The 144179-nt window shown below is 47.1% G+C and overlaps 1 protein-coding gene across 1 annotated transcript; it reads right to left on the bottom strand.

Annotated features, from left to right (window-relative positions):
* Nucleotides 1-42054: 42054 nt before the first annotated feature.
* Nucleotides 42055-135413, bottom strand: LOC101753990 (ubiquinol oxidase 1c, mitochondrial-like). Its single transcript, XM_004954791.1, is given in 7 exon segments — nt 42055-42092; nt 42095-42113; nt 42204-42291; nt 42293-42337; nt 50659-51005; nt 51130-51258; nt 135258-135413. Coding segments are annotated over 7 exon segments (822 nt in total).
* Nucleotides 135414-144179: the final 8766 nt, after the last annotated feature.

The following is a 144179-nucleotide window of genomic DNA, read 5'->3' as shown; positions in this document are numbered from 1 at the left end:
CTTGTGATCTAAAATAGGGTTTTATTCATATACGGTTGAATATTGATCCAAAGCACTAGCTCAAGGTTGATGTGCTCAAATCAAAGAGACAAAGATGGATGCAGCTCTCAAGAAGATATGATTATCAAAGTATGGTATAGTTCATGGTAAAGAAACTCAAAACGATGAATATGGTATTTATATTTTGATCTTGAGTATAGGTGTGCCGTACTATCAAGAGGGATGCATCACATAGTCATTTGACAAAGTCTCAGTGCTCAAGTATCCTTTGTGAGAGATGAGAGATACAGAAAGCCACACGTACACACTAATGGTTCAGGAGGTGGCAAAACAAGAGTTTTTGGAGAAGTTTTCGAAAATTCTAGATTTTTTGGAGAAAGTTCCAGAAACCTCCGAAACTCAACCCCTAATGGCTAGTTGGTTTGAAAAACCGGAGGTTCTGGTTTGGGAAACTGGAAGTTCTAGTTTTGGTTTGACAACTCTAACGACTAGTTTTTGGGGAGTGGAGTATTTATACCCCACGACCCCTCAGTGGCTGGCTGCTATTTTTGCTGTTGCTAGTGTGCTTCTTGCCTATCTAAGCTGAACTAAAGTCAAATAGCTCTCCCCAACCCCACTTTGTGAGGTAGTGTGATCTTTGCTAGATGTTGTGAGTTGGGTAGTAGAGAGGAGTCATTTGAGAACACTAGACAAGCACTCATACGCTTGAGCACTGGTTTGCTTTATCAAGTTTCAAGTGAAGCATTTGTTACTGTTGGAGGTGCTCCTCCTAGACAGCTAGGCGTCACCCAAGAGCTACCAAGGTGTAGTGAACCACGGGACAGTCTGTGCAGGTTAAGATTCACCTCCGAAAGAGAGGAAGCTAACTAGGGAAGTAGGGAAAGGGTTGAGTGCAACCCGGCTTCTTTGGAAGCACCCAACGGAGATGTAGGATTCCCCGAGGGTGAATCTGAGCTTCGGTGAAACAAATCACTATGTCTCCTCACTGGTTTGCTTAGTTTGCATTGCACTTCCATTTCATTGTGATCACATAATTTTGGTTGATCTACTCGGGTGCTAGTGTTTATGAAGTGCAGGAACTTTGTGATCCTACTAAGAAACACTATCTGAGCATCTCTCTAAACCTGATTTGATTTTTACCTTACTTGCAACGCACAAGGTTTGGGGTTTCTCTCTGCCCGAGCCAAAACTAGAAGTTCTTGTTTTGAAACCAGAAGCTCCGATTTTCAGGCAGACTATTCTATTTCACTGTTTAAGGCATATGTTTTCTATCCTCAGAGATTTCGGAGATTTCTTCGGAGATTCCGTAATTTTTGGAATCTCCGGAAGTATTTTCGAAATAATCCGCAAGTTGTTGATAAACTTGTTTTAAGTGCCAACAATTTTAGGTTACGCCTATTCACCCTTCTAGGCGATATCAAGATCCTTTCAATTGGTATCAGAGCCTTGACTCACATTCAAACTTATCCGCCTGAGAAAAGACACCATATGAGGTAACCTTTGACTTTGAGCTACTCGCCTATGACGGCTCCAACTATGACTCTTGGTCTGTTGATGTTCTTGATATCTTTAGGGCCATAGGTCCTCAAATCGAGCAGGTTGAAGTTGTGAGCATTTCTCCTTCAAATATTGATCGGTCAAAATTAACCCAAGAGAAAGAGAAATGCCTACAACTCAACGCTCAAGTATCTTATGTTTTAATTCGTGCTTTGAGTGAAGATGTATTAGATGCTATCATGGATGAGGATGAAGATTATCATAAAAATCATGATGCACATCGTATATGGATCACTCTCAAAGATATGTATGGTGCTTGTGAATACCAAGGTCAAAAGGCAAGTGAGTCAGAACAAAAGACTCAACCAACTGTGGCGGATCCACTTCGGATCTACTTGGTTAAATATGATTTAGCCACATAATACACGACGCTCATGCCTAAACCGAGTAAATACGAAGTGCCGTCGGATTTCTTCCGATTTAACCACTTGAACATGACCATTTAGCAAACCCACACGAAGGTGAGCGGTTCCAGCGAATACAATAAGTCCACCGAGTTAACAACTTAACCATTTAGTTTGGTTATGAAATAAACATCAGAGTTTTACAAGGTTTCAAAGGAAAACAACAGAAGGTAAAACCACTAGCGGAAGCAAAACGTCGGGGTCGGACATCCCTGGTGAGGCCAACCGGGACATCACCGATCCCTCTCCTCGCCGTCCGAGGAGGGATCCCACTCGACCGTCCAACCCGGAGGGAGATGGGGCGGCCAAGTGCCAGCGGCAGAAGGCTCGGGAACAGCAACTTCATCTGAAAAACAGGAGCCACAACAAGGCTGAGCTACTAAGCTCAACAAGACTTAACCGACAGGGAGTAACTACTCCACCACTTCTAGACATGCAAGGCTCTTTGGCTGAGGGGGGTTGTTTGCCAAGAAGCACTAAGTAAAACCCTATTTTCAAGTTTTAGCTCCGGTTTTAAGTTCTGTTGGCGCTAGAAATCGGTCAACCAAATCCCAGCGCCCGACACACGACCCGGGAGAATCTGCTTAACTCCTGTTTGGGTGAATGCCCTGGTGCGGTTCGCGCAGCGTGCCAGCCAATCTGACCTGTTGATTGGCAAGGAAGAATATGTGTCAGGTCCAGAAATCACGATCGGCTAAGTTTCCGATCTCGAGAGAGCTTATCAGCGAATCGGCCGATTTATTGTAATAAAGAAATCGGCTATAAGGCAGCCGATCACTGTAGCCTTGTAGACAGAGAATTACTGGAGTAATCGATACAAAGCTATGATAACAACACTAGGAACAGATCCAATCGGCAATAGATGAATTTTAACAGCAGAAAGTAATGAAGCCGAGACTACCGATTCCTAGCTGGATAACTGGTGATAAAACTAGAACAACAGGAAAAAACCCTACGATTCTAGTAAATATCGATAACTAGTGAATAAATCTAAACGAAACAACAGCGATACGCCCGAAGTTAAAGCTTAGATATTACTCGATAAGCGGAACTTACAGAATTGGCCGGAGATCAAGATGATGCAGCCCTACCAATCCACACGAACTCGTGAAAAAGAGGAAAGTAATGGCGAAGTCGCCTGCTTGAAAGTAAGTACGAGAAAAAAGTAGCTTGTTGTATTGATTTGTTTATGATTACAGATTTACAAAGGTAGCTATTTATAGCCCCGTACAGATAACTTCTTAACCGACTAGAATTCTATCCTAATTCAAATAGAAAACAAATATCTACAAGCACGATTTGTGCTAGGTTGGTTACTCCACGCTTCATGGGCCGATCTCCCCCTCATCCTTCTACTCCTTTCCAAGCCCATACAGGCCCAACTAACCCATCCTCCTAATCGGCCGATTCCTTATCGGCTAAAGGCAACCGATTAGGACTCCAGCACGTCCGTCCCGAAGCGAGACAGAGGTCATCGGCCGATCTCGCACTGTAGCACCATTCGACCGATTCCCAACTGTGCTTTTTGGCGCCGATTTCACTAGTGACGAAATCTAGCGTCAACACATGCCCCCTAGTTTCGGAGTAAAACATAGTCTTTTACTTCAAAATTCTTTATAACCTCCCCTCCGAAACGGCCGCAGTGAAAATATCCTTCCGTTTCGCGGTCTTCCAGCTGATCAGTGCAATTTTTCGAAACGGGCGCCCACGACAGCCACTACTCCCAAAAAACTCGAAACGCCGGCGTGGTGAAAATTCCGTTTTTACCCCCCTTCAGGCATCCTTTAAATAGCGCTTCACCCCGTACTTCATCTTCAAGCTCACGTCTCTTTTCCCAGCGCGCGCGCCTTCTTCTTCCTTCAGCACTTTCCCTTGCCGCCGAAGCTTTCTAGCACCACCTCCTGTTACTTTTTCCTTCTCCCCTCCAATGGCGACTCCTTCCGGCAGCTCTCCCGCGCGCGATGTCCCAGAAGTAGCACCTCCGGCGGTGGTGACGACGGCCGTTGCTCCATCCACAGAAGAAGGAGCTTCATCGGAGATCCCAATGGCGATCCCCATCGTGGCCCCATCGTCCGCATCTGCACCGGCGACCACGCCGATCACTCAGAACTTCATCCCAGAGGTAAATACCGAATCCTTCTTCTATCGGCAATACATTTACCTTAGATCTGTTTCTTACTTTTTACATCCCCCTTTCCTTTTTTAGGCAGTTAGGCATCGCATTACCATTCACCTTACGGGAAATCCTGGCCTTGTTTGTCTCGGACCTATGGGGAACCCAGATCCAATAGAGCTTATTAATTTGGAAACCCACAGGATACCCTTCAAACTGTCTGATATGGACTTAGATCAATGGCTGGGTACTTTTAGATCCTGGCCGAATGAAACCCAAGGTTGGAGGGAGTGGTACCAACGGGTAGCCGCATCAAAGAGTGTCTCATGGGAAGAGCTCAAAATCGGCCAGTGCATCAACCTATCCTTATCCCAGATGGAGAAAAATGAGCCGTTAGTGATGGCGGCTTCTTATTTTTGGTCGGATGCACTTAATGCCTTCTTATTTGGGCACGGACCTATGACTCCGACACTGGCCGATGTGGTCCTGTTGACCGGCCTTGACATATCCTCCCCGGACACACCCTACCACCTTCTAGCCGCAACATCACATCGGCTGGACACAAGGGGAATCGGCGGGTGGAAGGGATTCATCAGAAGTAATAAGAGAACCGGGACTGTTGAGAATAGGGAGCACACGGCCTTCTTGATGATGTGGTTAGAAAAACATTTCTTTTGCGGAAGAGCCGCTGGCCCGTCAACCAATACTCAGGCTTTAGCTGAAGCGCTGTCTAGAGGAAACCATGTCCCTCTTGGGAAACATCTGCTAGGGGCCGCGTACAACATGCTCCATCAAATCGGCATCAGAATATCCAAGGGAGAGCCGATCGGCAATCAAGGCGGGCCTTGGTGGTTCATCAACTTGTGGCTGAACCTTTATATGAGCAAGATCACTCAGCAGCAGGTGGACCGCATGATGTTCCCCAACATCGAATCGGCAGAAGACCCTACCGAACGTCGCCGATGCATGTCCTTTGGTGAAGCGGCATCAGCTTTCCCAGGTTGCACGTATTCTGCTACAAAGGTAGCCGAGTACTTTCGATGCTTCTATAACGGCTTTAATGAAGACGCAACCATTTGGTTTCCTTATCAGCAGGATGACCCGGTCTTTGAACTCCCAACTTGCTTTGATTCGACTACCGGCCGATTTGATGAAGAACTCAATGATGAGTTAATCAAACCAGGACTCCTGCTGGCCAACTTCTTCTCGGGGAAGGATGCCCCTACGTATGAATTTTACAACCCTTCCGTTGCAGCACGTCAGTTTGGCATGGGTCAGCTGCCGATTCAAGTATATTTTGCTGGCCGAATCAAGTTTAGAGATGAGCTCACATCTGGTCTGGATTACAGTCGGTTACGAGACCAAATTCCGGACTCCAGTACCATTGACCTGAACGATTGGCTAGTAGCTCCTTTTGCTGTCCAGCCGTTCAAACTCTGGTGGGCCGATTGGAAGCAATTTCTCTTTTGCAATTCGGCATCGGCATACTGCAACCTTCTGGACCCAACCAACATTGACCCGAACGCCGAGGTACTTTACTTAGCCGATTTTTATTCCTCTTCACGTGACTGAGCACTAATAATTTTACTATTTCTTCAGGCCGAGAATCGAACTCCTCCAACCCATAGCCGCAGCGGACGGCTAATAGAGAATCATCCATACACCATTTATCCGCTTATCGGCTATGATGCTCCGTCCGTTGACGTGATTGTTGGCCGATCGAAACAAGTCCATAAGAGGACCACCAAGAAGACCAGTCGCCGAGTCCGAGCTTGTATAGAATCGGCGGATCCTCCTGTGCTCGTATCGGCAGAGACTCCGGCCGCACCACCTTCTCAGGTTATCCAAGATGCCGATACCCAAGCCGTTGCGCAAGCTGGAGCAGCCGCCGCGTTATTGTTATTGGAGGCCGTTCAGGTAAACCTAAGTTTTATTGCTTCCGATTGTTGTTCTGATATTAACCCTTCTTATCTTTAGACTGCACAGAGCACTCCTATGGAAATACAACAATCGACAGCAACCCAACCGGCTATCGGCGCATCCCCGCTTCCATCCATTGAGGTATAGTACTATTTCACCGATTTCCCTTGGTATTTGCATAATGTACTTATTCGATCCTCTGACACAGGTTATCAGCACACCAAGCGCTCCCCAACCACCGGTCTTTTCTCAGGGAGCTGGCCCAAGCACCGCGCCGATCGTTGTGGAATCTTCTTCATCTGATGAACCCATGGCGCAGGCCCCTGAGCAAGGCGTGACGGCCTTCCAAGTGCAACATGAAGAAATTCGCTTCAAAGCGGTAAGTTATGTTTCGGCTTTCATGCAGCCGATTTGCTTTTACTCCCAGCCGATTTATCCTTCCTTCTTATTATCTCCAGGAACAAGACACCCCTGATAACAGTCTCTTTTCTTTTGCAGTCGCCCTCTCCGACGACGAAGAAGTTGCCTCTCGCCAAGTTGCCTTGAGCTCCGTTCTTGATGACGTCCGAGCCAAACTTTCTAGCATCCGATCCCTCCTTCAAGGGGACATCGGCCGACTAGTAGAAGACGCTTCACCGATTCGGCAGCTCTTCAGTGACGTCAGCGGACGAGTACCAGAGGAGGTGGAGGAGGCCCTGGCGCCGGCGGCCTTCATCGAGTCTATGAGGATCCCGGTCTTCAGAGCCCTTCGTCATATGGCCGATCGCGCCAAGCTGGCCAAGACTCGTGAAGAGGAGGACGCGTTCAAGCGTCAGGCTCAAGAGGTGCATCGGCGTATCCATTTTCTGGAGGACTCCCGCTCGGGGATCATCGGTGAGATAGACCGCCTCACGCGTCGGAGGGCAGAACTCGCCAAGGAGATGGAGCAAGTGACCAAGGCAATCAGTGCCGAAGAGAAAAGGCTCCAAGAACTCCCTTCTGTCATTGCTGATTTGACACGGGAGAGGCAGCGCTTCGCCCATGAGGCCCTAAAGCTCCATCGCAGTGCATCAGAAGTCCCTGGATCGGCGGAAGAAGACCAACGGGTTCTTGACTCTGCCGATCAGATCCGGCGTCGGGCTATCACGGCTATCGATACCCTTCTGGGTAACCTGTAAAACACTGACTATCTTGTACGAACATTTACTATCTACTTTGACCATCCTTCGCGACGCCCTTTCTATTTACTGCCTTTCTTATTTCCGATGGGACGTAGCCTTACCAAATTTCCACGCATCTTTTTCCTATAAATGCCGGCCTAAGCACTTCCTTCCGAACGTACTAGTTCGGCTTTCGTTTTCCATTTCCTTTCTTCTCTCGTCAGTGTGGTTTTCTGTCATGTCTTCATCGGCCTCTTCTTCTTCTGTCAACCAGGTGAAATCTTTTGTCTTGATTTCCCTTTCTCCTTTTAGATCCTAGGAAGAAGATGTCCCTTCTTATTTCTTTTTTGTTTCAGCCTCAGCGTCTTAGCCCGGAGCTCATACGCACCATTGAGCTCCTTCACTCCGAGGACCCATTGATGTCCGAAGATAAGGCGCTGATCATGGCTCATCGTGACGAACTTCGAGACCACGCCACTGCGGAGGCTCGTGTGGTCTTGGACTTCGTGGAGAGTGATAGTAGCCGACGATCTCCAACCGTCAGGAGCCATCGCGGTGTCGAACTTCAAGACGACATCATCACGGCGGCCCGTACAATCTTGGACTTTGTGGAGAGCAACGGTAGCCGGCGACCTCCCACTGATAGGAGCCATCCACTTCCTCCACGAGTCGCTCTCAAAGACGTGGCAGCAGGAACTTCGCGCCCGCCCATGGATCGAAGTCATCCTCTCCCTCGTCAAGTTGAAGCGGAGGCCTCAATGAAGGAAATAGAAGAAGAATACCTTCGCATCATGAATGAGTTGGAACGGAATGGGAGGGAGCGCAAGAAGAAGAATAATTAGTTATTTGTATTTTTTGTTCTAAGGGGGACTAATGTTTTGTCGGCCATGTAACCCATCGCCCGTACCGAATGAATGCAATCGGCCGATTTGGACGACTATGTGTTTGAACCGATTTGTATCGGCTATGTGTTTGAACCGATTTGTATCAGCTACGTGTGGTCGTGTTATGGTTAATTCCTTATGCTCCGACCCATATACTGGGGTAGTATCTTTTTAAGTACCTTCCGTTCAGAGCTCTAGTAAATTCTTCTCCTTCTATTGTTTCCAAAATGTAAGCATTCCCTGGAGCGCATCTGCCGATTTTATACGGCCCTTCCCATGTGGGGGACCATTTTCCGAATTTAGGATCTTTCGACCCAATCGGCAATACTAACTTCCATACCAAGTCCCCAGGGGAGAATTGTTTGACTTTGACCTTCTTATCGTACCACCTGGCTACTTTCTTTTTGTTTTCTTCAATGCTTATCAGAGCTCTCAATCGTTGGCCAGCCAAATCATCAAGCTCCCTTTTCATAAGTGATGAGTAATCATCGGCCGTTAACTGGTCCTGGAGCGAAATACGCCTTGATCCTGCCCTTGATTCCCATGGTAGTACTGCATCGTGACCGTATACCAACTGGTAGGGAGATAACTTGGTAGCCCCATGACAAGCCATCCTGTACGCCCATAGGGCCTCAGTCAAACATAGATGCCACTTCTTCGGCTGTTCCTCAATTTTTCTTTTGATCAACTTGATTATCCCTTTGTTGGAGGACTTTGCCTGACCATTGGCTTGGGCGTAATATGGAGAAGAATTTAACAATTTGATTCCCATATCGGTTGTAAATTCCTCAAATTCCCTCGATGTGAACATTGTTCCTTAATCGGTTGTTATGGTCTGAGGGATGCCGAATCGGTAGACGATGTGATCCCTTACGAAGTCGGCCATGATAGCCGATGTCACGGCTCTTAACGGGATTGCTTCTACCCATTTGGTAAACTAATCGGTAGCCACCAGAATAAACTTGTGCCCCTTGCTTGATGGTGGGTAAATTTGGCCGATAAGGTCTATTCCCCATCCCCTGAACGGCCATGGCTTGATAATGGGATTCATAGCCGATGCGGGTGCACGCTGGACATTCCCGAACTTTTGACAATCCTGGCACCCCTTATAATATTTCAAACAGTCTTCAAGGATAGTTGGCCAGTAGTACCCATTATTCCTGATCATCCACTTCATTTTATGGGCCGATTGGTGAGCTCCACATACCCCTTCATGGATTTCTCCCATTAGAGTCTTGGCCTCCTTTGTTCCAAGGCATTTGAGGAGGACACCATCGATCGTTTGGTAGAACAGGTCGTCTTCGAGCAGTACGTATTTAGTAGCATGAAAACGTACTCGTCGTTCCACCTTTTTAGACGGATCTTTCAGGTAATCGGCAATCTCTTTTCGCCAGTCATCGGCCGTAAGCTCTAGAGCCATAGTGCCTAGAATTGGCCGATATCCAGACGCGTGCTGGGTGAGCTTGTTGGCACCCTCGTTGTGACCCCTTGGGATGTGCTCGATTACCGCCGATCTAAACTCTTTTAAGAGCTGTAAACAATCTTCGTAATAAATTCTTAACACGTCATCCTTGCATTCAGATCTTCCGGTCAGCTGATCTACTATAAGCATGGAATCCCCGTAGACTTCAACAGACTCGGCCTTGATCTCTCTTAATAGTTGTAAGCCCTTCAATACAGCTCGGTACTCTGCTTGATTGTTAGTGGCAGTAGCTTCTATCGGCAGAGAGAAATCATAGCTTGCCCCCCGAGGCGATATGAGAATGATGCCGATTCCTGATCCGACCCCACATGACGACCCATCAAAATATAAAGTCCAAGGTGCCGGCTCTACGAGGGCAATCTCTGGTCCGCAGTGCTGGGCGACGAAATCGGCCATGACCTGGCCCTTGACGTCTTTTGCCGATTCATACCGCAGGTCAAACTCTGACAATGCTAAGATCCATTTGCCGATTCGTCCTTTCAAGATCGGTAGTGATAACATGTATTTCACTACATCCTCTTTGCATACGACCACGCATTCTGCCGATAGCAAATAGTGCCTGAGTTTAGTGCATGAGAAATAAAGACATAGGCACAACCGCTCCACTGGAGGATATCTTGTTTCAGCGTCCAGAATTCTTCTACTAACATAATAAATTACCCGCTCCTTGCCTTCGAACTCTTGGACTAGAGCCGACCCAATAGCTTTTTCATCGGCTGATAAGTATAGCTTGAACGGCTTACCAGTCTGAGGAGGAACCAATACTGGTGGCGAGACCAAGTATCGCTTGATATCTTCCAGTGCTTTGCGCTGCTCTTCCCCCCATATAAATTCCTGGTCAGGCTTTAACTTCAACAGTGGTGTGAACGCCTGAATCCGCCCAGATAGATTGGATATGAATCTTCTGATGAAATTCACTTTGCCGATTAGAGATTGCAATTCAGTTTTGTTCTATGGGGCCACGACTTTGTTGATAGCCGCTATGGTCTTCCGATTGATTTCAATCCCTCGCTCGTGCACCATGAATCCTAAGAACTGTCCGGCGGATACGCCGAAAGCACATTTATTGGGGTTCATCTTAAGCCCGTGTTTCTTGGTGCACTCTAGTACTTTTCGCAAATCGGCCAAATGCTCTTCATGCCCTTTGGACTTGACTACGACGTCATCGATGTAGATCTCCACCAGAATGCCAATGAGCTTGTGAAATATGTAATTCATGGCTCTCTGATAGGTAGCACCAGCGTTCTTGAAGCCAAAAGTCATTACCACCCACTCGAACAAGCCAAGGTGACCTGGACATCTGAAAGCCGTTTTGGGTATGTCCTCTTCGGCCATAAGTATTTGATTGTACCCAGCGTTGCCGTCCATGAAGCTAATAATCTTGTGCCCCACGGCAGCGTCGATCAGTACATCGGCCGTCGGCATGGGGTAACCGTCCATCGGTGTGGCCTGATTAAGATTCCTGAAATCAACGCAAACGCGTAGCTTTCCATTCTTCTTGTATACTGGTACAATGTTGGAGATCCACTCGGCATAACGGCATTGCCGAATAAATTTCGCTTCGATTAGCCGAGTTATTTCAGCTTTTATGTCTGGTAGAATCTTGGGATTGCAGCGCCGTGCGGGCTGTTGGTACGGCCGATACCCTGGTTTTATGGGTAGCCGATGTTCAACAATAGATCGGTCTAAGCCGGGCATCTCATGATACTCCCAAGCAAAACAATCCTTAAATTCCTTTAACAAATTTGTCAATTTACACTTGTATTCTGGGTCTAAATTTGCACTAATATAAGTCGGCCTTGGTTTGGTACCATCGCCTAAATCTATCATTTCTAATGAATCGGCCGACGTGAACCCGTGTCCTAGCTTCCCCTCTTCTCGGGCGAACTGATCCATCTATTCTGAGTCTTCGGAGCCGACTGCTCGGATCGGCTGTAGGCCAAAATCGGTGACCTTCAGGAAATCGGTCTCCCACACTCTGCCGGATATGCACCTGACGGTTTCGCAACTCCACTGCTACGTGTCGGCTGTCGCGATGCTGTATGCGGAATCGGCTTTGACTACCTCGATGTTATCACCGACCCACTGCACGAGACATTGATGCATTGTAGACGGAATACAACAATTTGCATGTATCCAATCCCGGCCGAGTAGCATGTTGTAGGATCCCTTGCCATTAATGATAAAGAAGGTGGTAGGAAGGGTCTTACTGCCGATGGTGAGGTCGACGCAGAGAGCGCCGCGAGCAGTTGACACGTTGCCCTCAAAGTCCTTGAGCATCATGTCTGTCTTGGTCAAGTCGTCGTCGCTTTTTCAAGCTTCCGGAGCACGGCGTATGGCATGATGTTGACTGCAGCTCCTCCATCCACCATCAATCTAGTGAGGGGGCGGCCGTCGACATGCCCTTTAAGGAACAGCGCCTTCATGTGTTGCCGTTCGTCGTCTTCGGGCTTCTCGAACGTGGCCATCATTGGCTCTAAAGCCAATTGTGCCGTCTGTTCTTCTATCGCCGATACGTCTTGCTGATCGGTGGGAGTCATGAATTCCATCGGCAGTATGAAAACCATGCTGATCTCAGCTGCCGATTCGTCACCCACCGATTCGTCGTTTCTTTTGGGGCGCCACACCCGAGGCCTTCCTTCCTTCTTGTCCGTCATGCTCTGTTGTTCCTCTTCTTGCTGTTCCCATTGGCGGAGACGTTGGATTCTCCGTTTTTGAGACTTGGTCAATCCATCAGGGCACCACCTGGGATTTATTGGTCTTCCCCCTGATTTGGCGCGTTCCCACTCCGGTTCGCGTCCTAACAGGTTTTCATCTGTCACCCGAGCATCGGCCATCTCTTCGAGCCAGCTGTGAACGTTGGCCTTGTTCTCTGACCGGTCATGCCGATCAGTCCTGCCCCCCTGCCTGTCATGGCGTCTATCTTCTGACCGATCATACCGGTCACCTCTGCCCCCCAGCCGATCACGCACGGGAGGGCGCTGATCATCTTGACTGCGCCAATTCCTGCTGATCGGTTCTGGTCTTCCGTCTCTGGAGCGAGACCTGTTGAACGGTCGATTGCCACGATATGGTCCATTGCATTCTGGGCAATTATCGGCCGAAGGCAGCCTGAGGTTGTTTTCCCAACAGTGGATGAAAAATGGGCACCTCCAGTGATCTTCGTGCCGTCGCATTGCTTCTTCTCTGGATCTTGAGCGTTCATGCTGACGTTGGTACTTTCGGAGCAGGAACTGGGAAGTAATGCGCGGTTCTTCTGAGTCGCCATCGTCGTCCTCCATTCGCCGCTTCCCCTTGACATCTTCAGGCGTAACTTGATTTCTAGGGTCAACGGCACCACTCTTTTTGGCCGATTCGGACGTCAGCACTTTTGTTTGGAGTGAATTCTTTCCTGTGTCGACCATGTTGGTGGGGAAGGGGTGCTGGTCGATCTTCATTGGCTTTGCCGATTTTGTCGGCACTTCGAATTTAAGTCTGCCCTGCTCAATGGCCGACTGTATCTGCTGCCTAAAGATTTTGCACTCATTAGTATCATGGGATGTGGCGTTGTGCCACTTGCAATACTTCATCTTTTTTAGCTGTTCGGCAGAAGGTATGGTATGATATGGCGAGAGTTTAATCTGTCCTTCTTGGAGGAGAAGGTCGAAGATTTTATCGGCCTTAGTCGTGTCAAAACCGAACACCTCCGGCTCCTTTTTGCCGAATGGGCATGATATCGGCTTCTTCCCCTTGATCCACTCTGCAAGTCCGACTTCAACATCTTCCTCATCCTCTAACTCCTCCAGGAACGCCACCTTCTTCTGGAAATTCCTCCGTGGATCGAAGGAACGTACCTCCTGTCCAGACAATCGGTGGACAATCTGGCTCAAACTCTCGAACTCCTGTGAGGCGTATCTTTCTTTGATGTGGGGCAGAAGGCCTTGAAAAGCTATATCGGCCAGCTGCGCATCGTTTAAAGCCAGGGAGTAGCACTTGTTTCTAATTTCCCAAAACCTCTGTATATACGAGGATATCGGCTCGTCACTTCTTTGCCTGAGGCTGGTTAAATCGGACAGCTTCATCTCATGCACCCCGGTGTAGAAGTATTTGTGGAACTGTCTTTCTAAATTGGCCCATGTGATAATCGAGTTTGGCGGCAATGTCGTGAACCACTGAAAGGCCGAACCAGACAGAGATGAAGAGAACAACCGTACCCGTAGAGCATCCTGCGTAGCTGCCTCCCCGCATTGGATGATGAATCTGTTCACGTGTTCCACGGTGGAAGTGTCATCCATCCCCGAAAACTTAGTGAAGTCAGGCACTTTATACCGATGGGAAATGGCAACAGGTCATACGTAGATGGGTATGGTGTTCTGTATGTGTAAGTCTGTACCTTCAGCTTTAAGCCAAATTGTTCTTGCATCACCTCCGCAATACGTGCCGACCAGTCTGGCTGTTGCTGGTGAACTGTTGGCTGAGATATTGGCACGTGCTGGTAAACCGGAGGCGGAATAAACGGAGGCTGATTAAAAGCGGGTGGTATCTGAGTGAAAGCCGGCTATGTAGTAAAGGTCGGCTGTCTGAATGAACCACTCGTTTCATCATACAGCATGAGCTCTGCTGTCTTGTTGACCTCCGGAGCGACAGGCTGGTATGGCGGTACGGTCGGCCGAGTGGCCGTTTGGAAAGACGCCTGGAATGGAGGGTTTCCCTGACTGGCCGATTGATTATGACCGGCCGTGGCTGAAGGTGCCCCCCAAGGTGATGGGCTGACTGGAGGGAACGGTGCAGAAGACAATTGGATGGAGGTATATCCCATAGGAGCTGATGATGAGGAAGCACCTGAACCCCGACAGAAAATTGGATCGGCTGTGAAGCCGAATTCGAATAGTTCTGGTTTGGTGGACTCGGCTGAAAATATGTCGGTCCCCTGTATCCTTGAGGTATCCCACCAGCGAAGGAGTTGACAACGGCGTTGTGCACCATGTTTGAAAGTACCGGGGACTGATCAATGAAGGCGTGATGAATGGACTGTTGAATCATATCGGCCATTTTGTCCGAGTCCTCAGAAATTGTGATATGACGGGAAGCAGGGAATGGAGTCTTCTTGATAGTCTCCCCGCTTCTGGAGCGACTGAAAGACTTCAGGCAAGCTTTCCGGAATTGTGCTGTATACTTGTCCAGCTCTTCCTTCTGGTCGTCCTTCAGATCTGCTTCCGTCACCTCGATGACGTTATCTTTGGAGACTTCAGCAGCTTTCGACATGATGGCGGTTGTATTGGTCCCACCGGGTGTGCCAAAAGTGTGTTGGCGCTAGAAATCGGTCAACCGAATCCCAGCGTCCGACACACGACCCGGGAGAATCTGCTTAACTCCTGTTCGGGTGAATGCCATGGTGCGGTTCGCACGGCGTGCCAGCCAATCTGACCTGTTGATTGGCAAGGAAGAATACGTGTCAGGTCCAGAAATCATGATCGGCTAAGTTTCCGATCTCGAGAGAGCTTATCAGCGAATCGGCCGATTTATTGTAATAAAGAAATCGGCTATAAGGCAGCCGATCACTGTAGCCTTGTAGACAGAGAATTACTGGAGTAATCGATACAAAGCTATGATAACAACACTAGGAACAGATCCAATCGGCAATAGATGAATTTTAACAGCAGAAAGTAATGAAGCCAAGACTACCGATTCCTAGCTGGATAACTGGTGATAAAACTAGAACAACAGGAAAAAACCCTACGATTCTAGTAAATATCGATAACTAGTGAATAAATCTAAACGAAACAACAGCGATAAGCCCGAAGTTAAAGCTTAGATATTACTCGATAAGCGGAACTTACAGAATCGGCCGGAGATCAAGATGATACAGCCCTACCAATCCGCACGAACTCGTGAAAAAGAGGAAAGTAATGGCGAAGTCGCCTGCTTGAAAGTAAGTACGAGGAAAAAGTAGCTTGTTGTATTGATTTGTTTATGATTACAGATTTACAAAGGTAGCTATTTATAGCCCCGTACAGATAACTTCTTAACCGACTAGAATTCTATCCTAATTCAAACAGAAAACAAATATCTACAAGCACAATTTGTGCTAGGTTGGTTACTCCACGCTTCATGGGCCGATCTCCCCCTCATCCTTCTACTCCTTTCCAAGCCCATACAGGCCCAACTAACCCATCCTCCTAATCGGCTGATTTCTTATCAGCTAAAGGCAACCGATTAGGACTCCGGCACGTCCGTCCCGAAGCGAGACAGAGGTCATCGGCCGATCTCGCACTGTAGCACCATTCGACCGATTCCCAACTGTGCTTTTTGGCGCCGATTTCACTAGTGACGAAATCTGGCGTCAACAAGTTCATTATCCGGTCTAAGTGTTTGCAACCTATTCTAAGCAATCATAGAACCAACCAAAGGTATATATATATCATCAACAAAACCATGTCATCATCACATTCCTTATTTACTCAGGGTGACATAGCGATCAAGCAGTCTCAAACTGTGAGAGGCAGACGAATCGATTCGAGTTTCTTAACCATGCATGGCGAACCTAATCTCATGACATCCGCGCACCACAAGGGTCGCTTCCTGTGTTGGCCGTCCCCATAAATTCCCAGGCGCGTGTTAGGTCCAAACTTCCCTTGGCATGCAATGCTCCACATTCCCGGCCTCTACCGTACTGTGACAGCATTTGCACCCATATGATGCACCATGGGAACCACTTTCCAGGGATAGCAGGGGTATAAGCCACGCCCTAGTTCAATCAGGTACTAGGCTTCCCCATCCCATACTAGGTATGAGATTAGTACCTTCAAACACTTGATCACGAACACCACCACTGTCGGGCCTTAGCAAGTTTCATAAACAGATGGGGCGATCAACAGACCACCAAAGAGTTACCCAACCCTGCCCCGTCCATCGTCCTTATAGTTGTAACAGAAGGGTAGACATCCAACTCCTACAACTCGCGAGTGACAGGAATCACTCGGCTTTTACCGTTTCCTATTTAAGCAGAGCATCTACTCGGTCCAACAGCTAGTGTTCAGATCATGGGAGCTAAGTCATGCATCTAGGGTTCCAACCAACTCCTATACGTAAATGCACAAGCATGTTTAAGGAAGACATGCGCAAGTTTGTCAAAACAAACATAGGATTTTCATGCAACCGGGGCTTGCCTTCAAGCGAGAAAGGAGGAAGCTGCTCTTCTGCTTGGGCGGCTTCGGCTTCTGGGGGTAGGAGCTCGGCTACACCGTCGTCTTCTGGCGCCGGGTGCAGCTCGTAGCAGCCGTCGACGAGACGCAGATCTACACGAATGCAATGCATTAGTTAGTATAGACGGTTATTTCAACAGCAACACTTGCAAGTATGAGCCCAGAAACTTGCAACAAGTAACAAAAGGGTAGAAAAGTTCAATGGAGTTGATGGAGATCAAGAGGTAAGGGTCGGAGGAAAGGAACTTATGATCTGACCCTTAAACTAGAGGGTTTGGTGTGCTAGGGGTCCTCAGACTCAACGCTGAAAGGTCCCCAAGTTTTACACATACACCCTCGGTTCAAAGAAAAAGAATACAACCGAGTCCTCGGGCGAGGCGGAAAAAGGGTTGGCGGAACAGACAGGGTCGGGCGAGATGGAACCGGGGTCAGGCGGATGAGAGGGGTCGGGCGAAGCGGACAAGGGTCGGACAAACAGAAGGGGTCGGACGAGACGGACAAGGGGTCGGCAGCTTACCTTCGTCTCACAAGGAAAGCTTGGGGTCGGGAAGAAGCAGACTTGGGCGGAGGGACTAAGGCTTTGAACAGCGGCGAGGTCCGGCAGTGCTCCGGCGGCGGCGGTGCTTCTTGTGGATCACAAGTAAGCTCTTACGCAGCACGGAGGAGCAAGCGGCTGGGTGGATTGGGGAAAGCGGTGTGGAGCGGAGAGGAGAGTTCCTTAGGGACTTAGTGTGGTGGCGCTGGGAGCTCGAACAGGGAGCAAGAGAAATGGCGGGAGGGCAGCGATGGCGAAGGGGACTCCGGCGGGGCTCGCGCATTCCCTTTTATAGCGGCGCGGGAGTGAGAAGGGGAGCGGCGCGAAGGCCGGGGAAGAAGCAATGGAGTGCTCTGCCCGGGCGGCGATTGAGCGACGAGGGCGGTGGAGCAGGACTTCGGGGATGACGCCAGCAGTCATTGGGCTCTAGCGTCAGGGCGGCGCAGGCGCGGGTTTGCTGGTGGTTGAGATTTGGCAGAGGCGGGCGTCGTCGTGCGGTGGAGCTGATGGAAGTGACCGGGATAACAGCGCTAGGAACGAGGGCGCACAGGTGAGAAGACAGGCGGCCGCGGGCGCGCGGGCGAGCGCGGAGCAACAGATTGTCGGGCGGCTTTTGACAGGGCGGGAAAATGAGCTCTCGCTGCTGTGGTCGGGGTTGGTGGAGGAGGAATCGTCGGGTAGCGAAGACCAGGTGGCGCGACTGTGTCGAAGTGACAGAAAAGACGGGCGACATCGGGCTCTGCGGTCGGGATCTGGCGATGTGATGATGGGCGCAGGCGGCGAGGTGCTGCAGAAAGGTTGCAAAGGGGCTTCCGCTGCGATTGGGGAGGAGGGCGCGAGAATCCATTCGGTCGCGGGCCGAAGACGAGGCGGAGCGGCGGACGTCGGAGGAGTTGAGCCACGCGGCGGGGGAACTCTGAAGCGGGCATGCAACTCGAGTGCACCTGTCGCGGGGGATCTGGGAGAAAAGATCTCGTGGGCCCACCGGTCAGTTTCGGTGGTCTACTGCTCGAACTGGAGGGCGATGCTGCGGAATGGCTTAGGAAGATCCGACGGTGAGCTGGGGGTCGGCGGGGTCGGAACTGGATGCCAGCGGAGAGGGGTCGGGTCTTAGGGGTCGGGACCGGTCGGGAGGTTGAAGACTTAGGCTTGGAAAACTAAGACAGGTGATTAGGGGCTCAGGTTAAGATTAACTCGAGAGATTTGGGGGTCGGTCGTCACAGCCTACCCCTCTTAAAAAGAATCTCGTCCCGAGATTCAGGTGTAAGAGTAGGGTGTACAGTCCTTACCTCCTTGACAAGACAGAAAACCTGGGAAGTGCTTGTTCAAATACTCTTCTGTTTCCCACGTTGCTTCATCCTCCGTGTGGTTTCTCCAGAGGATCTTGTACATTTTGACCATTTGGCGCCGGGTATGTCTCTCTTTCTGGTCAAGAACTCTGTCTGGGTACTCGACGTAGGTTAGGTCGGGCTCTATCTGAAGCTGCTCTTGCTCTAAGATCTCGGTTGGAACTTGGACATATTTTTTCTTCAGTTGAGACACATGGAAGACGTTGTGTATGGCCGATAGCTATTCTGGGAGTTGGATCCGGTAAGCAACGGGTCCACAGATCTCCACAATCTCATAAGGGCCAATGTAGCGGGCAGCCAACTTTCCTTTCACTCCAAACCGTTGCACTCCTTTGGTCAGGGAGACTCGAAGATACACATGATCACCAATATCAAACTGCAGGGGCCTTCTTCGCCTGTCGGAATAACTCTTCTGTCGAGATTGGGCAGCCTTAAGATTTGCTTGAATCACCTTTACTTGTTCTTCGGCTTCTGCCACTAAGTCAGGGCCATAGATCTGTCTTTCTCCTGCTTGGGACCAGTTCAGTGGTGTCTGACATCTCCGGCCATATAAGGCTTCAAACGGTGCCATCTTCAAACTGGCCTGGTAGCTATTGTTGTAGGAGAACTCCGCCAAGGGCAAGCACTTGTCCCAATTTTTTTCATAGTGGATGACACAAGCTCTTAACATGTCTTCCAAGATTTGATTGACTCTTTCGGTTTGACCATCGGTTTGAGGATGATAGGTTGAGCTACGGATGAGCTTGGTGCCCATGGATGCTTGTAGCTATTCCCAAAAGCGTGCCACAAATTGAACTCCTCGATCAGAGATGATGGTCTTAGGTACCCCGTGTAGGGAAACTATGCGGTTGAGGTACAACTCCGCATACTTTTTGACTGTGTGGGTGGTGCGGACAGGAAGGAAGTGGGCAGACTTGGTCAGGCGGTCCACTATAACCTAGATGGAGTCATGTCGCTGTGATGTAAGGGGCAGTCGAACTATGAAGTCCATGCTGATGTCTTCCCATTTCCAAGAGGGAATAGGTAGGGGCTGCAGGGTACCTGCTACCTTTAGATGACTGGCCTTGACACGCTGGCAAGTGTCGCACTCCGAAATGTACCGGGCAATTTCCGGTTTCATTCCACTCCACCAGAAGGTTTGACGGAGATCATGGTACATCTTATTGCTGCCAGGATGGATTGAGAACTTGGAGAGATGAGCTTCATCTAGGATCTGCTTCTTAAGGTTGGGGTCGGCTGGTACAACCAGTCGGTTTCCATAATATACGCCTCCGGTTTCATCCTACCGAAACTGCTTATATCCTTCATCCTTCAAGGAGATCTTCTTGGTGATCCGCTTTACTTCCCCATCCTCCACTTGTGCTGACCTTATTTGGCCTTCTAAAACAGAGTCAAGGGTGATGTGGCCGAGGGTTCCATGGAGAACAATTTCCAGACTAAGTTTCCCCATCTCATGACACAGAGTCTCGGTGAAAGTCGTTGCCAACAAGCAATTGCAACAGTTCTTGCGACTAAGAGCATCGACCACCACGTTGGCCTTGCCGGGATGATAGTGAACTTCCAATTCATAGTCTTTTATCAACTCTAACCATCTCCTTTGGCGCATGTTGAGGTCGGCTTGAGTGAAGAGGTACTTGAGGCTCTTGTGGTCGGTGTAGATGTTGCAGTGGGTGCCCATCAGGTAGTGTCTCCATATTTTTAAGGCATGAATCACTGCGGCTAACTCAAGATCATGGGTCGGGTAGTTCAGCTCATGAGGTCGTAACGCCCGTGAGGCATAGGCAATGACTCGGTTGTCTTGTTTAAGAACACACCCAAGTCCAGTGCCAGAGGCGTCACAGTATACGTCAAACGGCCTAGAGGGGTCGGGCTGAGCCAAAACTGGGGCTGTGGTCAGCAAGCGCTTCAGGGTCTTGAAGGCTTTTTCACACTTGTCGTCCCACATGAATCTGACCTCTTTCTTCAACAACTCTGTCATCGGCTTAGCTATCTTGGAGAAATCCGGTATGAAACGCCGATAGTAGCCTGCCAGTCCAAGGAAACTTCTGATCTGGTGTACTGAGGCAGGAGGCTTCCAGTCCATGACTTCCTGTACCTTGCTGGGGTCGACGGCTATGCCATCCTTGGAGATAGTGTGTCCCAAAAACTTGACACTATCTAACCAGAACTCACACTTGGAGAACTTGGCATAGAGTTGGTGATCTCTCAGCCGCTGGAGAACTATGCGAAGATGGTTGGCATGTTCTTCTTCGCTCTTCGAGTACACGAGGATGTCATCAATGAACACCACTACAAACTTGTCCAACTCGGGCATGAACACCGAGTTCATGAGGTACATGAAATAGGCGGGTGCATTGGTGAGTCCAAAAGACATGACCAGGTACTCGTAGAGTCCATATCTTGTGGAGAAGGCTGTTTTGGGTATGTCGCAGGGTCGGATCTTGATTTGGTGATAACCCGAACGGAGATCGATCTTGGAGAACACTTTTGCTCAGCTAACTGATCAAACAAGACATCAATGCGTGGCAGTGTGTACTTGTTCTTGACAGTCACCGCATTGAGGGGTCGGTAGTCCACACACATGCGGAGACTCCCATCCTTCTTCTTCACAAACAGGGCGGGGCAACCCCAAGGTGATGTGCTGGGTCAGATGAAGCCTTTTTCCAACAGATCATGCAACTGGGTCTTCAACTCGGCCAACTTAGCAAGCGGCATCCGATAGGGTCTCTTGGATATCGGAGCGGTGCCGGGGATCAACTCTATGGAAAACTCCACATCTCTATCAGGTGGCATGCCAGGCAAGTCTTCTGGGAACACGTCAGGGTACTCACAGACAACAGGGAGGCTTTCTAGTCGGGCTTCCGATAGAGGGTACGCACAAGGAAGTGCGGATTTAGGAGGGTTTAAGAACAGGGTATAACTGCCATAAAAGGGCGAGTTGATATGGAGGGTTCGGGCGGCTAGGTCTAGAACCACTTGGTGTCGAGTCATCCAATCCATTCCAAGGATGATATCTATTCCGTCCAAGTCAAGGATGATAAGATTCTCCTTAAAAAGGTTTTGGCCTAGCTGAATAGGCACATTGACACTTATCCTATCCGATGTGATCACTCCACCTGGGGTGGATATTCTAAAGGACCCTCTGGTTTGGCATTCTTGTAACCCACACTCATCACGGGTCTTTCTCCCGATAAAGCTATGTGAAGCTCCCGAGTCAAACAAAACCAAAGCTGAAAAGCTGTGAATCAGAAAGGTACCCGTCATTATTGGCGCACCTTCGGGAAGCTCTGCTGCGTGGGTAAAGTTCAGTTGTCCTTGGCGAACTTGCACCTTGGGCCTCTTTCCTTGGTTGGGCGCTGCATTGATCTGCCCTGGGCGTGGGCTCTGATTTCTGGGGCAGTCCTTGGCGAAATGTCCTTCATTGCCGCAGGTGAAGCAGCGATTACCAGTTGCAGGGCGAGGTGGTGCGGGTGGGGTCGGCCGGGGCGCCTGTGGTTGGAAACTAGGAGAACGGGGCGCTACTGCTGGTGGGGGTCGGGCAATCCACCTTCCCGACTGCTGGGGTCGGCTGGGCGCTTGGGGAGGAACCATCCTGAATCTTCGAGTTGGCTGGCTCGGAAATACCACGGAGGCCTTCCTCTTCTGGTCGGCTTTGAGAGCCTGCATGCAATCCTCTTGCGAGATGGCCAGGTTGACCAACTCGTTGTAGGTATCCACCTTGATGGGGTTCAACCTCTCTCTGATCTCCAAGCTCAGTCCTCGGCGGAATCTGTCCCGCTTCTTCTCGTCTGTGTCCGCATGATAGCCAGCATAACAGCACAGATCGTTGAAAGCTTGGGCGTAGTGCAGGACATCTCGGTTTCCCTGGGTAAGAGCTAGGAACTCGTTGAGCTTGCGCTCTAGGAGACCTTCTGGGATGTGATGCGCTCTGAACGCGGTCTTGAACTCGTTCCAGCTGACCACATGGCCGGCCGGCAACATAGCATGATGGTGGTCCCACCAGAGCCGGGCGGAACCACGCAGCTGTTGAGCTGCAAACCAGGCCTTGTTATGGTCGGGGCACGGGGCGGTGAGGAGCTCGAACTTGGATTCGATCGTACGAACCCAGGCGTCGGCGTCGAGCGGGTCTTGTGTCTTCTGGAACAAAGGGGGCTGCGTCCCCAAAAAGTCTTCATACCAAGCAACATGAGGTTGCTGCTGAGCTCTTCCGCCATGGGGCGGCTGCTGTTGTTGTTGTCCCTGTACCAGGTGTCTCAGCAGCTCGGTCTGAGCCGCTAAAATTGCCTCTAGTGGAGACGAGGGTGGGGGTGGGGGAAGATCCTATCTCTGCTCGCTGCTGCCGGGCACAGAACCAGATCTGGTGCGATGCGCCATTTGCAAGAGTTAACGTTCCATTAAATTCATAATCTTAGAATTACTCCAACAGATGGAAACGCATAAGTTAAGTTCTCCGATGCAACTCTTGCCGATAATGCAACACACGTCCTCAGAAGGGAGATACACTCTCCTCATTGCCATGTTAGTTAGCATCTATCTTAGCTGTGTACTCGACTTCGAGCGAACCATACCCTACCCAGACTCCTGGAATTCCCTTACATCTGAACTTAAGCCAAGGGGTCGGGCTAGGCAATCATCCCGAGAAAAAGGGGTCGGCAACGGTCCACACTAGAAAAGGGGTCGGGCGAGGCGGAGACTGCCTCGAGGGGTCGGGCGCATCCGATCTCGCGAACCGGGGTCGGCCAAACTTGAACAAACCCATTGAAAACAGCGTGTGTGGTCGCGGCACAACTCACTTAGTCTAACATTCCAACACTTGCAAAGAGTTAAAGGTCAGACTCAGCAATTGATTTCATTGGGATCTTTACAGAGGTGTTCCAACACAGGGAGTACTCGACTCAAGGCTAACCTATTACAAATCTTTCCAAAATTTAGGCTGCCGAGGAGTACAACAAAAGAATGAGTTCCTTGCAACTCTTCGTCTACAAATGAACACTATGAATAGGAGAAGGGGCGCCGTCTTCTTCAATGTCCATATTGGACGCTCCCTCATCCTCCTCGGGGTCCTCTTGAGCTTCTAGTTGCATATGGAGGGCGTGCATATCGTCGAGCTCAGCTTGATGCTTGTCCAGGTGAGCATTGGCGTCCATTTCCATTTCCACCACCAGCTCCATTTCCACTTCCATTTTCTCCTCTGACAGCTCAATCATGCCGTCCACTAGGTCGGCTACTTCTCCTTCGAGCTCGGAGATTCTGTCTTGCATGTCATGTATCTGAACGCCTCGTTGGATAAGCTGGTAGGTTTGGCCTACCAGGTCTCTTCTGGCTGACTGGAGGTGTCCTTGGGCATCCACGGCGGTCTGAGCAAGAATGGTCATGGCTCTTCCTTGGAGCTCGATCAGCCGATAGAGGGCTGACATACACCTGATGTTGGTGGAGATGGTGACCATGGAGTAGGTGGTGGCCAGCACCTCGATATTTCTGACGCGGTCGAGCCACGCCAGATCCAACCGGTTCCTGGCAGGGAACAGGCCGATGGGGTCTAGGGTGACCTCCAGGGGGTGCAGCTGACAAAACTGAGTAAGGAGCTGAAGAGCGGCGGACTCCTAGGTGTCTTCTCGGGCAAGACCATATGCTGATATCCCAAACAAGGGCCAGTCGAGCCGCACAGGAGGAGGAGGTACTACCGCCTGTACGTTGCACGTCTGGACGCCTTGCTCCAGGTACAGTCGTCCCGCATACAACGGTGGGGACTGGTACCCGAACCATTTCAAGGTGTCCCACAAGATCGCGGGAAAGCCCTCGAAGTGTAGACATGTTGAATGGAAGGTGCCATCCGCTCTAAACAGAATGTGTCCGGGGACGGCCATCTGGAACCAAGAAACCAAAACCACGTGAGATAGACTCCAAAGGTCAGGGGTCGGACAGAGAAAATATTCGGTTTTAACCAAGAGCAAGCGGGAAGAACTTAGAAATCCTTAGAACCGAAGAAGAGCTCTCCGAGCAAGGTTGCTTTTGAGGAGGGTGACTTTACAGATTTAGCTTATGTCGCATGCACGGCCTACCTCGTTCTTAACCAAAACAACTGCCAAAACTTGGTCTTATGCGGTCAGTGCCGGTGGCAAGGCAACACGTACGTCTCTCCCTATAATAGCTAGTCGGTTCTAGCAACGTCTCCTAAGCGGACGCGGTTAGTGTACCTGCAGAAAAACACCACCACCCGAACCTTTCGTGCCAGCACCCACGAAAGTGTTCTCAAACATTACCGCTCACTATAGGAACGGCACCCATGCGTTCAAGGCTGCATGGACAGCACTCAACCGTGGAAATAGGTTCCCTTTGAATGGAACCGTATAACCCTTCGCATACTCGCGATGCGGAATCAGCGCATGTGTAATAGATGTGGCGAACAACCGTGCTGATAGGTTCGTTGGAATTGAACCGTACTAACCTTCGTATGGATTACATACGGAACCTGCGCACGTATGATAGAAGTGGGTGAAAACAATCGCGATGATAGGGTCCTTTGAATAGAACTCCCTATCAACCCTCGCATACTCGTGATGCAGAACTCGGCACACATATGATAAGTTGGCGAAGTGCTAGAAGGGTTAGCAAGATAACCAAATAAATATTAGCCACCTAAAACAACCCCAAAATCCCCTAGGGCCTCTCGCACTAAAGTCATCCTTAACGATCGTACGAGATTTTTCAAAGAGTTTCTTGCAACTTTTATCTTTTCAAAGAAGTGTTAGGGCTTGTTGTGTTCTCTGTATTGCTAAACCGGCTCTGATACCAGCTGTGTCGGATCCACTTCGGATCTACTTGGTTAAACATGATTTAGCCGCATAATACGCGACGCTCGTGCCTAAACCGAGTAAATACGAAGTGCCGTCGGATTTCTTCCGATTTAACCACTTGAACAGGACCATTTAGCAAACCCACACGAAGGTGAGCGGTTCCAGCAAATACAACAAGTCTACCGAGTTAACAACTTAACCATTTAGTTTGGTTATGAAATAAACATCAGAGTTTTACAAGGTTTCAAAGGAAAACAACAGAAGGTAAAACCACTAGCGGAAGCAAAATGTCGGGGTCGGACATCCCTGGTGAGGCCAACTGGGACATCACTGATCCCTCTCCTCGCCGTCCGAGGAGGGATCCCACTCGACCGTCCAACCTGGAGGGAGATGGGGCGGCCAAGTGCCAGCAGCAGAAGGCTCGGGAAAGACAACTTCACCTGAAAAATAGGAGCTACAAGAAGGCTGAGCTAGTAAGCTCAACAAGACTTAACCGACAGGGAGTAACTACTCCACCACTTCTAGACATGCAAGGCTCTTTGGCTGAGGGGGGTTGTTTGCCAAGAAGCACTAAGTAAAACCCTATTTTCAAGTTTTAGCTCCGGTTTTAAGTTCATTATCCGGTCTAAGTGTTTGCAACGTATTCTAAGCAATCATAGAACCAACCAAAGGTATATATATATCATCAACAAAACCATGTCATCATCAGAATCCTTATTTACTCAGGGTGACATAGCGATCAAGCAGTCTCAAACTGTGAGAGGCAGACGAATCGATTCGAGTTTCTTAACAATGCATGGAGAACCTAATCTCACGACATCCGCGCACCACAAGGGTCGCTTCCTATGTCGGCCGTCCCCATCAATTCCCAGGCGCGTGTCAGGTCCAAACTTCCCTTGGCATGCAATGCTCCACAGTCCCGGCCTCTACCGTACTGTGACCATACTTGCACCCACATGATGCACCATGGGAACCTCATTCCAGGGACATCAGGGGTATAAGCCATGCCCTAGTTCAATCAGGTACTAGGCTTCCCCATCCCATACTAGGTATGAGATTAGTACCTTCAAACACTTGATCACGAACACCACCACTGTCGGGCCTTAGCAAGTTTCATAAACAGACGGGGCGATCAACCGACCACCAAAGAGTTACCCAACCCTGCCCCGTCCATCGTCCTTATAGTTGTAATAGAAGGGTAGACATCCAACTCCTACAACTCGCGAGTGACAGGAATCACTCGGCTTTTACCATTTCCTATTTAAGCAGAGCATCTACTCAGTCCAACAACTAGTGTTTAGATCATGGGAGCTAAGTCATGCATCTAGGGTTCCAACCAACTCCTATACGTAAATGCACAAGCATGTTTAAGGAAGGCATGCGCAAGTTTGTCAAAACAAACATAGGATTTTCATGCAACCGGGGCTTGCCTTCAAGCAAGAAAGGAGGAAGCTGCTCTTCTGCTTGGGCAGCTTCGGCTTCTGGGGGCAGGAGCTCGGCTACACCGTTGTCTTCTGGCGCCGGGTGCAGCTCGTAGCAGCCATCGGCGAGACGCAGCTCTACACGAATGCAATGCATTAGTTAGTATAGACGGTTATTTCAACAGCAACACTTGCAAGTATGAGCCCAGAAACTTGCAACAAGTAACAAAAGGGTAGAAAAGTTCAATGGAGTTGATGGAGATCAAGAGGTAAGGGTCGGAGGAAAGGAACTTATGATCTGACCCTTAAACTAGAGGGTTTGGTGTGCTAGGGGTCCTCAGACTCAACGCTGAAAGGTCCCCAAGTTTTACACATACACCCTCGGTTCAAAGAAAAAGAATACAACCGAGTCCTTGGGCGAGGCGGAAAAAGGGTCGGCGGAACAGACAGGGTCGGGCGAGACGGAACCGGGGTCGGGCGGATGAGAGGGGTCGGGCGAAGCGGACAAGGGTCGGACGAACAGAAGGGGTCGGATGAGACGGACAAGGGGTCGGCAGCTTACCTTCGTCTCACAAGGAAAGCTTGGGGTCGGGAAGAAGCAGACTTGGGCGGAGGGACTAAGGCTTTGAATAGCGGCGAGGTCCGGCAGTGCTCCGGCGGCGGCGGTGCTTCTTGTGGATCACAAGTAAGCTCTTACGCAGCACGGAGGAGCAAGCGGCTGGGTGGATTGGGGAAAGCGGTGTGGAGCGGAGAGGAGAGTTCCTCAGGGACTTAGTGTGGCAGCGCTGGGAGCTCGAACAGGGAGCAAGAGAAATGGCGGGAGGGCAGCGATGGCGAAGGGGACTCCGGCGGGGCTTGCCATTCCCTTTTATAGCAGCGCGGGAGTGAGAAGGGGAGCGGCGCGAAGGCCGGGGAAGAAGCAATGGAGTGCTCTGCCCGGGCGGCGATTGAGCGACGAGGGCGGTGGAGCAGGACTTCGGGGATGATGCCAGCGGTCATTGGGCTCTGGCGTCAGGGCGGCGCAGGCGCGGGTTTGCCGGTGGTTGAGATTTGGCGGAGGCGGGCGTCGTCGTGCGGTGGAGCTGATGGAAGTGACCGGGATAACGGCGCTAGGAACGAGGGTGCACAGGTGAGAAGACAGGCGGCCGCGGGCGCGCGGGCGAGCGCGGAGCAACAGATTGTCGGGCGGCTTCTGACAGGGCGGGAAAAGGAGCTATCGCTGCCGTGGTCGGGGTTGGCAGAGGAGGAATCGTCGGGTAGCGAAGACCAAGTGGCGCGACTGTGTCGATGTGATGGAAAAGACGGGCGACATCGGGCTCTGCGGTCGGGATCTGGCGATGTGATGATGGGCGCGGGCGGCGAGGTGCTGCAGAAAGGTTGCAGAGGGGCTTCCGCTGCGATTGGGGAGGAGGACGCGAGAATCCATTCGGTCGCGGGCTTTAGACGAGGCGGAGCGGCGGACGTCGGAGGAGTTGAGCCACGCGGCGGGGGAACTCTGAAGCGGGCATGCAACTCGAGTGCGCCTGTCGCGGGGGATCTAGGAGAAAAGATCTCGTGGGCCCACTGGTCAGTTTCGGTGGTCCACTGCTCGAACTGGAGGGCGATGCTGCGGAATGGATTAGGAAGATCTGACGGTGAGCTGGGGGTCGGCGGGGTCGGAACTGGATGCCAGCGGAGAGGGGTCGGGGTCGGGTCTCAGGGGTCGGGACCGGTCAGGAGGTTGAACACTTAGGCTTGGAAAACTAAGACAGGTGATTAGGGGCTCAGGTTAAGATTAACTCGAGAGATTTGGGGGTCGGTCGTCACACCAACTCAACTGAGAGATCACAAGAACTCTCTTGCCTGAAACTGGAGGTTCCCATTTCGGAAACCAGATGCTCCGGTTCTATCAGTGAGCTGGCCAGTGACTGCTCCATTAGTGAAGATCATTCTTGTCATCAGCCTCATGAAGAGTCCATTTCTCCAAGTCACTCGTCTTCACATCAGTACACCCATAAATGCTTCATGGCTATGGGTGATGTGGAAAGTGAAAAGTGAAGATGAAGGGCTTAAGCTTGGTTTTGACAAGATGACTTGGAGAGACAAGAAAGATCTAGAAAAAGGATATGCATATGCTACTCACTCTTTTTCGTATGTAGCACAATTGGAACAAGAAAACAAAAAGCACAAGGCTCAACTTGAAGAACTCGCTAGCAAGTATGTGAATTTGCAAGCTACTCACAAGGAACTAGAGTGTTCTCATGAGAAGCTTGTGGATTCATATACTATGCATAAAATGGCTCATGAGGTTATGATTGCCACAGTAAAATTATTAGAACCTCAATTGCACAAGTGTACATGCTCAATAGCTAGAAATGATATATCTTGTGCTGACCCTTGCGACTCGCAAGCAAAAGTTTATTGGTACGATCAAGTTCTTGTAGAGTCATGTGATGACCTCATTACCCAAGAGAATGATAATTTGAAGCAAGAGGTCGAGAAGCTCAAGATGGACTTGTCTAGGCTAAATGGCAAGGGCGTTGCACAACCTCCTCAAGATAACCATGATTCTACGGTGAAGAAGCTTGACAAGGGATCAACTTTGCAAAGCTCTTGCGATAATGCTGTCAAGTCCACCACAAAGTAGAAGTAAGACAAGAAGAAGAAAAGACTTGATCACATTAAGTGCTTTGAGTGCTCTAAGATAGGACACTTTGCTTCTATGTGTCCAAAGAAGAAAGAAGACAAGCCAGCACTCTCCAAGAGATAAAGAAGCCTATTAAAGAGAAGATGCTTCAATTGTCATGAGAAAGGACACAAGATTACATCAGGTGCAACCAGTGGGCCTCACTCTAGGAAAACCAGAGGTTCTGATTTAGCAAAACTGGAGGTTCTGATTCTGGTAGTAAAACCCCGGATCAAGCTGAACAGAGGCTTCTTGAAAGCTCAAGGTGTTGCTGTCAGAAGACAAGATAAGAAAGCAACAAGCAACATCAAGCACAAAAGTTGCTATGCAGGTCGAAAGAAGGGTCACCTTGGTAAGGATTGCCCAAATGGTAATGCTCCTAAGCTCAAGTCCATTCATAATGATTCTAAGGAGCTTAGGAAGAACTTAAATGACTCTTGTGCTGCCAAAGTGACTCACTCACCTAAGGCTAGCACAAAAGCCATTTGGGCACCTAAGACCTTGTTGACTAACTCTAGTAGACCCAACATGGTTTGGGTACCAAAGTGTGCTTGAAAGTTCTCTACAGGTACTTGTAGGTGCATTGGAACTTGGCATACTTGAGAAGATCTTTATCTTCTATCTTTAGCTCAAGTGGGAACTTCATGTCTATCCAAGAAAAAAAAAGGCCAAGTGGAAACCTATGAACCATTTATTCTTCAATGCATCCTTTGTGACAAGTACCTCGCTCCTGACTCTCTAGTTGGTTGTATATGAATATGCTCATGTGCTAATCATATACAACAACTAGATAGCATTCTTGATCTAGTTAAGTAATATTTATCTCTCATGCCATTAGATGCTCTTGACCACTTCTTCGGAACTCTTGTGATAAATATACCTGCCGATCATAAATGGCAATATTATATTCAAGAAAACAAGTCAAGGATGTTAGCAGAACCTCAACATTGCTTTAGCAAAAATTGGAGGTTCTATTTTCTGAATCCGGTAGGTCCAGTTTCTCTGAAGAGAAAGAATCTGCAGGGATTCCGCAACTTTCTGCGGAAGTTTCTGGAAACTGCGGAAATTCCATAGGTTTCTATGGAGTCCCTAGAAATTCTATCATCATTGATCTTTTTTTGTTGATTGAAGAGGATAAGTTGTCATGTGTGTCACATTTATTCATTCTGTTGGTGTAAGCATCCAAGAAAAGAGACAGTAAGAAATGCCTTGCTAAATTGCATCATGGCATTTTTATGTGACTAAGACAAAGATATGAAATGAGTTTCCCTTTGAGTCTTAACTGAGTCAAGTGCATGTTTCAAGAATTCCATTCTTGATGCACTTATTAAGGGGGAGCTCATCTCATAACTTGTGCTCCTGCTACTAACATCTTCCTCGAAAAGCATTGTGCTTATATGATTACGGGAGAGAAAAGAAGAAAGGAATCACCCAAGAAAACTTACAATATAAAGAGGTTTAGGATAGCTCAATTGAAGTCAATTATTCAAACTGGAGAGGCAAAACCAGCAATTCCAGTTTGGTAAACCGGTGGTTCCGGTTTTGGTAAGTTGGATCTAAATCAAAGGAATAAAGTGCAAGTCAACAAAGGTGACTATATTTTTATGATCAGACCTCATGCTTCACCTCAGGTTACATCACTGTGAGCAATTCTGAACTTAATCCATTTCTTGGCATGGTTCTACTTTTGTGACTCAAAATATGGGTCAACCACCTCTAGTCCCTTAAATGAACTAAAAGTGCATGTCTCAAGATTCAAATCTTTGATGCACATTTAAGGGGGAGCTTGTTTCATATTTTGTGTCCTAACTACTAACTCCATTTTTAAGCTCTCATGTGTGTAGCAAATACTTATGTCATATGCTTAAATATCACATCTTCCCTAAGAAGCAATATTGTATTATATTTGCTATAAACACAATGACAAATAATTCAACTTGAGCGTTTGATGGACATCTAACGGAGCTAGTACTTGGTCTTAAAGAAATGTCTTATGCAAGAAAATGGTGCCATCATTCTTCTATGTGAAGAAGTCTTGTTCTAGGTCTAAGGTATGAAATCTCTCAAACTCCTTATTTTTACCTCATGCATCTAGGCTCATTCATGCTAGTGTGTTTGGCATGCAAAGATTGCTAGACTCACTTTTGTGTGTGCCTTTAAGGTTGTGATGGGTTTTGGATATTTAATTGATGCCTCTCTATCTTTGTTGACTAGAAAAGAGGGCATGAGTTAAACATACCAATTCTTATCTTGTCTATGTGATCATTGTATGCTCTGCATGAGATAGATAAATCTTCAAAAAAAAAACTTAACTAGCTTGATAGGAAGTGTGCTTTTTCCAAAACTATTTGGATCTTGGTCTTTGTGGCCATGTTGACCATTTGTAGTTATGGTTACCCTTGCTTGTTTGCTGGCTAACTACAAATGGTGAAGCTTTCTCAAGTCCATAGGATCTTCTCTAAATCTTATCTCAAGGGCTACATGATTGGATATTCTTTTCAAAACCTCTTATCTCTAAGAAATGTCCTATCTGTGTTCCAAAATCTATCTTCTGAGGGACATAAATACTTAAGGATCTCAATCAAGTCTATCAAATCACAAGCTCCATCTCAAGTGTGACATATCAGATCCTCTCTGTGGGCTAAGTCAAAATCGGAAGTTCCGGTTTCCGTCGGGCCCTCCAACGGTTATATTCCTATGGACCTGTGACTTACCCCTTCTCTCTCCCTTTCATCCCTATCCACTCAGACCGAACTGGTTACAAAAAAGAGAGGCGGAGAGAGGCGACAAAAGGGTGATTCAAGGATATCTGAAGATACAACCAAGAAATCCAAAGTTTGGTGGTTGATTCTTCCGATTCAAGACTGGAGCATCCGTTTCCCCTCCATTTTTCTCCTGCAGATTTTCAAAACCATGTCTCAAGATCCTCCAAAGGGAAGCAAGGATATTGTTTTTCGAAGAAGGGGCAAAGAGAAAGCAAATCCAAGCAATGATCCACCAGTGCAGCCTAGGAGATCTCAGAGGGCCACCGTCACACGGGAACTATCCAGAGGGACTATTCGTATTGAAAATCCTAGCAGTGATGAGAATGACACATCTAATGATGATGAGGAGACCGAGGTTGAGACCTATGTGCAGCCACCTCATGAGATCTTGAAGAGGAAGGGCAAAGCCATAAGAACCAGCATTCATGAGGATAGTCAAGGTACTAGCAGTGGTAACAATGGAGAAGAAGAAGGTGATGATTTTGACATGCCCACATCTCATTTTTCAACCTTCACAAACAGTTATCCTTCAACAAGCAAGGATGAGAGCACCTCAGCCAGCTATTTACAGAGTCAAAGTGAACTACAAGGTTGCGGGAATGATTGAAATTTGCTGAAAAGAAAGGAAAAAGAATCCCCAAAAAATTGAAAAGGCAAATGTGGATTATAGATTCTACATAGATTTCACCAAAACTTCTATGATTGTGCTATTCTTGCTAAAGGTATACCCATTGCTCGCTCTCAATTCAGTGATTGATCTCACTCTGCAAATTTGGGAGACCCCGTGGTGAATTTAGTAATTCAAGCTTGCAAGGACAAAAATATTTATTTCATAATGGGCTTTGAACATAGTTGGAATAGAGAAATCATTTCTCAATTCTATGCCACTTGCCACTTTAATGTGATGAAAGGGGTGAGATGGGTGCATTGGATGATGGAAGGAAATTGGTATGGAATATCCATAAGGGAGTTTGCTAAACTCCTTAGCTTTAGCACGGATGATCTAGACCTTGTGAGGATTCACATTAGTAAAACACTCTCGAAAGGTGAAATGTCCAGAATGTATCTCACACCTCAACCGGTCAACTATGGAGAGACACATAACATGATTCCATTCTATGGCTATCTAAACCGGTTGTTTAGAAACACACTTGCGCCAAGAGAAGGTGATGCTAGCAAGGTAACCTTTTATGGTTGAAATTTGCTTGAGGCCATGTCACCTAGTGCAAGTGATTTTAGTGTGGTGGATTACATTTGGGAGGAGATAAAAGAGATTGCGAGCTCTCCACAAAAGTGTTGTGGATATACTCCTTATCTTATGCATGTGATTGAGCATGTGACACGGCTTTGATTTGAGTATGATCACATCCATAAGCCATATCATTTGAAGAATGACATTGATGGGCCAACACATGAGTAATTTTTCAACCCTCCCAGAGGTGTTTCTAGTCCATCTATTGAGCTGGAGGAACCTTCTCATGCTGCTGCCCCTTCCGGTGCTCCTTCTAGGGCTGCTGCACCATCTAGGGCAGCAAGGACCACATCTACACAAGGTGGTGCTAGTGGCTCTCAAGCAAGGTATAAGCTTCCCTCCCCTCTTCGCAAGATGTTCAACTTCTTCATGGACATGTGCAACTCTATGAACTCCAAGTTGCATAAAGAGAGGCAAAAGAGAAAGAAGGACACTATATGGCGCAAGCAAATGCAAGAGCTCAACATGCTAAACAATCCTCCCTCTCGCATTGGTTCGGATGGTCAAGAAAGTGAGCCAGAAACAATTGAACAGTAGTGGGAGAATGCTCAATCCACTGATTATTTGGGAAGGACATTTGGTTATTATAATCCCACATTTGTTGATATGACAAGTGGTGGTGGTTCTTCTTCCGGTGATCCATTTCTTGGCACCAACACTCCTCAGCCCTCCACTGTTGACCCAAACATCCCTGGAGATGTAGTACAGCAGCAGCTTGCTTCGATGTTCTTTAGATTTCCACAAAATCCTCCTCCTCCTCCTTTTCGTGGCCCGAGTGGCAATGATGGTGATAGGGAGCCCCATGATGATCCAGTTGAAGACTAGAAGCTAAAAAAAGCCCCCAGAAGCCTTTGTGGTGATGGATGATAAAGGGGGAGAAGAAGTTAAGGATTAAAGCTTCGGTCCAAGCTTATGTCAGTAGCTGTCTGGCAAAACTGGAGGTTCCGGTTTTTCAGAACCGGATGTTCCGGTTTCTAGCTGTTGGATGCAACAGGCCCCTTAATATATTCAATCTTAGCTCCTGTGGACTTAAGAATTTATGTAATGTGTACTACTATGTGTGTTGAACCTGTTTAAGCTTTGTTAAACTCATTTGCATGCTAGTGTGGTTTTATTGGTTGATATATGTCTTTGGTTAGTGCTGTCAGGCAGAAAATGGAAGTTCCAGTTTTTCAGAATCGGAGGTTCCAGTTTTGGCCTGGCAGGCAGCACCACTTTCTTTCATTTTATTTGATTGGCGAAATATTTGCTGCATGCATCACGTTATTTGTTCACACACTTGTCTTGCACCGCACAGATGCTGAGATTTAGGGGGAGCTCCTTGTTTGTCTTGAAAATGTGCAAATTGGCATTTTAGGCCAAATTTGATGAAAAAGAATTCTATGCACATATTGAGGGGGAGCTCTATCCAAATCTTAGCACTCAAAAGCTTTATTGATACATCTTTAGTAAGCTTTAATCAAGATTGTCATCAATCACCAAAAAGGGGAAGACTGAAAGAGCATCTAGGCCCCTAGTGGGTTTTGGTGAGTTGAATGACAACGTGATTATAGGTCTAATGAGCTTGTTAAGTCTATGAGCAGGTATAATACTATTGATGAATAATCTTTGTGGGAAAGATTGTATTAAATGGCTCATGTAGTGAAAAGAACAAATATAGTATATGACATTGTTCATCTAAGCAAGCAATGGTGTAAAAGAGAGTTGAGGCTTGGATAGCCTCATATCACAAGATTGCTTGAGTTAAAGATGAATGTCATAATAAGGAATATTATGTGAATCCCATGATACTTATATGTGGTATGTGACAAGCAAATTGAAGTAAAGATAGAGGCATGATGGCATTGGATTATCAGTTGATCTCTAAATAAAATGAGAAGCTTGTTATAAACAAATGGGATATAGAAATCAAAACAAGATATGATCTCAAAAGGATTTCATTCTTGATGGAAAAACAAAGCTAGACTCAATGCAGTAGCGTATTGGATGAAGAAATCAAGCAAGTGATTAGCAACGAGGTACTAGGCAAAGTTTGGTCAAGTAGTGACTTGGGACATGAGCTTTGCTAGGGTGAAGCGGCTAGTGCTTGGAGGATTTTAAGGTATCAAGTCAAGCCTTACCAAGTATATCAATGGGATGCATCAAATGTTCATTGAGTCATATGAAGAAGTGACTTGTGATCTAAAAATAAGGTTTTACTCATATACAGTTGAATATTGATCCAAGTCACTAGCTCAAGGTTGATGTGCTCAAATCAAAGAGACAAAGATGGATGCAGCTCTCAAGAAGATATGATTATCAAAGTATGGCATGGTTCATGGTAAAGAAACTCAAAACGATGAATATGGTATTTATCTTTTGATCTTGAGTATAGGTGTGCTGTACTATCAAGAGGGAGGCATCACATGGCATTTGACAAAGTCTGGGTGCTCAAGTATCCTTTGTGAGGGATGAGAGACACAAAAAGCCACACATACACACTAATGGTTCAGGAGGTGGCAAAACAAGAGTTTCCGGAGAAGTTTTTAGAAATTCCAGATTTTCTGGAGAAAGTTCCGGAAACCTCCGGAACTCAACCCCTAATCGAGAGTTGGTTTGAAAAACCGTAGGTTCCGGTTTTGGGAAACCGGAAGTTCCAGTTTTGGTCTAACAACTCTAACGGCTAGTTTTTGAGGAGGGGAGTATTTATACCCAATGACCCCCTCAATGGTTGGCTGCTATTTTTGCAGTTGCTAGTGTGCTTCTTGCCTATCTAAGCTGAATTAAAGCTAAATAGCTCTCCCCAACCCCTCTTTTTGAGGTATTGTGATCTTTGCTAGATGTTGTGAGTTGGGTAGTAGAGAGGAGTCATTTGAGAACACTAGACGAGCACTCATACACTTGAGCACTGGTTTGCTTTATCAAGTTTCAAGTGAAGCATTTGTTACTGTTGGAGGTGCTCCTCCTAGACGGCTAGGCGTCACCCAAGAGCTACCAAGGTGTAGTGAATCACGGGACAGTCTGTGTAGGTTAAGCTTTGCCTCCGAAAGGGAAGAAGCTAACTAGTGAAGTAGGGAAAGGGTTGAGTGCAACCCGGCTTCTTTGGAAGCACCCAACGAAGATGTAGGATTCCCCCGGGGGTGAATTTGAACTTTGGTGAAACAAATCACTATATCTCCTCACTGGTTTGCTTAGATTTGCATTGCACTTCCATTTCATTGTGATCACATAATTTTGGTTGATGTACTCGGTTGCTTGTGTTTATGAAGTGCAAGAACTTTGTGATCCTACTAAGAAACACCATTTGAGCATCTCTCTAAACCTGGGTTGATTTTTACCTCACTTGCAACGCACAAGGTTTGGGGTTTCTCTCTGCCCGAGCCAAAACCAGAAGTTCTGGTGTTGAAACCGGAAGCTCCGGTTTTCAAGCAGACTATTCTATTCCGCTGTTTAAGGCGTGTGTTTTCTATCCTCGGAGATTTCGGAGATTTCTTCGAAGATTCCGGAGATTCCATCTGAGCAAAACTGGGCAAGCATGTATCTGCTCATATGGCATCTTAAGTGCACGAAGGAGTTTCTGTGCCTAATACATGGTCTTTGGCAAGATGTGATCCTCCGGGAGCAGGCTCCCAAAAACTGTCAACATAATATCGAAGGCATCTCGATTCAAGCTAAACTAGGACTTCACGGCCATTAGACGTGCAATGGCATCCAGTTGAGAAACCTTGGTATGCCCGTGAAGGGGTTGCCGTGCCGCAGACAACATGTCGTAATACGCCTTTGTAGTAGCCTCTAGCTCCTCCTCCCTACGTGCTTCATGATAGTCATCTAACATGTCTCCTACCCCGGCATCATCATCATATTCCTCGATGCGTTGTCTGACAACCTCATCTCTCCCATGATCAGCTTCACCATGGTAGATCCACCAAGTATAGTCTGATGTAAATCCGTGCTTAACAAGATGTTTACCCATGTCCAGCTTGTTTTGCCGACGCATGTTTCCACATTTGCTACATGGACACCAAGTGTATCTTGCTCCTTTGATCCTTGCAAATGCCCGTTCCAAGAAAGCATAGGTCTTGTTAATCCATTCATCAGTCAATGAATTCTGACTAGAGCGGCCCGTGTACATCCACTGACGATCCTCCATCCTCTAGCATATTAGCGAATAATGTAAAAAATCACGTTGCATCTACACGTTCCTATACTGTCTATTAGGTGAAGATAGGTCCTAGGGCTGTCCAAAAAATGTGGACAATTCGAAACAGATACGGTTATACATATGCAAACATCTGCATATTTTCAACCGTATCTTTTTCGAATGGAGATGCCTAACTAGGTTACGTGATATACGAACATCATATAGAAAGAGAGGTGTAGGATGCCTCACCTTGCTATCCTGCAAAGTGACGACTCGAGGACGGTAACGTAGCCTCTCCTGCAAAAAAAGAACATACTATTGTCAATCACTTCCCGCGATCGGGCACTCGGCAGCAAAGTGCGCCTTTGCCGAGTGCCCTCGATGTGGCACTCGCCAAAGTAAAGGTTTAATTTTTTTTGAAAATTTTCAATCGGTACACGCGCCTGTCAGCGGAGCCGTGTACATACTTTGCCGAGTGTCTAGTGAAAGCACTCAGCAAACTATTATCTTTGCTGAGTGTCTTCTGCAAACACTCGACAAAGTACACTTATATTTCATGTATACTTCTTCAATAATGTGTTTTACTAACTTTTTTCCGAGATACTTCGGAAAAACCTTGCCAAATTCACTCAATAATGCATATTTGATTTTTCTACTAATATTATTCCATTATTTCATCGAGTTATAGCTCAAATTGAATTTATATCTATTAAAATTTATAATTGCAGTTAATAAATAAAAATTATCAAACCGATCCGAAAATTTTTCAAAATTTGACATGAACCAATCTATGTTGTATGTTGCCTATACAAAAAGCTTTGAAGTCAAACCCCAATTCAAGTGTCACTTGGACTCCAAATCTTATCAGATCCTTTCTAACTTCTACGAATCTTATCGGGAGATGTGTCGGTTTGTAAGTATCATATGTCAGAAATTGTGCGAAACCTTCTCAATTTTTTACCATAGCCTCCACATATAATATCATGACATCTTGACAAATCTTGTGATTTTCAGACTTCGTTTGCTTTTTCTAGAATTTAAAATCCATTCAACCACACGTTCGTGGTCGTGTTTTCTAAAAACAATGTTCAAAATTTCTTTTCATTTCCTGGTTGAGACCTCAATTCCGATTCAATAACATGAATATGATTTTTTCACTAATTTTATTCCATTATTTCAATCACTTGCAGTTAAAATTTGACTTAAATCAATAAATTCCTATTAATGATATTAATTCATTAAAAATAGCAAACAGACCAAAAAATTGACCAACTTTTAACATGCAGTACCAAATATCGTATGTGGGGAGTAGAAAAAGTGTGGAGGGTAGAGGTGGGAAAACATGTTTTGCCTTTGCCGAGTGCCTACAGAAACACTCGGCAAAACTCTATGTTTGCCGAGTGGCGGCGGGAAACACTCGGCAAAATTCTAAGTTTGCCGAGTGTCTGGACGAAGCACTCGGCAACATCTTACTTTGCCGAGTGTCAGTAACGGACACTCGGCAAAGTACTAACGGGCCGTCACACTGCCCTGACGGACGGCGCACATGCGAGCCACGTGCTAGAGAGTTATTGAGTGTCGTGTCGTTGCCGAGTGTCGTGTGGATTTTTGCCGAGTGTGTTCTCCGCGACACTCGGCAAATGCGTTGTTTGCCGAGTGTATTATGTATGCCGAGTGCCCGACAAAAAGCACTCGGCAAAGATTTTACACTCGGCAACTTTCCTATTTTCGGTAGTGCAAGCGTGCTATGAGAGTATCGTTGGGTCCGTGCCCCAAGTTGTAGACCATGAGTTTCTCATCTTCGAGCACATGGAAGTCTTCTAGGGCATGGCCGCTGTAGTAGAGCACGTCGGCGATCCTAGCGTGTGGCAGCATCTCGACCCAGGCCGCGTTCCTGGATCTCCGCGGGTGTCGACGGTACCCAGTGTTCCATGCCGTTCGCTTTGATGCGCTAGAACGCGATGGTGGACACGGATCCTTCGATGATGGTGGCGAGGTAGCTGACACCTTGAATCCCACATTGTGCATGGTGTGGATGATCATGACATAGTCGCTGGCGCGGTCGGGCGTCCTAAGGATCTCCGGGAGGGGGAGGCACTGCCCGGTATGGTGGTTGTGGACCACGTAACTGCGGGACTATTGGAGCTAGCGTGAGGAAGAGCCAGCCACCGGAGGCGGAGCTGCAGCAGCGCGCACTGCGAACATCAGCTGGAAGGGCAGCGAGGTGGGTGGCCCCATAGTGGAGGTAGAAGAAGCAGGGCTCCTGCGAGTGCGCAGCGAAGGACGGGAGGAGCAGCCATGGGAGCTTCCGCAGGGGCGGGTTTTGCTAACGCGCGGCGGCGAGCCAGGCACTTGGCGCAGATGACAACAAACGCAGCACGAAAGGTGAGGCACGAGAGGCGGCTGATAACGTGGTTGAGGAGGCCCACAGGGAGATCCGCCCAGGTGGCGGCCATTGGTGGTGGGCTGGTGGCAACTAGCAAGCGCGCTTGTAGGGAAATGAGGCAGTGCTGCCCTGCCGCTGGGTGGGAAAGGTACCTCCATTCCAAATTTCTAGAGCGAAAAATTATGTATCTAAAAAAGGTAAAATGACTTACAATTTAAAACAAAGGGAGTATATGGTATTAGAGGAAGACGGTTTAGATTGAGCATTGGTGTATTAACATTTTGGTCCTGGCTCCTTTTTTGTAGTGACGGAATTAAGAACAATATCATCAAGATCGCCTAGGGAAACAGAGAAATTCAAGAAAAATTTGGTTAACCTCGTGACACATCTTTGGCATGAGTGCCCCGCTTGGGCTCGAGAACGCACCGGATAGTGCTCGTGCCCCTTCTGGCTCTGCCATGGATTTGTCGAAGGCAACATAGATTCGGCACGGCACGGTCAGCTTAGGCACAGGCCTCATGATGCAGAATCCATATCAGCATAGAACGTTGAGTGTTCTGTTGATTTCAAAATGTAAGGCTCAATTTTGCGTTGGATGTTTGGAGATAAAAACAATCAAGATGCATGGAAACATCTGGCTTCATTCTTTACTTGATCAAGAAATGCTTTACATTTTTGTTTCTGAAGTTCTGCTTCCTTGTAATACAGAAGTTCGGTGTTTCCTGATCCATTAATAAATTTCTTTTCTCTGATCGAGATGCCAACCAAAATGAATCTTCTACTGAGGTGAGGAGGGCTGCTTGTCTCGATTCTGGGAATTGTTGTTGCTGATATGTGTGTTCTTCTGGAATTTAACATTCTCTTTCTCCCTTGTATAGATGGATACTTCTGCAATCTCTGTTATTGTTGAGTTAGAAATTTCATAATATCAAGGCTAGATTGGGTGGTTGGATGACAAAGAACAAGATGAATGGAAGTACTTGGCTGAAATACAAATTTAGTTTCAAGTTGTGATGCCTGGTAACATAGCATCTCCCAGTTCAGTGTTTCCTGACCAACTACAATGCTAACCCTTGATTATAATACAATGCTAATTCTAGCAAAAATATCAAACTGTATCTTCAAGCTGAACATTGTCATGGTGCAATATGTGTGCTGAGGAATCGATAACTCAAGCCTGATTCATGCTAATTTGTCCTTTTTTTCAAATGTCACATGGATTCGCTGCTATCCAGTTTTCGGATTTACAGCACTGAATAAAAAAAAGACCTCTATTTTATCTTTTTGTTTTTGGTGCGTTGAAGAACGACTTCAACTGGGCCTTGCACTTTTGAGTGTGTTTCTGAATAGTCTATTTAGGAAGTTGTTGCGTGGCGTATCTATTGCTCTGAAATTTAACATTTCATTATTTCTCCCTCCATTGGATGATGTTCTGAAAAATGTGAAATTAATCATCGCTATAGAACATGATTTATGGGAAGCTGGATGATGTAGATTTTCAGTATATCTGCAGATCCTAGTGTTATTGGGATTTCAGAATTTTCCTTAACCAAACAAACTTACAGTCTTAATAGAAAATTTGAATAGAAGCTAATAGAAAATTTGAATAGAAGCTCTCCAGTTATGGAAAAATTTGTTAACGTAAACTGCTCAATTCTTAAGATAAGCTCTTTATTCAGACTAAACAGTCAATTAAACAGTCATTAAATGAGCTAAACGGGTAATTAAAGGGACACGACTAGGCATTGGGTAGTGTTTACATGGTGTGTAAATAGGCTAAACGGCCGGCAAACACTGGATAAAATAGAAAGCTTCACATTTCCAACATGGCTTATACTAAACTCCCAATACATTGATTTAGCTCAAATCGACGTCAAACCAGCAGAATTACGAGCCACAACGAAACGAAGACAAGGGGAATCAAACTCCAAACGAAACTAGTGTGTACACAGGAAAGGAATAGGCAGGTCTTGCACGTAAGCTCTGAAACAGCAACGATCATTGAGTTCATCCGAAATTATTCAGTTTCTGACGTCTGACACCTTCCTGGCCGTTGAACTAGCTCCTGATTCTTCTTTTCTCAGTGGTACCCGATCGACGCGGCCACCTCCCGTAGCCATGCCCCTGGCGATGGATGTCCTGCACACGTTCCCATGCCAAATTCAGAAAAACATCATACACGACGATTAGTTAGCCCGGATGCCGTTGGATGTTTGCTAGCTGGCTCACGGATGCGTAGTGGTTGACGTTGCGGTGGTGCGCCTCGTCGGCTCGAACGGCCTCGACGACGTCCCTGAGCGTGGCGCCGACGGGGAGGGTCGACGGCGATGGAGGGCGCCGGCACGTTCTCGATCTTGCCGGCCACTAGTAGAGAATTGGCCTTTAGTTCCGGTTGGTAGGGTGCATATCTCCTGAAAATCCATCCGGGATAAACCAACGGGATAAAAGGGGGTTTTTAGTCCTGGATCTTTCAACCGGGAGTAAAGGTCACCCTTTAGTTCCGGTTGCACCTGTCACCAACCGGGACTAAAGGGCCTGCCACGTCAGGCGCGGGACAGGCCCTTTACTCCCAGTTGGTAAAAGCAACCGGGAGTAAAGGGTGCCCTTTAGTCCCGGTTGTGTTTCCCAACCGAGAGTAAAGGGTTACCCTTTAGTCCCAGTTGGATTTCCCGACCGAGACTAAATGGTGCCCTGCATGCAACGTGGCGCCTGAAATTTTCATGCATCACGTATGTAGTACCGCAGTCCTTTTGTTAACCTTTAGTAGTTGAGATTTTTTTAGAATGAAATCAACTAGTATTTAAACGAATGAAATTTGTAATTATACAATTACTATATATATACAAAATTCATATACACAATTCAACTAGTACAAATCGATCATAATTAACGCGTATTATATATACAAATAAATCAAACTATATATCTACAATGTTCCCGTCGAGGTGTTGCTGCTCGGAGCGTCTAATTGTCGTCCATCGTAATAAAATTCTCCTTTTGGATTTACCACCTCGTCCATTAGGAATCCAATGAGACCTTCACATATTGCCGCTACTCTTTCTTCCTTCAAGAATCATTGTTGAATATTTAACGTCTATAATTTAGAAATTTGTGAATGTTACACGAACAAATAAATATAAGGAGCTAGAAAATAATTAACTAGTAATAGTTTTATTTTACTTACTTTAAAGTTGTGCGGCGTCATCTTTAGTCCCTTGGGTCCCATAAAACTGTGCATGTGCTCACAGATGTAGTAGCCACATAGATTATTCCTGGGTTCCTGTCTTAAGCACTTCAGTGTGGAAAAAAATAAGTTATGAAATATTCGTGTTATACAATATAATAAATGTGTAGACTTCATACGTACCGGGAAGTTTGTGTTCCATGTAAGTTTTTCTTTGAATGGACCTTTGTGTGTTCTTATGAATTGTTTCCATGCGCTGTGGATTAGAATAATGAATGATATAGTGTAACAGGGATAAAATTTAGGAAACAAACTTTTGCATAGAGATAAATATCCAGAATTATTACAAGCCTAGCATGTCTTGCATGTCTTGGTACTCCACCGAATCTTTCCTCAACGAATCAAAGACAGTGACGTGGCTTCTTTCAGGCTCAATTATAATAAGGATCCAGTGGAAGCTGTGTACGTAAAATGTTCATGCATATTAGAGCTAACTAACATTAATCAGGTAAGGAAAAAGATAACGAAACTAGACGGTATACACACACTTACTTGAAGTTGTATGGAAGTAGTATGAAATTCTTGAATGTTTGTTTGTCTAGGAAATTGTATACTTCCACCAAGGTTTTTTCCGGCGATAATTGTATCTGTTTTTGGTTAACTACAGATGGATCCATGAAGCCTATATGTAGGTACGCCTCTCGTCGGCACGTCTGAATTAGCATCCTACATAAAATGGAAGATGAAGTTAGTACAGTGATGCACGTCAAAATTTACATGTAGAGATAAACGGACACTTACAGAACCCAAGCGTTGATCAGAGAGATGTCCAGGGCATCATGATGGTACACTTCGTATATATCCTTGAAGTCTAGCCACAGCACTTTCTCGCCTTCGCTGTAAAAATCTATCGGTTTTACCTTAAGGCCGAACATCTCCCTTGTGTCGGCGGATGCCATCATGTACCATTGATGGAATTTGTACATCTTTGTTGATAGCTTTCGTACCAACGAAGGCCTTACAAGAGGTTTGCCTAGCTCATAAGGCCATCTCGGCTTAGGGGGCGGTGTAGTTGGCATCTCAACTTGCCCTAAACATTCATCAAGTCCCAGACCTGTTTCTTGCATGAATTTCAATACTTTTGCTTGTTGATCCAAGGGCATTGCTGCTACCCTTTGAGCGGCTTTTTTTGATAAATGCTCGAGGTCGGGGATAGCACCACTGGAAGATGACTTTCCTTTCCTTTTGTCCTTTTCATCAGCCTTTACTAAAGCCTGTTCATAGTTTGATAAGAGTGGTATCTTTTCTTGGCTCCTTCTTCCATCCTGATAAAAAATTTTAAATCTCTTCGATTTACTGGTGGTGGCTCCATCTCCCTTGCTTTTTTTTCTTCAGCTTGTTTCTTGAACCACTCACTGGCCTCTCGTTGGATTTCTTCCCACTGTTCCGCATGAGTCATTGCCTCCCAGCATTCCTTACAAGTCACTTCAGGCTCCTTTGTTTTCTTCTTTCTCTGTCTTTGCTTGGGAGGCGGTGCTCGTGACTTCTTTAGTGGTGTTGCAGGTTCCTTCATGGGGGCTGCTCTTGGTCCCGGTGACGGTGATCGGGGAGGGGTGTTGTTATTGTCGTCGTCGCTCCCACCATCAGGATGTGGTGGATATGGAGACCTTGATATAGCAGGAAGCGACGATCCTAGAGCAGGTTGTGCATGAGATGACGGTCTCGAGCTATGAGGAGAAGGTCATTGCTGGGGATCTACGGGGAGCGGTCTTGAGCTTTGAGGAGATGGCTCCGTGCTGGGAATGATGATGTAGTGTTTTCGCCATAGAATGATCCCATGAAGCGCATCTGCCAGTGTCCTTTCCCCGTCGCCTCCCGGGAGGTCGAGCTCTAGGCCTTCATATTGGCTATCAACAATTTGCTCTACGCGGACGCTGGCGTAGCCAGGTGGAATCTCCATGCCATGACTGCTCTGCCCCGCTAGGGTTGCTAATGCACTCTCGTACGCTACCTATACATATAGCAGAAGTAAACAAGTTATTAAACTCTGATCACGAGGTGTGGATCAATTGACAAGATTGCATAAATATTATGTATAAGTATACCTTAATAGTGAGGTTGTCGACCGGTGCATGCAGCTCACATGTGGTGCGTTGCGTGATGGCATCCACGCGGAACCGTTGCTCCTCCACAGTAACCTAGGCATCTGCGCATTGGGGACCCATGTAGAAGCACAACTGCTCAAGAGGCGTTGAGAAGGGCTGGCGTAGTTTGGATTCGGCAATACTCCAGATTGGGCCAACTCCGCAACTGTGTGGGCCACTCGACGATTGATTTCCTCTAACATTCTTTCTTCTTGTGCCTGCACTTTGGATTCTAGCATCTGCAGCCAGCTCTCATCGATCTGTTCCTTTCTTCGCTTGCGGCTTCTGTACAATGCACTGTCGCCTCGGAAAGCAAACTTCCACGGAATGACCCTGAACCCTCGGCAATGTCCTGGGTGCTCGGGATTACCGAGGGCCAATGTGAGCTTATCATTCTCTCGGTCCACCTTCAACCTCCCAGCCTTAGAATCTTCAATGTTCTTCATAAGACGTTCGGCCTTCTCACGTATTGTGTCATTGAAAATCAACGTCCCATCCTCTTGGCTCAGGGAGCCTCCATGAGCGTAATACCAATTTTTTGATCGTTCGGGCCATTCAATAGTTGCAGGTACGATTCCCTGTTCGATCAGATCTTGTTCCATCTTCCTCCATTTGGGAATTGCTGTGCCATAACCACCTCACCCTAGATGATGATGGTAGCTCTTCTGACCAGCATTTGTAGTGTTAGTCAGGATCTTTTTCACACTGTCTTCACTCCTCTTATATTCAACAAATGCCTCCCAATGGTCCCTCAACTTTGACCACGCATTGAAGTCTGGAGTTCGGTCCTTCTTAATGTAGTTGGCATCCAGCATCTTCTTGAATTTCTGGAATTGTGTAGCCATCTTCTTCAACGTCCACGCTTTCACATCCTTTTCAATATATCCTTTGGGGAATGTAAAATGTCTCTTGACATCTTCCCACAACATATTCTTTTCTGTCTCCGGGAGGGTGTACGGATTAGTGCTTCTGCCCTTCCATTCTCTGATGCTGATAGGCACATTATCCCGGATGATTGCCCCGATCTGACTCACGTACTTCTTTGCTACTTTCTCGGGAGCAACCGGCCTACCCTCTTCTGTCACTTCCGTGATGACAAGCCTCCCTTCCATCACCTTTGTACGACCTCGGGTCTTCTGCCCCTGCGTCAATCCAGAGGGCTAAAAGTTCAAGATTCGTTAACTAGTACGTAGTAGTAACGGTGGCATGAAACAATACAATTCATATATACCTCACTGGAACCTTCCGCCACGGCAAGGTGTTGCTAGGGCTCATGCTCTTCATTCCCATCGGTGGACATGTTGAGGAACATGTCCGCCTGGATGCCCTCTTCATCAGTGTACGATATTGGAAGGTTGTTGCCACTACCATCATTAGCGATTATCTGCTCCATGAGATACCTTGCGGTCTCATCGTCTGCCATTTCAACTATTGATTGAAACATACATAGAATCATACATAACAGTCATAGAAATCACCTTAGTTATATGTACATAAGGGTATATACAAGAAATCATAAAATAAATGGAATCCCACAAAGTCCGGAATGTTTATACAAATTTCAACAAATTAGTAGTACTTTGTACGAATTTCTACCAAATTTCTACTAATTTATACATATTTATTGGAATTTCTAGCAAATTACTAATAATTCCTACTAATTTGATTTTCTAACTAATATACAAATATCTATTGATTTTATAACTAATTCGTTCCTGGCGCCAATGCCGGTGGACCTCGCACGGTCGACGGTGCCTAGGTTGGGCGACGAGGTGGCCGGGGCGGCGGGACGGCGGAGGCGGGGACGGAGCGAGGTGGCCGCAGCAACGACTAATTTCTAACCTGGGCGGAGCCCTTCGTAACCCGGGACTAACTAATTACTACTAATTTCACTTAATTTGATTTTCTAACTAATATACAAATATCTATTGATTTTATAACTAATCACTACTAATTTCTATTTATTTTCTAACTAAAAAATAAAAAAGGCCCTTGCTGACATAAGCCGATGGGCTTGCGTCAGCAAGAACGGTACGTTCCCGGCGCCAGTGCCGGCGGACCTCGCGTGGTCGACGGTGGCCGAGGCGACGAGGTGGCCGGGGCGGCGGGACGGCGGAGGCGAGGACGGAGCGAAGTAAACGCCGGGCGGAGGTGGCCGGCGACGAGGGGCGACGAGGAGGCCCCGCGACGGACGAGGGCACGGCGGCGACACAGGAGGTGGCGTTGACAAAGGCGGCGACGAGGCCCCGCGATGGAGGTGGCCGGCGATGACGAGGTCGAGGGGGCGCGACAGAGGAGGATCGAGGCGGGCTGGGGCGATGGTGGAGGAGGCGGTCCGAGCGCGGGCGAGGCGGTTGGGTGGCGGGACAACGATGGCCGGGGAAATGGGGGACGACGATGACGGCGGCCGGCGAGGGAGGCGGACGGGCGGCGACAGAGAGCAAGAGCGTGGGATCTTGGCAAAATTTTGGCTAAGTGTAACTGGCGTGGGGGGTAGAAGAGGTTATAGTGTTTTTTATCCCCCCCCCCTTTTATCCCAGCTCGTAATGGCACCCGAGACTAAAGGCCCTTTTGTCCTGAGTCCCATTACCAACCGGGAGAAAAGCCCCCCCCTTTTATCCCAGTTGGTGATGGGACCCGGGACAAAAGGGTACTCCACCTGGCTGGACTTGAAACCTACCCTTTTATCCCGGGGGCCAACATCAACCGGGATAAAAGGCCCCCCCCTTTTATCCCGGTTGCTAACTGTAACCGGGATAAAAGGGTACGTCCCCGGCGGGAATCGAAAACTACCATTTTATCCCGGTTGCAGTTGTCAACCGGGATAAAAGCCCCACCTTTTGTCCCGGTTTTAATTGGCACCCGGGATAAAAGGGCCTTTTCCCACACTTTCATCTCCCGCCTATTCTTTGGAAAAGGATTTTATTTATGTTTTCACTGCATTTTAGGATGCAAAAACAAAAAACTTCATATATTTTGTACATGCAAAAATATATTTAATTAGCGAGTATATTGACAATAAGTGTGATTTAGTCATTAATTCTATATCAGTTCGTTTAGCCTCTAAAATATTTATTTTACTGCATCGCTGTGATCAAGAAATTATTCAATTAAATAATTTCAATGCGCAAAAAAATCCATGTATGTATGTGGTTAATATTGTTCATGTTTATCTAATAAATAATCAGCTAACAAATTTAAGAACACATAGGGTAAATGAAAAATTGTATCAAGTACTACACAAAGGTCATGTAAATTTAGCGCATTACAATACAACGTTGTAAAATTTCTTCTTCACGAAAGTTCCTTAATCATGATTGCGGCGTAAGTACGGAGCCTCTTCTTTGGATAGCAGGATGCTTGGATCAACTTCAACTGCGAATGGAGGCATGCCATCAAACTGATCATAATCATTTGATTGGTCTGTTTTATCCTCGACTCCCATGATTTTTCTTTTACATGGAAGAACTATGTGGCACTTTGGCTCCCATGTCTCTTCTGGATTTCTCTTGGGTTTGCTACACATGTCCTTCACATAGAACACCTGATGCACATCATTGGCAAATACGAATGGGTCATCACTGTATCCAGTCTTGCTTAGATCTACTATTGTCATTCCGTACTGATCTTTGGTTACGACAGTTAGCTTCACCCAATCGCAAAGAAATAGAGGGATGTACAGCAGTCCGTATTTGAGTTCCCATATCTCCTGTATGAAACCATAATATGACTCCTTGCTATTATTTCTATCTATGGCATCTATGAGGACACCACTATTCTGGTTCGTGCTTTTCTGATCCTGGGCTCTCGTGTAAAATGTATAACCATTTATCTCATAGCCTTGGAATTTCACGATTGTGCTAGCAGGTCCCCTGGCTAACCAAGCGAGCTGTGGGTGAATCTCAGAGTTACCCTTAAGTTTTTGGCGCAACCAGGAGGGAAAAGTTTCCATGTGATGACGGGTAAGCCAAGCATCAGATTTGGTCGGGTTTTTGAAAACTAGCATCTGTCTGTGCTGCTCAATATACGGAGACACAAAGGATGACTGTTGTAGAACAATGTAGTGTGCCTTGTCGAACAAACCAGTATCATTGCTGAAACTTGATTTCCTTCCAAGGGTGCCTATTCCCCGGAGCCTTCCCTCGTGGCGTGAAGTTGGAACCCCAATCAAGTCAATTGAATCAATAAAATCAACACAAACTCGATCACCTCCTTTGTTCCATATCCCTTGGCGATGCTTCCTTCTGGACGGGCATGATTAAGAACATAGTTTTTTAGGACTGCCATGAACCTCTCGAAAGGCCACATATTGTGCAGGTATACAAGTCCGAGAATACCAATCTCTTTTACTAGGTGAACCAGTAAGTGCATCATAATATTGAAGAAGGATGGTGGAAATAACAACTCAAAACTGACAAGACATTGCACCACATTGTTCTGTAGCTTTGATAGCTTGGATGGATTGATTGCCTTCTGCGAAATCGCATTGAGAAACGCACATAGCTTTACGAGCGGCAACCGGATATTTTCTAGTAGAACACCCCTCGGTGCAACCAAAAGCAACTAGGTCATCAACATGTGGCAGTCATGGGCCTTGAAATTTGTAAACTTCTTTTGTTTCATATTTATTATTCCCTTTATATTCGAGGAGTACCCAGACGGGACCTTCATACTATTCAAGCATTCAAACATGCTATCCTTCTCTTCCTTGCTGAGAGTGTAACTGGCAGGACGTAAGTAGTGATGTCCATTATCTCTCTTTTCCGGATGTAGGTCATCTCGTTGCCCCATGGCTTTCAGGTCTTGTCGTACTTCCAATGTATCTTTCGAGGTCCCATAAACACCCAAGAAGCCTAGCATGTTCACGCAAAGATTCTTCGTCAGGTGCATCACGTCTATTGCGTTGCGAACCTCTAGGATTTCCCAATAAGGTAGCTCCCAAAATATTGACTTTTTCTTCCACATGGGTGCATGTCCGTTATCGTCGTTCGGAACAGGTTGGCTACCATAACCCTTTTCAAAGACTACATTTACATCCTTCATCATCTCGAAGACACGCTTTCCATTACGGTGTGTAGGTTTTTTACGATGGTCTGGCGCCCCTTTGAAATGCATCCCGCTCTTTCTCAGCTGGTGGTGACTCCAACCGGGACAAAAGGGTGCCACCACCGACGCTCCGGAAGTAGCCGTTGCAACCGGGACTAAAGGGGGGCGTTTAGTCCCGGTTGCAAATACCAACCGGGACTAACTCTCCCCTCCATTTTTGCCTACCGTGGCGCACCCCCTTTTGTCCTGGGCCAACTTTAAACCGGGATAAAAGGGGGCGCATCGAAAGCCAATTCTCTACTAGTGGGCGTCGAGGTCGCGGAGGAACTTGGTGTAGGAGTGCACGGCCTCCTCCTTGAGGTAGCTGACCATGTGGTGCGCGGTCGCAGGTGAGAGGAGGTAGGCTGCGAGGTACGCGTGGAGGAAGACCCCCTGCACGGTGACAACAAGCGCGCGCTCGTGCCACCGAGGCCGGGACACCTCCATGAAGGTCATGAGGTGCATTCGCTCATTCTCGGCTTCCTCCAGCAGCGCGCATATCCACCCACCGCTTTGCTCAAAGCGCCGCAACGACCGGAGGTGGAGCACCGCGCTAGCCACCATGCCGGGCATCGCCGCCACCATCTCCAGCATCATCCCGCGGCAGCCGTACCTCCTCTGCGTGCGTGCGTCGATTCATTTCAATTCAATAAAGAATTGTTATTGAATAGATCAAATGATAGCATCCATATCCCAAAGATTCAGTGTGGAAACTGTAGTTTGGCAAGGGAGACAGCGGTACCTGGAAGAAGATGTCGGTCGGCCAGCGCAAGGCCTTGACCATCCACCAGGCCATCTTGTCCCCCAACGTCACCGGCTCGTGGTGCTTTGTCAGGTCTATCGACACATCCGCCGCGTACATGTCCCACGGCTGCAGAGTGCAGAGAAGTGTGACGACCCAAAGTTGCAAAAGTTTAACATGTTAATATGAGCATCATGAGCATCATTTTTGCATAATTGAGCATCATGGTTATGCATTTATTTAAGTTCGTAAAATTATTGTTTATTGTTGAAATTCAAACTTGTGAAGCAACTCATATTTCTACTATGAAACAGTGCCTCCTGTTATTTTATTTAAATACTAAGTGCAATTTGATAATTTTACAGCAATTTTTCTTAATTTTTCAGTGATGTTTCCTTGTGTTAAAAAATTCATTTAAGTTTCAGCTTTGGCTATTTTCTTTTGTCAATTGTGTGAAAACCTGAGTTCTTGAGGTGATTCTTATGGTATTATTTTCTTTGTGATTTTATCTTTCAAATGAGTGGAGATTTTTGGGTGCCTGTACCTGGGTCGTTTGAGTGGAGAAAGTTGAACGCCTTGAACCCGGTCGGGCCCACGCCTCACCTCCTTTTCCTCCTCTCCCATGCCTGCGCGCCCGCCCGTTGGGCAGCGGCGCTGCCATGGCCGGACTGGCCACTGTGGCTCCGCCCCACACAAAATGCCACCCCTGCCCTCGCCACGCTCCTATTTTTTAAGCTCAAGCGTCGGCTCCCCCAAACCCTACCCCACCCGCCACCAGTGCCACCACCGCCGCCTTTGCCGACCCAATTTGTCACCGACGGTAAGCCGCCGGCCGATTCCTCGTGCACGAAGCTTCCTCATGAGCCCATGAACCCATTCCGCCACTCACCGGTCGCCCTCCTCTCTCGTGCACGGCGCTCGCCGGCCGCCATCATCTGTCGCCCGCCGTCACCCTTGGAGCTCCACTGCGCCACCTCCTCCTCACCGTTGAGCCCTGTTAGCGAGCCCCTTGACCTCGGGGCACAGCCCACAACCCCGCTGCTCTGTCCGCTGTGCCGCGCCGTTTCCCTCACCGCCGTTGACCAAGGCCAAGGCCGGCCACGTGCCGTGCGGTGCCCGTGCCTATGTGTGTGGGGGGGGATGTTGTGTGGGAAGAATAAAGGGGGAGAGGGGTTATGGGAAAGTTTTAGGGACCTAAGTGCAAGAGTTCAATAGATCTGAGGGTTTAAATGTCGGGATATGAGGTAGGCTACACTAGCTCAAATCAAAATTTCTACCGTGTAAAATCAGGAAGAACTGCCGTATAAGGATCACGGGATTACCACTCGACGCACTACTGGTGCGGAAGATGTAGATTTGCGTCGATGCAGTGAAGACGATCAACGTAGTCGTACATAGTCGATCAACGTAGTCGTACGTAGTCGATCACGTCAACGTCCAGCAGCTCGTCCACGTGCAGCAAGATCGCCCTCGTGCCGCGGCTCGTCGTGGCTCGTCGGCGGCTCGTCGTGGCTCGTCGGCAGCTCGTCCAAGTGCTGCAGGCGCAACACCTCCAAGGTATCCACACATGCAGGGAGGAAGCGTCGCAAGCCGGACTGCTAGATCCGTGAGTTGCAACAGGCGAGGGCGTGGGAGGCGCAGCAGATGTGTTTCGCAAAAAAGGTGTAAACCCTAGGGCGCCCCCACCCCTCTATTTATAGAGGTTCCTAACGGGCCTCTGGGTCCGAGGCCCATTAGTACTTCTAAACCTAATCCAACTCGGATCACATCCGAATTGGGCTTCCAGCCCCTTAAGTGTGTGACCCTATGGGTTCGGATACGTATAGACATGGCCTGAGTACTCCTACTCGGCCCAATAGTCGGTAGCGGCCTCTAGCAAGACGTGCCAACTCCTATACGCACACGAAGATCATATTAGATGAACCATCACAACATAATATACATGCTATTCCCTTTGCCTCACGATATTTGGTCTAGCTTCAAGCCGACCGCTCTTTCTCGATCCTGTGATTCGGAATCCCTTTGTAGGTTAACTCTTAACCGTACGTAGCATGGCCATGCATTTTCGGATCTGATCACTCGAGGGGCCCAGAGATATCACTCTCAATCAGAGAGGGGCAAATCCCATATTGATTGACCATCTCTCATAGCATGCTTCTTGACAAACCCGAAAGCTACCTTTATAACTACCCTATTACGGCGTAGCGTTTGATAGCCCCTAAGTAGGTCGATCCACATCTTAATACATGCGACAATCTCAGGTCTAAGGACAAAGCGTATATATTGTTTAAAGAGAGAACTACTTCTCGTGTTGGGTCAGTCCTAGCACATGTCTCCACATGTGTCCACATTATTAGTTCAACATCTCCATGTCCATGACTTGTGAAACATAGTCATCAACTAATACATGTGCTAGTCTAATATTCATGTGTGTCCTCACATGAACTCCGACTAGGGACAACTTTAGAATAACCATACAAGTAAAGAGTCTCACATACAATTCACATAATTGCAAATCAATTCAACTAGCCTTTAATGGATATTCAATGAACACAATATAAAAATTATGGATACAAATGGAATATCATCATCTCTATGATTGCCTCTAGGGCATACCTCCAACAGTCTCCCACTTGCACTAGAGTCAATCTAAAAGGTACCTAATACCCATAGCTCTTACATGCGCATCATGCTTAGCCTGCGGGAGTGGTTTTGTCAACGGATCAGAAATGTTCAGATCCGTGTGTATTTTGCATATCTTGATCTCACCCCAGTTAACGAGGTCTCGAATGAGATGAAATCGCCGCATTACGTGTTTGTTCTTCTAGTGGTTCCTTGGCTCCTTTGCTTGCGCAATTGCCCTATTATTATCACAGTAGAGATTCAATGGGTTGGATGCATTCGGGAACACACCAAGCTCAATGAGGAAATTCCTTATCCAAACACCTTCTTCGTGGCTTCCGAAGCCGTGATGTACTCGGCTTCTGTCGTAGAATCGGCCACCGTCTCCTGTTTGGAACTCTTCCAACTAACAACACCACCATTTAGCGTGAACACAAATCCTGATTGTGACTTTGAATCATCTCTGTCGGTTTGGAAACTAGCATCGGTGTAACCTGTTACAACGAGCTCCTCCTCACCTCCATAGACGAGGAACATATCTTTAGTCCTTCTCGAGTACTTAAGAATGTTTTTCACCGCTATCCAGTGACTCTCACCTGGATCAGATTGGTGTCTGCTTTTCATACTTAGCGCATATGAAACATCTGGGTGAGCACATATCATTGCATACATGATAGATCCAATAGTCGAGGCATATGACACTCTACTCATGCGATTCCACTCATCAGCAGTCGAAGGACACTGAGTCTTGCTAAGGTGTATGCCATGTGACATAGGCAAGAACCCTTTCTTCACCTCTTCTATGCTGAACCGCTTCAACACTTTGTCAATGTAAGTATCTTGGCTTAAACCTATAATCCTTCTCGATCTATCTCTATAGATCTTAATGCCCAGAATATATGCCGCTTCCCCTAAGTCCTTCATCGAAAAACTATTTTTCAGTGAAGTCTTTACGAACTCAAGCATAGGAATGTTATTTCCAATCAGTAATATGTCATCCACATATAAGATTAGAAATACTACAGAGCTCCCACTAACCTTCTTGTAAACACAAGACTCTTCTTCGTTCTTGGTGAAGTCAAACCCTTTGACCACTTCATCAAAACGAATGTTCCAACTCCTATATGCTTGCTTCAATCCATAAATAGATCTCTGAAGCTTGCATACCTTTCCAGCATTTTTCGGATCGACAAAACCCTCAGGCTGTATCATATACACGTCCTCAGCTAGGTTTCCATTCAGGAAAGCTGTCTTGACATCCATCTGCCATATCTCATAATCGAAATATGCAGCTATAGCTAGAATAATCCGAATGGACTTAAGCATCACTACGGGCAAGAAGGTCTCGTCGTAGTCAACTTCTTGAACTTGTCGAAAACCTTTTGCGACAAGTCGTGGTTTATAGATGTGAACATTTCCATCCATGTCCTTTTTCTTCTTATAGATCCACTTGCACTCTATGGCTTTAACACCATCAGGCGGGTCAACCAAGTTCCAAACTTAATTGTCTCCCATGGACTCTATTTTGGATTGCATGGCACTCTGCCATTTTTCAGAGTCTGGGTCCATCATTGCTTCTGCATATATCACAGGCTCATCATTGTCCAACAATAATATTTCCCGCATTTCGCGGAGCCTTGCCGACCTTCGTGGTTGTGGCGGTGCTTCTCTTGCCATGGGTATCTCAACTTTTTTTGCTACGTTAGCATCACTCATTGATTCTTGCCCGATCGGCTCATCTTGAACTTTTTCAACATGCACTGTCTTTCCACTCTTTTCTCCTTTGAGAAACTCTTTCTCTAGGAAAACCCCGTTCCGAGCGACAAACACTTTGCCTTCTGATCGGTTGTAGAAATAATATCCCAAAGTTTCCTTTGGATATCCCATGAAAATGCACTTATCCGACTTGGGTGTGATCTTGTCCGACTGAAGTCGCTTGACAAACACTTCACATCCCCAAATCTTTAGAAAAGACAAACAAGGAAACTTTCCAGTCCATATCTCATATGGTGTCTTAACTACGGATTTAGATGGTACCCTATTAAGTGTGAAAGCTGCTGTTTCTAGAGCGTATCCCCAAAATGACAACGGTAGGTCCGACTGGCTCATCATTGATCGAACCATGTCTAACAAAGTTTGATTACGTCGCTCGAAGGTGTTCCAGGCGGCGTAAGTTGTGGAACAATTCCGCAACTCTTTAGATGATTGCTAAACTCGTGGCTCAAATACTCGCCTCCACGATCAGATCGTAAGGCCTTAATTTTTTTGCCACGCTGATTTTCAACTTCATTCTGAAATTCCTTGAACTTTTGAAAGGTTTCAGACTTGTGCCTCATCAAGTAGACATAGCCATATCTACTAAAATCATCAGTGAAAGTTATGAAGTATTGGAATCCTCCTCTAGCCGTCGTGCTCATTGGTCCGCATACATCACTATGTACGAGTTCCAACAAGTCTACTGCTCTCTCAGGAAATCCTGTGAAAGGCGTCTTGGTCATCTTGCCTAGCAAGCAAGCCTCACATGTCTCGTATGATTCAAAATCAAACGAAGTTAGAAGTCCATCAGAATGGAGCTTCTTCATGCGCTTTTCACTTATATGACCCAAACGACAATGCCACAAGTAGGTAGGACTCAAATCATTAGGCCGAGGCCTTTTAGCACTTACGTTACAGACAGGTGAACCATCAAGATTTAAAACAAATAATCCATTCACAATGGATGCAAAAGCCATAAACATATCATTCTTAGAGATCACACAACCATTGTTTTCACTCGCAAATGAATAACCATCCTTCATCAAGCATGAAGGAGACAAAATGTTTTGACTTAAACTAGGAACGAAATAACAATTATTCAACTCCATAATAAATCCTGACGGGAGGTGGAGTTGCATCGTCCCGATGGTCAACGCAGCAACTCTTGCATTATTGCCCACGCGGAAATCAACTTCTCCTTTTTCCACGCTTCTACTTCTTATCATTCCCTGCATCGAATTGCAAATTTGAGCAACCGATCCGGTATCAAATACCCAAGAATTAATAATTGTATTAGCGAGAAAAATGTTGTCTATAACATTAACAACAAGCGTACCTGAGGTAGAAGTACTCTTACTTCCGCCATTCTTCAACGAAGCTAGGTACTGCTTGCAGTTTCTCTTCCAGTGACCAGGTTCGTGACAATAAAAGCACTCTTTATCTGGAGCAGGTCCAGCTTTAGGGCGCTGGGTTTGGCTTGGACACTCCAGCCTTACCCTTCTTCTTCCAAGAATTGCCCTTCTTCTTGAAGGTAGGCTTGTTCTGTACAGCCATCACATGGCTGGTACTAGCACTTTTCTTAATGTCTACCTCTGCTGTCTTGAGCATACCACACAGTTCATTCAAACCCTTCTCCGTCCCATGCATATGGTAGTTCGAGATGAAGTTCCCATAGCTAGGCGGAAGAGATGAAAGAATGAAGTCAGTGGCCAACTCTTTGCCCATTGGGAAGCCCAGCTTCTCCAATCGCTGAGTGTAACCAACCATCTTGATTACATGTGGTCCTACTGCTGCGCCTTCTGCTAGCTTGCACTCCAGAAAGGCTTTGGACACATTGAACCTTTCAGTCCTAGCCTGTGTCTGGAACATGTCCTTGAGCGTCACGATCATATCGTGTGCCTCATTTTTTTGTTTCGAACTGCATCTGCAGCTCGGGTTCCATGCAAGCAAGCATAAGACAGCTTACCTCAAGATTAGCATCAAATGCCTTCTTGTAAGCAGCCTTAACGGCAGCAGATGCATCATCAGCAGGTACTGGTGGTAGTGGGGTGTCTAGAATATCTTCCTTTTTATCGGCCCTGAGAACAATTCTCAGGTTACGGATCCAATCCGAGTAGTTTGTTCCATTCAACTTGTCCTTCTCGAGGACCGAACGCAAAGCAAACGGTGTGGTGTTGCTAGGTCCTTAACGGTTAAGATAACCTTGTTAAGCAAACCAACCCTTATGCGTGTAAGTGTCCGACACAAACCTGTCTAATCAAGGAAAACTAGTGGCACCCTAATTTTATAGACCCACCACTAATTGTACAAGATATGGGACGGTGCAAGTTTTAGTTGGGAGGGCATACTAACTTAAACTTTGTGAGGGATCATTCTACTTCTAACATCACAGCATGCAGAAAGTAAAACATAAACAAAATAGCATTCACACAGTTGTGACACAGTATGGCCCGTTTTCATATAGTGATCTCCATCTCCATAGAACCTGTTCACCATGGTGATCTCCATCTCTATGTTCCATGTGCGCCATCCTCCTGGTGATAAGTCCTCCAAGAACTAGAACATGCTATTACGCCTAATAGCTAGTGAGGAAGCTAGTAATGAAGATTACATAGTTGCTTGGATCATCACAGATTGGTACGCAGACCATTAAATACATTAAGGTGACAACACATATGGCTCCTGCCGTGTTGCCGTACGCACGACACGCAGGTCACGAATGAGTTACACACATGCATCACATACACAAAGGGGCCATACTGATCACAAGATACATACATCCTACAAAACAGAGTTAAGTGTCCTAATGTTCCAAACTTCGGATGCCCGAAACTCCATCTTCCAAGCCGAATTTGGGAAAATCTAATTTCACCGAAAATGGCAAAGCGGTTGAATTTCATGTGTAACTTTTTTTGTAGATCAATTTTCATATAAAATTCGCCCCGATCCGAGATCGTACCGAAAAGTTACGGCTGATTTACCGAAGCATACGCATACGGCAAAAATCCCGACCCCGGTAGTAGATCCCATCTACTATTGCACATCTAATGCGCCTGGCGTATGACCCTGGATTTCAATTCGACCAATCGTATTGATCTTCGCTCACTGCAACTGGAATTACGTGTATCACTTAACTCCGATGGCGGAAACCGACCGGTAGGAGTATGTCGTTACACAACCATTGCAGCAAGAGCACGAAACCAGGACATAGATCAAACTGAAAACTCGCATATCTCCATATGCACAAATCCCGAATCTAAAACTAAACAGCTACGGCTCTGATACCACTGTCGGCATACGAGGTAGGCTACACTAGCACAAATCAAAATTCCTACCGCGTAAAACCAAGAAGAACTGCCGTATAAGGATCACGGGATTACCACTCGACGCACTACTGGTGCGGAAGATGTAGATTTGCGTCGATGTAGTGAAGACGATCAACGTAGTCGTACGTAGTCGATCACGTCAATGTCCAGCAGCTCCTCAGCAGCTTGTCCACGTGCAGCAAGATCGCCCTCGTGCCGCCGCTCGTCGTCGGCTCGTCGTGGCTCGTCGGCGGCTCGTCGTGGCTCGTCGGCGGCTCGTCCAAGTGCTGCAGGCGCAACACCTCCAAGGTATCCACATGTGCAGGGAGGAAGCGTCGCAAGCCGGACTGCTAGATCCGTGAGTTGACACAGGCGAGGGCGTGGGAGGCGCGGCAGATGTGTTTCGCCAAAAAGGTGTAAACCCTAGGGCGCCCCCACCCCTCTATTTATAGAGGTTCCTAACGGGCCTCTAGGTCCGAGGCCCATTTGTACTTCTAAACCTAATCCAACTCGGATCACATCCGAATTGGACTTCCAGCCCCTTAAGTGTGTGAACCTATGGGTTCGGATACGTATAGACATGGCCTGAGTACTCCTACTCGGCCCAATAGTCGGTAGCGGCCTCTAGCAAGACGTGCCAACTCCTATACACACACGAAGATCATATCAGACGAACCATCACAACATAATATACATGCTATTCCCTTTGCCTCACGATATTTGGTCTAGCTTCAAGCCGACCGCTCTTTCTCGATCCTGTGATTCGGATTCCCTTTGTAAGTTAACTCTTAACCGTACATAGCATGGCCATGCATTTTCGGATCCGATCACTCAAGGGGCCCAGAGATATCACTCTCAATCAGAGAGGGGCAAATCCCATCTTGATTGACCATGTCTCATAGCATGCTTCTTGACAAACTCGAAAGCTACCTTTGTAACTACTCTGTTACGGCGTAGCGTTTGATAGCCCCTAAGTAGGTCCATCCACATCTTGAATACATGCGACAAGCTTAGGTCTAAGGACAAAGCGTATATGTTGTTTAAAGAGAGAACTACTTCTCGTGTTGGGTCAGTCCTAGCACATGTCTCCATATGTGTCCACATTATTAGTTCAACATCTCCATGTCCATGACTTGTGAAACATAGTCATCAACTAATACATGTGCTAGTCTAATATTCATGTGTGTCCTCACATGAACTCCGACTAGGGACAACTTTAGAATAACCATACAAGTAAAGAGTCTCACATACAATTGACATAATTGCAAATCATATCAAGTAGCCTTTAATGGATATTCAATGAACACAATATACAAATCATGGATACAAATGGAATATCATCATCTCTATAATTGCCTCTAGGGCATACCTCCAACATTAAATGCAAGATGACCATGGTTTTCTTTTGTTTCCTAGATTTAAATGGCTGCAAATTTGGGAAATGCATAGAAATGTGTAGAAAAATGCTCAAAATGTGAAACTTATTTTGTTGTGTTACTGATGACATCTAGTTTATTTCAAAAATGATTATGTGCATGTTCATGTTCTATATCTGGTGCTATGATGTATTTTGTTCTAAGAGTTGTTAAAAGCTTTATACATCATGTCGTGTTCCAAAAATTGTGAAACCAATTTTGTTAGCTTCCATTTGTCATGTATGTTCTAGATCTGCAACTTTTATTAGTGGAATCTATGGTTTGCATGCTATTTTAAATCCAATGCTTGTTTGCTATCTTAATTTTGTTTTTTTCATGATAATTAGTGGAAAAATGATAAAGTGTTAAAACCACTTCTACTAGCCTGTGTTTCCTGCATAGAATCTAGTAAAAATGATGTTGATGCTTTTCTGGTTGATTTACATGCCTTTTAAGATTTAAGAAGCTTAATGGTAGTTTGTCTTGTTTATTTTATATCTCCACATTGAAAATTGATTTTCATGAGAATCCAATTCTCATGATTTTGTATTGTTGTCTTCTGTTACTATAATTTATTTCATAATTGTTTCTCAACAAATGATCTTAATCTTGCAATTCCGTGCTTACTTTTGGCTTATCAAACAAAATAATCCCTCTCATCGTTTTCGTATGATTTTATATTGTTTTTAGCTAGATTGTTCTGTTAACAATTCATTTCTTACTGTTTCTATTATTTTCCATGCATTTTATGAGCATTTGCACTCATAGCATCATGTCTAATGCATGCACGGATTTCATTCATTTTGGAGAGCGACTTGTCGGAGGACGTGACCATTGAGACTGAAGTCGAGGCCGAAGTAGAGGTTGAGGTTGACCCCAAGGAAAACCAAGGCAAGCAACTATGCATACTTATCCTACTTCTCTAAATAAATTGTTACTATGTATAGCTAAGGGATGCATATGGGTTATGTATCTTATTGCATTATTAGAATCTATGTGTTTGTTTTTATGGTCTCCCTTAATTTGTTATCATATACCTTGTCACTCAAGTAGTATGGGTAATAGTGAATTGATCTCGTAATTGTTTAGGCATGCTTAGACATAGAATGATCACTTTGGTAAGAAAATGGTTATAGGTAATCAACGCTGTTTGTAATAAGGTTCTTTAATGTTGTTAAATAAATGAACATGATGGTTAATTGGATACGAGATTTGAGCGATGTGTAGGGTCACCAGAATGGAGTCTCGGTGACATAGACCGCTTGAGTCGACTAAGGACCGTTCGTTATTGATGTTGGTTTGAGCACCCTTTTCGGTGCTACCACATATTTCTGAATGGGATGAATAAACCTAATACCTTACTTGACTCACTCTATGAGGCATGAACCTAGATGTGTGGTCCTTGGACTATGTAGAGGAGCCTACGAGTGTCCCTGGTGGACCTTCGTTGTCCTCCACACAAGCTAGGCGTGTTTTACTCATAGTTCGGGGCGGTTTGGAGAGGGTTGGCATAAGTACCCCTTGCGCATCATTGATCGAGTGTGCGAGCCGCAAGGTCCTTGAGTCGTGTGGGTAATGAGTACACCCTTGCAAGGTTAAATCAATTCGAATTGCCGCACTCTTGGTTATGAGCAAGCTCAAGTCCCATGAATTCATCATAGAGTCATCAGATGCTTTTGATACTTGTTCATATATTTATGCTCTATGTTACCATGTTGATGCAATTATTTTCAACTAAAATTTGTGGTGGGTTTAGGCAAGATTAATAAAACTTGCTAGCTGTCCATAGGGTGTTATTCACATGCTTATGGTCAAAAATTAAAGATAGGATGATATAGGATTTTGCAAATCTACTTAACCTTAAAGCCTTACTCCTTGTTCATCCTTATGCATGCTCCTTGTAATATATTTGTATAAGACTTGCGAGTACCTTTTTATACTCATGTTGCTATCGCTCACTAAAGTTACAGGTGAACCGGAGGCCATGTTCGATCAGTTTTACCCCACCGATCCGAGGGTGGGTGATGAGTGACTAGACCAGTCGTTTGTTACTTCGATGGTGTTCTTGGGCAACAACACCATCATTTCTTTTGCATTTTTTCTATCATATCCGCTGCGTAGATGTGCTCTTTTCTTGGGTTAGATGTTGGGAAAACTTAAACCTTAATGTTTAATCTCATGTTGTTGTTGTTGTCATGAGTCCAAAACTTGTATTTTGGAGCTCATTTAATCAAATTTCAGAATTGAACCATGTGTGTAATGAACTTGTAATCTTAATTGTTGAACTTGTGTAATGTTTAAAATTGCTCTTTATGGTTTATGTGGTGATGTGCGATTTGTACGGTTGGTGTTGCTCGATCTTGGACGTGTTGTGAAATACCTACCGGGACTATCGGATTTGTCTCTTGTTATGTTGAATTGCACCAATTCTTGCATCACTAGGTGTGGGTTGTCACTTGACACGTCGCAAGATGAATAAGTGTCGGCTCTCATCCTATTGGCATGACCGTCAATTCACTTAATTTGAGTTCAAATTGGGCAGTTCTCACAAGTGGCATCAAAGCCAAGGTTGCATAAAGTGAACTTAAAATTTGTTTAGTGGGGTGTGTAAGGAAATAAAATTTTGACCACTTGCACTAAATTTTATGTTCTTAAAATTTGAACATAAGGTTAATTGCTCTATATTTTCTCTTTGTCTTAGAGCTTGTTCTCCCCCTTGCTTCATTTAATTGTTTATTTAATGTGTTCTTAACTTATCTTGTCTTTTGTTTGGGTTAGATGCCTCCTAGCTTCACGTTGATCATGGCAACCCGCGCCACGGACGCGGTTGGCTTTCCCGCAGTTCTCAACGAGATGTTGGTGAAAGCGGGCTACACTCTTAGGCCTGAGTATGAGGTCTATGCTCATGGCTTTGGAGTGCGCATGGTGGAGTATGTGGCCTCTCTTCACATTCAAGCAAAGATGGTGACGGGATCCATACCCTATGTTTTCCAAGCAAGTGAAACCTCCCCGAAGATGGCTATACAAGAGGTGGCTCATGAAGCCATCATGCACCTTCGTTATGAGCACCGAGAGCTTTGGGAGGATCCTTTCTCATACCTACCGATGCAAGGGCCCGAAGACCCACTTTGCCACCGTACCGGTGGGAGCCCCTCCTCTTGTGAGGTGTATGGCGGAGACAATCTCCGGTTACGAGTGGGCTTATCGGAGTGTCAAGTGGGAGTTGGAGGAGACAAGAAGGCGTTTCCTCAAGTTCCAAATTGAGGTGGAGCCTTTTGTGAGGTCTAGAAAGGTGCCAATGTCGACCATACATCTATGGGCCCACTTGAAGGCTTGGACAGTTCTACATACGGGGCTATACACCAAGACATGTTAGACATGGAGACTACGGTGCAGGACGGCGTGGTTTACATGGAGGACAAGGACTAGTCGAGGATTAGGAAACTACTCGTAGCAATTAGAGTAGGATTCTCTAGTCAAGTCCGACTAGTACTCTTATAAACAACCGAACTGTAACCCTACCCCCGGCAATATAAGGCGAGATAGGGACCCCTCCAAATGATGATCAATCAATACAATCAAACCAACACATAGGACGTAGGGTATTACGTGACATAAGCGGCCCAAACCTGTCAAAATTGTATGTTCGAGTTCACCTTTGAGTTTCTGGTCTTTGGCAAGCCCCACGCACAAAACACTACCTTGGGTATCCCCTCAGTAGGTTGTCGAGTCTAAACACCGACAGCTGGTGCGTCAGGTAGGGGCTCTCGCCAAAGATCAACTGGTGAACTTGATGGCTTCAATCATCATCAAGCCCACAATCATGTTTGAAGAAGGTGCAATGTTCATCTTTGGCTCCTGGGTCTGCATCGCGGATGGCGCTGGGAACTTCCACCACCACATCGCGCCGGCCCAGGAGGAGAAGCGCTACGACATCAAACTCCATCGCCAAGCTTTGGAGGATTTCGTTGAGAAATTCAACAAAATTTTCAACCTCTTCCCAGGCCCAAGGGATGAGTCCAAGTTCAACTCAACTTTTCCCACTAGTCGGACTGGTTCCCATGAGCTGGCACTCGAGCCATCGTGAGAATTGATCTATAGTACAACTCGATTCCCGTTCGGACTCTGAAACGCGGGTGCTATCTACCAAGCTTCCCTGTCCAAATCTCAATCCAACTCGGATTCGATCAAGGACTTTGACTACCACTGGGATCCAGACTAGGAAAGTCCTTTATCAGGTCTGCAGCTAGGTCTAGTAATCACATCTACTCCACAAGGCAGATTCGTCCACTGGCCCAGTATGAAACCATTTGCTCTTGCTAGGGACGACGAGTCATGCCTTGTCGCGTACCTCAAGAACCTTCCATACCAGTAGGGAACACCTCTGTCTCCTATCTACGAAGAAGAAGGACCCACAAAGCCATCATGTCAAGTTCAAGTAGTTTCTCCCCAGAACAAGAACTGCTCAGCATCATCGCTGCACAAGACAGCGATGGAGCAGATTAACCCGAAAGAATTCCACGACGCGAGCGCCATCCAGACGACATGTCGGCGGATGAACTCTCTGCCAATGGCCAATGAGAAGAGACTGAGAGTCAAAGGAATCATCGGCGTACAAGGAACGCGACACGAGCAGAATGTCATCACGACCTTGCATTCGACTTACCCATCATGAACTTGGATCACGTGTTCGAAGCAGTTCAGATGCGTCACCATCACACTCCTCTCACCACCATCACCTCCATTGACTTGCTCACTCGCGCGATGGCACAAGACAAGTACACTATACAACTGGCTCGACTGGCGGAGCATGCGTATGAGCAACTCGATTGTCAGAACCCGATCAGCTCGATTCGACGCACCTCCTCCCATCATGGCAGCAGTAGCAGGCATCCAAGTCACAACGAAGCTGCTAGACCTAGCCAAAACAAGGTTCCCAAAATCGAGAACCCCAGAGCAAGTTAGCACAGAGCAGAAGGTAGTTGGACGGGACCCTCGGGTGGCTATGGCCACTGTAGGCCCCACCAAGAACCTGAGCAACCTCGTGACCTCCGTTAGCAGCTCAACCAAAATCACGACACTCGCATCATCATCGAAGGATGCCGCCGCAAGCGCAAGCAGGAAGTCGACTACTCGGGAGAAGACACTGACGGGTTCCCCACCTTCTTAAGATGAGTACGCAAGACGGTTCTACCCGACAAGTTTAAACTTCTAGGCATTAACAAATACGATGGAAAGCAGGACCCAATCCAATGGCTGAGGTGCTACTCGCTAGCGGTCTAAGCTGCGGGAGGAAACGATGACACTAAGGTCATCTACTTCCCCATCTGCATGGAGGCAGGGCCACTCACTTGGCTCGAGTCTCTAGAAAGGAACTCCATCAACACATGGAGTCAGCTCAAGGTGGTGTTCACAAATAACTTCGCTTGGACAATGCAACATCTTGGTAATAGGATCAACTTGTTGCAAGTCACACAGCAACAAGGCAAAACTCTGCATAGTTATCTATGTCGTTTCTTTGACAAGAAGGCCACTGTCGTGGACATCACGGAGAAGGATGCTATAGAGTGCTTCCGAAACGGTCTCTATGACCGACGGATATTCCAAGACTTTCGCAGAAGACGCCCGGAGGATATCAAGTCTCTCAAGACCATGATACAAGTCTAGGAAGATGAAGAAGACAAGGAAATCGAGCGGTTTGAATCTAGTCATAACAGAGGCTAAAACAACAACAACCAGAGCAACGGCCAAAGTATCGGCAAGAATCGCAATGATCATCCCAACGGCAACCGAAGCAACTACTCGAGGGGTCAAAATCGCAAGAGGAAGCTGGACAACACTGTCGTGGTGATGTCCCAATCCTCCAAGAAAAATGATGGAAATCAAGAGAGGACTCCGTTCAAGGAGCTCCTTAAGAAGCAGTGCCCATGGCACCCACACTCCAAACACTCTACGATGGATTGCATAAGCCTTCGTAGAGTCATGAAAGATCTACCGGAAACTTCTGAAGCTAAGGATAAGGGCAAGGCCAAAGAAGACGAAGACGAGAACGACAATGGGAAATTCCAGAACCCGTCCAACACCGTCAACGTCATATTCGACGGCACTCCAGGTACTGCTACCAAGCGGTCCCAGAAACTAGCAACACTTACATTGCTCAAGTGGTCTAAGGTTCCAATCACCTTCTCCAGGAAGGACCAGTGGACTAACTTCTTAGACCTGGGGTGCTACCCTCTTGTCCTGGATCCAGTAGTCACAGGCTCTCGCCTCACAAAAGTACTCATCGACGGCGGCAGTGGCCTCAACGTGCTCGCCAAGACTTTGAGGAAGATGGGCCTCGATGTAACAGATATGCTTACCTCAATGAACCCTCCATTCTATGGGACCTTCCAAGTAATGTGGATGTACCCTTGGTCAGGTGGTTCTGCCAGTTACCTTCGGGACCAAGGATCACTATCGGACCGAGTATATCCGGTCTGAGGTGGCCGACTTCAAAACTTTGTATCTTGCCATCCTCGAAAGACCAGCACCGACCAAGTTCATGGCCATCCCGCATTATGTGTACCTAGTACTCAAGATGTTGGGACTTAACGGAGTACTCTCCCTGCGCGGAGACTTGAAGAGATCATACAACTGCAACACAGAAGCTGTGGAGCTGGCAGAGACTACTCAAGTCCCAAACTCCATGATGCAATTCTTCGTCACCTCCAAGAAGCTATCCCCGATAGAACTCGAGATCCCAGAGAAGAAGTTGGGGGCAACCAAGGTCAAGCCTTCGGGAGAGGTTGATATCAAAGCTATTGACCTTGAGACCGGCGACAGCTCCAAGATAGCACTGATTGGCTCAAGGCTAGATCCAAAATAGGAAGACGTGCTCATCAGCTTCCTCTGGGCCAATCGAGACATCTTTGCATGGAAGCCATCTGATATGCCGAGGGTGCCCAGGGAGTTGATTGAGCACTCACTGAATGTGGATCCCAAAGCTATGCCCAAGTGGCAATGACTACATTGGTTCGCCCAAGATAGAAGAGAAGCTACTAAAAAAGAGTCAGCCAAACTACTCGCGGCTGGCTTCATAAAAGAAATCTATCATCCATAGTGGCTGGCCAACCCTGTCCTAGTGCAAAAAAAGAACAACAATGAGTGGAGGATGTGTGTAGACTACACAGACCTTAACAAGCACTGTCCAAAGGATCCCTTCAGGCTCCCTAGGATTGATCAAGTCATCGACTCAACAGCTAGGTGCTCTCTACTCTGTTTCCTTGATTGCTACTCGGGGTATGACCAGATAGCACTCAAGGAAGAAGACCAGATCAAGATTGCGTTCATCACCCCATAGGGAGCTTTCTGCTACACTACAATGTCCTTTGGGAGGTGCCACATATCAACGAGCCATCCAAGAGTGCTTCAAAGAGCAACTACATCGCAACATAGAGGCATACGTGGATGACATGGTCGTAAAGATCAGAAATCCTGACGACTTGATTGTGGATCTCGAAGAAACCTGTTGAGATATGAGGTAGGCTATGCTAGCGCAAAACAAATTTTTTCTACCATGTAAACCATGAAAACTGTCGTATATGGATCACGGGATTACCACTCGACGCACTGGTGCGGAAGATGTAGAATCACGTCGGGGCAACAAAGTTGATCAGCGTAGTCGATCACGTCGACGTCGAGCAGCTCCTCAGCAACTCATCCATGTGCAGCGAGGTCCTACTCGTAGCGCGGCTCATCAGCGGCTCGTCGTGGCTCGGCGGCGGGTCGTCCAAGTGCTACAGGTGCAACACCTCCAAGGTATCCACACGTGCAGGGAGGAAGCGTCGCAAGCTAGACTGCTAGGTCCACAGGTTGCAACAAGGCGAGGGTGTGGGAGGCGCGACAGATGTGTTTTCGGCCAAAGGGATGAAACCCTAGGGCACCCCACCCCTCTATCTATAGAGGTTCCTGATGGGCCTCTAGGTCCAAGGCCCATTAGTACTTCTAAACCTGATCCAACTCGGATCATATCCGAATTGGGCTTCTAGTCCCTTAAGTGTGTGACTTTATGGATTCGGATACGTATAGATATGGCCCGAGTACTCCTACTCGGCCCAATAGTCGGTAGCAGCCTCTAGCAAGATGTGCCAACTCCTATACTCACACAAACATCATATCAGATGAACCGTCACAACATCACGCACATGCTATTCCCTTTGCCTCATGATATTTGGTCTAATTTCAAGCCGACCGCTCTTTCTCGATCCTGTGATTCGGAATCCCTTCGTAGGTTAACTCTTAACCGTACGTAGCATGGCCATGCATTTCTGGATCCGATCACTCGAGGGGCCTAGAGATATCACTCTCAATCAGAGAGGGGCAAATCCCATCTTGATTGACCATGCCTCACAGCATGCTTCCTGACAAACCTGAAAGCTACCTTTTTAACTACCTTGTTATGGTGTAGCGTTTGATAGCCCCTAAGTAAGTCGATCCACATCTTGAGTACATGCGACAATCTCAGGTCTAAGGACAAAGCGTACATGTTGTGTAAAAAGAGAACTACTTCTCATGTTGGGTCAGTCCTAGCACATGTCTCTACATATGCCTACATTATTAGTTTGACATCTCCATGTCCATGACTTGTGAAACATAGTCATCAACTAATACATGTACTAGTCAATTCATGTGTGTCCACACATGAACTCTGACAAGGGACAACTTTTAGAATAACCATACAAGTAAAGAGTTCCACATACAATTCACATAATTGCAGATCAGTTCAAGTAGCCTTTAATGGATATTCAATGAACACAATATATAAATCATGGATACAGTTAGATATCATCATCTATATGATTGTCTCTAGGGCATACCTCCAACAGTCTCCCACTTGCACTAGAGTCAATCTAGAATATATCTAATACCCATAGCTCTTATGTGCGCAACATGCTTGGACTGCGGGAGAGGCTTTGTCAACGGATCAGAAATATTCAAATCCGTCTATATTTTGCATATCTTGATCTCACCCCGATTAACGAAGTCTCGAATGAGATGAAATCACCGCATGACGTGTTTGTTCTTCTGGTGGTTCCTTGGCTCCTTTGCTTGTGCAATTGCCCCATTGTTATCATAGTAGAGATTCAATGGGCTAGACGCATTCGGGAACACACCAAGCTCAATAAGGAAATTCCTTATCCAAACACTCTCCTTCGCGGCTTCCGAAGCCGCGATGTACTCGGCTTCTGTCGTAGAATCGGCCACCGTCTCCTGCTTGGAACTCTTCCAACTAACAACACCATCATTTAGCATGAACACAAATCTTGATTGCGACTTTGAATCATCTCTGTCGGTTTTAAAACTAGCATCGGTGTAACCTGTTACAACGAGCTCCTCCTCACCTCCATAGACGAGGAACATATCTTTAGTCCTTCTTGAGTACTTAAGAATGTTTTTTCACCGCTGTCCGGTGACTTTCACCCGGATCAGACTGGTGTCTGCTTGTCATACTTAGCGCATATGAAACATCTGAGCGAGTACTTATCATTGCATACATGATAGGTCCAATAGCCAAACCATATGGCACTCTACTCATGTGATCCCGCTCATCAGTAGTCGAAGGACACTGAGTCTTCCTAAGGTGTATGCCATGTGACATAGGCAAGAACCCTTTCTTCGCCTCTTCCATGCTGAACCGCTTCAACACTTTGTCAATGTAAGTATCTTGGCTTAATCCTATAAGCCTTCTCGATCTATATCTATAGATCTTAATGCCCAGAATATATGCCGCTTGCCCTAAGTCCTTCATCGAAAAACTATTTTTCAGTGAAGTCTTTACGGACTCAAGCATAGGAATGTTATTTCCAATCAGTAATATGTCATCCACATATAAGATTAGAAATACTACAGAGCTCCCACTAACCACTTGCACTCTATGGCTTTAACACCATCAGGCGGGTCAACCAAGTTCCAAACTTGATTGTCTCCCATGGACTCTATTTTGGATTGCATGACACTCTGCCATTTTTTGGAGTCTGGATCCATCATTGCTTCTGCATATGTCGCAGGCTCATCATTGTCCAACAATAATATTTCCCGCATTTCGCAGATCCTTGCCGACCTTCGTGGTTGTGGCGGTGCTTCTCTTTCCATGGGTGTCTCAACTTGTTCTGCTACGTTAGCATCACTCGTTGATTCTTGCTCGATCGTCTCATCTCGAACTTCTTCAAGATGCACTATCTTTCCACTCTTTTCTCCTTTGAGAAACTCTTTCTCTAGGAAAATCCCGTTTCGAGCGACAAACACTTTGCCCTCTGACCGGTTGTAGAAATAGTATCCTAAAGTTTCCTTTGGATATCCCACGAAAATGCATTTATCCGACTTGGGTGTGATCTTGTCCAACTGAAGTCGCTTGACAAACACTTACATCCCCAAATCTTTAGAAAAGACAAACTGGGAGTCTTTCCAGTCCACATCTCATATGATGTCTTAACTACGGATTTAGATGGTACCATATTAAGTGTGAAAGCTGTTGTTTCTAGAGCGTATCCCCAAAATGATAATGGTAGGTCCGATTGGCTCATCATTGATCGAACCATGTCTAACAAAGTTCGATTACGTCGCTCAGATACACCATTTCTCTGAGGTGTTCCAGGCGGCGTAAGTTGTGGAACAATTCTGCAACTCTTTAGATGATTGCTAAATTCGTGGCTCAAATACTCACCTCCACGATCAGATCGCATGGCCTTAATCTTCTTGCCACACTGATTTTCAACTTCATTCTGAAATTCCTTGAACTTTTCAAAGGTTTCAGACTTGTGCCTCATCAAGTAGACATATCCATATCTACTAAAATCATCAGTAAAAGTTCTGAAGTATTGGTACCCTCCTCTGGCTGTCATGCTCATTGGTCCGCATACATCAGTATGTACAAGTTCCAACAAGTCTAATGCTCTCTTAGGAAAACCTATGAAAGGTGCCTTGGTCATCTTGCCCAGTAAGCAAGCCCCACATGTCTCGTATGATTCAAAATCAAACGAAGTTAAAATTCCATCAGTATGGAGCTTCTTCATGCATTTCACTTATATGACCCAAACGACAATGCCACATGTAGGTAGTACTCAAATCATTAGGCCGAGGCCTTTTAGCATTTATGTTACAGTCAGGTGAACGATCAAGATTTAAAATAAACAATCCATTCACAATGGGTGCAAAAGCCATAAACATATCATTCTTAGAGATCACACAACCATTGTTTTCACTCGCAAATGAATAACCGTCTTTCATCAAACATGAAGGAGACATAATGTTTCGACTTAAACTAGGAACAAAATAACAATTATTCAATTCTATAATAAATCCTGATGGGAGGTGGAGTTGCATCGTCCTGACGGTCAACGCAGCAACTCTTGCATTATTGCCCACGCGGAAATCAACTTCTCCCTTTTCAACACTTCTACTTCTTATAATTCCCTACATCGAATTGCAAATATGAGCAACCGATCCGGTATCAAATACCCAAAAATTAATAATTGTACCAACGAGAAATATGTTGTCTATAACATTAACAACAAGCGTACCTGAGGTGGAAGTACTCTTACTTCCGCCATTCTTCAACGAAGCTAGGTACTGCTTGCAATTTCTCTTCCAGTGACCAAGTTCGTGATAATAAAAGCACTCTTTGCCTGGAGCAGGTCCAGGTCCAGCTTTAACAGTAGCAGGTGCATCATTAGCAGGTTCTTCAGGTAATGGGTTGTCTAGAACATATTCCTTTTTCTCAGCCCTGAGACCTATTCTCAAGTTACAGATCCAATCTGAGTAATTTGTTCCATTCAACTTGTCCTTCTCAAGGACCAAACGCAAAGGAAACGGTGTGGTGTTGCTAGGTGCCATTTAATCTACAACAAAAGTAATGCAAAATACACTAAGACAAACGTATCCATAACAGAGTAAATCACATTAAACTTATTTAATAGAATCTACTACCACTAAAATCAATATCCCTCCATTAATACTTAGTGATTCAGGATCCACAACTAACAAGTCTACTAGTGAGCTTTAGCATCACCGCTAGCAAAAAAGGTAGATCGGTAAGCAACTCCTTGCTAATCATATCACATACGACTCCTGTTGTTGGGTGACATCTCCATGTCTTGGCGCCCAACCTTTATGCCCCAAGGTCCTTAACCGTTAAGATGACCTTGTTAAGCAAACCAACCCTTATGCGTGTAAGTGTTCAACACAAATCCGTCTAGTCAAGGAAAACTAGTGGCACCCTAATTTCATAGACCCACCACCAATTGTACAAGACATGGGACGGTGCAAGTTTTAGTTGGGAGGGCAAACAAACTTAAACTTCGTGAGGGATCATTCTACTTCTAACATCGCATTGTGCAGGAAGTAAAACATAAAGAATAGCATTCACACAGTTGTGACGCAGTATGGCCCGTTTTCTTATGGTGATCTCCGTCTCCATAGAACCTGTTCACCATGGTGATCTTGTTGGAGGTATGCCCTAGAGGCAATCATAGAGATGATGATATTCCATTTGTATCCATGATTTGTATGTTGTGTTCATTGAATATCCATTAAAGGCTACTTGAATTGATTTGCAATTATGTGAATTGTATGTGAAACTCTTTACTTGTATGGTTATTCTAAAGTTGTCCCTAGTCGGAGTTCATGTGAGGACACACATGAATATTAGACTAGAACATGTATTAGTTGATGACTATGTTTCACAAGTCATAGACATGGAGATGTTGAACTAATAATGTGGACACATGTGGAGACATGTGTTAGGACTGACCCAACACGAGAAGTAGTTCTCTCTTTAAACAACATATACGCTTTGTCCTTAGACCTGAGATTGTCGCATGTATTCTAGATGTGGATCGACCTACTTAGGGGCTATCAAACGCTATGCCGTAACAGGGTAGTTATAAAGGTAGCTTTCGGGTTTGTCAAGAAGCATGCTATGAGACATGGTCAATCAAGATGGGATTTGCCCCTCTCTGATTGAGAGTGATATCTCTGGGCCCCTCGAGTGATCGGATCCGAAAATGCATGGCCATGCTACGTACGGTTAAGAGTTAACCTACAAAGGGATTCCGAATCACAGGATCGAGAAAGAGCGGTCGGCTTGAAGCTAGACCAAATATCGTGAGGCAAAGGGAATAGCATGTATATTATGTTGTGATGGTTCATCTGATATGATCTTCGTGTGTGTATAGGAGTTGGCACGTCTTGCTAGAGGCCGCTACCAACTATTGGGCCGAGTAGGAGTACTCGGGCCATGTCTATACGTAACCGAACCCATAGGGTCACACACTTAAGGGGCTGGAAGCCCAATTCGGATCTGATCCGAGTTGGATTAGGTTTAGGAGTACTAATAGGCCTCGAATCCAGAGGCCCATCAGGAACCTCTATAAATAGAGGGGTGGGGGCGCCCTAGGGTTTACACCTTTTGGCGAAACACACCTGCCGCGCCTCCCACGCCCTCGCCTGTTGCAACTCGCGGATCTAGCAGTGCGGCTTGCGACGCTTCCTCCCTGCACGTGTGGATACCTTGGAGGTGTTGCACCTGCAGCACTTGGATGAGCCATCGACGAGCCGCCGACGAGCCACGACGAGCCGACGACGAGCCGCGGTACCGGAGGCGATCTTGCTGTGCACGTGGACGAGCTGCTGGACGTGATCGACTACGTACGACTACGTTGATCGACTACGTACGACTATGTGATCGTCTTCACTGCATCGACGCATATCTACATCTTCCGCACCAGTAGTGCGTCGAGTGGTAATCCCGTGATCATTATACGGCAGTTCTTCCTGGTTATACGCGGTAGAAATTTTGATTTGCGCTAGCGTAGCCTACCTCGTATCCCTACGATCTCCATCTCCATGTTCCATGTGCACCATCCTCCTGGTGATGAGTCCTCCAAGAACTAGAACATGCTACAACATCTAATAGCTAGTAATGAAGATTACATAGTTGCTTGGACCATCACAGATTGGTATGCAGACCATTAAATACATTAAAGTGACAACACATATGGCTCCAGCCATATTCCATACGCGCGACACGCAGGTCACGAATGAGTTACACACATGCATCACATACACAAAGGGGCCATACCGATCACAAGATCCATCCATCCTGCAAAACAGAGTTAGGCGTTCTAAGGTTCCAACTTAAGAGCCCGTAACTCCATCTTCCAAGCCAAATTTGGGAAATCTCATTTCATCGAAAATAGCATTGCCATTGAATTTTATGTGTAACTTTTTCTGTGGATCAATTTTTATATAAAATTTGCCTCGATCCGAGATCGTACTGAAAAGTTACGGCTGTTTTACCGCAGCACACGCATACGGCAAAATTCTGACCCGGTAGTAGATCCAATATACTATTGCACATCTCATGCGCCTGGGGTATGAACCTAGATTTCGATTCGACAAATCACATTGATCTTCGCTTGCTGCAACTGGCATTACGTGTATCACTTAACTCCGATCGCGGAAATCCGACCAGTAGGAGTATGTCATTACACGACCATTGCAGCAAGAACACGAAAATAGGTCATAGATCAATCTGAAAACTCGCATATCTCCGTATGCACACATCTCGAATTCATAACAAAATAGCTACAGCTCTGATACCACTATTGGGATACGAGGTAGGCTACGCTAGCGCAAAACAAATTTTTTCTACCGCGTAAACCAGGAAAACTGCCGTATATGGATCACGGGATTACCACTTGACGTACTGGTGCGGAAGATGTAGAATCGTGTCGGGGCAGCGAAGTTGATCAGCGTAGTCGATCACGTCGACATCGAGCAGCTCCTCAGCAACTCGTCCACGTGTAGCAAGGTCCTCCTCGTGGCGCGGCTCATCGTCGGCTCGTCGTGGCTCGTCGGCGGCTCATCCAAGTGCTGCAAGTGCAACACCTCCAAGGTATCCACACGTGCAGGGAGGAAGCATCGCAAGCCAGACTGCTAGGTCCGCAGGTTCCAACAGGGCGAGGGCGTGGGAGGCGCGACAGATGTGTTTTCGGCCAAAGGGATGAAACCCTAGGGCGCCCCACCCTTCTATTTATAGATGTTCCTGATGGGCCTCTAGGTCCGAGACCCATTAGTACTTTTAAACCTGATCAAACTCGGATCATATCCGAATTGGGTTTCGAGCCCCTTAAGTGTTTGACCCTATGGGTTCGGATACGTATAGACATGGCCCGAGTACTCCTACTCGGCCCAATAGTCGGTAGCGGCCTCTAGCAAGACGTGCCAACTCCTATACGCACACGAAGATCATATCAAACAAACCGTCACAACATCACGTACATGCTATTCCCTTTGCCTCATTATTTCGTCTAGTTTCAAGCAGACCGCTCTTTCTCGATCTTGTGATTCAGAATCCCTTTGTAGGTTAACTCTTAACCGTACGTAGCATGGCCATGCATTTCTGGATCCGATCACTCGAGGGGCCCAGAGATATCACTCTCAATTAGAGTGGGGCAAATCCCATCTTGATTGACCATGCCTCACAACATGCTTCCTGACAAACCCGAAAGCTACATTTTTAACTACCTTGTTACGGTGTAGCGTTTGATTGCCCTTAAGTAAGTAGATCCACATCTTGAGTACATGCGACAATCTCAGGTCTAAGGACAAAGCGTACATGTTGTGTAAAGAGAGAACTACTTCTCATGTTGGATCAGTCCTAGCACATGTCTCTACATATGCCTACATTATTAGTTTGACATCTCTATATCCATGACTTGTGAAACATAGTCATCAACTAATACATGTACTAGTCTAATATTCATGTGTGTCCACATATGAACTGCGACTAGGGACAACTTTTAGAATAACCATACAAGTAAAGAGTTCGACATACAATTCACATAATTGGAGATCAATTCAAGTAGCCTTTAATGGATATTCAATGAACACAATTGTGATGACCGACCCCAAATCTTTCAAGTTAATCTTAATCCGAGTCCCTGATCCCCCTATCTCAGCTCCCTCAAGCTTAAGTGCTCAACCTCTAGTTCCGGTCCCGACCCCTGAGAACCCGACCACTCTCCGCCGGTTCCCAGCTCCGACCCCTGAAGACCCCCCAAACCCATCCCGCCGGATCCTTCAAAGTCGCACCCAAAGTGTCTCCTTTCAATCCGGAGCAGAGGATAAACCGAGTCTGACCGGTGGACCCACAAATCTTTCCCCCGGATCCCCTGAGACCGACGCACTCGAGCGGCCTGCACCACTTCAGAGTTTCCCCGTCGCGTGGCTCAACTCCTCCGACCCCCGCCGCTCTGCCCAGTTGTCGGTCGCGACCAGATGGATTCCCACGCCTTCCTCCCCAATCACAGCAGAAGCCCCTCTGCAACCTTTCTGCAGTGCCCCGTCTCGCTTGCACCCTCGCCGGCCGCGCCTCGGTGCTCCGTCGCCGCTGTGGCAGAGTTTTGCCGCCTGCTGCATCAGACCACCTCGCAGCTTGCGCCCATCATCACCTCGCCGGACCCCCGGCTGCAATGCCCGATGCCTTCCGGCTTTTCCGTCGCCTCTCCACAGTCGTGCCGCCCCGGACTGCGCTACGCAACGATTCCTCCATTGCCAATCCCGACCCCGACCACGACAGCTCCTTTTCCGCCTTGTCAGAATTGTGCCACGGCAGACCGCCGTTTCGCACTCACCCGCGCAGCTGCAGCCCGCCTGTCTTTTCACCGGGTGCAACCTCGCTTGTAGCGCCGTTCCTCCTGTCACACCCATCATATCTGCCGCATGACGATGCCCGCCTCCACCAAACCGCAACCACCGGCAAAACCGCGCCTGCGCCACCCTGTCTCCAGTGCCCAATGGCCGAAGGCATCATCTCCGAAGTCCTGTTCCACCGCCCATCGCTACTTAATCGCCGCCATGGCAGCGCACTCCATTCGTTTCCTTCCCGATCTTCGTGCTGCTCCAACTCTCTCTCTTCCGCGCAGCTATAAAAGGGAATGCCAGAGTCCTACCGGAGTTCCCTTCGCCATCGCTGCCTTACCGTTGTTCCTCTGTTTCGTGCTCGAGCGCTGCCGCCTAAGTTCCTGAGGAACCCTCCTCTCTGCTCAACACCCGCCTTTCCCAATCCACCAGCCGCTTACTCCTCCGCGCTGTACTAGAGCTTGCTTGTTGTTCACAGGAAGCACCGCCGCCGCCGGAGTACCGCCGGACATCGCCGCTGCCCAAGTCCGCGCCTTCCCGATCCCAAAGCTTCACCTGTAAACCGAAGGTAAGCTGCCGACCCCTTTTTCCGTCTCGCCCGACCCTCTCTGTTCGTCCGACCCTTTTTTTCGTCTCGCCCGACCCTCTCTGTTCGTTCGACCCCTTTTCCATCTCGCCCGACCCTCTCTGTTCGTCCGACCCCTTTTCCGTCTCGCCCGACCCTCTCTGTTCGTCCGACCCCTTTTCCGTCTCACCGGACCCTCTCTATTGAAATAACCGTCTAAGTGCTAACTCCTGCATTTGCATTCGTGTAGAGTTGAATCTCGCCGATGGCGTCTACGAGCTGCATCCGGTGCCAGAAGACGGAGCAGTAGCTGAGCCGTCGACCGCAAGAGCTGCAGCAGAACCCTCAGAAGACCAGTTCTCCTCCCCTCCGCTTGAAGGCAAGCCCCGGAGCATGAACCTATCTTTCTAAACTTACACATGCCTTCCGTTGTTGTATGTGCATTTAAGTACAGGAGTTGCGTGAAACCATAGATGCATGACTCAGTTCCCTTGATCTGAACACTAGCTTGATGAGTCCGAGTAGTTGCATTGCTTAATAGGACTCGGTAAAAGTTGAGTGATTTCCTGTCACTCGCGAGTTATAGGAGTTGGTCGTTCTCTTCTGGTTACAACTATAAGGACGATGGATGGGGCAGGGCCTGGTGAACTCTTTTGGTGGTCGGTGGATTGCCCTGTCTGTCCTTTTGAATTTGCTAAGGTCGAAAAGTGTTGGTGTTCATGATCAAGTGTTTGAAAGTACTAATCTCATACCTAGTATGGGATGGGGAAGCCTAGTACCTGATTGAACTAGAGCGTGGCTTATACCCCTGCTGTCCCTGGAACGAGGTTCCCATGGTGCATCATGTGGGTGCAAGTGCGATCACAGTACGGTAGAGACCGGGACTGTGGAGCATTGCATGCCAAGGGAAGTTTGGACCTGACACGTGCCTGGGAATTGATGGGGACGGCCGACACAGGAAGCGACCTTTGTGGTGAGCGGATGTCATGAGATTAGGTTCGCCATGCATGGTTAAGAAACTCGAATTGATTCATCTGCCTCTCACAGTTTGAGACTGCTTGATCGCTATGCTACACTGAGTAAAAAGATGGAACATGATGATTCTATGAACCCGATGCTTGTTCTATACTTTGTTGTTGGAAAACTATGGTTGTTTAGAGTAAGTTGCCAACATAGACTGATTAATGAACTTAGAACTTGAGCTAAAACTTGAAAGAAAGGACCCACTGTAGTCGCTTTTGGCAAACAAAGCCCCTCAGCCAAAGAGCCTTGCATGTCTAGAAGGGGTGGAGTAGTTTACCCCCGGTCGGTGAAGTCTTGTTGAGCTTAGCAGCTCAACCTTGTTTGTGGCTTTCTTTTCAGGTGAAGTCGTCGCTCCTAAGCTTGTCCGTGTTGGCACTTTGCCGCCCCAGCTCCCTCTAGGTTGGACGGTCGAGTGGGATCCCTCCTCGGACGGCGAGGAAGGGGATCACTGATGTCTTGGCTGGCCTCACCAAGGACGTCCGACCCCGGCGCTAGCTTCCGCTGTTTTATCTTTCCGCTGCTTTTGAACCTTGTAAAACTCTGATTTTCATTTTGTTATTGAACTAAATGGTCAAATTTGTTTAACTCAGTGGACCTGTTGTATTCTCTGGAACCACTCACCTTCGTGTGAGTTTGCTAACTCGGTCCTGTTAAAGTGGTTAAATCGGATGATATCCGACGGCACTTCGTGTTAACTTGACTAAGGCATGAGTGTCGCGTGTTAGGCGACTTAACCATGTTTTAATCAAGCTAATCCGAGGTGGATCCGCCACAGCTGGTACCAGAGCTGGTTTAGCAAGACAGAGAACACAATAGGCCCTAAACACTTCTTTTAAATAAAAGTTGCAAAGAAAATTTTTGAAAATCTCGTACGGTCGTTAAGGATGACTTTAGCACGAGAGGCCCTAGGGGATTTTGGGTTGTTTTAGGTGGCTACTATTTATTGGTTATCTTGCTAACCTCCAGCACTTCGCCACGTGTATCATACGTGTGCCGAGTTCCGCATCACGAGTATGCGAGGGTTGATAGGGAGTTCTATTCAAAGGACCCTATCATCGCGGTTGTTTCGCCCACGTCTATCACACGTGCGCAGGTTCCGTGTGTTGATTCATACGAAGGGTGGTATGGTTCGATTCCAACGAGCCTATCATCACGGTTGTTTGCCCACGTCTATTATACGTGCGCTGATTCCGCATCACGAATATGCGAAGGGTTATACGGTTCCATTCAAAGGGGACCTATTTCCATGGTTGTTGTGCTATCCATGCAGCCTTGAACGCATGGGTGCCATTCCTATAGTGAACGGTAATGCTTGGGGACGCTTTCGTGGGTGCTGGCATGAAAGGTTCATGTGGTTGTGTTTTCTGCAGGTACACTAACCGCGTTCACTTAGAAGACGCTACTAGAACCCGACTAGCTATTATAGGGAGAGACATACTGGTTGCCTTGCCACCGGCATTAACTGCGTAAGACCAAGTTTTGGCAGTTGTTTTGGTTGAGAAAATGAGGTAGGCCGTGCATGCGACATAAGCTAAAATCTGAGAAACCCTCCCTAAAGCAACCTTGCCTTGGAAAATCTCTTCTTCGGTTTTAAGGATTTCTAGCTTCCTTCTAGCTTGTGCACGGTCAACTCTGAGTACTTTTCTGTCCGACCCTTTCTTCTTAGAGTTTCTATCTCATGATGTTTTGGTTCTTGGTTCCAGATGGCTGCACCCGGACACATGTTGTACGGCGCCGATGGCTTCTCCCACTCAACGTGCTTACACTTTGAAGGTTTTCCTACTATTCTGTGGGACACCTTAAGGGGTATTAGGTACCTTCTAGATTGACTCTAGTGCAAGTGGGAGACTGTTGGAGGTATGCCCTAGAGGCAATCATAGAGATGATGATATTCCATTTGTATCCATGATTTGTATATTGTGTTCATTGAATATCCATTAAAGGCTACTTGAATTGATTTGCAATTATGTGAATTGTATGTGAAACTCTTTACTTGTATGGTTATTCTAAAGTTGTCCCTAGTCGGAGTTCATGTGAGGACACACATGAATATTAGACTAGCACATGTATTAGTTGATGACTATGTTTCACAAGTCATGGACATGGAGATGTTGAACTAATAATGTGGACACATGTGGAGACATGTGTTAGGACTGACCCAACACGAGAAGTAGTTCTCTCTTTAAACAACATATACGCTTTGTCCTTAGACCTGAGATTGTCGCATGTATTCTAGATGTGGATTGACCTGCTTAGGGGCTATCAAACGCTACACCGTAACAGGGTAGTTATAAAGGTAGCTTTCGGGTTTGTCAAGAAGCATGCTATGAGACATGGTCAATCAAGATGGGATTTGCCCCTCTCTGATTGAGAGTGATATCTCTGGGCCCCTCGAGTGATCGGATCCGAAAGTGCATGGCCATGCTACGTACGGTTAAGAGTTAACCTACAAAGGGATTCCGAATCACAGGATCGAGAAAGAGCGGTCGGCTTGAAGCTAGACCAAATATCGTGTGGCAAAGGGAATAGCATGTATATTATGTTGTGATGGTTCGTCTGATATGATCTTCGTATGCGTATAGGAGTTGGCACGTCTTGCTAGAGGCCGCTACCGACTATTGGGCCGAGTAGGAGTACTCGGTCCATGTCTATACGTATCCGAACCCATAGGGTCGCACACTTAAGGGGCTGGAAGCCCAATTCGGATTTGATCCGAGTTGGATTAGGTTTAGGAGTGCTAATGGGCCTCGGATCCAGAGGCCCATCAGGAACCTCTATAAATAGAGGGGTGGGGGCGCCCTAGGGTTTACACCTTTTGGCTGAACACACTTGCCGCGCCTCCCACGCCCTCGCCTGTTGCAACTCGCGGATCTAGCAATCCGGCTTGCGACGCTTCCTCCCTGCACCTGCAGCAGTTGGACGAGCCATCGACGAGCCGCCGACGAGCCACGACGAGCCAACGACGAGCCGCGGCACCGGAGGCGATCTGCGGCACCGGAGGCGATCTTGCTGTGCACGTGGACGAGCTGCTGAGGAGCTGCTGGACGTGATCGACTACGTACGACTACGTGATCGTCTTCACTGCACCGACGCATATCTACATCTTCCGCACCAGTAGTGCGTCGAGTGGTAATCCCGTGATCCTTATACGGCAGTTCTTCCTGGTTATACGCGGTAGAAATTTTGATTTACGCTAGCGTAGCCTACCTCGTATCCCAACAGTGGTATCACGGAGTACAAAGGTGCAACGTGCAGGCGGTGGTACCTCCACCCCCTGTGCGGCCCGAGTGGCCCCAGCTCGAAATCTCGACTTACGGACACACCTTGGAGGATACGTGGGAGTCAGCTGCTCTGCAGATCCTCACCCAGTTCTGTCAACTACACCCGCTTGAGGTCACCTTGGACCCAATCAGCCTGTTTCCTGCCAGGGACCGGATGGACCCGACTTGGCTTGATCGTGTCAACAACATTGAGGTGTTGGCCACATCCCACTCGCTGGTCACCATCTCCACCGCCACCAGATGCATGTCAGCCTTATATCGGCTGATCGAGCTTCAAGGCCGACCAATGGCTATCTTGGCCCGGATAGCCATAGACACCAAAGGGAACTTCAACACCGCCAAGAGAGACTTGGTGGGACAAACATATCAACTCATCCAACGAGGTATACAGATCCACGACATGCAAGACCGCATCTCCGAACTCGAGGGAGAAGTAACGGACCTGGTGGATGGCATGATCGAGCTGTCCGAAGAAAAGATGGAGGTCGAGATGGAGCTAGCAGTTGCTAATGCTCATCTGGATGAGCACCACGCCGAGCTCGATGCCATGCATGCCCTTCAGATGCAATTGGACAAGCAAGAAGACCCTGAGGAGGTCATGGGAGCATCCAGCATGGATATTAAGGATGGCGACGCCCCTTCTCCAACTCCCAGTGTTCCCTCGTAGGTCGGGAGCTGTAGGGATCTCATCTTTTGTTGTACTCCTCGGCAACCTAAGTTTTGGATAGTGATGTAATAGGTTAGCCTTGAGTTGAGTATTCCTCCTGTGTTTTAAGACCAGCAATGTAATGACCTCAGTGAAGTTAGATCTTAGCTTAACCTTTGACTCTTTTGCGACACGCTTGGGATGCCGGGTTGTGTGAGTTTATGCTGTGACCACCCACCCGTTTTCTGAGGATCTGTCCAGAGTTTGGCCGACCCCGGGTCATGAGGTCGGACGCGCCCGACCCCTCGAGGCAGTTCTCCGCCTCGCCCGACCCCTTCTTGTGCGGTTCGCTTCACCCGACCCCTTCTTGTGCTGTTTCGCTTAGCCCGACCCCTCGAGGCAGCTCTCCGCCCTGCCCGACCCCTTCTTGTGCTGTTTCGTTTAGCCCAACCCCTTGGCCTAAGGTCAGATATAGTGGAACTCCTGGGATATGGATATGGTTCGCCCGAAGTTGTGTGCAGAACTAAGATAGTTGCTAACTAAGATGGCAAGAGGAAGTGTGTATCTCCTTAATAAGAGTTGTGGTTGTGTCACCTTATCGGCAAGAGTTGCATTTGTGGATTTAACATATGCGTTCCCACATAATTGGAATACTTCTGAGGTTATGGAATTAATGGGACGTTGACTCTTGCAGATGGTGCATCGCACCAGATCTGGCTCTGTGCCCAGCAGCAGCGAGCAAAGGCAGGATCTTCCCCCGCCCCCGCCCCCGTCTCCGCTGGAGGCGATCTTAGCGGCTCAAACCGAGCTGCTGAGACATATCGTACAGGGGCAACAACAGCAGCCCCATGGAGGGAGGGCCCATCAACAACCCCAAGTTGCTCGTTATGAGGACTTCTTGAGCACACAGCCTCCCTTGTTCCGGAAGACACAAGACCCGCTCGACGCCGATGCCTGGGTTCGTACGATCGAATCCAAGTTCGAGCTCCTCACCGCCCCGTGCCCCGACCATAACAAAGCTATGTTGCGTGGCTCCGCTCGGTTTTGGTGGGATCACCACCATGCTATGTTGCCAGCCGACCATGCTGTCAGCTAGAACGAGTTCAAGACCACGTTCAGAGGGCATCACATTCCAGAAGGTCTCCTGGAGCGTAAGCTCAACAAGTTCCTGGCCCTTACCCAGAGAAATCAAGATGTCCTGCACTATGCGCAGGCTTTCAATGATCTATGCCGGTACGCTGGGTACCTTGCGGACACAGAGGAGAAGAAGTGGGACAGATTCCGCAGAGGGCTAAGCTTGGAGCTCAGGGAAAGGTTAAACCCGATAAGGGTGGATACGTACAATGAGTTGGTCAACTTGGCCATCTCACAAGAGGACTGCATGAAGGCTCTGGCAGCCAAGAGGAAGAGGAAAGCTCCACTGCCAACGCCCAGCCGACCTGCACAGCGTTTCAGAATGGTTCCACCCCAGACGCCCAGCCGACCCGAGCAGTCGGGAAGATGGGTTGCCCGACCCCCACCAGCAGTAGCACTTCGCTATCTGGGATTTCAACCTCAGGCTCCGCGGCCGACCCCACCGCCACCACCATGCCCTGCAAATGGTAACCGCTGCTTCACCTGCGGCACTGTGGGGCATTTCACCAAGGACTACCCTAGAAATCAGAATCAGCACCCAGGGCAGAGCAATGCGATGCTCAAGGGAAGAGGCCCAAGATGCAAGTTCGCCAAGGTTGGCTGAACTTCACCAACGTAGCAGATCGGGAGCCTCACATAGTTTTATCGGAAGAAAGACCCGTGACAAGTATGGGTTACAGGAATGCCAAACAAGAGGGTCTTTTAGGATATCCACCCCGGGTGGAATAATCACATCTGATAGGATGAGTGTCAATGTGCCTATCCAGCTAGGTCAAACTCTTGTTAAGGAGAATCTTGTTATTCTTGATCTAGAGGGGATTGATGTCATTCTAGGGATGGATTGGATGAAGAGACACCAGGTTGTGCTAGATGTTCCAGCCCGAGCTATCCATGTCAACTCACCCCACCAAAGCCCCTCTGTTATCCAGTTGCCTCGCCAAGAAGATGTGAATTCTTGTGCATATCCCGCATTTGAGACCCAACCGAAGGACATCCCTGTAGTCTGTGAGTACCCCGACGTGTTTCCCGATGACTTGCCGGGCATGCCGCCCGATAGAGATGTGGAGTTTTCCATATAGTTGATCCCCGGCACCGCCCCTATCTCCAAAAGACCATACCGGATGCCGCCCGCTGAGCTGGCCGAGTTAAAAACCCAGTTGGAGGATCTGTTGGAAAAAGGCTTTTCCGACCCAGCACTTCACCTTGGGGTTGCCCAGCCCTGTTTGTGAAGAAGAAGGATGAGAGTCTACGCATGTGTGTGGACTACCGACCCCTCAATGCGGTGACTGTCAAGAACAAGTATCCCCTTCCCCGCATTGATGATCTGTTTGATCAGTTATCTGGAGCAAGAGTATTCTCCAAGATCGATCTTCGTTCCGGTTATCACCAAATCAAGATCCGACCCTGTGACATTCCCAAGACCGCCTTCTCCACCAGATATGGACTCTACGAGTACCTGATTATGTCTTTTGGACTCACCAATGCACCCGCCTATTTCATGTATCTCATGAATTCGGTGTTCATGCCCGAGTTGGACAAGTTTGTGGTGGTGTTCATTGATGATATCCTAGTGTACTCGAAGAATGAAGAAGAACATGCCGATCATCTTCATGTGGTTCTTCAACGGTTGAGAGATCATCAGCTTTATGCCAAGTTCTCCAAGTGTGAATTTTGGTTAGATAGTGTCAAGTTCTTGGGACACACTATCTCTCGAGATGGCATAGCAGTTGACCCCAGCAAGGTACAGGAAGTCATGGACTGGAAGCCTCCCACTTCAGTTCATCAGATCCAAAGTTTTCTTAGATTGGCAGGCTACTATCGGTGCTTCATACCAGATTTCTCCAAGATAGCTAAGCCGATGACTGAGCTACTGAAGAAAGAGGTCAAATTTGTGTGGAACGACAAGTGTGAAGAAGCCTTCAAGACCCTGAAGCCCTTGCTGACCTCAGCCCCGGTTTTGGCTCAACCCGACCCTTCTAAACCGTTTGACGTGTACTGTGACGCCTCTGGCACTGGACTTGGGTGTGTTCTTATGCAAGACCACCGAGTCATTGCCTATGCCTCACGGGCATTACGACCTCACGAGCTGAACTACCCGACCCATGATCTTGAGTTGGCAGCAGTGATTCATGCCTTAAAGATATGGAGGCACTATCTGATGGGCACCCACTGCAACATCTACACTGATCACAAGAGCCTCAAGTATATCTTTACTCAAGCCGACCTCAACATGCGCCAAAGAAGATGGTTGGAGTTGATAAAGGATTATGACTTGGAAGTACACTATCACCCCGGCAAGGCCAACATAGTGGCAGATGCTCTTAGCCGCAAGACCCTTTGCAATTGCTTGTCGGCAACCAACTTCACCGAGACTCTATGTCATGAGATGGGAAAACTTAAGTTGGAAATCGTTTCCCATGGAACCCTCGGTCACATCTCCCTTGAGTCTGCTTTGGAGGACCGAATTGGGTCAGCACAATTAGAGGATGAGGAAGTAAGGCGAATCAAAAGGAAGATTTCATGGAAGGATGAAGGGTATAAGCAATTCTGACAGGATGAGAGTGGGAGAGTGTACTATGAGAACAGACTTGTTGTACCATCCGACCCCAATCTGAGAAAGCAACTCCTAGATGAAGCTCATCTTTCCAAGTTCTCAATCCATCCTGGCAGCAATAAGATGTATAATGATCTCCGTCAAATCTTCTGGTGGAGTGGAATGAAGCCAGAGATTGCACGGTATGTTTCAGAATGTGACACCTATCAACGTGTCAAAGCCAGCCATTTAAAGGTAGCAGGTACCCTGCAGCCCCTACCTATTCCCTCCTGGAAATGGGAAGACATCAGCATGGATTTCATTATTGGACTGCCCCTTACATCGCAGCGACATGATTTCATTTGGGTAATTGTGGTTCGTCTTACTAAGTCTGCCCACTTCCTTCCTGTCCACACCACCTACATGGCCAAGAAGTATGCGGAGTTGTATCTTGACAGCATTGTTTCCCTGCACGGTGTGCCTAGGACGATCATCTATAATCGAGGAGTTCAGTTTGTGGCCCGTTTCTGGGAATAGCTACAAGCATCACTTGGCACCAAGCTCATTCGTAGCTTGACTTATCACCCTCAAACCGATGGTCAAACAGAAAGAGTAAATCAGATCCTTGAAGACATGTTGAGAGCTTGTGTCATCCATTATGACAAAAATTGGGATAAGTGCTTACCCTTGGCAGAGTTCTTCTATAATAATAGCTACCTGACTAGCTTGAAGATGGCACCATTTGAAGCCCTATATGGTCAGAAATGTCGGACGCCACTGAATTGGTCACAAATTGGCGAAAGACAGACCTATGGCCCTGACTTAGTGGTAGAAGTAGAAGAACAAGTGAAGGTAATTCAAGCGAATCTCAAGGCCGCCCAATCTCGACAGAAGAGTTACTCCAACAGGAGAAGAAGACCCCTGCAGTTTGACATTGGTGATCATGTGTATCTTCGAGTCTCCCCGACCAAAGGAGTGCAACGGTTTGGAGTAAAAGGAAAACTGGCTCCCCGTTACATTGGCCCTTATGAGCTTGTGGAAATTTGTGGACCCGTTGCTTACCGGATCCAACCTCCTGAACAGCTTTCGGCCATACATGATGTTTTTCATGTCTCCCAGCTGAAGAAATGTGTCCAAGTCCCAACTGAGATCTTGGGATAGGATCAACTTCAAATCGAGCCCGACCTGACCTACGCTGAGTACCCGGCCAAAGTTCTTGACCGCAAGGAGAGCCATACCCAATGACAAGTGGTGAAAATGTACAAGATACTATGGAACAACCACACAGAAGAAGAAGCAACCTGGGAAATAGAAGAGTATCTGAACAAGCATTTCCAAAGTTTTCTTTCCAGCCAAGGAGGTAAGGACTGCACACCCCCACTGGTTACTCTTACACCCGAATCTCGGGACGAGATTCTTTTTAAGGGGGGTAGGCTGTGACGACCAACCCCAAATCTTTCAAGTTAATCTTAATCCGAGTCCCTGATCCCCCTATCTCAGCTCCCCCGAGCTTAAGTGCTCAACCTCCGGTTCCGGTCCCAACCCCTGAGAACCCGACCACTCTCCGCCAGTTCCCAGCTCCGACCCCTGAAGACCCACCAACCCACCCCGCCGGATCCTTCAAAGTCGCACCCACAGTGTCTCCTTTCAATCCAGAGCAGAGGATAAACCGAGTCTGACCGGTGGACCCGCAAATCTTTCCCCCGGATCCCCCGAGACCGACGCACTCGAGCGGCCTGCACCACTTCAGGGTTTCCCCGCTGCGTGGCTCAATTCCTCCGACCCCCATCGCTCCGCCCAGTCGCCGGCCGTGACCAGATGGATTCCTGCGCCTTCCTCCCCAATCGCAGTGGAAGCCCCTCTGCAACCTTTCTGCAGCGCCCCGTCTCGCTCGCACCCTCGCCGGCCGCGCCTCGGTGCTCCGTCGCCGCTGTGGCAGAGTTTTGCCGCCTGCTGCATCAGACCACCTCGCAGCTCGCGCCCATCATCACCTCGCCGGACCCCCGACTGCAAGGCCCGATGCCTTCCAGCTTTTCCGCCGCCTCTCCACAGTCGCGCCGCCCCAGACTGCGCTACGCGACGATTCCTCCGTTGCCAATCCCGACCCCGGCCACGATAGCTCATTTTCCGCCTTGTCAGAACTGTGCCACGGCAGACCGCCGTTTCGCGCTCGCCCGCGCAGCCGCAGCCCGCCTGTCTTTTCACTGGGTGCAACCTCGCTTGTAGCGTCGTTCCTCCTATCACACCCATCAGATCCGCCGCACGATGACGCCCGCCTCCGCCAAACCGCAACCACCGGCAAAACCATGCCTGCGCCACCCTGTCTCCAGTGCCCAATGGCCGAAGGCATCATCTCCGAAGTCCTGTTCCACCACCCATCGCTACTCAATCACCGCCATGGCAGCGCACTCCATTCGTTTCCTTCCCGGTCTTCGTGCTGCTCCAGCTCTCTCTCTTCCGCGCAACTATAAAAGGGAATGCCAGAGTCCTACCGGAGTTCCCTTCGCCATCGCTGCCTTACCGCCGTTCCTCTGTTTCATGCTCGAGCGCTGCCGCCTAAGTTCCTGAGGAACCCTCCTCTCCGCTCAACAGCCGCCTTTCCCAATCCACTAGCCGCTTACTCCTCCGTGCTGTACTAGAGCTTGCTTGTTGTTCACAAGAAGCACCACCGCCGCCGGAGTACCACCGGACATCGCCGCTGCCCAAGTCCGCGCCTTCCCGATCCCAAAGCTTCACCTATAAACTGAAGGTAAGCTGCCGACCCCTTTTCCGTCTCGCCCGACCCTCTCTGTTCGTCCGACCCCTTTTCCGTCTTGCCCAACCCTCTGTGTTCGTCTGACCCCTTTTTCCATCTCGCCCGACCCTCTCTGTTCGTCCGACCCCTTTTCCGTCTCGCCCGACCCTCTCTGTTCGTCCGACCCCTTTTCCGTCTCGCCCGACCCTCTCTGTTCGTTCGACCCCTTTTCCGTCTCGCCCGACCCTCTCTGTTCGCCCGGCCCCTTTTTCCATCTCGCCCGACCCTCTCTGTTCGTCCGACCCCTTTTCCATCTCGCTCGACCCTCTCTGTTCGTCCGACCCCTTTTCCGTCTCGCCCGACCCTGTTTGTTTCGCCGACCCTTTTCTGCCTCGCCCGAGGACTCGACTGTATCTTTTTCCTTGACCCGAGGGTATATGTGTAAAAATCGGGGACTTCTCTGCGTTAAGTCTGAGGACCCCCAGCACAACTATTCCTCTATTCTAAGGGTCAGATCATAAGTTTCTTCCAGTCCGACCCTTGGTCTTGTTCTCTATCCACTGAAGCTTGAACCTCCACACTTTTTCCGTAGCTTTTGCTACAAGTTTCTGGGCTAAAACTTGCAAGTGTTGCTGTTGAAATAACCGTCTAAGTGCTAACTCTTGCATTTGCATTCGTGTAGAGTTGAATCTCACTGACGGCGTCTACGAGCTGCATCCGGTGCCAGAAGACGGAGCAGTAGCTGAGCCGCCGACCGCAGGAGCTGCAGCAGAACCCTTAGAAGACCAGTTCTCCTCCCCTCCGCTTTAAGGCAAGCCCCGGAGCATGAACCTATCTTTCTAAACTTACACATGCCTTACGTTGTTGTATGTGCATTTAAGTACAGGAGTTGCATGAAACCATAGATGCATGACTCAGTTCCCTTGATCTGAACACTAGCTTGATGAGTCCGAGTAGTTGCATTGCTTAATAGGACTCGGTAAAAGTCGAGTGATTTCCTGTCACTTGCGAGTTATAGGAGTTGGTCGTTCTCTTCTGGTTACAACTATAAGGACGATGGACGGGGCAGGGCCTGGTGAACTCTTTTGGTGATCGGTGGATTGCCCTGTCTGTCTTTTTGAATTTGCTAAGGTCGAAAAGTGTTGGTGTTCGTGATCAAGTGTTTGAAAGTACTAATCTCATACCTAGTATGGGATGGGGAAGCCTAGTACCTGATTGAACTAGGGCGTGGCTTATACCCCTGCTGTCCCTGGAACGAGGTTCCCATGGTGCATCATGTGGGTGCAAGTGCGGTCACAGTACGGTAGAGACCGGGACTGTGGACCAGTGCATGCCAAGGGAAGTTTGGACCTGACACGTGCCTGGGAATTGATGGGGACGGCCGACACAGGAAGCGACCTTTGTGGTGCGCGGTTGTCGTGAGATTAGGTTCGTCATGCATGGTTAAGAAACTCGAATCGATTTGTCTGCCTCTCACAGTTTGAGACTGCTTGATCGCTATGCTACACTGAGTAAAAAGATGGAACATGATGATGTTATGAACCCGATGCTTGTTCTATACTTTGTTGTTGGAAAACTATGGTTGTTTAGAGTAAGTTGCCAGCATAGACTGATTAATGAACTTAGAACTTTAGCTAAAACTTGAAAGCAAGGATCCACTGTAGTCGCTTTTGGCAAACAAAGCCCCTCAGCCAAAGAGCCTTGCATGTCTAGAAGGGGTGGAGTAGTTTACCCCCGGTCGGTTAAGTCTTGTTGAACTTAGCAGCTCAGCCTTGTTTGTGGCTTTCCTTTCAGGTGAAGTTGCCGCTCCTGAGCTTGTCCCTATTGGCATTTGGCCGCACCAGCTCCCTCCGGGTTGGACTGTCGAGTGGGATCCCTCCTCGGACAGCGAGGAAGGGGATCACTGATGTCTTGGCTGGCCTTACCAAGGACGTCCGACCCCGGCGCTAGCTTCCACTGTTTTATCTTTCCGCTGCTTTTGAACCTTGTAAAACTCTGATTTTCATTTTGTTGTTGAACTAAATGGTCAAATTGGTTTAACTCAGTGGACCTGTTGTACTCTCTAGAACCACTCACCTTCGTGTGAGTTTGCTAACTCGGTCCTGTTAAAGTGGTTAAATCGGATGATATCCGACGGCACTTCATGTTAACTTGACTACGGCATGAGTGTCGCGTGTTAGGCGACTTAACCATGTTTTAATCAAGCTAATCCGAGGTGGATCCGCCACAACAATATACAAATCATGGATACAATTAGATATCATCATCTCTATGATTGCCTCTTGGGCATACCTCCAACAAAACCTTCACAAGCCTGTGAGCATACCGGTGGAAACTAAAACTAACAAAGTGCGCATTCAGTGTAAACTCCAGAAAACTACTCGGGATCATCATCAGCCATCGAGGAATCAAGGCCAATCCCGAGAAGATCGCTGCCATCACTGTCGGGCATACTCCCCAGGCCCACGAGTAGGCCTTGGACGGCCCACTAAGGGATGTACTCGGACAAGATCAGAACAAGGATAAGTGTATCCTTCTCAGACTGGTATGTTTATGGAAAACTATTCGGTCCAATACCAAGTAGAACTCTGTAATAGTACCCGACTAGGACTCAGACTTGTAACCCTGCCCTCCCGGGTATATAAGGCCAGGCAGGGACCCCCCTCAAACACAATCCTCAAGACCAGATCATACATCAATACAAACCAACACACAGGACGTAGGGTATTACGCGATCTAGCGGCCCGAACCTGTCTAAATCGTGTTCCTTGCGTCACCATTGATTCCTTGATTCTCGACGATCCTTACCGCATAAAAGACCACCTAGGGTACCCCTGGGCGGGTTGCCGGTCTAAAACACCGATAGCTGGTGCGCCAGGTAGGGGGACTCGCTGAGTTTCTCAGCGCGAACTCAATGGCGAAAGTCATCATCAGACCCGTCTTCTTCATCGAAGCCGGCGCCACCTTCATTTTTGGATCCTGGTTCTGCGTCGCCGAAGGCTCGGGATCGTTCCGGCGCCAGATCGTCGACATTCACGAGAAGAAACTAGAAGATTTGACTAGAAAAAATCAAGATTTCAAAGTCAACGAGTTCGAGTTCGACTACGCGTCGGATCCGACTTCCCCTCGAACTACTCCGATTCCCCGCTCAGGGGTCGAGCGCAACCGACCCCAGGACTCAGGGTCGGGTGAAGCGGAGCCTCACTTGGGGTCGGGCAAGGTGGAGTCTCGCTCAGGGGTCAGGCTCTCCCGACCCTAGGACTCGGGGTCAGGCGAGGCGGAACTACTCCAAACGGTCCGGCACTCCCGACCCCAGGACTTGGGGTCGGGCGAGGCGGAATTCCACTTAGGGTTGGGCGAGGCGGAGCTACTCCTCCAAAGGGTCGGGCTCAGCTGACCCCCGGACTCAGGGTTGGACTCGCTTCGGATTCGGCGGCCCCAGTCAGCATCCAAATCAGTTTTGACTTCAAAGCGGTTCCCGCATGGACTCCGCAACGCGACAAAAGTCTACCAAGGTTTTTTTGCTCAAACCCGAGTTGAACTCGGGCATGACGAGGACGTTGACTCCGACTCATCCTACTCACCAGAGATACCATTATCTGGTCCAGCCCAAGGGTTGGTAATAACTTCGACATCTCAAGGCAGATTCGTCCACTGGCCGGGATTGTGAGCATATCTTCTCGACCGTGACTACGACTCACGCCTTGTCGCCCATATAGACAACCTACTGTTTCAAGAAGGTGTTCCACTCACTTCCAACCGTGAAGAAAGTTACACAGAGATTGCAACATCAAGCTCCGGAAGCTACTACTCGGACAGGGAGGTACTTGTTATTACCCAGAATAACATCCCGGGTACTAGCCAGAACAGAACCCCCAGGTGATTAGCACAAGTCGACTCCATCTCTGAAGATGAGTCTACAGCCGACGCCCCTCACAATGAAACTTCCGAACAACGCAACCAACGAAGGGCGCGCAATGCCACTCGAGCTGAGCGACGACAGTCGATGGCTACAAATATTCCTATTACAAATCTTGAATGGGCTTTCAACGCAGTCCAGGCTCAGGAGCACAAATACTCCACTCGCGGCTATCGCTTCAATCAACCTTTTATTGACATTAATGCCTCAAGATAAGGATAACGCAGCCACAGCTCAACTCGTGCAGCGTGGCAACGGACTAATCGCACAACTCGCGAAGCAAGCTTACAAGCTACTCAACAAAGAATCACCAATCCCGTCCGTTCCTCGCATTACATCGCATCAAGACAGAAGCAGGGGGGCTGCAGATAAAAATGCCGCACCACGAAATGATGATGCAGTCAACCAACCCCAGCAACACAGCCAAGGTCCAAGCAAGCATAAAGCTCCTACTCGACAGAAGGATGTGGGTGAAGTCAGCTGCACCAACTCGGTTAAAAGTATTCGCCCTACTCGGAAGGTCCGCGAGATGTCTAACTTCAGCGATCTACGAGAAATCCTCAACAGTCGGCGCAAACGAGAAGTCGACAGCTACAACCACTTTCCTGCTTTCACAAACCGGGTAATGAAAACAAAATTACCCGAAAAGTTCAAACCAACCGGCATTACCAAGTACGACGGCAAGCAAGACCCAGTTCAATGGCTACGCTGTTACTCGCTAGCCGTCCAAGCAGTCGGGGGTAACAACGACACCAAAGTCATTCATTTCCCCATATGCAGGGAACCCGCACCACTGACTTGGCTCGAGTCACTTAAACCCAAGTCCATTGACTCTTAGGCAGACTTGACAAAGGCTTTTACCAACAACTTCGCCGGCTCCATGGCTAGACCAGGCAACAAGATCGACTTAAGACAAATTAAGCAGAAAGAGGGCGAGACCCTGCGCGACTATTTGCGATGGTTCTTCGACAAGAAGGCCACTATAGTGCACATCTCCGAAGCAGATGTTATTGAGTGCTTCCAAAATGGACTCTATGATTGACGAACATACCAAGACTTCGGTCGCCGACGACCAGCCGATGTCAAAGAACTCAAACTCATGGTGCAACAGTGGGCTCATGAAGAGGACAAAGAACGAGAACGGTTCGGTTCCCACCGTAACCGCAGACGTGAAAACATCCACAACAATGAAACAGATAAAACTCGGCATAACGATGCTCGGAACTCCTATCTGGGTAACCACAATCGCAAAAGGAAACCCGACAATACCGTTGCCACCGTGACCAGCTCCGAAAAAAAGGGACATCGTAGAAACGACGAAGGACCAACCTTCACAGAGCTACTCAAAAAGCAGTGCCCATGGCACCCGACTAGCAAGCACTCCGCAATAGACTGTTACAGTATGCGCCGAGTCATGCAAGACTTAGCCGTACCACCAACTCTTGAAGAGTACGCCAAAAACAGAGATAAGGGTAAAAACAAAGCCCGCAACGACGAAGATGAGGACGGCGATTTCCAACCAGCTTCCAAAACCGTCAACGTCATTTTTTGTGGCATCCCTGGCACTGCATCCAAGCAAGCTAACAAACTCGTACTCAGGGAGATCATGGCCATCGAGCCGATAGACCCCACACCGCTAAAGTGGTCGGAAGTTCCAATTTCCTTCAGCAGAAAAGATCAATGGACAAAATTTTCAGAACCAAGCCGTTTTCCACTAGTCCTGGATCCAGTCGTGGCAGGTTCAAAGTTAACCAAAGTACTCATCGACGGCGGGAGCGGCCTCAACGTTATTTTTGCCAAAACATTAAGGAAAATGTGCCTCGACGTCACTGAAATGCTTAACCCAACGGATTCACCTTTCTACGGCATTATGCCCGGAAACGCGGCCATACCACTGGGACAAGTTGTCCTTCCAGTCACCTTCGGAACTAAGGAACATTACCGCACCGAGTACATCAGATTCGAGGTCGCCGACTTCGAGACATCTTATCACGCCATACTCAGACGGCTAGCACGAGCCAAGTTTATGGCCATACCACACTATGTCTACCTGGTACTCAAAATGCCAGGTCCCAAAGGAGAGCTCACGCTATGAGGAGATCTTCGGAGATCCTACGAATGCGACACCGAAGCCGTGGAAATTGCTGCGACTACTCAATCTTTGAGTCCCATGCAGCAAATCTTCACATCTCAAAAAAGCTTCATCCAACTGAACTTGAGATCTCGGAAACCAAGTCGGGATCCACGAAAGTGAAACCTGCCAGTGAGCAAGACTTCAAGTCAGTCGACCTCCAAACCGGTGATACTTCCAAGATAGCCCTGATCGAAACAGGGCTAGATCCTAAATAGGAATTCGCGCTCGTCAGTTTCCTTCGAGCTAACCATGATATCTTCGCTTGGAAGCCGGCTGACATGCCAGGTGTGCCCAAGGAACTGATCGAGCATTCCCTCAATGTCGATCCCAAAGCTACTCCAAAATGGCAACGACTACGCCGGTTCGCTCAGGACAGACGAGAAGCAATCAAAAAAGAGTTAGCCAAGCTACTCGCGGCAAGATTCATCAAGGAAGTCTTCCATCCTGACTGGCTCGCCAATCCTGTGCTTGTTCGTAAGAAAAACAACGAATGGAGAATGTGTGTCGACTACACCGACCTCAACAAACACTGCCCGAAAGATCCTTTTGGGCTACCCAGGATTGATCAAGTGGTTGACTCCACCGCCAGGTGCGCCTTGCTATGCTTCCTCGATTGCTACTCTGGCTATCATCAGATAAGCCTCAAAGAGGAAGATCAAGCCAAAACAGCATTCATCATGCCCTTTGGAGCTTTCTGCTACAAAACAATATCCTTCGAACTAAAGAACGTAGGAGCAACTTATCAAAGGGCCATACAGATGTTCTTTGAAAAACAACTTCATCGCATGTCGAAGCTTATGTCAACGACGTCGTCGTCAAAACAAGGAACTGGGAGGAACTCATTGCTGACCTGGAGGAAACTTTCTCCAGTCTCCGTGCTTTCCGATGGAAACTCAATCCTACTAAGTGTGTCTTTGGAGTACCTTCCGGCAAACTACTCGGGTTCATCATTAGCCATCGCGGCATTGAGGCCAACCCAGAAAGATATTTGCCATCACAAACATGCAGGCACCAGCTAGCATTAAGGATGTGCAGAAACTCACAGGCTGCATGGCTGCTCTCAACCGGTTCATCTCGAGACTTGGAGAATGGGGACTACCTTTCTTCAAGCTTCTCAAACGCTAGGACAAGTTCAAATGGACGGAAGAGGCAGATAAGGCATTAACACAACTCAAAGACTTTCTGTCAAAGCCTCCTGTACTCACCGCTCCCTCGCCGAACGAAGACTTGCTCCTATAGATCTCCACTACTACTCATGTCGTCAGCACGGCAATAGTAGTCGAACGGTCTGAACCGGGTCATGCTTACAAAGTCCAACAACCTGTCTACTTCGTTAGCGAAGTACTCTCGGACTCCAAAACTCGGTATTCACCGATACAAAAGCTATTATACGCTATTTTGCTCATCTCCCGGAAGCTGCGCCATTATTTCCAAGAGCACAACATCACAGTCATCTCCGACTTCCCGCTCGGCGAAATTCTCCATAATAGAGATGCCACGGGTAGAATCTCCAAATGGGCATTTGAACTCGGTGCTCTCACTTTGAACTTCAAGCCAAGGACAGCCATCAAGTCTCAGGCTTTGGTCGACTTCATAGCCGAGTGGACCGAAAATCAAGTTCCAACTCCGGTCGAACGACCAGAACATTGGGTAATGTACTTCTACGGATCCCTCAAACTTGAAGGGGCCGGCGCAGGTGTCTTACAAATCTCCCCCAGGGGAGACCAGCTCAAGTACGTGCTGCAGATATTCTGGGAAGCATCTAATAACGAAGCCGAGTACGAAGCACTGCTACACGGCCTTCGCCTCGCAATCTCCCTTGGCATCAAACGACTACTGGTGTACGGCGACTCCCTAGTCATCATAAACCAGGTCAATGACGAGTGGGACCGAAACAAAGACAACATGGACGCTTATTGCAAAGAAGTCCGTAAACTGGAAAACAAATTCTCCGGCTTGGAGTTTCATCACATCGTCCGTGACAACAACGTTGCCGCTGACGTTTTATCCAAAATGGGCTCAACTCGTGCAGAAGTTCCAGCAGGAATTTTCGTACACGAACTACGCAAGCCGTCCATACCTGAACAGGTCACACCGCTAGTAGTCCCGACTACTGACGTCTCCCGAGAGATCATGATGATAGAAGTCGACTTGAGGACACCCTTCATCGACTACAGCAAAGATCACCAGCTACCATCCGACAAGAATAAAGCTGAGCAAATCTCCCGACGAGTAAAGAATTACGTTCTAGTCGGAGACAAGCTCTACAGGAAAGGTGCATCATTTGGAGTACTCATGAAGTGCATTACCAGAGAAGATGGCCAAGAAATCCTAGAAGAGATTCATAGAGGAATCTGCGGCAACCACGCATCTTCAAGGATACTAGTTGGCAAGGCTTTCAAAGCGGGCTTCTACTGGCCAATGGCTTCGGCCGACGCCAAACAACTGGTTCAGAAATGCAAAGGTTGTCAATTCTTCACCAAACAGCAACACGTGCCGGCCTACAAGCTAGTCACAATACCTCCAACATGGCCATTTGCCTACTGGGGGCTCGACATGATTGGCCCGTTACCAACTGCGCCAGGAGGATTCAACAGAGTACTCGTGGCAATCGACAAGTTCACCAAATGGATCGAGGTCAAACCGGTCACTTGCCCCAAGGCAGACCGAGTCCTCGACTTCTTGGATGAAATCGTACACCGCTATGGTTTTCCCAATAGGATTATCACAGATCTTGGGTCAAACTTCAATAATCACGACTTTTGGGAATATTGCGAGAACAGCAGCATCGACATCCGCTATGTCTTGGCTGCTCATCCACGAGCCAACGGACAAGTCGAGCATGCTAATGGAATGATACTCGACACTCTGAAAAAATGACTACATGACGTCGGCAACACCAAAGGTGGCCGATGGCTCAAAGAGTTACCCAATGCCTTGTGGGGCCTACGTACCCAACCATGCAAGACTACGGGACTATCACCCTATTTTCTGGTGTATGGCTCAGAAGCCATACTACCCGCCGACATCATGTGGCAATCACCATCTGTTGAACAATACGACGAAGAACTTGCAATAGAAACGCGGCGCACGGATATAGACAGTTTCGAAGAAACAAGATGCGCAGCACTAGTGCAATCTGCCAGATATCTTGATGGTTTAAGGCGTTATCACGATCTCAATGTCAAGGAAAAATCCTTCAACTCAGGCGATATGGTCCTTAAGCGTATCCAAGACACGTCAGGATTGCATAAACTAAATTCACCATGGGAAGGTCCTTACATCGTATCAAAGGTTATAGGACCCGGATCTTACAGACTCCAAGAGCTCTCAGGAGAACAGGTGCCAAACTCCTGGAATATAGAACACCTGTGTCGCTACTACCCATAGCAGCACCCGAGTACTCACTTCAAGGCAACTACTCGGGACGACTACCCGACTACCGACTTCAAGGGGTGTTAGCTTCGACGAGCTATCAGTACAACAAGGATCCTTGCCCTGATACAAAACCTTCATATCAATCTTTACTGAAATAAGAGTACATCAAGTTACATACGAGAACAAAGACTTGGCTTACACGAAGACTACAAGCAACTGCCTACTGGCGGGCTGCATTTAAGCCTTAGGCTTTTACTATATCACAAGGCCACCCAGGTCTGCCGACCGCAGGAAGGGCCCACACGCAAGGAAGCTGCGCAAAACGCAGCCATGCCCAGGTACCCTACCCAAGGTAGCGCCAGGTACTCCATCACCGCCATCGCCTGGACAGCGGCAACGCCAAATCCGGCAAGACGCGCCTAGAGGGAACCAAGGCTGCTCTTTTGCTAGCCTTGCGAAGCCCATCTACTCTACGGCCGCACCTCCACCTCTTTGAGAGCGGGATAAAGACCGCGGCACTCGTCACCCATCACTCGCGAGTTCCAGCGCGTACTCCACTGGATCACGAGCTGCAAGATGAGGCGTGCGACGAAACCTCCTACGAGGATTCTTCTAGCATCGCGGCCATCCCTACGAGCGTAGGAGTCTGTGGAGCGAAGGTGGCCTCAACCTACGAGTAATCTTCTAGCACTGGTGCACTCTTTGATGGCTCTCTACACTCAAACAGAAGCAACCGCAGGCAATCCATCGCTACTTAGGAGCTTGAGTTGGTTCACCCACCAGATGGCCTTATTTATAGCCAAAAGCTCCAACTACCACCTGCTCAAGAGTTACTATGCACCCGTGATCAATGAGTCTGATGACTCCTGACTCTGCCCATGTGACTGCACTCATGCCGCAAGGGACAAAGGAGCACAGTACACCCGTGCATCCGCAAAGGACAAAAGAGCACAGTACACCCGTACATCCACAAAGGACAGACGAGTACAGTACACCCGTGTCCCCTAGAAGACGAGTACTCAAACAGCATTACGACTACTCGACACTCGGGACTACTACAAGCCAAGCATAGCCTACATGTCGGGGTCGGGCGAGGCGGAGTTTTCACCCTCGACGAGGCTAGGCTTAGCCGACCCCAAAACTCAAGGTCGGGCGAGGCGGAGTTTTCACCCTCGGCGAGGTCAGGCTTAGCTAACCCCAAAACTCAAGGTCGGGCGAGGCGGAGTTTTCACCCTCGAAGTGGTCAGGCTTAGCCGACCCCAAAACTCAAGGTCGAGCAAGACGAATCCCCTCCCTAGAATGTCGGGCACAGCAGAGTTGCAATACTTCGGGATTCGACAAAATGAAGTAAAAAATACTCTTCGCAAGACAACGACACAACAAATTCAAAGGCTTGGCATTTCAAAACATCAATGTACTCGAATACAAGAGTACACAAACAGCTCAAAACTCTTCTAAGGAGACAAACTCCGACATCTTGGATGCAATAGGCTCCGCCTCCTCGAGGTACTGCGCATAAGCCTCCTCTGTGCAGTTGCGAGCCACGCCATCACTAGCTGCCGCCAAGTCTGCCCTCGGGTAGTAGGACTTCACAACCACAAGAACTTGTTTGCAAACAGTCTTGCAAAGTCCCGCCACTTTACTTGGGGCAGCTCTTAGTCGCTTTACTAGCGATTGCGGTCCTGCGCCTTCCTCCACGGGGGCTATGGCATTCACCAAGTCTTCGGCCGCTACAGAAAGCTCTCGGAGTTCGCCCCGAAGTGTTCCCAAGGTCTGGGCATGATCTCTGCATGCCACCATGGCCATGGCAAGCATCACGCCATTCTGCATCTTTCGGTCCCGCTGATGCTCGCAAGCAGCCTGTGCTTCCGTGAGCGCGGCCCGAAGATGTTCGGCTTCATCCGCCACTCGGTCATGAGCGTTCCTCCAATTGATAACTTGGCTCCTTGCAGCCGCTTCTTGCTTCTTGAGCTCTACAAAGCAAAGAACTCAGGCCACAGCCAACTACAGTTGGACACACCCAAAGTAGTCGCAATGCTTACCTTGATACTTCTTGTTCAAGGACTTGTAGCGGCTCTCCAGTTTTTCCTGCAGAACCACGTGATCCGCGCGTTCCACGGCAAAGGACTTCGCCCCGACTTCATGAACCCAAAGAGCTTCTGTCAGTCGGGCACATTCTTGCTCCAACTGGCGGCTTCTTTCCTGAAAAATCCAAGTATGGTGTAATCAGTTTAGAAGCCTCACGACTACTCGGGTCATGCAATAACATCAACAATATCTACCTGGAAGCCCCGGAAAACATCAATGGCCCTCTGGAACTCCAAGTCAGAAGGCAGACTGAGTACTGGCCTTTGGGTACTCTCCACAAGATGAGGAATCGTACCCAGAGCAGCACCTACAACATTCACCATGTCAGCTACCAACTACGACTACAATAAACATCCCACAGGCACTTACCTGGAGCAATCGCTTGTTTGGCTTTTCCAACATCTACTACGGCCAGCGATCCGCCAGTAGATGATGACAAAGCAGCGCCTCCTGAGCCCGATGCAGCGGCGGGAGCTTCCACCGAGCGGATCACGTCCTGAAGCATCAATATAGTAGCTCCAAGACGGCCGGCATCAACCTCGGGTACCTCTTCAACAATCAAGTCCTCCAAAGGAACAGATGTCAAAGGGTCCGGCACTATCCCTGTCTCTACAGGGATAGTCTCCTCTGCATCCCTGCACCAACAAAGTGTCACTGCATGATTCCAAGACAAATTCAAAGTTATTCAAAAAGAAATGAAAGCTCACCGGGTTGAACGTGGCGGTAGTCGCACATGCTTCTTCCCGGCAACAGGCGACCAAGTACTAGGCACCGTGGAAATACCGACCGGTGCTGTCTTCTCGCCAAGACCTACAAAACCGAAGTTAAGACTCCAATACTACTCGAACGAATACACCAAGAAGGGATAACGCTTACCACTGGCGATCACATTGGATAGCAAGGTACCAGTAGCAAGTACTAGCGACACCTCCTTCACTGTACCCGCTACTCCAGCAGGCAGTCTCAGGATCGCCTGATCAGCAATAGGCGGCATGACGGCCGATGAAGTTGGCACGGTTAACTCGGGGGCTACCTCAGTTTCTGTTGACGGCACCTTCTCCGGGAACGTGTCAACAGCCATTTCTTCAGAAACAACCTCATCTTCACCAAGTGCTGTATCCATAGCCTTCGCGAACCAAGACAAGATTCACCACATCAATAACGAATTTCAAGTTCGTTAGTAATAGACAAGTTACCGACTACAAACCTTGGTACCCCGCGACTTCTCAGGGGTCGAAGCCGACTTAGCCGCAGACATCTTGCGAACTACTCTGCGTCTCTTAACAGGAGGAGAAGGCTCGTCCTCCGATTCCTCGACGACAGGTTCCGACTCTTCTTCCGACTGCGCCAAGTAGCCGGCAAGAACTCGGGACTTCAAGCAACAAATCAGCATCAGCAACAAGAATCACAAGTCAAAGAAGAACAAGTCAGGAGGAAAATATTTACCACTTCTGGCTCATACCAGGATTCATACTGGCGAAGGGCTGCAGGGATTACTGGTACTCCTTGATAGTTCCTAAAAAACTTAGTCAGCAGCGCCTCTACGTCATCATCAGATATGTCCTCATCAGACATACGCGATGGATCTTTCAGACCTGCGTACTCACTTCCCGAGTGAGCACATTTTTGAAGTGGCTGGACCCTTCTCTTCAGGAAGCTGGCTGCCACGTTGATCCCATTCAAACCGAGTGCCTTCAACTCGGTGATCTGCTGCATTAGGTGATCGAGCTTAGGGGTGTCCTCGGGCTCGCTCACCCAGTTCTCTGCATGCTTGGGCGCGTGACCAGTCACCATAGGCAAGCAGGGTTCATGGTTACCGATATAGAACCACCTTTTCTTCCACTCCCCATGCGAATCGATCAGGTTGTACTCAATATACGCGCCCGAGTTCCTGAGTTGGAACCCGGCACCTCCAAAGACTTCCGTCCGCTGGGCACTTGGCTGAGGCTTGCAACGAAACAGCTTCCTAAACAACTTGAGACTTGGAGGTACTCCCAGATAAACTTCGCACAGATGTACAAATATAGACATGTGCAGTACACCATTGGGATTCAAGTGGACGAGCTGAAGCTTGTAGTACTCGAGAATACCTCTGAAGAAGTTGGAGGTGGGCACCGCCAGTCCCCTCTCCACAAAGTGAGCAAGCATCACCGTCTCGGCAGGATGTTCCTCAAACTGCCACGCATTGGGAAACGCGGGGCACCACTCAAGGATCTCCTTCAGCTGAAGGAGTTTGGCATCAACTAGCGCTTGGACAGCTTCCTCCTTCATCACCGAGTGTTGCCAAGTTACCCTAGGTGGTGGCAGTGCAGTTTGGTTCGTCGGCCCCACCTTCGGCGCCGGCAGCACCAACTCCTTCCCCTTCTTGGATTTGACCATACCCATCGCCGGAGCCTTGCCTTGGATCTTCTCGAATTTCTTGCCCATCTTCTTGGTGCGCATTCGATGGACTCAGCCTCAAGTTAAGAAGGGGCTCCCACTTGGATCTATTTCAAAAAGTGGCAATGGCGGAGGCAGCGGCACTGGCGGCGGCGAAACACCGAGCGCAGGCGTAGAGGAGGAGGAAAAAGGGATCTGATTACCATACAAAGTAACAGCAACCGAAAGGGGACCTTCCAGTTTTATCTCCGCCAGCTCCGGTTTCTACGCGTCAGTTGCGTAACGGCCAGATTAATCGCGTATTAATCGCCTTAAACACCCAACGGCTACTCTATTCAATGGACTGCTGACCACTTCAACAACAGAAATCGCCTAAGTGCTCGGGGGCTGTGGGTACCGTACCCATTGTCCAGTTTTTTCTTTTCCCAAGATCTCCAAGGGTAAAATGGACAAAAGCTGGCTTGACCCTAAGCCTGACTCTTCGACTCAACTTAAGGCTCAGGGGCTACTCCATATGGAGTGCGATTGACATCGCACTACCATATAAAATTACTCAGGAACAGAGACAACTCGAAGCTGCACATGTTGGAGGTATGCCCTAGAGGCAATCATAGAGATGATGATATTCCATTTGTATCCATGATTTGTATATTGTGTTCATTGAATATCCATTAAAGGCTACTTGAATTGATTTGCAATTATGTGAATTGTATGTGAAACTCTTTACTTGTATGGTTATTCTAAAGTTGTCCCTAGTCGGAGTTCATGTGAGGACACACATGAATATTAGACTAGCACATGTATTAGTTGATGACTATGTTTCACAAGTCATGGACATGAAGATGTTGAACTAATAATGTGGACACATGTGGAGACATGTGTTAGGACTGACCCAACACGAGAAGTAGTTCTCTCTTTAAACAACATATACGCTTTGTCCTTAGACCTGAGATTGTCGCATGTATTCTAGATGTGGATCGACCTACTTAGGGGCTATCAAACGCTACGCCGTAACAGGGTAGTTATAAAGGTAGCTTTCGGGTTTGTCAAGAAGCATGCTATGAGACATGGTCAATCAAGATGGGATTTGCCCCTCTCTGATTGAGAGTGATATCTCTGGGCCCCTCGAGTGATCGGATCCGAAAATGCATGGCCATGCTACGTACGGTTAAGAGTTAACCTACAAAGGGATTCCGAATCACAGGATCGAGAAAGAGCGGTCGGCTTGAAGCTAGACCAAATATCGTGAGGCAAAGGGAATAGCATGTATATTATGTTGTGATGGTTCGTCTGATATGATCTTCGTGTGCGTATAGGAGTTGGCACGTCTTGCTAGAGGCCGCTACCGACTATTGGGCCGAGTAGGAGTACTCGGGCCATGTCTATACGTATCCGAACCCAAAGGGTCGCACACTTAAGGGGCTGGAAGCCCAATTCGGATTTGATCCGAGTTGGATTAGGTTTAGGAGTACTAATGGGCCTCGGATCCAGAGGCCCATCAGGAACCCCTATAAATAGAGGGGTGGGGGCGCCCTAGGGTTTCACACCTTTTGGCTGAACAGACTTGCCGCGCCTCCCACGCCCTCGCCTGTTGCAACTCGCGGATCTAGCAGTCCGGCTTGCGATGCTTCCTCCCTGCACGTGTGGATACCTTGGAGGTGTTGCGCCTGCAGCACTTGGACGAGCCATCGACGAGCCACCGACGAGCCACGACGAGCCGACGACGAGCCGCGGCACCGGAGGCGATCTTGCTGTGCACGTGGACGAGCTGCTGAGGAGCTGCTGGACGTGATCGACTACGTACGACTACGTTGATCGACTACGTACGACTACGTGATCGTCTTCACTGCACCGACGCATATCTACATCTTCCGCACCAGTAGTGCGTCGAGTGGTAATCCTGTGATCCTTATACGGCAGCTCTTCCTGGTTATACGCGGTAGAAAATTTTGTTTTGCGCTAGCATAGCCTACCTCGTATCCCAACAGCAGAAAGAGTACCTTCCAGCCACGCGATAGTACTCGAGCACTTCAGTCTGCAAAACTACTCGTGTAGTGCCTGCAGTACCCAAGACTATGGCGCACGACTACAAAGTACTCGGGGGCTTGTCGGGCATACTCCCCAGGCCCACGAGTAGGCCTTGGACGGCCCACTAAGGGACGTACTCGGACAAGATCAGAACAAGGATAGGTGTATCCTTCTCGGACTAGTATGTTTATGGAAAACTACTCGGGCCAATACCAAGTAGAACTCTGTAATAGTACCCGACTAGGACTCAGACTTGTAACCCTGCCCTCCCAGTTATATAAGGCCGGGCAGGGACCCCCCTCAAACACAATCATCAAGACCAGAACATACTTCAATACAAACCAACACACAGGACGTAGGGTATTACGCGATCTAGCGGCCCGAACCTGTCTAAATCGTGTTCCTTGTGTCACCATTGATTCCTTGATTCTCGACGACCCTTACCACATAAAAGACCACCTAGGGTACCCCTGGGCAGGTTGCCGGTCTAAAACACCGACAATCACCAACTTGCATGCCCCATCGTGCATCAAGGACGTCCAGAAGCTGACTGGATGTATCTAGTGGATCGAGAAGGCAGAACAAGCCCTTCAACAATTGAAGGACTTGTTATCAAAGCCACCGGTCCTCACGGCACCTACTCCCAATGAAGACATGCTGCTCTACATCACCGTGACTACTAATGTCATCAGCACGGCGATCATTGTCTAAAGACTAGAACTAGGCCATGTGTACAAGGTATAGAGGCCCGTCTGCTTCGTCAGTGAGGTGTTGTCAGACTCCAAAACCAGGTACCCACCAGTACAGAAGCTGCTATATGCAATACTACTCACCTCGCGAAAGCTACAACACTACTTCCAGGAACACAACATCTCCTTTGTCACAGACTTTCCCTTCGAAGACATAGAGATGCAACAGAAAGAATCTTCAAGTGGGTAGTAGAACTCAAGGCCTTGTCCCTAGATTTTAAACCAAGGACTGCTATCAAGTCGCAAGCACTAGTCAATTTCATGGCAGAGTGGTGGGAAAATCAAGTACTTGCACCGGAGCATTGGGTCATGTATTTCGATGGATCACTCAAGCTCAAGGGCGCTGGTGCAGGAGGACTCTTAATCTCTCCCAAAGGTCAGCAACTCAAGTATGTGTTACAAATCTTCTGGGAGGTCTCCAACAACGAAGCAGAATACGAGGCACTACTGCACGAGCTCTAGCTGGCAGTCTCACTGGGAATCAAACGGTTGTTGGTTTACGGTGACTCACTGATAGTCATCAACCAAGTCAATGAGCAGTGGGATCGCCACAAGGATAATATGGATGTGTACTGCCTTGAAGTGCGCAAGCTAGAGAACAAGTTCTCTGATCTGGAGTTCCATCACGTGGCTCGTGACAAAAAGGTAGCCGCAGACGTCTTGTCCAAGCTCAGGTCTACTCGTGCCCAAGTCCTAGTTGGGGTCTTCGTCCATGAACTACACAAGTCATCCATACAGGAGCCGGCATCATCTAAAACCACCGATCGCGGCAATGATGCGCTAGACCGGGAGGTTATGATGATCGACATAGATTGGAGAACCCCCTTCATCGACTACATCAAGGAGCATAAGTTGCCAGCTGACAAGATAAAAGCAGAGCAAGTCTCACAGTGCGGCAAGAACTACGTCCTAGTTGCGGATAAGCTCTACAGACGAGGAGCATTATTAGGAATACTCATGAAGTGTGTCTCACGCGAAGACGGCAAGGAATAACTAGAGGAGATTCACAAAGGCATATGCGGCAACCACGCATCATCCAGAACAATCATAGGCAAAGCTTTCAGTGTGGGATCCTACTAGCCTACAGCTCTCAAAGACGCTGAAGAACTAGTCCGCAGGTGCCAAGGTTGTCAATTCTTCACCAAGTAGCAGCACGTCCCTACCTACAAGCTGATCACCATACCGCCCTCCTGGCCCTTCGCATGCTGGGGGCTAGACATGATTGGCCCTCTGCCTACAACGCTTGGGGGCTTCAACCGAGTACTCGTGGTGATCGACAAGTTCACCAAGTGGATCGAGGTGAAGCTAGTGACATGCCTAAAGGCAGACAGAGTACTTGACTTCCTCGACTTGATTGTCCATCACTACGGCTTCCCCAATCGCATCACCAAAAACTTGGGCTTGAATTTAAACAATCACGAGTTCTGGGAGCACTGCGAGAATAGCAGCGACATGGTCCTCAAGTGTATTCAAGACACCAAGGGCTGCAGAAGTTAAACTCGCCTTGGGAGGGTCCTTACATCATCTCCAAGGTCACTGGACCTGGGTCGTACAGGCTCCAAACTCTTATTGGCCAAACTCTTATTGGCGAAGAAGTCAACAACTCATGAAACATTGAACACTTGTGTCAATTCTACCCATAGTCTACATACTCATGTCAAACGGCCATCGGCCACATTTGTACAGGTTACAATTTACATAAAGCAGAGTTATTTTTTTGTCTCAAAAGACTAGTCTCTCTCTGCCCACTCGCAACTTGTACCCACAAGTCTGCACACTTATCTTTTAGATTATTCAACTTGTTAGATAGCAGCAACTTCCGCAAAAGCAAGCCTGCACACACGAATCTCGAGCTAATCAGCTACTCGGACAAATCTGTCCATCGATGGTCTTTGCAAATAGAAGTTGTCAAACAACTTGGGAGTTATCTATACTGCCCAAATCCTTACCTGGACAAACCTGTCTAGTCGCAACTTATAATAACAAGTTTGCAAGTTTTGGGTCTTCGGAGCACAACACCCAAACAACCCAGAGAGGTTGCGAAGGTAGGCTCCAGTACATGAAGTCCCAATGAGTCTACTCGCTTGAAGAGTTTGACTACCCAGATACACAAGTACTGGAGCTCCACAAAGAGGAGTCACATCCTAAATCTACTCTACATACTGTATTTGAAGAGGCTCCCAAGAGCAGCCTTGTGCGCGGACACTCATGACTGCCACATGAGCAAACATCTAGGTAGTCCATGAGATGCACTAAACCAAATGATTTCAAGCAAGTCAACAAGCAAAAACAAATTGCGACAAGACTTCAAAAAATTTGCATTAACATATCTTGTTTACATTACAGACAATTGTTTTTGTGAATCATTCAAGGTCTATTTGACCGGCTACTTCTAGAGCAATAGGAGCCATCTCCTCCAAGTACTGCTAGAACTGCTCATCAGAGCAGAGCAGTCCTTGGCAATGCCTTCTGCCACAGGTGCCAAGTTGGCTTATGGGTAGAACGACTTCACCATCGCCAGCGGCTGCTTGGAGACAGACTTCGCAGTCTTCCTCACATAGCTGGTAAACTTCTCGGGTACATCCTTGAGTTTCTCCACCAAGGAATGAGGTTCTACGCCTTCCTCCGGGGGCTCCACCATGTCAACAATCGGCTGAGCGGCTTCTGTTAGCTCCCTGAGAGCAAGATTCTTCACCTCCAGCCCAATCTGCTGCACTCGGAGTTTCTCCATCAGGTATACAAGTTGGACCTCCCATCCTTGCGGAGGTGCTTTTCCTTGTCAAACTTGTGCTCTAGGGTTTCGTACTTCTTGGTCACCTTGTCTTACTCATTGGTGACCTGGTAGTACGCGTTCTGCTAATCCATGGCACGGCCCTGGAGATTGTTGTTCTCCTTGGTCAGCTCTGCAGGCACAAAAGCAAAGAAAAAGTCAGCATTAGCAGAACCAGACAAGTACTTGGAGACAACGGAGGATAACAACCTACCTTCATTTCGGGTCCTTAGGCCTCTGTTGAGTACCCGGAGCCGATCCTTTTCTTCATTAGCTTTCTGCAAGAGGTTCCGGTACTCGGCGGCCTGGCCATTGTACTTCATAAGAAGCCAGGAGGAGTATTGCCTCTCCTTGGCCAGTCTCTGCTCCAGCGCCTCGGCCCACTAGATGGTGTCTCCAACTCCTTCGAAAACTCTTGATTTCTCGCGGGAGCGCTGGATCGGTGTCTACAACAACAAAGCAAGTAACTCGTGTTCAGTAACGAGTACCAAATTAACGACAAAGTTCAAGATCAAAAGTAAACTTTACCTGTGTGTACTCGCCTACTTGGCAGTACATGTCCATTAGTGTAGCCTCGAAATCTACGGTGGCCAGGGGGTTAGCTATCAGCTAGTCTCTCTCTCAGTTCATCACATGAGGGAGCTGCATGTCATCATGCTCCTTGGCACCCGGCGCACCGAGAGGGACCATCGCCCGGCTGGTCAATGGACCAGCCTCTGATGACAAGGAGGTAGTCGCCGCGCGACTAGTCAACAGCCCCGCCTCGGATGGCGTGACAACAGGCAACACTTGCAGCATCCCAGCAGCTTCCACGTCAGCTACTGGCTCGGGGGCTACACGTGCAGCCTGGACTTCATAGGCGGCCACCACTTCAACCTCGGCCTCTAGCTCCACCCGGCCTCCGTTTCTTGCTTAGCATCTGGATTTACCATCATCGCCACCAACTCCATCACCATCATGGAAGTACTCTCCGCGACGGGTTCGGCCTCCAGCAGCTCGGGGGCTGGTACTATAGAAACATCAAGTAACGATAACAAGTCATGCATAAGATCTGCGACAAAAGATACCACACCTGGGGCAACCTCAGGCATGGGCTGATCCTCTAGCGGCAGAATAGTAGGCTCCAAGGCGGGCTTAGGGGCTGAGCAGCTATCACCATCAGCTCCAGAACTTGGGATGACTTCCTGAACTGAGTGGCTACTACCATCAGCACCAGACTTCATACACGGGCTCTCGGTTTCCACATTGGTTGATCTCCTACAACAAAGATAAGCATCACAACATATTACATGGCGATACTACTCGGCACACCAAGTCGACATCGGTAAACGAATACTTACTGGGTAGACCTCCTTATTCTGAGGGAGGGCCCAGTTCCTAGACGCAGGACCTTGACAGCGGGTGATGACTTCTTTGGCACGGCTCGCTGGATCACAAGCAGATCCTCGCTAGCATTAGTTGTCATCTCCCCTCGTCGGGTACTTGATTTCTAAACTTCTTGTATGGTCAGCAGCCTTCACCACCGCAGGATCAAAGTAGTCGGTTCTTCTACCTCTGTCTCCTCCTCGACTACCTGCACATCAGCAGTGTCCAAGTCAGGTTCTGGTGACAAAGAAAACAACAACGGGTATTCGATCCTTAAGATCTTGTTACCTGAGGAGGGACTTCATCAGCTGATGACTTCTTGGCCACCCTCTTGGTAGTGGCAGTATGCACCTTCTTCGGGGGTGGTGCCACATCAACTTCTGGAACATCCTTCACCACACGCTTGGACATCCCCGATGATGACCCCGCTTTGTTAGAAAGACAGGGCTTCACAACATACTTCTCAGCAGACTTTGAATCGGAGCTACCGAGGGAGGACCAGTCTGGTGACTCCTCCTTTTCTCCTTCCTTCTCCTCCTCCTCCTCGAGTGCCCTCTGCACAGCCTCAAGGGACTACATACAGGGCGTGACATCAGCACCTGGTGGAGGAGGGTTGGAGACATACAAGTTCAACTCCTTCTGCAAGCAATAAAAGACTAGTCAGCACGGTGACAAATATCAACACTAGTACTCGGGGCTGTAGGCCATGGATATTTACAGGATTCGGTGGGTTCCCGGCATAGTGCTCCTGCAAGATCGCTGGGATGCCAATGACGCACTTGAAGAAATGCTTCAGGTGCGCCATCACCTTGTAAGGGGATAGCTCCTCTGATGTCATCCTCGACGGGTCATTGGGATCTGAGTAATTGTACCCTAGCAGTGCACCAAAGCTGCGGGGGCTGGACACGCCTCCTCATGAAGCTGAAGGCCACGCCGACACCGGTGAGACCATCCTTCTTGAGCTAGGCGATCTTTTTAATCAGGTCCAACAGCTGAAAGTCATTGCAACTACTCTGCTCGTCCAGCCAGTGGTTGTTCCACACTGAACGATGGCCAGTGACCTTAGGAAGACAAGGCTCGTGATTTGCAATGCAGAACCACCGTTGCTTCCATCCAGAATGGGAGTCTATGACCTCATACTCGATGTACTACCTCTTGTACTGCTCCCGAAGCTGGATTCCTGCCCCTTTGACTACTAGCGTGTGATCCATCTAGGGGTGGGGCTTCACTCTAAAGAATTTCCTAAAGAGCTGGAAATGGGGCTGAATCCCCAGGAAGGCCTCGCAGAGGTGCACGAAGAAGGCTATGTGTAAAATTGAGTTGGGGTTGAGGTGGACTAGTTCCAGATGGTAGTACCTCAGCAACCCCCTGAAGAACTCGAACAACGGCGATGCCAGCCCACACTCGATGAAGTGTGCAAAGATTACTGTCTCGTCCGGGTAGCTCTCAAAAGGCCACGCATTTCCTGCTGCTTCCCTCCAATCTGCTAATTCTTTCTCCTGGAGCAGATTGGCATGCACTAGTACCTGGATCTCCGCCTCCTTCAAGGTGGACGGCTTCCAGGCCATGGCATGATTTGGCGGCGCCGTCTGGTCGGTCTTCCCGTACTTTGGCGCCGGCAGCTGGACCTCCTTCTCCTTCTTGGTGGCCTTGAGCTTCTTTGATTCTGCTGCCTTGCTCGAGGTTGTGATGAGGACATTGCCCTCTTGTACACACATGAGTCATGGTCTTCCCCAAGTCACAAGTCATCACCAACTCAGTCGTCGCGTTCGGTTCGGATTCAGCCGACACCCCTGCACGGTTTCGACCATATCTCCCTCATACGACATCAAAACGAGGCGTTCTTTGATGCATTGGAAAGGGGATGACGACGCTGTTCTTTTTGTTCTGGTCCTAGCTCCAGAAGGTTCGTGGATTATTCTGTGTGATGACGACAAGGTGCTACGTCACCTATTTGGGCCAACTTGGCCTTGTATCGTGTCGGGCTTTAAGCCCATGTTGTGGGCGCCTCCCCCCTAGTCGCCCCCAACCCTAGGACGCCCCTTCGGGTATAAAACTTAGTAGCCACCGCCTTTAGAACACGGGTTTTATCTAGTTCTAGTTTTTCATCGAGAAACTGAGATTGATTCATTGTAACTGTGGTGACAAATCCGTTTACAGTGATCCAGGGCCCCTGTTTTTGTTCTCCTCGCCTATGATGATTAGTCAATTTGAATCAAGAGCTTGAACCCCATATGGATCTTTGCTTCATCCATATTTGCAATTTCAGATTGCGTGTTTACCATTCTCTTGCTTGTGTTCTTCGATTCGCTTGCATGGAAAGCCTTTTCGGCGAGGTCAATCAAGTTGTGCTTGGTTGATAACTAACGGAGCAGTGGTGTAGCAGTTGCAAGGTTCGAATCATGTTTGATTTGAAGCCAGATCATCAATGTCGAGTCTCCACCAAATCGAGTGTATTTATACTTATCGGAAGATCGGGCTAGTTCTACATCAAGTAGTATCAGAGCTAGGCCCTCAGGCGTATTCAAGACACCAAGGGGCTGCAGAGGTTAAACTCGCCATGGGAGGGTCCTTACATCGTCTTCAAGGTCACTAGACCTGGGTCGTATAGGCTCCAAACTCTCACCAGTGAAGAAGTCGACAACTTGAGGAACATTGGACACTTGTGTCGATTCTACCCATAGTCTACATACTCATGAAAACTGGCCATCGGCCGCAGTTGTGCAGTAAAAATTTAATAAAGCAGAGTTATTTTTGTCGCAAAAGACTAGTCTCTGCTCACTTGCAGCTTTTATTCACAAGTCTTCACACATATCTTTCAGGTTATTCAACTCGTTGGATAGCAGCAACTTGCGCAAAAGCAAGCCTGCGAACAAAATCTTGAGCAAATCAGATCTTTGGACAAATCTATCCATCAACGGCCTTCGCAAATAGAAGTCGTCAAGCAACTTGGGAGTTATCTATACTACCCGAGTTGTTATCTAGACAAGTCTGTCTAGTTGCGGCTTGTAAAAAAAAGTCTACAGTTCCAGGCCTTCGGAGCACAGCACCCGAGCAACCCAGAGAGGTTGCAAAGGTAGGCTCTAGATGATGAAACCCTGAAGAGCCTACTCACCTAAAGAGTTTGACTGTCTAGATACTAGAGTACTTGCACCCAGCAAAAAGGGCTGCGTGTTAATTGCACTCAACATAGTGTATCTGAAGAGGCTCACAAGAGCAGCCTCGTGCATAGACACTCACGCTACCGCACGAGCAAACATCAAGGTAGTCCATGAGAGGCACTAAACCAAAAAAATTCACAAGTCGACAAGCCAACAAAAATTGCGACAAGACTTCAAAAAATTTACAATTCATACACATAACCTGTTTATATTACAAACAATTGTTTTTTGCAGATCACTCAAGGTTTATTTGACTAGCTACTTCTTGAGCAATAGGAGCCATCTCCTCCAGATACTGCTGGAACTACTCATCAAAGTAGTCCTCAGAAATGCCTTCTACCACAGGAGCCAAGTTGGCTTGTGGGTAGAACGACTTCACCATCATCAGCAGCTGCTTGGAGACAGACTCCACAATCTTCTTGACAAAACCGGTGACCTTCTCACGTACATCCCTGAGTATTTCTGCCAAGGGATGGGGCTCCACACCTTCCTCTAGAGGCTCCACCATGTCAGCAATGGGCTGAGCAGCTTCTATTAGCTCTTTGAGAGCAAGACCTTTGCCTCCAACTCAGCCTGCTACACTCAGAGTTTCTTCATCAAGTCAACAAGCTAGACCTCCTCGTCTTTGCGCAACTTCTTCTTGTTCTCGAATTTATGCTCCAGAGTCTCGTACTTTGTGGTCACCTTATCCAATTCATCAATGACTCGGTAGTACGAGTTCTGCCAGTCCATGGCACGACCCTGGAGATCTTTGTTCTCCTTGGTGAGCTCTACAAAAATAAAGGCAAGGAACAAGTTATCGACAAAGGACAAACAAGTAATCGAAGACAATAGAGGATAACAGCTTACCCTCATTCCGATTCCTAAACCCTTTGTTGAGTTTCTGAAGGTGGTCCTTCTCCTCCACAGCATCTTGCATGGTATTCTAGTACTTGGCGGCTTGCCCGTCATACCTCATCAGTAGTCAGGAGGAATACTACCGTTCTTTGGCTAGTTTATGCTCCAATGCCTCAGCCCGCTGGATGGTGTCCCCATACCCTTCAAAATAGTTCGATTTCTCGCGGGAGCGCTGGATCAGTGTCTTCAACATAGAGAAAAGTACTTGTATTAGCATCGAGTACCAATTTAAAGATGAAGATTAAGACGGAAGTAAAACTTACCTGTGTGTTCTTGCCTACTTGGTGATACATATCCATCAGCGTGGCCTTAAACCCCACGGTGGCCAGTGTAGGGATACGAGGTAGGCTACGCTAGCGCAAAATAAAATTTTTCTACCACGTAAACCAGGAAAACTGACGTATATGGATCACAGGATTACCACTCGACGCACTGGTGCGGAAGATGTAGGATCGCGTTGGGGCAGCGAAGTCGATCAGCGTAGTCAAACACGTAGTCGATCACGTCGACATCGAGCAGCTCCTCAGCAGCTCGTCCACGTGCAGCAAGATCGTCCTCGTGTCGTGGTGAGTCATCGGCTCGTTGTGCCTCGTCGGCTGCTCGTCGTGGCTCGGCGACGGCTCGTCCAAGTGCTGCAGGTGCAACACCTCCAAGGTATCCACACGTGCAGGGAGGAAGCGTCGCAAGCAGGACTGCTAGCTCCGCGAGTTCCAACAGGGTGAGGGCATGGGAGGTGCGGCAGATGTGTTTCGGCCAAAGGGATGAAACCCTAGGGAGCCCCACCCCTCTATTTATAAAGGTTACTGATGGGCCTCTGGGTCCGAGGCCCATTAGTACTTCTAAACCTAATCCAACTCGGACCATATCCGAATTGGGCTTCCAGCCCCTTAAGTGTGTGACCCTATGGGTTCGGATACAAATAGACATGGCCCGAGTACCCCTACTCGGCCCAATAGTCGGTCGCGGTCTCTAGTAAGACGTGCCAACTCCTATACGCACACAAACATCATATCAGACAAACCGTCATAACATCATGTACATGCTATTCCCTTTGTCTCACGACATTTGGTCTAGCTTCAAGCCGACCGCTCTTTCTCGATCCTGTGATTCGGAATCCCTTTGTAGGTTAACTCTTAACCGTACGTAGCATGGCCATGCATTTCTGGATCCGATCACTCGAGGGGCCCAGAGATATCACTCTCAATCAGAGAGGGGCAAATCCCATCTTGATTGACCATGCCTCACAGCATGCTTCCTGACAAACCCGAAAGCTACCTTTTTAACTACCCTGTTACGGTGTCATGTTTGATAGCCCATAAGTAAGTCGATCCACATCTTGAGTACATGCGACAATCTCAGGTCTAAGGACAAAGCGTACATGATGTGTAAAGAGAGAACTACTTCTCGCGTTGGGTCAGTCCTAGCACATGTCTCTACATATTCCTACATTATTAGGTTGACATCTCCATGTCCATGACTTGTGAAACATAGCCATCAACTAATACGTGTACTAGTCTAATATTCATGTGTGTCCACACATGAACACCGACTAGGGACAACTTTTAGAATAACCATACAAGTAAAGAGTTCCACATACAATTCACATAATTACAGATCAATTCAAGTAGCCTTTAATGGATATTCAATGAACATAATATACAAATCATGGATACAATCAGATATCATCATCTCTATGATTGCCTCTAGGGCATACCTCCAACAGTCTCCCACTTGCACTAGAGTCAACCTAGAATATATCTAATATCCATAGCTCTTATGTGCGCATCATGCTTAGACTGCGGGAGAGGCTTCGTCAGCGGATCAGAAATATTCAAATCCATCTATATTTTGCGTATCTTAATCCCACCACGATTAATGAAGTCTCTAATGAGATGAAATCGCCGCATAACATGTTTGTTCTTCTGGTGATTCCATGGCTCCTTTGCTTGCGCAATTGCCCCATTGTTATCATAGTAGAGATTCAATGGGCTGGATGCATTTGGGAATACACCAAGCTCAATAAGGAAATTCCTTATCCAAACACCCTCCTTCGCGGCTTCCGAAGCCGCAATGTACTCGGCTTCTGTCGTAGAATCGGCCACCGTCTCCTGCTTGGAACTCTTCCAACTAACAGCACCTCCATTTAGCGTGAACACAAATCCTGATTGTGACTTTGAATCATCTGTGTTAGTTTGGAAACTAGCATCGGTGTAACCTATTACAATGAGCTCCTCCTCACCTCCATAGACGAGGAACATATCTTTAGTCCTTCTTAAGTACTTAAGAATGTTTTTTCACCGTTGTCCAGTGACTTTCACCCGGATCAGACTGGTGTCTACTTGTCATACTTAGCGCATATGAAACATCTTGGCGAGTACTTATCATTGCATACATGATAGGTCCAATAGCCGAAGCATATGGCACTCTACTCATGCGATCCCGCTCATCAGTAGTTGAAGGACACTGAGTCTTGCTAAGGTGTATGCCATGTGACATAGGCAAGAACCCTTTCTTCACCTCTTCCATGCTGAACCGCTTCAACACTTTGTCAATGTAAGTATCTTGGCTTAATCCTATAAGCCTTCTTGATCTATCTCTATAGATCTTAATGCCTAGAATATATGCCGCTTCCCCTAAGTCCTTCATCGAAAAACTATTTTTCAGTGAAGTCTTTACGGACTCAAGCACAGGAATGTTATTTCCAATCAGCAATATGTCATCCACATATAAGAATAGAAATACTATAGAGCTCCCACTAACCTTCTTGTAAACACAAGACTTTTCTTCGTTCTTGGTGAAACCAAACCCTTTGACCACTTCATCAAAACGAATGTTCCAACTCCTAGATGCTTGCTTCAATCCATAAATGGATCTCTAAAGCTTGCATACTTTTCCAGCATTTTTCGGATCGACAAAACCCTCGGGCTATATCATATACATGTCCTTAGTTAGGTTTCCATTCAGAAAGCTGTCTTGACATCCATCTACCATATCTCATAATTGAAATATGCAACTATAGCTAGAATAATCCGAATGGACTTAAGCATCACTACGGGTGAGAAGGTCTTGTCGTAGTAAACTCCTTGAACTTGTTGAAAACTTTTTGCGACAAGTCGTGCTTTATAGATGTGAACATTTCCATCCATGTCCTTTTTCTTCTTATAGATCCACTTGCACTCTATGGCTTTAACACCATTAGGCGGGTCAACCAAGTTCCAAACTTGATTGTCTCCCATGGACTCTATTTCGGATTGCATGACACTCTGCCATTTTTCAGAGTCTATGTCCATCATTGCTTCTGCATATGTCGCAGGCTCATCATTGTCCAACAATAATATTTCCCGCATTTCGCGGAGCCTTGCCGACCTTCGTAGTTGTGGCGGTGCTTCTCTTGCCATGGGTGTCTCAACTTGTTCTGCTACGTTAGCATCACTCGTTGATTCTTGCCCGATCGTCTCATCTCCAACTTCTTCAAGATGCACTGTCTTTCCACTCTTTTCTCCTTTGAGAAACTCTTTCTCTAGGAAAACCCCGTTCCGAGCGACAAACACTTTGCCCTCTGACCGGTTGTAAAAATAGTATCCTAAAGTTTCCTTTGGATATCCCACGAAATCTTATTTATCCGTCTTGGGTGTGATCTTTGTCCGACTGAAGTTTCTTGACAAACACTTACATCCCCAAATCTTTAGAAAAGACAAACTAGGAGTCTTTCCAGTCCACATCTCATATGGTGTCTTAACTACGGATTTAGACGGTACCCTATTAAGTGTGAAAGCTGCTGTTTCTAGAGCGTATCCCCAAAATGATAACGGTAGGTCCGATTGGCTCATCATTGATCGAACCATGTCTAACAAAGTTCGATTACGTCGCTCGGATACACCATTTCTCTGAGGTGTTCCATGCGGCGTAAGTTGTGGAACAATTCCGCAACTATTTAGATGATTGCTAAATTTGTGGCTCAAATACTCACCTCCACGATCAGATCGCAAGGCCTTAATTTTCTTGCCACGTTGATTTTCAACTTCATTCTGAAATTTCTTGAACCTTTCAAAGGTTTCAGACTTGTGCCTCATCAAGTAGACATATCCATATCTACTAAAATCATCCGTAAAAGTTATGAAGTATTGGTACCCTCCTCTGGCTGTCATGCTCATTGGTCCGCATACATCGGTATGTACAAGTTCCAACAAGTCTAATGCTCTCTTAGGAAAACCTATGAAAGGTGCCTTGGTCATCTTGCCCAGTAAGCAAGCCTCACATGTCTCGTATGATTCAAAATCAAACGAAGTTAAAATTCCATCATTATGGAGCTTCTTCATGCGTTTCTTACTTATATGACCCAAACGGCAATGCCACATGTAGGTAGTACTCAAATCATTAGGCCGAGGCCTTTTAGCATTTATGTTACAGTCAGGTGAACGATCAAGATTTAAAATAAACAATCCATTCACAATGGGTGCAAAAGCCATAAACATATCATTCTTAGAGATCACACAACCATTGTTTTCACTCGCAAATGAATAACCGTCCTTCATCAAACATGAAGGAGACATAATGTTTTGACTTAAACTAGGAACAAAATAAAAATTATTCAATTCTATAATAAATCCTGATGGGAGGTGGAGTTGCATCGTCCTGACGGTCAACACAGCAACTCTTGCATTATTGCCCACACGGAAATCAACTTCTCCCTTTTCAACACTTCTACTTCTTACCATTCCCTGCATCGAATTGCAAATATGAGCAACCGATCTGGTATCAAATACCCAAAAATTAATAATTGTACCAACGAGAAATATGTTGTCTATAACATTAACAACAAGCGTACCTGAGGTGGAAGTACTCTTACTTCCACCATTCTTCAACGAAGCTAGGTACTGCTTGCAATTTCTCTTCCAGTGACCAAGTTCGTGACAATAAAAGCACTCTTTGCCTGGAGCAGGTCTAGGTCCAGCTTTAACCTTGGGCGCTGGGTTTGGCTTCGCAGCCTTGCCCTTCTTCTTCCAAGAATTTCCCTTCTTCTTAAAGCTAGGCTTGTTCTATATAGCCATCACATGGCTGCTACTAGCACTTTTCTTAATGTCAGGCTCTACTGTTTTAAGCATGCCACACAGTTCATTCAGACCCTTCTCCGTCCCATGCATATGGTAGTTCGAGATGAAGTTCCCACAGCTAGACAGAAGAGATAAAAGAATGAAATCAGTGGCCAAATCTTGGCTCAGTGGGAAGCCTAATTTCTCAAACCATTGAGTGTAACCAACCATCTTGATTACATGTGGTCCTACTGCTGCGCCTTCTGCTAGCTTGCTCTCCACAAAGGCCTTAGACACATTGAACCTTTCAGTCCTGGCCTGTGTTTGGAAGATGTCTCTAAGCGCTACGATCATATCGTGTGCCTCATGGTTTGTTTCGAACTGCATCTGCAGCTCGGGTTCCATGCAAGCAAGCATAAGACAACTTACTTCGAGGTTAGCATTACATGCTTTCTTGTAAGCATTCTTAAAAGAAGCAGGTGCATCATCAGCAGGTTCTTCTGGTAATGGGTTGTCTAGAAAATCTTCCTTTTTCTCAGCCCTGAGAACAATTCTCAGGTTACAGATCCAATCTGAGTAGTTTGTTCCATTCAACTTGTCCTTCTCAAGGACCGAACGCAAAGCAAATGGTGTGGTGCTGCTAGGTGCCATTTAATCTACAACAAAAATAATGCAAAATACACTAAGACAAATGTATCCATGATAGAGCAAATCACATTAAACTATTTAACAGAATCTACTTCCACTAAAATCAATATCCCTCTATTGATACTTAGTGATTCAGGATCCACAACTAACAAGTCTACTAGTGAGCTTTAGCATCACCGCTAGCAAACAAGGTAGATCAGTAAGCAACTTCTTGCTAATCATATCACATATGAGTCCTGTTGTTGGGTGACATCTCTATGTCTCGGCGCCCAACCTTTATGCCCCAAGGTCCTTAACCATTAAGATAACCTTGTTAAGCAAACCAACCCTTATGCGTGTAAGTGTCCGACACAAACCCGTCTAGTCAAGGAAAACTAGTGGCACCCTAATTTCATAGACCCACCACCAATTGTACAAGACATGGGATGGTGCAAGTTTTAGTTGGGAGGGCATACTAACTTAAACTTTGTGAGGGATTGTTCTACTTCTAACATCACATCATCCAGGAAGTAAAACATAAAGAATAACATGCACACAGTTGTGACACAGTATGGCCCGTTCTCTTATGGTGATCTCCATCTCCACAGAACCTGTTCACCATGGTGATCTTCATCTCCATGTTCCATGTGCGCCATCCTCCTAGTGATGAGTCCTCCAAGAACTGGAACATGCTATTGCATCTAATAGCTAGTAATAAAGATTACACAGTTGATTGGATCATCACAGATTGGTACGCAGACCATTAAATACATTAAAGAGACAACACATATGGCTCCAGCCGTGTTGCCGTACGCGTGACACGCAGGTCACAAATGAGTTACACACATGCATCACATACACAAAGGGGCCATACTGATCACAAGATACATACATCTTGCAAAATAGAGTTAGGCGTTCTAATGTTCCAAACTTCAGAGGCCCGTAACTCTATCTTCCAAGCTGAATTTGGGAAATCTAATTTCATCAAAAATGGAAGAGCCGTTGAATTTTATGTGTAACTTTATCTGTAGATCAATTTTCATATGAAATTCACCTCGATTTGAGATCGTACCGAAAAGTTATGGCTGTTTTACCGAAGTACAAGCATACGGCAAAATTCCGACCCGGTAGTACATCCAATCTACTATTGCACATCTCATGTGCCTGGCCTATGAACCTACATTTCGATTCGACCAATCACATTGATCTTCGCTCACTGCAACTGGCATTATGTGTATCACTTAACTCCGATGGTGGAAATCCGATCGGTAGGAGTATGTCGTTACACGACCATTGCAGCAAGAACATGAAAACAGGCCATAGATCAATCTGAAAACTCGCATATCGCCATATGCACACATCCCAAATCCATAACAAAATAGCTACGGCTCTGATACCACTGTAGGGATACAAGGTAGACTATGCTAGCGCAAAACAAAATTTTTTCTACCATGTAAACCAGGAAAACTGTCGTATATGGATCATGGGATTGCCACTTGACGCACTGGTGCGGAAGATGTAGAATTGCGTCGGGGCAAAGAAGTCGATCAGCGTAGTCGAACACGTACTCGATCACGTCGACGTTGAGCAGCTCCTCAGCAGCTCATCCACGTGCAGCAAGATCATCCTCGTGCCGTGGCTCGTTGTCAGCTCATCGTGGCTCATCGGCGGGTCGTCCAAGTGCTGCAGGTGTAACACCTCCAAGGTATCCACACGTGCAGGGAGGAAACGTCGCATGCCGGACTGCTAGGTCTGCAAGTTGCAACAAGGCAAGGGCGTAGGAGGCGCGGCAGATGTGTTTCGGCCAAAGGGATGAAACCCTAGGACGCCCCACCCCTCTATTTATTGAGGTTCCTAATGGGCCTCTTGGTCCGAAGCCCATTAGTACTTCTAAACCTCATCATCAGATATCATCATGGCTACAGTGCGCCGCCCGAAAACTGTGGCGGGTCACATCGAGGAGCGCGGGCGCCTTTTTGCGCACCAAAGCCGCATCGCATTTATGGCGAGATCAGTGGGGGCCCACGAGATCTGCACCCTTGTCCGCTGATCTGCGCCCGCCCTCGGGCGAGGTGAAGCTCTGTCCTATGGGTCTGGATCCGTCCGACCCCTTGTGCCTGGGGTTGGGCGAGGCAGAGCCTTGCGTCGAGGGGTCGGGCGAGTCCGACCCCTTCCACCCGGGGTTGGGTGAGGCGGAGACCTACCACGAGGGATAGAACGCGTCCGACCCCTCTCGCCCGGGAGTCGGGCGAGGCAGAACTCTTTCGGCTGAGATGAGGAGTGGCCTCGGGGGGTCATCACGTCCGACCCCTTGTCCCAGGGGTCGGGTCAGGTTGGCAGAGGTTACTGTTGCTGGAAGTGGGCCCGAGCCCTTATGACCGTTGTTTAAAGAGTATAAGGAGGTCCTTAATATTTCCCCCCAACAGCAGTCGAATACGTCGATGTCGAGCAGCTCCTCAGCAACTCATCCACGTGCAGCGACATCCTTCTTGTGCCGCAGCTCGTCAAGCTTGTCGTCGGCTCATCAAGCTCTCATGCGGCGGCTCGTCCAAGTGCTGCAGATGCAACACCTCCAAGGTATCCACACATGCGGGGAGGAAGCATCGCAAGCCGGACTGCTAGGTTCGTGAGTTACAACAAAGGCGTGGGCGTCGGAGGGGGCGCGGCTGTGGTTCGACCAAAAGGTTAAACCCTAGGGCGCCCCCACCCCTCAATATATAGAGGTTCCTAATGAGCCTCTCGATTTGAGGCCCATTAGTACTCTTAAACCTGGTCCAATTCAGATCATATCCCAATTAGGCTTCCAGCCCCTTAAGTGTGTGACCCTATAGGTTCGTATACGTATAGACATGGCGCGAGTACTCCTACTCATCCAATAGTTGGTAGCGGCCTCTAGCAAGACGTGCCAACTCCTATACACACACAAAGATCATATTAGGCGAACCATCACAACATCACGTACATGCTATTCCCTTTGCCTCACGATATTTGGTCTAGCTTCAAGCTGACCACTCTTTCTCGATCCTGTGATTCGAAATCCCTTTCTAGGTTAACTCATAACATCACGTAGCATGGCCATGCATTTCCAAATCCGATCACTCGAGGGGCCCAGAGATATCTCTCTCAAATAGAGAGGGCAAATTCCATCTTGATTGACCATGCCTCACAGCATGCTTCTTGACAAACCTGAAAGCTACCTTTATAACTACCCAGTTATGGTGTAGCGTTTGATAGCCCCTAAGTAAGTCGAACCACATCTTGAGTACATGCAACAATCTCAGGTCTAAGGACAAAGCGTACACATTGTATAAAGAGAGAACTATGTAACTCGTGTTAGGTCAGTCCTAGCACATGTCTCTACACGTGCCCACATTATTAGTTTGACATCTCCATGTCCATGACTTGTGAAACATAGTCATCAACTAATACATGTGCTAGTCTAATATTCATGTGTGTCCTCACATGAACTCCGACTAGGGACAACTTTTAGAATAACCATACAAGTAAAGAGTTTCACACACAATTCACATAATTGCAAATCCATTCAAGTGGCCTTTAATGGATATTCAAGAAACACAATATAAAACATGGATACAATTGAATATCATCATCTCTATGATTGCCTCTAGGGCATACCTCCAACACTACAGATACATCAAATGATGACATGATATCATGCATACGTGCTGCTACAAGAGACACCGCACCTGGAGCGACTTTGGGTGCGGGCTGCTCCTCCGGTGGCAGAACTTCAGACTCCAGGATCACTTCCTAGGCTGAGCGGCTGCTGCTATCAGCCCCAGACTTCGTAATTGGTCTCTCAGCTTCCACACTGGTGGATTTCCTGAAATGAGACAAGTATTATGACATACTACTCGGCGATACTACTCGACGACATCAAGTTAACATCGGTACACAGATACTTACTCGGTGGCCCTCTTTATCTTGATGGAGGGCCCAGTTCCTAGGCGCAGTGACTTGACGGTAGGTGACAACTTCTTTGGCATGGCTCGCCGGATCACAGTTGGATCCTTGGCAGCCTTAGCTGCCATCTTCTCCCTTTGGGTACTCGATGCTAGAACTTCTTCTATAGTCAGCAGCCTCTGCTGCACGACTACTATAGTCGGTTCTTCCACTTCTGTCTCCACCTCGACCACCTGCACATCAGCAATGTCAAACTTAAATTCTGGTGATAAAGCAAAACAATGTACAGGTACTCGATCCTCAGGATCTTGTTACCTGAGATAGGACTTCATCGGCCGATGACTTCTTAACCACCCGTTTGGCGGCGGCAGTTCGCGCCTTCTTCGGGGGTGGTGCCACTTCAACTTCCTGAACAGCCTTCGCTGCATGCTTGGACGTCCCAGCAAATGACCCTACCTTGTCGGAAAGATGGGGCATGACAATATATTGTTCAGCAGCCTCTGATTCAGAGCTGCTGAAGGAGGACCAGTCTGGCGAATCCTCCCTCTCCTTCTCCTCTTCTTCCTCGTCCTCCTCGAGCGCCCTCTGCACAGCCACAAAGGACTGTGCATGGGGCATGACGTGGGCACCAGGCAGAGGAGGGTTGGAGACATACAAGTTCAATTCATCCTGCAAACTAAAGACTAGTTAGCAAAGTGATAGATGCCAAAACAAGTACTAGGGAGCTGCAGGCCATGGGTACTTACAGAATTCGGCGGGTTAGTGGCGTAGTGCTGTCGCAAGATCTTCGGTATACACTTGAAGCATTTGAAGAAGCATTTCAAATGCGCCATCACTTCATCAGGGGACAACTCCTCCGACGTCATCCACATGGGTCATTGGGACCTGAGTAGTCGTACCCTACTGTGTAATGCAACTGCAGGGGCTGGACACGCCTCCTTGTGAACCTGAAGGCTACACCAACACTGGTCAGGGCATCCTTCTTGAGGCAGGCAATCTTCTCAATCAAGTCCAGCAGCTGAAAGCCATAGCAGTACTCGGCTCATCCAGCCAGTAGTTGTTCCACACTGGACGGTGGCCAGTGACCTTGGGAAGACGGGGCTCGTGATTTCCGATATAAAACTGTCATTGCTTCCAACCAGAATGGGAGTCTATGAGTTCGTACTCGATGTACTAGCTCTTGAACTGCTTCCGAAGCTAGATCCCTGCCCCTCCGACTACTTCTGTGTGGTCCATCCAAGGTTGGGGCTTCACTCTGAAGAACTTCCTAAACAACTAGAAGTGGGGCTGAATGCCCAGGAAGGACTCGCAGAGGTGCACGAAGATCGCATTGTGCAAAATAGAATTGGGCTTGTGGTGGACTAGCTCCAGATTGTAGTACCTCAACAGACCCCTGAAGAAGTTGGACGACGATAGAGCCAGCCCATGCTCAGCAAAGTGCGCAAAGATGACTGTCTCATCCGGGTAGCTCTCTAGTGGCCATGGATTGCCAGATGCTTCCCTTCAATCAACAAACTCCTTCTCCTGGAGAAGATTCGCATTCACCAGTACCTGGACGTCTGCCTCTTTCAAGATAGATTTCTTCCAAGTGTAGGCTTGAGTCAGCAGCGCCGTCTGGTCGGTCTTCCCGTACTTGGGCACCGGCAGTTTGATCTCCTTCTCTTTCTTGGCAGTGCTACGGGATGGCAAGCGGCGGCGCTAGGGCAATAGTGCTCGGGGATGGCAAGCGGCGGCGCTCAGGCAACAGTGAGAAGAGGAACGGGCGCACTAGCTCGGGTAACTGGAAGGGATAAGATTCCTCCGGTATTTATAACCGCGGCACAGGTAACCGAGTGGCGAGAATTATGGGGAATATTCCATTTTTTAAGCCATCAGTTATCGCCGGAACAGTTACCAAGTTTTTCAGCAGAGATAAGATTTCTAAAGACGAACGGTCACATGGACCAGTGGTTGACCCTTATACCCAAACTAGTCATGTAACAGCTCAGGGGTTGTGTGCCACGTGCCCATTGGAAAAAAAGTTTTTTCTCCGGGTTTTAAGGGAAAAAAGATGTGAAATTACAAGATTGACCCTCAGCCTGATTCTTTGATTCAACCTAAGGCTCAGGGGCTACTCCATATGGAGTGTGATTTTCATCGTACTTCCATATAAAGATTCAAGATTGAAGATCCAAGATTCAAGACTAAGTTGAATGAGGCTTGAGCACCTTCTAGCCGCATGGCAGTACTCGAGCACATTCGAAGACTCAATCCGATCGAGTACTCAAAAAGAGCATCACAAACTAGTTGGAGATGTCTACAGAAGTACTCAGAACTGCTGCATTTGACTAAAAAGTACTCGGGGTTTGTCAGCCATACATCTATGGGCCCACCGGGAGGCTTGGACAGTTCTACATACGGGGTTGTACACCAAGATGTGTCAAACATGGAGACTACGGTGCAGGATGGCGTGGTCTATGTGGAGAACAGGGACTAGTTGAGGATTAGGAAACTACTCATAGCAATTAGAGTAGGATTCTCTGGTTGAGTCTGACTAGTACTCTTGTAAACAACCGACCTATAATCCTACCCCTGGCAATACAAGGCGAGGTAGGGACCCGCTCCAAACGATGATCAATCAATACAATCCAAACAACACATAGGACGTAGGGTATTAAACGACATAAGCGGCCGAACCTATCTAAATCATGTGTTTGAGTTCTTGGTCTTTGGCAAGCCCCACGCATAAAACACTACCTTGGGTAACCCCTCGGTAGGTTGCTAGGTCTAAACACCGATAGCCAAGGTACATTCTTGATAGATTGCTGAGTGCCACGACACAAGAGATGGCAGCCCCTTCTCACCGTTTTCTGCTTGTGATGGATACTTGGGCAGAAGCTCAACCTAGGCTAAACCCTATCTGCATGGGTTTGCACATGCACCAATTTCCCCGAGTGCGCACCACTCACAAGACTCTTTTGGGAGCCCTGGAACGCTTCGCGTTGTGAACCTTCTCATCAAAATCTTAGCAAGTTGTGGTGGGTTGAGAGTAGTTAAGAGGATGGGTTGTGGCTTTTGCTCTTGTATCACGATGTAGATGCTTACTATGTATCGTGCCCTATGTGCTAAACTTTTGAACTTTGGTGGTTGCAACTTGTTAAGTTAATGTTGGTTTAATTATGGTTCTTATTCCTTTAAATTCCTTCATATCCTGCTTCATTTGTGCAAGTTATATCATGTTCATTTAATTTATTGCTTACTGAAATTTATGTTTGGGCCAATCTAATTGCTTAGAATGATGTGAAGAAGCATCATATTGCATCCATACATTGCATACATGTTAATATACATATGGGTTATCTTTTGGAGCCACTTTATCATGATTTTCTCGCTGTTTTGATGTCCAAAACTGAGCCTAAACTCAGTGGTATACTTGTTGTCCAAAATCTATCAATGTTATCTTGTCCCTTCTAACACTCTATACATGTGTTATTCTCTAATGTTTTTGACCACAATCCAATCTATACTAAATCTTTATCTTATCGCTAACCAAATCTAATTGGACGACAGGATGAGGAACCGTTCGGGCCTTGAGCATGGTGAAGCCTCGGGCGAGGATAATATTCCTCCCCCTCCCGTGAATCCCTCTCTTATGATGTGCTTGTCCAACAGACTCAGCTCATTGAACAACTTGTCCAAAACATGGGCAATCCACTTAGGAGGGAGGCACCCCCGGTGCATGGTCATGGGGATTTCTTTAGCACCGGCCCTCCTATCTTCCGTGGAACCAAGGACCCTCTCGACACGGATTATTGGCTTGGTACTATTGAGCAAAATCTTGGTCTCCTTCGGTGTGATGAGCATGACAAGGTTCTCTTTGCTGCTCATCAACTTCAAGATGCTGCCGGAGATTGGTGGCGTGGTGTGCTTGCCGCGCGACCACCGCTTCGCTTGGGAGGAATTTCGGACGGTGTTTCGCGCCTATCACATTCCCAAGGGAATTTCTTAGCCTCACTCAAGGCAACAATGATGTGATGACTTATTTTCATGCCTTCAACGTTCTCGCTCCATACGCTCCCGAGGAGGTGTCTAGTGATGCCAAGAAGAGAGAACGCTTTTATGAAGGGCTCTCGAAGGAAATGCAAGACAAGCTCTCTACCAACAAGTTTGTTGATTTTAATGATATGGTTGATGTGGCTATCCAAGCCGAGCACAAGAGGAAGAAGCTTGAAGCAAAGAGAAGCGTGCCACTTCTACTTTGGCGGGAGGTAGCTCTTCATGCCCGTGTATGGGGCCTTCTCCTCCTCCTCGTACACCGGGTGCCCCTCCCCCACATCCTATGTGGATTATGTGTTGCCCTTCCAATTCTCAAGGACAAGTATCAAGGCCCGCCAACCCTAGTTAGAACAATACTAGTGGTGGTCCAAGGGGTCCATGCTACAATTGTGGTGGTGTGGGCCATATTTCTAAGAATTGCCCCTCTCCAAGGCAAGTTGGTGCTCCCAATGCACCAAGGCAAGGAAACCCTCTACCTCAAGTTACACGTCAAGGGAACAAGAATCAACAAGCTCCAAAGCATGGCCGCCTCAACTATCTCACCGTGGAGGAAATTCCAGAGGATGCCGAAGTACTCTAGGGTATGCTACTCATAAATTCCTCTCCCACCGTAGTTTTTTTGTTATTCCGGAGCTACTCGTTCATTCATCAACAAGAGTCTAGGGCTACATCATAAGTTTAATGTTCAAAACCTATCATTCCCATATATCATTGACTCACCGGGTGGGAAAATCATTGCTAGATATTTTGTTGAAAAGGTTCCAATTCTCATAGAGGGAGTTATCTTTAAAGCCAATCTTCTCATACTAGATAAGTTGGGTTTGGATGTTATTCTTGGAATGAAATGGATGGGTAGACATGATGGGATTATCAAGTGTGGACCTCGCACAGTGGATCTTTTACACTATTCTGGCAAGAGAGTCACCCTTTCTCTTGATAAAGAAGAGTCTTGTCTCTATACCATGTCAGGTACTGAAATCACAGCATTGGAAGAAATTCCCATGGTTTGCAAGCATTCGTATGTCTTTCCAGAGGAATTACCGAGAATGCCTCTCAATAGTGAGGTTGAGTTTGCCATCAAGCTATTACCCAAAATGGCTCCAATCTCAAAATGTCCCTATCATATGCCTCCTAACGAGTTGAAGGAATTGAAAAAGCAACTCAAGGTCTTATTGGAAAAGGAGTTTATTCGTCTGAGCTCCTCACCTTGGGGATGCTCGGCTCTCTTTCTGAAAAAGAAGGATGAGATTTTACGGATGTCTGTTGACTACCGTTCATTAAATGAAGTAACCGTTAAGAATAAATATCCTCTTCCTCACATTGATATCTTGTTTGACCAATTATCCGGTGCTCGTTATTTCTCTAAGATTGATCTAAGGTTGGGATATCATCAAATAAAGATCTGAAAAGAAGACATTCCTAAAATGGCATTTTCTACTCGGTATGGACTTTATGAATATACCGTCATGTCCTTTGATCTAACCAATGCACCGGCCTACTTCATGTACCTTATGAATAGCATATTCATGGAAGATCTTGATGTCTTTGTTGTGATATTCATTGATGACATCCTTATCTACTCCAAGACCAAAGAAGAACATGCTTGTCATCTTCACATTGTTCTCCAAAGGCTTAGAGATCATCGCCTTTATGCCAAGTTTAGCAAGTGTGAGTTTTGGCTAGAAGAAGTACCTTTTCTTGGTCATGTTCTCTCTGAGGATTGCGTTGCGATGGATCCTAGTAAGGTGCAAGATGTTGTTGATTGGGAGCAACCAAAAAGTGTCTCTGACATTAGTAGTTTCCTTGGGCTAGCGGGATATTACCACCGGTTCATTGAAAACTTCTCAAAGATTGCGAGGCCTATGACTGAATTATTGAAGAATGGGGTCAAGTTTGAGTGGTCCAAGGAGTGTGAAGAAGCTTTCCAAACCTTGAAATCTCATCTCACTACCACTCCCGTTCTTGCTCAACCAAACATCCACAAGAGCTTTGATGTCTATTGTGATGCATATCGCATTGGTCTCGGGTGCATCCTTATGCAAGAAGGTCAAGTGGTAGCTTATGCTTCTCATCAACTAAGCGTCATGAAGAAAACTATCCCACACATGATCTAGAACTTACGGCTATTGTTCATGCTCTAGAGATATGGCGTCACTATCTCCTTGGTAATCATTGCAATATCTACAACAATCACAAGAGCCTTAAGTATATCTTCACCCAATTCAACCTTAATATGAGACAACGAAGATGTCTTGAGTTGATCAAGGATTATGATTTTGAAGTCCACTATCATCCCGGGAAGGCGAATGTTGTTGCCGATGCTGAGTCGCAAGGCTAGGTGCTATTGTTTGACCATTGAACCTCACATGAACACTCTATGTGATCAGTTTCAAAAACTTGGAATTAGGATGGTCAAAGAAGGTTCTCTTGCTACTCTCATTGTTAAGCCTGATCTTTATGACCAAATCAAAGAAGCTCAAAGGGATAACAAAGGGATGGCCCGAATTCTTGCTTTAAAGAAGGAGGGCAAGGCCCAATGTTTCTCCATTGATGATCAAGGCGTCATTTTCTTTGGGAAGAGAGTTGTTGTGCCCAAGGTCCCCAAGTTGAAGTGTCTCATTCTTGAAGAAGCTCATAACTCTCAACTTTTGATTCACCCGGGAAGTACTAAAATGTATCAAGATCTCAAGCAAAGGTTTTGGTGGACTCGCATGAAGCGAGAAATCGCTTGGTATGTTGCCAAATGTGATGTTTGCTAAAGGGTTAAAGCCGAACATCTCAAACTGACCGGCACCCTTCAAACCTTGCCTATTCCATCTTGGAACTGAGAAGACATTGCAATGGATTTTATCACTGGCCTACCGAAGGCTTCTCAAGGGTATGATTCTATTGACGAAATCGGCTCGCTTTCTTCCGGTAAAAGCCACCTACCTTGCCAAGCAAAATGTGAAGCTATATCTCACTAGAATAGTATGTCTCCATGGTGTTCCAAAAACCATAGTCTCCGATCGTGGTCCTCAATTTGTTGCTCACTTTTGGAAAAGTCTTCACAATGCCATGGGAACCAATCTCACTTATAGTACCGCTTATCATCCTCAAACCGATGGTCAAACCGAAAGAGTTAATCAAGTCCTAGAAGATATGTTGTGGGCTTGTGTGCTTATTTATGAGAAGAAGTGGGTAACTTGCTTGCCATTTGCGGAATTCTCTTATAACAATAGCTATCAAGCAAGTATCAAGATATCCCCTTTTGAAGTTTTCTATGGAAGGAGGTGTAGAACTCCTATCAATTGGTTCAAATCCAAGGAAAGACCTTTCTTTTATCTCAATTTGGTAATGGAGGTTGAAGAACAAGTGAAGACCATTCGTGAGAACCTTCACGTAGCTCAATGTCGCCAAAAGAATTATGCTGATCGTCGCCGTCATGAGCTACATTTCGAAGTTGGTGACCATGTATACCTTAAGGTCTCTCCTTTCAAGGGCACTTGTCGTTTCCTAGTGAAGGGAAAATTGGCTCCTCAATTTGTTGGACCATACAAAATCACCAAAAGAATCGGCGTCGTGGCCTATCAATTGGAACTTCCTCCATCACTTTCCGTCGTTCATAATGTGTTTCATGTATCTCAACTAAAGAAGTGTCTTAGTGTGCCAACTGAAAATGTGGACTTGGAAATTCTTGACCTTCGACTGAGCCTAACTTATGATGAGCATCCTATTAGTATTCTTGATCACATTGAGAGGAATATGAGAAAGGGAGATGTCAAGTTTGTCAAGGTTCAATGGAGTAACCACTCCGAAGATGAAGCAACTTGGGAACGTGAGGATAAAATGAGAGAAGAGTATCCCGAGGTTTTCTCTGATGAGTAAACCCTACCTACACCGAGCACACCATGTTTCCTTGTGTTAATTAATCTATCTATATCTTTATATGTGTACACAATCACCACCAAAAAGGTCTCACTAATCCCTCACTAACCAACCATGTCCTTGTGAAATCTCTTGGTTAAATTAACATGTCTAGGTGAATGTGGCCTCTCTAACCATGGGGTTTTTCATGAATTCCTTGCTATCCCTCCATTCTACCTTTCAACTCATCACTTGAATCTCACGATAAGATTCTCTTAAGGGGGAAGATTTGTCACGATCCGAAGTTGCAAAACAAGTTTAACATGTTAACATGAGCATCATGAACATCATTTGTGCATAATTCAGCATCATGGCCATGCATTTGTTTAAGTTCACATGATTGTTGTTTATTGTTGAAATTCAAACTTGTGAAGCAACTCATATTTCTGCTATGAAACTGTGCCTCCTGCTATGTTATTTTATTTAAATACTAGGTGCAATTTGATGATTTTACAGTAATTTTACTTAATTTTTCAGTTATGTTTCCTTATGCTAAAAAAATCATTTAAGTTTCAGTTTTGGCTGTTTTCTTTTGTCAATTCTGTCAAAACCTGAGAAGTTCTTGAGGTGATTCTTGTGGCATTGTGTTCTTTGTGATTTTATCTTTCGAATGATTATTTTTTGAGAGATTTTTGTGTTCCTATAGCTGTGTTATTTGAGTGAGGAAAGTTGAACGGTTTGAACTTGGCCGGGCCCACGCATCAAACTCCTTTTCCTCCTCTCACGTGCCTGCGCGCCCGCCCGTTGGGCAGCACCGGCGGCACCTACCACGCTACCATGGCCGAACTGGCCACCGTCACTCTGCCCCATGCGAAATGTCGCCCCTGCCTTGCCTTACTCCTCCTTTGTAAGCTCAAGCGCCTGCTCCCCCAAACCCTACCCCATCCGCCACCAGTGTCGCCGCCACGTCCAAGCATCGCCGCCGCCTTTGCCGGCCCGATTCACCACCGATAGTAAGCCACCGGCCGATTCCTTGTGCTCGAAGCTTCCTCGCAAGCCCACAAACCTATTCCGCCACTCATCGGCCGCCCTCCTCTCTTGTGCAAGGCGCTCGCCGGCCACCACCATCCGCCGCCCGCCGCCGCCCTTGGAGCTCCACTACGCCACCTCCTCCTCGCGGTTGAGCCTTGTCGGTGAGCCCCTTGACCTTGGGGCGCAGCCCGCGACCCCACCGCGCCGCGCCGTTCCCCCCGCCGCCACCAGCTAGGGCCACGGCCAGCCACGCGACGTGCAACACTAGTGCCTCTGTGTGTGTGCGCGCGCACGCGTGGGGGGTGTTGTGTGGGAAGAAGAAAGAAGGAGAGGGGGTATGGGAAAGTTTTAGCGACCTAAGTGCAAGAGTTCAATAGATCTGAGGGTTTTAATGCTAGATGACCGCAGTTTTCTTTTGTTTCCTAGATTTAAATGGTTACAAATTTGGGAAATGCATAGAAATGTGTAGAAAAATGCTAAAAATATGAAACTTATTTTGTTGTGTTCCTGACGATATCTAGTTTATTTCAAAAATGATCATGTTTATGTTCCTGTTCTATATCTGGTGCTATGATTTATTTTGTCCTAAGAGTTGTTAAATGCTTTATACATCATGTGGTGGTCCAAAAATTGTGAACCCAATTTTGTTAGTTTCAATTTGTCATGTATGTTCTAGATCTGCAACTTGTATTAGTGCAATCTATGGTTTGCATGCTATTTTAAATCCAATGCTTGTTTGCTATCTTAATTTTGTTTTTTGCATAATAATTAGTGGAAAATTGAAAAAGTGTTGAATACACTTCTGTTAGCCTGTGTTTTTTTGCATAGAATCCAGTAAAAATGATGTTGATGCTTTTCTGGTTGATTTCCATGCCTTTTAGGATTTAATGTGCTTAATGGTAGTTTGTCTTGTTTATTTTACATCTCCACATTGAAAATTGATTTTGATGAGAATCCAATTTTCATGATTTTGTATTGTTGTCTTCTGTCAGTATAATTTATTTCACATTTTTTCTCGACAAATGATCTTAATCTTGCAATTTCGTGCTTCCTTTTGGCTTATCATGTAAAATACTCTCTCATCGTTCTTGTATGATTTTATACTATTTTTAGCTAGATTGTTCTGTTAACAATTCATTTCTTACTGTTTCTATTATTTTCCATGCATTTCATGAGCATTTGCACTCATAGCATCATCTCTAATGCATGCACGCATTTCATTCATTTTAGAGAGCAACTTGCCGGAGAACGTGACCGTTGAGCCCGAAGCCGAGGCCAAAGTAGAGGTTGAGGTTGAGCCCGAGGAAAACCAAGGCAAGCAGCTATGCATACTTATCCTACTTTATAAATAAATTGTTACTATGTATAGCTATGGGATGCACGTGGGTTATCTATCTTATTGCATTATTAGAACCTATATCTTTGTTTTTATGGCCTCCCTTGCTTTGTTATCATATACCTTGTCGCTCGAGTAGTATGGGTAATAATGAATTAATCTCGTAATTGTTTATCCATGCTTAATCATAGAATGATCACTTTAGTAAGGGAATGGTTATAGGGTAATCAACATCATTTCTACTAAGGTTCTTTATGTTGTTGAATAAATGAACATGATGGTTAATTGGATACGAGATTTGAGTGGTGTGTAGGGCCACGAGAATGGAGTCTCGGTGACATAGACCGCTTGAGTCGACTAAGGACCATCCATTGTTGATGTTGATTTGAGCACCTTTTTCGTGCTACCACATGTTCCCGAATGGGATGAATAAGCCTAATACCTTACTTGACTCACTCTATGAGGCACAGTCCTAGATGTGTGGTCCTTGGACTATGTAGAGGAGCCTAGGAGTATCTCTGGAGGACCTAGGTTGTCCTCCACACAAGCTAGGCGTGTTTTACTCATAGTTTGGGGCGGGTTGGAAAGGGTTGGCATGAGTACCCCCCCTTGCGCACCATTGATCGAGTGTGCGAGCCGCAAGGTCCTCGAGTCGTGTGGGTAAAGAGAACACCCTTGCAACATTAAATCAATTTGAATTGCCGCTCTCTCGGTTATGAGCAAGCTCAAGTCCCATGAATTCATCGTAGAGTCATCGGATGCTTTTGATACTTGTTCATATGTTTATGATCTATGTTACCATGTTGATGCAATTGTTTTCAACTAAAATTTGTGGTGGGTTTAGGCAAGATTAATAAAACTTACTAGATATCCATAGGGTGTTATTCACATGCTTATGGTCAAAAATTAAAGATAGGATAAGATAGGATTTTGCAAATCTACTTAACCTTAAAGCCTTACTCCTTGTTCACCCTTATGCATGCTCCTTGTAATATATTTGCATAAGACTTGCGAGTACTTTTTGTACTCATGTTGCTATCGCTCACTAAAGTTGCAGGTGAACTAGAGGCCGTGTTCGGTCACTTTTACCCCACCGATCTGAGGGTGGGTGATGAGTGACTAGAACGGTTGTTTGTTGCTTCGGTGGTGTTTTTGGGCAATGACACCATCATTTGTTTTGCATTTTTTTTCTATTGTATCCGCTGTGTAGATGTGCTCTTTTCTTGGGTGAGATGTTGAGAAAACTTAAACCTTAATGTTTAATCTCATGTTGTTGTTGTCACGAGTCCAAGACTTATATTTTGGAGCTCATTTAATTAAATTTCAGAATTGAACCATGTTTGTAATGAAATTGTAATCTTAATCGTTGAACTTGTGTAATGATTAAAATTGCTCTTTATGGTTCATGTGGTGATGTGTGATTTGTACGGTTGGTGTTGCTCGAGCTTGGGCATGTTGTGAAATACCTACCGAGACTACCGGATTAATCTATAGTTATGTTGAATTGCACCGAGTCTTGCATCACTAGGCGTGGGTTGTCACTTGACACGTCGCAAGATGAGTAAGTGTCGACTCTCATTCTATTGGCATGACCGTCAATTCACTTAATTCAAGTTCAAATTGAGCGGTTCTCATAAGAAGCATCGGCCATGGAGTTCCACGGTGAAATTAAATTCGAAGTCACAATGAAACCAACTAACATAATCGGCATGAACTCACGACGCGGCAGGACACCATGAAGCACAACCACTTCCACTCGATACCATCATCATTGATGACCCGGGTCGGTGCCATGCCCCAGTAGCTCACATCCTCTTCCTCGTGCTCTCTCTTCTTCTCCTTAGTGGTGTCTGTCAGCGCCACATTGAAGCAGCCTGGTGCTGGCACCATAGCTGTCATACTAGCCAAGTGAGCGCGTGCTATCCAGGGCATATGCACCACTGGCCCGAGCATGGACATGGGTGAGTGGCCAGCAACTGACCCCATCAAGAAAAGACACATTCCCAGAATCGTGATCATCGCCGACCCCACGGCACGCCGCGCTGACTTCATCACCATGGCCATTTCTTGTTGCTTCTTGCCTATGCGGTTAATTCCTAAGACCAACTATCTTGTGAACTTGTGAATTTGTGATGTGTTGTGTGCAGAGACAGAGAGAAGGGGTTTATATAAGCGAAGAGGGGAGGGGCCGAGAGAGCGCGCTCGGTTGCTCGCCCCAGCTTGCCACGCCTTGGATTTGGCGTTGCCAAAAAAATCTTGCAGGTGCTTGGATCATCAATAAGCTGCAGCACGCCACAAGATTTCCATAGCCAGCTAGTTCACAGGTATGGCGCCGCAAGTTCAGCACTACCACACGCACGGCGTGGCAATATATCTACGGCCGGGAAGCAAACAGCCCCGTAGTTGCCAAATTGGCAGCTGGCTGATTAGGGCCTACAAGCTTAGTGGTAAATAGAGAATTAGAATTAGTAACATGAAAAGAGTGCCTTTTTCTCTCGCTATTTTAAATTTTCAGGATTTCTACTACTTTCATTTACTATCGGTGATTCGGTGTAAGCTGAGCATCCTAGTGTTTAGGTCACCAATAGCACTTGTTCCCTTTTTCTTCTTTTACAAATTGCATGTCTTAGAGCATGCTTGTTCAGCTGTAGATTGTGGCATATCTTAGAAGATCATTCGTGGCAATCTTAGAGTCGTCATGCAACATTGTGCGACTCTATGTATATACATTTATTGGCTCGCTTTGACATTGTTCCCTCGAGTACTCAGTTCGTCTAAAACCTATATTACTACTGGGCAAACGACCAATTGTACCGGTTTCCAATCCCCCCTTTAGTATCGGTTGTACAACCGGTATTCTATGTCGGTACGGGTCCTTTAGTACCGGGTCAAATAACCGGTACTAAAGGGTACTCATTAGTACCGGTTCGTTGTGTTTTTCGCCAAAAAAATAAAGAAAAAATACGGCGAACATTCGGGAGGCACCCACACATGCCCGCACACGCGTAACATGTAGGATTCAAACTCATGACCTCAAGCCTCGTGTGAGGCTTCATTACCATCTCACCTACACATCACATGTGATGGAGGTAGATATCCTTTCCTTTTGAAGTAACCCGTGAAGAGACCATATCACATGTGATGGAGGTAGATATGCTTTCCTTTTGAAGTAACCCGTGAAGAGACCTTAAATAGCGGGTCATAACACCACCCGGTACTAAAAGTGACCCTTTAGTACCGATTGGTGTTATGACCAGGTACTAAATATTGTAGCACCTTTAGTACCAGGTCATAACACCACCTAATACTAAATGGTCACTTTTAGTACCAGGTGATATTATGACCCGGTACTAAAGACCTCCGGGGACCTCCAAATTTGGATCCGGTACTAATGTTAGCATTAGTACCGGGTCAAAATGCAACCGGTACTAAGGCCGAGGATGAATGCTCATATTGATATGGCAGGGGCTGTTCCCAATCTTTCGATGAGAGGAGGAGTAACTTTGATTTGGGGGTGGAATCAACGTTGGCTGTCCGACTACAATAATCACAGGATGCTGCGCCTTAGCAACAGGTACACCGATTCCGACGTTGGTTGTTCTTGCCCAGCCAAGAACACCCTTGAACCTGCTAGCAATCGAGAACAAACAAGAACAAGATGAACAAGCAAATAAACCCACGGATCTGAACCAAATGAAACCTGAATCACGAGTTGGGGTCTTGAATCAAGCAAATCGGGTGGTCTAGTCGACACACGCGTTCACTAGGAAGTAGCAGTAGCTAAACTTGCATCTAAACAAAACCCAAGTTCATCCTGGTGGCTGCTAGATGTATTTATACATGGGCAACAGCAAGGAGGCATGGGAGGGTGTAAACCCTAAGCTGGAAAGGGCCCCTAGTGGGCTGCACGAGATATAAGGGTTTCAGCCTAAGACTGGAAGGCCAAAAGTCTCTTTGTCAATTCTGCTCAGCTCCGGTGGAATTTTGTCATGAGGTTGGATCCATCTGAAAGTAGACTTCAAAATCTTTCCAATGAGTACTCATATGCCTCAAACAACATCCGGAGTTGAGAAATATTACCACATCAGTTTGATGTTGCCTGGTTGTACGAACTTGAAGTCTGAACTTGATGTCCGATCTTGTGCTTTCTTATTGTTTTATCTTGATGCCCAAACTGATTGGTTGATCCATTAGGCTCCTCTCCATCATTCCTAATAATAATAAAATCATCACAATGACTTAGTAGCATCCAATTCTGAGATGAGGGTTTATGGACAGCGAGGAACGAGTTAACCTGATATTTAGCTCTCGTGCACGGGCTCTTGTCATTGGTCCTTGCTGCATAGTAGGCATGGTTGTATCATTGGAAGGGATGTCCTCATCATCCTCCCCTTCTTGCATGTGAGTCGTCCTCGACTCAAGTTCATCTTCCTCGCCCAAATATGGTTTCAAATCTACAATGTTAAATGTGGGGCTGACCCCAAAATCTGGAGACAACTCAAGTTTGTATGCATTATCATTGATCTTAGCTACAACTTTAAAAGGACCAGCAGCTCTCGGAAGCAACTTTAACTTTCTCAAATCAGGAAACCGATCCTTTCTCAAGTGCAGCCAAACCAAATCACCCGGTTCGAAAGTAACATGCTTCTTTCCTAAGCTACCAGCAAGTTTATATTTAGCATTCATGTTCTCTATATTCTCTTTTGTGGTCTCATGCATTTTTAACATCAACTCAGCACGTTGTTTAGCATCAAAATTCAATCTCTCAGAAGTTGGTAAAGGCAGCAAATCAATAGGGGCACGAGGCACAAAACCATAAATAATCTCAAAAGGGCTCTTTTTAGTAGTAGAGTGTTGTGAACGATTGTAAGCAAACTCAATATGAGGCAAACATTCTTCCCACATTTTTATGTTCTTTTTTCAAAACTACCCTAAGCATGGTAGATAAAGTTCTATTCACAACCTCGGTTTGTCCATCAGTTTGGGGATGACAAGTAGTGGAAAAAAGCAACTTAGTACCCAATTTAGCCCACAAAGTTCTCCAAAAATGACTAAGAAATTTTGCATCACGATCTGAAACAATTGTGTTTGGTACACCATGCAAACGAACAATCTCACGAAAGAACAATTCAACAACATGAGTAGCGTCATCGGTCTTATGACATGGTATAAAATGTGCCATCTTAGAAAATCTATCCACAACCACAAAGACACTATCCCTCCCCTTCTTTGTTCTAGGCAGTCCTAAAACAAAATCCATAGAAATATCCTCCCATGGTGCATTAGGAACAGTTAGAGGCATGTACAAACCGTGAGGATTAAGGCGTGACTTAGCTTTTTGGCATGTTGCGCAGCGAGCAATGAATCTCTCCACATCCCTCCGCATTTGGGCCAAAAGAAATGATCAGCAAGGATGCTTTCCGTCTTCTTTGCACCAAAGTGTCCCATCAGCCCTCCTCCATGCGCCTCCTGCAATAATAACATACGCACGGAGCTAGCTGGAATGCATAGCTTGTTAGCTCAAAATACAAATCCGTCATTGAGGACGAATTTGTTCCATGTCTTTCCCTCCTTGCAATTCTGCAACACATCTTTAAAATCACCATCATGGGCATATCGCTCTTTTATTGTTTCCAAGCCAAAAAATTTGAAATCAAGTTGTGAAAGCATGGTATCACGTCTAGACAAAGCATCAGCAATTACATCTTCCTTCCCTTTCTTGTGTTTGATGACATAAGGAAAGGACTCAATGAATTCAACCCAGCGAGCATGCCTACGGTTTAGTTTTGCTTGACTTCGAATATGCTTCAATGATCCATGATCAGAATGTATAACGAACTCTTTGGGCCATAAATAATGTTGCCATGTTTCTAAAGTCTGACTAGAGCAAGCAATTCTTTATCATAAGTACAATAGTTCAAACTAGGCCCACTCAACTTCTCACTGAAATGTGCTACAGGTTTTCCTTCTTGTAACAAAACAGCTCCCAAACCAATTCCACTAGCATCACATTCAAGTTCAAAAGTTTTAGTCAAATCAGGGAGTTGGAGCAAAGGGGCATGGGTTAACTTATCTTTCAATGTGTCAAAAGCACTCTTGTGTGCTGCAGCCCAAGTGAACGTAACGCCCTTCTTGGTGAGTCCGTGCAATGGGGCTGCAATGGTGCTGAAATCCCTCACAAAACGGCGATAGAATCCAGCAAGCCCGAGAGAGCTTCTCACTTGTGTGACCGTTGTGGGAACTGGCCAACTATGTATTGCTTCAACCTTAGCTTGATCAACTTCAATTCCCTGTGGGATCACAACATAGCCAAGAAAAGAGACTCGATCCGTGCAAAAGGTGCACTTCTCAAGGTTACCAAACAAACGTGCATCGCGTAGAGCATTAAAAACATCACGCAAATGATCAAGATGTTCCTCAAGTGATCTGCTGTATATCAAGATGTCATCAAAATATACCACAACAAATCTGCCAATGAAAGCGCATAAAACTTCATTCATTAGTCTCATGAAAGTGTTGGGTGCATTAGTGAGGCCAAAAGGCATAACTAACCACTCGTATAGACCGAATTTAGTTTTAAACGCTGTTTTCCATTCATCTCCTAGCTTCATGCGAATCTGGTGGTAACCACTACGCAAATCAATTTTTGAGAACACAATGGAGCCACTTAACTCATCAAGCGTATCATCTAGCCTAGGAATAGGATGATGATATCTGATTGTAATGTTATTAATCGCTCGGCAATCTACACACATGCCCCAGGATCCATCTTTCTTAGGAACCAAATGAACAAGAACAACACAAGGGCTAAGAGACTCACGCACATAACCTTAATCGAGCAATTCTTGCACTTGGCGCTGAATCTCTTTAGTTTCCTTGGGGTTGGTCCTGTATGGCGCACGATTGGGCAATGAGGCTTCGGGAATAAGGTCAATCTGGTGCTCAATCCCACGGGTTGGTGGCAGCCCTGGTGGCACCTCGTTTGGAAAAATGTACGCATACTCCTGCAAAAGGTTAGTAACTACAGGAGGCAAAGAAGAAGGTATCTCCTCAAGTGAAAACAAAGTTTGTTTGCAAATCAAAGCATAGCAAACAGCAGCATTAGCATCAATCTCATCCAAATCAGATTTGGTTGCAATGAAACATGACCCTTTCAGCTTGATCTCATTTTTATTATTATGGGCAGATTTAGTATTCTTCTTTGTGTGCTTTTCAAGTTCATGTGCTACAATCTGATTTTCACTATTAGCATGCTCCTGATTCATTACTTTACTAGCTCTAGCAAGTTCATCTTTCAAAATAGCTTTAGGAGACATTGGATGCAAAACAAGTTTCTTGTCATTATGCATAAAAGAGTATTGATTTGTTTTACCATGATGCAAAGAATCAATGTCAAACTGCCATGGTCTTCCTAACAACATAGAGCATGCTTGCATGGGTACAACATCACAGTCAATAGAATCATGATAAGAACCAATAGCAAAATTAACTCTCACCAACCGTGTTACCTTTACCTTACCGCTACTGTTTAGCCATTGAATGTAGTAAGATTGTGGATGTGGCTGGGTGCACAATGCAAGCTTCTCCACCATTTCAGCACTTGCCAAGTTGTTGCAGCTCCCTCCATCAATGATGACTCGGCAAGAATGCTCCTTGATCACACACTTGGTTTGAAACAAAGTGTGGCACTGATTTTGTTCAGCCTTCTCCATTTGTGCACTCAATGCTCGCTGCACCACAAGGCTCTCATAGTTTTCAGCATGTTCCGTTCCAATGTGCTCCTCATTTTTGTTGTGCTCCTCATCTTCCCCTACATTGTTAGCTGCAAGTAAAGCATATGTTTCTTCATCTAAATCACTAGCAGAGGAATACTCACCATTAGGATGCACAACTAGCACGCGTGCGCTTGGGCAGTCCTTGCGCACATGACCGTAACCTTTGCAGCGGAGGCATTAAATGTCTCTCATTCGCCCCGAGGATGCAATTGAGGATGAACTCTTGGTTGGTGCAGCAGCTGCCACCTTTGTGGGTTCAGGAGGGCATGGTGAGGAGTTCGTTGTCAAAGGTCGTGGTTTGCTGCTTGATGAAGATGGGGCAGCGACTCGGTACAGTTGGGCAACGGGGTTGGATGGCGTCCAAGAGGTAGCACGACCTGCAGAAATGTTAGTTCTCATGCTAGCTCTCCGTTCCTGTACTTCCCTTTCAGCTTTACAAGCAAGATGAAACAAACGAGTGATCGAATTGTATTCTTTGTAAGCCAAAATATCCTGAATTTCCTGATTCAGCCCACCCATAAACCTAGCCATAGCTGCATCCTCATTTTCTACCAAACCACAACGAAGCATCCCTGTTTGCAAATCTTGATAGTACTCTTCTACAGATTTGTTTCCCTGTCTCAAAAGCTGAAGCTTATGCAAAAGATCACGTGCATGATAAGAGGGAACAAATCTAGCTCGCATAACTCTTTTCATAGCATCCCAAGTTTGTGGAGTGTTGTTTGGGTGGCTACGCACATATTTGTTCCACCAAATAGAAGCAAAATCAGTAAACTCACTAGTAGCAACCCTAATACGTTTGTTTTCAGAAAAATCATGATATGCAAATTTTTTATCAACAGCTAGCTCCCAAGTGAGATATGCATTGGGGTCATATTTTCCATCAAAAGAGGGCATGCTAAATTTAATCTTCCCTAAAGAATCATCATTGTCGCGTACCTCATGTCTTGGTTGATGAGCACGTCCACCATGTTGACGGCGGCGCTGCTGCTGGTTATGTTGGCCATTTACCTCCCCATCAAGCTCCGTGTCAGCTGACTATTCTTCCTCATCTTGCCCAGCAATGATACCCTCAGTGTTGTTGTTGTTGCGTCATCCCGAACCATCACGACTCTCCTGGTCCATCCTATCCAAACGCGCCAAAATGCCTACAAGAGAGGTGTTAAGAGCCCCAAGCGTGTTCGCCATTGAGGTCAGCTTGGTGTTGGTGTTGATCTGCATGGCCTCCAATTGGCCAAGGCGTTTGTTGGTAACTCAAAGATCCTCATCAAGGTGTTCAGCATGCACCCTTACTTGGCATTCAAAGTGTTGAATGAAGCCCCTTGTTCGAGGTGAATGAACTCGTCCATCATCCTCATTTCCTGCCATGGTTAGACAAGGGAAAAAATGTCCTACCAACTAGTGGAACTAGGTGATAGCAAACTCCATTCTCTCAATCTTGTTCCATCAAGTTCTTACATGTTCTTACCATGCTAGGAAGTTGGTGTTGGCAGCCGGTAAGAACAGCACAAAATGTTACACAAGCACAGCCCTGTGACGTAGTAGATAATTTGTGGAGCTATAGGTGGCTGCAAGAAAAAAAATCAAGGAACATCTAGAACCACGTTAGCCAAAGCAAGTTGAATAAATGTTCACAATGGTACTGTGCTGGTCCTAGGCTAAACCATATTAGAGACGTGAGCCTAGACACAAACGTAGTCACCCAACAGCGGCAAACAAGGCATACAAAGAGAGTAATGTAGCAACAAGAACTCTTTGTCTTCCTTGCTTCTTTTCCTTCTTGTTTCTTCCTTTATTTTTTTTGTCTTTTTTCTATTCTTTTCAGGGGCCTCAAAAGTTATGTTTGGCACAATCAAACAAAACAATTACTTCACATAGCCCTTCATGCTTTTAGATGCACAGATTACACAGCAGATATGCGGAAATCTCCATAGTGATTGCAAGGTGCTCAGAAAGAATTTGGTGGCAAGGTTAATTTTCCATGAAAGAGCACAAAGTAACCTTTCCAGAATGTATCTAAACACTTGAATTGGAGATCGGATGCAAGAAATAGAGCTGATTTCTTCTCGTGCAGATCTGGAAGTAGGGATTGCGAAAATAGTGGGAAAATGTAGTGGCATGAAAAGGTGGGGGGAAAGTGGCAGCGAATCTAATGGTGACAAAAATGTGACAAGAACTCAAAACTCTAATGGATTAGAACTTAAGAACCAGCAATTGAAACCACGATGCAACCACAAACTCAACAAGCCAAGAACTAGGTAGAACAGCAAGGGCTCAAACTAGTCTCCTTTTGGGATTTCAGATCTAGCCTATCTATTCTTTTGGTTTTTTTGGATTGTAGGTAAAGTAAAGAATGGGTAGTTACTCTCACCGATTAACCTTGCTCTGATTACCACATGATATGGCAGGGGTTGTTCCCAATATTTCGATGAGAGGAGGAGTAACTTCAATTTGGGGGTGGAATCAACGTTGGCTGTCCGACTACAACAATCACAGGATGCTGCGCCTTAGCAACAGATACACCGATTCCGATGTTGGCTGTTCTTGCCAAGCTAAGAACATCCTTGAACCTGCTAGCAATCGAGAACAAACAAGAACAAGATGAACAAGCAAATAAACCCACGGATCTGAACCAAATGAAACCTGAATCACGAGTTGGGGTCTTGAATCAAGCAAATCGGGTGATCTAGTCGACACACGCGTTCACCAGGAAAGTAGCAGTAGCTAAACTTGCATCTAAACAAAACCCAAGTTCATCCTGGTGGCTGCTAGATGTATTTATACATGGGCAACAACAAGGAGGCGTGGGAGGGTATAAACCCTAAGCTGGAAAGGGCCCCTAGTGGGCTGCACGAGATATAAGGGTTCAGCCCAAGACTGG

This window comes from Setaria italica, chromosome I (assembly GCF_000263155.2).
Source record: "Setaria italica strain Yugu1 chromosome I, Setaria_italica_v2.0, whole genome shotgun sequence".
In the NCBI taxonomy this organism is placed as follows: Eukaryota; Viridiplantae; Streptophyta; class Magnoliopsida; order Poales; family Poaceae; genus Setaria; species Setaria italica.
The sequence above is the reverse complement of the archived record's forward strand: the minus strand, read 5'-3'. Positions and strand labels throughout refer to the sequence as shown.